The sequence below is a fragment of the Mirounga angustirostris genome, unplaced genomic scaffold (genome assembly GCF_029215605.1).
Source record: "Mirounga angustirostris isolate CCGP_5_RB_7025 unplaced genomic scaffold, mMirAng1.0.hap1 SCAF_4, whole genome shotgun sequence".
NCBI lineage: Eukaryota > Metazoa > Chordata > Mammalia > Carnivora > Phocidae > Mirounga > Mirounga angustirostris.
The window spans coordinates 53704648-53848826 of NW_026991712.1; the positions used below are offsets into that span (position 1 = coordinate 53704648).

The window sequence follows — 144179 nt, forward strand, 5'->3', positions numbered from 1 at the left end:
CAGATTTACTTTGGCTGTATTGAAGACTACAGAGAATGCACAGAGAAAACCACACAGACTTAGTTTTCTCTTTTTGTAACATTCACACATATATGTAAACACACACACACACACACGCACACGCAGGAAACTTTCCAGAATTGTATTTCTTTTACCCCTTTAAAAACATCTTGTGTGTTTGGGTGCCTGTTTATGTGGTTTATGTGGAATGGGGGGTGAGGTAAGGTGGGGGCAATAAAACAATACAGTCTCTGGGGGCCCCTGGGGAGAATCTCTGAATTCCCTGGGATAGGAAGTTCCCTAAGAAAGCAGGAGCCACTAAATTCCCACCAAACAACAAAGCCCGAGTAGCCGAGATAAAAGGACAGTGGGGGTGGAGAGGAAAAAAAAACAAAAACAAAACACCTCACCCTGGTTTAGGGAAGCAGGTGCACCCAATACAAACAATATCATTTCTTCTATTATTTGTAGAGTTTAGGAACAAAACAAAACAAAACAATACGGCACTCCTCCCCTCTGGGGTGGCGGGGGGGGCTGTAAGATGCTCAGGGCACGAAGATAAAAAAGATCATTTCTCAGCACATGTAACAGCAGAGAAATTAAATTTAAACTAACAAACAAAAAGAAAAGACAATTAGGAAGGTTGGGCCAGATCAAGTTAAATGACATGAGAATGTTACCTTTGGGTGTGTTTGTGGTCAGCTTCCCTTCGGCCACCAGAGTTAATGATGGGGGGCACCCCCCTCTCCAACTACTTACAAGGCTGTCTCCAGCTTTAAAACAATCAAAGGACTGCGCGTTTCTGTTTGTGTTTACCGGGGGTTGGCCCCAAGTACAGGCGGGTAGCAAGGACCACGCGCGGAGTCAGACGTGGATGTATGCGGAGCTTCAGGGCTCTGTCCTGAGTGGGCTTTATTAAGGCTTCCACTACAAGTCCTTTCTGACTGACGAGAACCCCCTTCAGCGCTCAGGATGACAAGGATGACGGTGGCCTATATGCCCAGCACATAGCCCGGGCTGCAAGTCCCGGGGGCCAGAGGTGTTATTTCAGGAGGGAGATGATTAAAGAGCTGTAACTTGGGGCGGCCCTGATGAGTTGGGGTCAGGGGTCCCCTTGCATAGGAGTAGTGCCCGAATGGGCACTTCTACTTGCTAAACCCTTCTGCGGCCTATGCAGGAATCTGGGCTAGCACTTTGGTATTTTGTAGTATTTAATGATATTTTGACCAAATAATTCCTGGCTTGAAGAATTGCTCTTCACTTTGGCTTCAGGGTTGGATCGGGGTGCTAGGCCTCAATCAGGGTCCTCAGGCTGGTTCTGCAGTCCAAGGGGTGCCGGTCTGGGGGAGAGTAGCCGATTTACAGGAAGGACTCAGGTGACTTCTGGGCAGAACTCAAGGGAAGAGGAAGTAGAAAAACAAGGACAACAGCCTTGGAAGAGCAAGGGGTTGTTTTGAACACAATGTGGTGTCTGCCATCTAGATTTTCTTCCAGATCCATCCTCAAGGATCCATGCAGGGTCTGCAATAAAGAGGGTCCAGAGGGGTGCCTGGGTGGCTCTGTCAGTTAAGCGTCTGACCCTTGATTTCTGTTCGGGTCATGATCTCAGGGTCGAGAGATTGAGCCTCGTGTATGGCTCCATGCTCGGAGTAGAGCCTGCTTAAGATTCTCTTCCTATCCCTCTGCCTCTGTCTCTCTTTCTCTCTCTTAAAAAAAAGGGGGGGGGGGCGGTCCAGAAAATTTAAAAGGCACTTCACCAAAATGATTGTATGGCTTTGAGAACCCCAGGCTGAACTACCACCCAACATGATTTGGGATGAAAAATATTTTCTTCACAGGTCAAAGCCCGATGGAGAATGGAACAGCCCCTGCCCCCACGAGGGGAGCATTCTGAGCACAAAGCATCTGGAAGGGATGCCGGGAAGACAGGATGCTCCTGTGGTCTTGGCAGCTCTGAGGTGACATGGACAACTTTGGTAGCAGCTGTTAAATAGGATAGAACAATGTCATCTTGAGGCCGACAGAACGCGTGAGCCCTCCCTGGGCCACTAAAACAAACTAGCCAGGGGGTAGTGCCCACAAACAGCACAAAACAACAACAACAGCGGCAACAACATAGCAATGATGATGACAATAGTTTAATAAGATATAATAAAATTTATAATAATGTAACAGTTTCTAATAGGATGGGATTACAATGGACCAGGCATCTGGTTGAGCTCTCCACACCCTTCTTTCCTTTAATGTTCGCAGCCCAGTAGAGTAGGTTCCAGATGAGGAAGCTGAGTCTCCAGAGAAGGTAGTAACTTGCCCAGGACTAGCACACTGCAAGTAAGCATTGGTCTGTCCGCATTTTGAGCCCAGCTTCTTAAATTTTACCTACATGGTAGTGGGGGCAAATGAAGCCAAAGCAGTAGTGTTTTTCTGCTCTTACTGTGAGTTTATTTTAACCGCTGGATTGCTGGTGTGACCTGGAGAACATAATATTACTGCAAAAATTAATCTGATTACACATTCCTTCTTCATTTATTCATTCAAAAACATTTCTTGAATGCCTATACTCGAGCTCTGGGCTATCCTGACTGGTGTCCTTCTACTTTATGCCATTCCCATGTTAAAATTCTAGAAAGTGTGTGTGACAATAGACTGTGAAATGTTTCCTATTAATATTTTGCTGCATTTCCCCCCTTCTAGGCAGGTATATTTCTCATAATCATAGCTTTTATCTAATTCAAGCTCAAGTAAGGACCACCTTCTTCATGAGGTATGTTTACGTAGTTGGACAAAAGGCTAACCTCCATTTATTTGTAGAAAGTCAGGCCAGATTGTGAAGGTTGAATTGTGTCTCTCTGACTGAAGGGAGGAAATTGGAAAAATGTCCTGCCAAAACGCGCTTACTGATTTACTGCTGTTGCATGTACAAGAGTCAAGGTTTATTGTCTGCTTCGAGAGACTGACCATATATAACTAAAGGCCTTGGCCTCTGCAGGTAACTTAAACTGGTAAGTAGATATATGTGCCCTTGTTCTAGCAAAAAGGAAGATATTCGACTTCATGAAGCTGGAGGGTCCTTTTCTAGGCACCATACCTGCCGAGAAGATAGAATGAATCCACTGAAGATAGAATGGTTGAGCCTGAATTTCCATAATTCAAAACTCGATGGCTGGTAAAGTTTTGCCTGCTGAATGAGAACATAGTTTGGCATTTAAGTTTGCCTATTGTTTATAACTAATTTCATGGAAATGTTTGACTTTGGAAAGGTACACGTTGTGATTCTGATTATACACAAAACTCGTTGGGGGTGGGGGACACAGGAATCCTAAGTTTAGGGGGAACCCATTCTGTTCTGGGTAAAAATAGCCCCACTCACTCTATTGCCTTGCAAGGAAAACATCAATTAGATCGAACAATGTTCCCTGCCGAATGTAGATGCCGCGTTGTCTCTGGACACCTCCTTTGAATTTGCTTTGGACTACGTCGTGTCTTCTGTTAGGAGGAAATTATCAACAACAAGAGGAAATCCTGTACTAGTATTGAATAGTCCTTATTTTAAAGGTACTTCCCTTCTTGTGGGAATTGTATGTAATCAGAACAACACTATAAAATGTCTGAATTATTTTACAAGGTTTGACTTTCAACCCCATTTTTTTTTTTTTTTAAAGATTGACTTATTGTGCTCAAGATACAGTCAATTGTTGGACTAGAGCACATTCTTCTTGAGCTGCATGAACCTCACCAAGGTGGGGTGGAGGTTAAAACGTCGGGTGCAGGAAGCAGGAGGTCCTTAGAGACACCCGAGTATTCTAGAGCACACAATGACTAATAAATGCTAAAATTATTCTGGAAAGAACCCTTGAGTCACACACATTTGCCCCTTTTTTTTCTGAACAGAGTTGAACTATCTTCAAGCTGGAGGGAACTGGGTAAGCCTGCCTGTAATTCTCTGCCAGTTCATTGAGCTCAGCTGAATGATCAGAGGGCAGGGATGACGGGGTCCTGAAGACCTGCAGTAGAAAAAAATGTCAGACTTACTTTTCTGCTTCTGAAAGTAGCTGATTATTCCCCGTGGGTAGGGAGCTGCTTAGAAGCAGAAGAAGCCCGAGAGAATAGTCTTTATTTCAAAATCTGGCTTTTCCTCTGGTTCATGAAATGGGTAAGCAGTATATAATGGATTCCCGATGCAATGTTCCATGTGCTGACCACTTGATCAGAATGCTTCTCAAACTTTCCTGCTGAATCGCTTCCAGCAAGAAGACGATGAATTGGTCTGCCTCGAGGCCCTGGAGACTGAACTCAAAGCAGCCGGGGGCAAGCATAAACGTTCACTGAGTTCTTGTATCTTGTCTTAAAAATTCATAAGACTCTTGGGGCGCCTGGGTGGCTCAGTTGGTTAAGCGACTGCCTTCGGCTCAGGTCATGATCCTGGAGTCCCAGGATGGAGTCCCGCATCGGGCTCCCTGCTCGGCGGGGAGTCTGCTTCTCCCTCTGACCCTCCTCCCTCTCATGCTCTCTGTCTCTCATTCTCTCTGTCTCAAATAAATAAATAAAATCTAAAAAAAAAAAAATCATAAGACTCTTGTATTCTGCTCCATTTATATATCAATGCTGGTTTTGATATAAGTTTAATAGAATTTTCTGCGTTGATGGAAATGTCCTTTATTTGAACTTCTGACGCAGTAGCTGCATGTGGCTGGTGGCTGCCATATTGGACAGGGCAGCTCTAGATGGAAAGAGTGAAGCCACTGGCTTCCTGGATTTCCTGTACTAGAGTATTATTTCTGGAGACAAGTACTCCCCTAATTGCTCAATTTGGGTGGCCTGTGAGTAAATCTAGAAGGCCACAAGGCGGCTGTGTTGCTGGTTATCCTGCCATTCTCTCCGGGGCTCTGGGACTCCCAGGGGAGGTAAACACCACCGACCCTGGGCGCTGCCCCTCAGTCTGCAGCTTCTCTGGCTTGGTCAGCACAACCCTTTACTCCTTGTCCGGTCCCAGGCAGCAAGCCTGTGATTTCAGGAAACCTAAGGACGCTCCTCAGAAGGACAACATGGGTGATCCCTGCTCGGGCGGCTGCCCAAACTTGAAGGCCCTGCAGCCCTGTTTTCCCTTTCTCAGGATGGTGGTGCATTGCGTTTCTATCAGGCAACCCGGAGAAGAATAGTTCCTGCTGCCCCTGTCTGCTGAGAGCATCCTGCAGTTCCCACGGCAGGACTCACTCCAGGCTCAGCGCTTGCCAAAATGCTTCTGGCTTCTAACCTCTTTTTAGAAGTTGTATTGAAGTTTCCCTTCACATCCCTTTGCTAATGGAAACTGACTGTCCCAACATCGCATTATCTGTAGAGAGGGCCATTCCCAGGTTCTCTTGAGCCACCTTGCAGGCTTTCTTTCTCTTTTTACCGGCTCCATGAATTCTATGTTTTAGTAACTCTCAGCCCCCACGTCATAAGGGTAAGCTTAGCGTAAAGAGCCCAGAGGCAGTTCATGCTCTCTGCTTTCTAAACAATTTTCAGTGAATATATAGTGCACTCCAGTTTATTCCAAATTATCAGGGAATAGGGTATCCTGATGAACAAACAATTTTAGCTTCCTGAAAGTGACTTCACTTGCCAAATGTCGGTTAGGCAATTTTCAGAGAATTCAGCACAATGAAACAGCCTTAACAATGAAGCTATTCTAAATGTAATGCAATCTTTCTTTGGTGACTTAGGAAGTATTTCGGCGTCTTGCAATGCCTCAGAGTGGTCATTATGAGCAGTAATTACCCTTCGATTGTACAGCATGGACTAATTATGTTTATCTTAGTTTTCTAGCAGACTGCATCCCGGATAAACAGACTTTTGCTGCAAATAAAACAATTTCTAATTTTATTTCTAATAATGATCATATTTTAATTTTTTGGACTCCATGTGAGTTAAATTTATTATGTTACATTATTAGCATAATGTTGTCCATATGGAATGCTTAAAGTCTAGTTATGTATTCGATATATTCTGAAAATCTGAAAAATTCCTTTTAAATAAAAGTGTTTTTGAGGCTACGGGCGCAATCCAGAAAGTTGAGTATAAACCAGGCTTTTAAAGAATGAATCTTGTAGAAGAAAATTCATGTATATGAACATGAATGTATTCATAATAATAAATATGGAAAGCGCAGACTTAAAAAAATCTATAATCTTATCACAATAAATAGCAACTGTGTGATTTTTCTCCCAGTCATTTTTCTGTGCATGTGTATGTAAATAGGTTTTTTATATTTATACAACAGAATTACATGAAATATGCTTTCATATCATGCTTTTCTATTTAAGATTTTGCCATGTCACTGAAGTAATGGAAAACAATTTTAAATTGAAACAGTATGATTTATGTAACCATTTCCTTTCTTTGACATAGAGTTTCCATTTTCTCACTATAATATATAATGATACTGTGAGCATCCTGTTCCCAAATTTTTTCACAAATCTTATTTTCTCAGCATGTATTCCTGGAGATATTACTTGCAAAGAATGGGAACATTTTTAAAGTCCTTAACATGTATTGCACAATTGCTTTCTAGGAAGATTGTCCGGGTTTACACTTCCCTCCACAACAGACACCCATGTCTCCTAGCGCCCCCTGCAGGACTGGGCTTCAGGAGGCTGCATACCTGGTGGTCCAAGCAGAAGCTATGGAACCTGAGGGGTCTGGGTGGGCCTGGTCTCTATCATATCCTCGCTGTGGGGCTTGAGATAAGGTATTTGATTTTGATGAACCTCAGTTTCTCAAATGACAATGGGATGGCAAGAAGACAAATTGAGGTGGTAATAAATAATTTAGCATATTATTCAATACCCAGTCAGTACTTAATAAATGTTAACTATACGGATAATTGAGAGTTAAAAGGTCTAACCCACTGTTGTAATGGGGAATACGATATCTAATGTCATTTTATTTTGTATTTTAAAAAACCTTAAGAGTAAGTAACGATATCTACTTTTTTATTATTACAAAAGCGGTCCTAGAAAAATGAGAAGCTTACAAATCAGCACTAGAGGGGAAAAGCAATCCATAATCTCAACAATTTCAACTTTCTAATGTCTTTGCTTTTGCACTTTTGGGGGGAATGGAGTGTTATTTTATTGATAGCTTTCTTAATTTCTTCCCCGGTTGTTCCTTTCTTTTTATGTTGTTACTTTTGTTCTATTTTCTCAGAATTTGCACTTATGACCATGTGTTAGAGGGTGAGAGGGTTAAAATCTTCCCACCTTCTTCCAGGTGGGCAGCTTTACTGTTTCAAGGGGCCTTGCATTTGTGTGCCAGGATTCATGTTTCGGTTTCCAGTCTTATTGGTCCTGAAGTCGATGAAAATTCCTTTCAGTTCTGGCAATCACTTGAATGTACCCCAATCTTCAATGTGTTACACTTTCCTTTCCTCTGATTCCCAACAGCCTGCCCCTCCCACCTTCCATGACTCACCTCCCACTACCCCACTGGGGAGTTGAGAGAGGCTGTCTCTAACCGTTAGGGCATGGGGGCCTGTGGTGGGCTGGAGAGGACACGTCCCAGCTAAGGGGCACCCTCTCCTCAGCTCTCGCTTGTCTGGCTGGTGGTCGCCATGTAGGAGAACAGGTTAGTTTTCAAATTTAATAAGAAGCTGGAAATCTAGACTTGTGTGTGAAATTTCATGATTTTAACATGTTGATTTAAATATATTTAAACATATGATTGGTGATGGCCAAATAAGACACATTTGTGGGCCACACTTGCCCCCCAGGCCACCGCTGGTTAGTGCTAGATGAGTCTGGGAGGCCACCGTGGTCCGGGCCGGGAGTGAGGAGGGTCTGAGGCTGCGTCCTACATCCTGGTGAGGAGACAGCTATACTTGCCGTCTCTAAGGAACCTCCTTCTTCTTCTCAGCATAGGAGAAGAGCTGGGGCAAAATTGTATTGGATCCTTATGAGATGAGATTTTCCTGATATCCTTACACAGTTGAGAAAATATTTTTCTCTTGTCAGATGTCATACTTACCCAGCTGCACCCAGGCTGAGCCAACGGACCGGGTGATGGGCATGGACAGAACTGGGACTTTGCATATCTACATTTAGTGCCGTGTTTGAAACGCTGGTGAAGGGGATCCTGTGTCCTCATGGTGCCCATGGGATTGTCCTTTAGAGAAGTGACTGAGTGACAGCACAGACAGACTAACACCATTGGAAGGAGATTTTTATTACTTACATGTCCCAAGAGGAGGGGACATGCCACGCCACGCAGGGCCACCCAGGGAAGTACCACTGTTGGTCAGGAGACAGAAAGGAGACAGAAAGGAGAGGCCAGAGCCTTTACTGTGTTTTCTGTGGGAAAGGCAAGGCAAGACAGGGGAAACAGCTTAGGACTGCCTTGTTCGAGTCATTCTGGAAGGCTTTGGGGTGTCTGAGTTGTCCTTGGTTGTCTGGTACCTGGCCCAGGTGTGATTTGGGGCAGGGGAATATTATTGACTTAGATAAAGGGGGTGGTTGGGGGGTGTGGACTCAGGGTTGGGTAGTTGGCATATGAAAGTTGTGTTCACAGGTAAGTTAGTATCTTAGGAATTAACCGGCCCAGGGAGGGGCAATCTCCCCCTGGCCAACCAGGCCCCTCAAGATGTCAAAACATCATAAAATATAGAAAATTTTAAAAAAAGATTAATATAGGGTTGCATCAATTCAAGGAGAAGCCTGGATTGACAAAAAGGTTAATTTCTAAAAGAGGCCCAAGTATATTGTGCATCTTGCAGGTCTCATTTCATTTAGGTTTGCTCACGAGAACAGAGCAGTTCCTGTGCCATTTGGAGTCAGCCTCATTCCCTGGTTCTCACACACCAGCCTGACATCATTGGTTTGGATTCCCAACGCGGCCAGCGGATGTTTACATCCCCACCCGGACAGCTGTGCTCATTGAAAGAGAAGGAATGGTGATGGTGTTTATTTCTAGAATGGTAAAACACTGAAACCCCTGGTCTCTAAAAATAGGTCACTATTTTCCTTGGAGGTGAAATGGAACTGTTTACCCAAACTCAGCACTGTCTGACAATGCATTTCCCAAGTTAGTGTAGGTGGCAGAATGGCCTTAGATTATTTTCAAAGTGTCAAAAATGGAAGGTCTTTGAAATTCTGCGGATTTTATTTTCTAATGAGAAAATTTGGAAGCAGTCAAGGAGTGTTTTCATGTATTTACTCTAAATTGGCCAATTCTGGGGAATCATGGATATAGCTGGTCTTGTTCTCATGTGTTCTCTAAGTCGAATTTGCAAGGATAATGGCTCACCTTGAAAAGTGTCCCATGCCACCTTAATCCTAAACCATATTGGCCCATTGGTAAGATAAAAGGTGCAGAGGAGCCTTCTTTACCAAGAAGAGGCCATTTCTGGGGGCCCTAGGCAATCAAGATAACCCTCTTTGGGGTTGGTTTTAAAAATATTACACAATTTTCACCCTGCAAATCTCAAGATAAAACATAGTTCTGTGGATAAGCTGAGTTCTCAGGGAAGACCTCAGGTGGCTGATTATTTGTGTGATAGCCATGTCTTTTCACCGTTTAACACTCCCTAGACCTGGCATCAACCTTCCCAACCGCTATAGCTGTATTTCTCACTCTTTCCTTCTTTCCTCCTTTCCTCCTTTCCTCCTTTCTTTCTTTCTTTCTTTCTTTCTTTCTTTCTTTCTTTCTTTCTTTCTTTCTTTCTTTCTTTCTTTCTTTCTCTTCCTTTCTTCCTTTCTTCTTTTCTTTCTTTTTCTTCCTTCCTTTCTTTCTTTCTTCCTTTCTTTCTCTCTCTCTTTCTTTCTTTCAAAGATTTTATTTATTTATTTTTCAGAGAGAGACAGAGAAAGCACAAGCAGGGGGAGCGGCAGGCAGAGGGAGAAGCAGGCTCCCTAATGAGCAAGGAGCCCGAAGCAGGACTCGATCTCAGGACCCTGGGATCATGACCTCAGCTGGAGGCAGACACTTAACTGACTGAGCCACCCAGGCATCCTTGTATTTCTCACATTTCATATATTGTCCTTATTCTCCTAAGAGCATACATTGGAAATATAATAAGAGAAAATGTTGATAGGTCTCAGGAAATTAAGCTTACTTGACAGGAACACCTCTTCCATTAAAACAGCAAAAGTCATGAAAAAAATTAAAAACAAACTTTTAAAGACCCTCAAATACGTTTTCAGTTTTTGGCCTGCAGAAAAGTTCTGTAAGAGGTTTAAATCTCCATTATTCACATGCAAATGGAATCCTAGAACATGGCCTGAATTTAAATTAATTTTTGGCTTCCTTGCTGATTCAGGTTATCTGAGTGGCACAGACTGTTAGTTGCCTACTCAGTATCTGTTCTCGCCTTCTTCCTGAGTGACAGATTTCTAGTTGAGCACATTGCTGCCTAGAATAAGCCACATTTCCAGATTCCCTTGTGGCTTGCAATGGCCAAGTAGTTCCAAGGGGAATTTGTTGAGAGGGACTTCTAGAAAGTGCCCCTTATGACAGGGACAGATGGAGGCAGGGCATTTTTCCTTGCCCATCCTTACTTCCTCAGATGCCTACCTGGATCATGGACTTGATGGCTAGAGCTTGGGCAACCATATTGGATCTCGAGGTGACCTTAAAGATAGAAGCTGCTATGTTAGGAATGGTGGAGCAGGGAGCTAGGAGTGTGGGTCTTTGATGATCCCGTGGTGCCCCTGTTACCACTGTAAACTGCTTATTCCTGGACTTCCTTCCTGTAAAAGAAAATAAGCTCTTATCTGGTTTGAGCCACCAATCCTATTTGCTTTACTGTGTTAATTAGTGCTGGACCTGGTCATATGATTGAGGATAGAATATATTGGAGAATTTCACTTATCTAATGTGTAATTAATGCTTGTTGAAAGCACATGCTTTCTGGACTAAATGTGATGTTGATATAAAAGAACTTTAAAAACCCAGGTGCCGAATAGAGAACCTGACTTTTAAAGCCTCTGCACTCATACTGTCTAATTTCCCTAGAAATAGCAGGAAAACTGTTCACACACACACACACACACACACACACACACACACACACGATGATGGTTGGCCGTCAGCTCAGCAGACCTGAGTTTGAATTCAGGGCTATGCCTCTGATTGACTATTTGCCATCAGCCGCATGACCCTGGGCAACTTACTTAACTTGCAAGTAGCCTCTGTTCTTCACCTACAAATTGGGGAAGAGTAAGTGACTCACATCTGTTAGACAATTAAATGAGATAATATGTGTACAGCAGAAGCCAGTAAACTATAGTGGTTTGAGTTAATATAATAGAGCATAGGAGAACAATTTTAGAGAGTTGAAGGGAGAGATGGTGTCCCCAAAATAGACTCAATCACCCTTTCCGCCAGACTTCAATATATGAGTCGTTCTCTCAGTTCCAGTGCCTTCCTCTGGGGACACAGCCAACGCACTGTTACCAGATCAGTGTTCTGAGGCCTGTTTCTGCTTCATGAACCTTTGGCAGCCTGGTATCTGAGACACTGCGAGATCTGTTCAGGCCTTTCGTCTCCAACACCATATCCAGCCCTTCAAGACCTAGACTTTCTGCTCTAAGTGCCCTGCCTTCTTCCTAGTTCCATATATTTCCATCCCTTTCTGGGATACCTTGGGCCAATCCTCCATCCCTGTAAACCTACTAACCCAACCAAAGCCCAGTGTCAGCTGTTCACACTTCCCTGCTCATGAACCCTGCAATCTAGTTATTGGTTGCTTGATGTTATTCTCCGAATAGGAAAGTTCCCCAGGGCCCCCTCCCCACCGTTCCCCTCCACCGCCCCCGGGGCCAAAGAGCTGGTTTTATTTGCATTGGTCTATGTGAGAAACATGTTAGTTGCATGTTTGATCAAGGAGCAAATATGGCGGGCTTGTCCATAGCGCTGGAGAGGACAGCAGGATATCTCTCCAGCTACTCACAGACAGGCATTGCCTACAGGGATTTCCATGGCTCAGTGACAAACCTTCAGTCTTGCAGGTAAAGAAGCCTAATTTTATTCATTTTCTCACTCCATGAATGTGGACTGAGTTTACCATAGGCAGTAAATTCTTCAGCAGACCCAATGTCTTAAAGGCAGATTTATAGTAACCAAGATTATTTGTAAATTAAGTAATCAAGTCCATTAAAATTAAGAACCAGAACCGCTGAAGGAACTAGAGCAGTGTTCTTGACCCTCAACTGGCACGCTCTCTCACCACGGGCCTCCAGGGGGATCCTGATGATCAGCAGAGGTTGCTTGGTGAGTTAAAGGAACAGCATGCTTCCTGCCTTGGGCTCCAGTCAGCCTGGTGCACCTGCCTTCCCATGGAGCTCTGTGTGGTATTGGATCACATAAGCCAGGGCTGACTACAGGCCACCCTCTCCCTGGTCAGACGTTGCCATAGTCCTGTGGCTGGTTGACCATCCCCACGGCTTCTCTACCTGGCACTGCAAATGATCGACATATTCAGGGAGCTCTTCTGACTCATGAAGGTATTGGCCTATTTTTCCAGGTACTGGTTTTATATTTTGTGTCTCGAGGTGTATCTTACCTCGTTGTTCTAGAAGTTTCTTGGGTGTGGCTTATTGCTGCTTCTAAGTACGGACAACAGCCTTCTTTTGCATCTGCCGCCTCCTGCGTCCCTACGGAGAGCATGGGGTGTTTACCAACTGTACCCCACCAGCTGGAAGACTGGATTGCAGAAGGGCAGCCTTCAGAAGACTTATACTCTGAAGACAGTTATGTTTCACCTGAAAATGTAAAAAAACGCTATCTCTTAGGATGTTAGTGAATTCTAAACTCTGTGAGTTGGAAAGGGGAGCTATGATACCATTGCTCACTCACTGGCTGTTCTGTTGTAACAGGGGGTCTCCTCTGTTTGTTCTGGGCCAAATGTGCGGGGCCATGGGGTAGGGATAAGGGAGCCCCAGACACTACCTCTTGGGTTATTGTATCTGTACTCAGTTCTCAAAGGAAAACCTTGCAGAATCATCAGAGTAAAAGAAACATGTGCTTTAGTGGCTGTTATGCAAGTGGGAGGCAGTTTCTCTACAGGAGTGTGGAAGGGTGATTTGCGGGTTCCCGCCTCAGCCCCGGCCTATGAAGAGTCTACTAGCTGATCTCCGAATCCCCCTGGCTGGGGAGCCTGGCAGCGGGCCTCTGCGGCAGAGGGAGGAGCTGTTCTCTTGTCTTCTCGTTTCCAGCAGGACATGACCTCCAGCCATTTAAAAGCTGTTTTTATGTCTTCTCCTTGAGACAGCTCATCCTGCCTCTAGCTGGTTGCCTGTGAAGAAAGACAGAAGAAGGAAAATAAAGAACGAAGGATGGAAGTTCCTTCCCCACACTGAATGGCCTGTCTTCTTCCTCAGACCGCTCAAGGATTCGTGTCAGTGCGTCCTGCCCCCTCCCCGCGCCCTCCCCGCACGTTTCCCCAGAGCCAGCCTCCTCCGGCTTCTTCACAGCTGGCTGCTCCCACCTCCCACCCGCAGCTCCCACTGGGCCCTGCCTGCTTCCCAGACCAGGCTGGGCCGTAGGCAGGAAACAATGAAGCAGCCCCCAGTGCTCGCCACCCGCCCCCTCGGCTAACCAAGGATGCAGGTCCCTCCGCTGACTGCTGAACTGTCTCCTGGCATCCCTGTCCCCCTGCCTCCTGTCTGCTGGTGCAGGACAGCAGTGGCTGACCTTTGCAGCCTGAGTCTGTCCTCCACTGAGGGTCCTGGTTTCTAAGTCTGCCATTCTGCTGGGGACCTTAGAGCAGTGACCTTAGAGAATTCTGAGGCCAAGGAACTTCGGGATTCTGCAGGGTCAGAGCGTGGCTTGCAGTGTGTGGTTTGGGAGGCTTTAGCTCTCCTTCCAAATCTCCGTAGCACTTCCACATTTTGATATAGGGAACTGACATTTTCTCTATCTCATGGAAAGTGCTGTCTACATTCAGCTTTTCTAGTCTTCTTCCAACAACACTGCTGCCTCTACGTCCTTTTTAAACTGTAATTCTAGAGTCGCTCTTTCTGAATGGGACTTACCTTACCATTTGCCTAAACCCGAGCCCTGACTGCCCTCGCACATGGCCTCACACTGGTCTGGCTCCCAGGGCTTTGGCTGTGAGGGGCCCTGGCTTCCCATTTTTGGGCTCTGCCCCCAGATCAGCTGTGGGATCATTGTTCTGATCACTCCTGTTTATCAGTCCTGGGGATCTGCCTGAACTATCCCCACCGTGTGCTCAGTCTTTCCATCTTGAGACTCAGTAACAGTGGCCTGTGGTTCTGGACCAACTGGGTGGGGCGGCATTGGGGACCACCAGAAGGATAGAGGTTTGGCATCCCTTCAAGCTGACAATCTTTAAATTCTGTTCAACACTTATTTAGTGGGGACAAGGACAGTGTGGCAAAGAAGAGTTTCTAATTTTTACTTCAGAACCTTGTTTCCTTTTGTGGCAAAGGAACCAGTTCACGTTTGACCGTTCTGTAATGAGCCCTGGGTGGTGACTGGAGTTACAATGGGCCATACTTTCAGATATATTCCAGTAAGATCTTAGCACTCCTTGTAGTTGAAGCTCCAGATAGCTTACCAGGGCTCTGGGCCTTTCTAAATATCTTTGGCACCTGGACATACCTCACCCATCGCCAGGCTGTAGGCAATATGTCATGCCAGGCTCTCTGACTCCAGCTTGTTCAGTTTTCCTGTGCAAAACACCTTGCCAACCTGCTAGCCTTTGCAAAAGAATGGTAGCTGTTCAGAATGAGGAAAAATTTCGACATACAGTCTGTCCTCTGGGGCCCAGTGGAGTTTCTTCTCCAGGGCTTTTCCTGGTCCAGATGAAAATGGCCCTTCAAATGAGCCTTCCAGCTGATCCCTCAGGACATGTTTCAATTCTCATAAATTTTGCTATCAAGACAATTTGAGGGGAAAAAAGGGCCATTTTTGTTTCTTCTCCAGGAAATTGAATTTGACATTTCCACTCTCATGGGAAGATTCTGATGGAAGACATTCTGTACAGCTGAATGGCTGTGTGACTCAAAAGTCCTCAAGAAAATAAATGAAGTGACTGAGGTCCTTTGAGGAAGAATCCATTTTATGAGAGTCTTCCAGACTTTGAAAAAGGCACAGGTATGACTGGTTTCAGTGGGCCCAGTGGGGTCAAAGAAAGTGGCCAACTGTATGTGGAATAGTCTCATGTTGAATGCGATGTGGGGAGTCAGACTGATCATCACGCCATACCTTTGCTCCCGGATGTCTCCCGTAGGATGTGACGAGGAAGAGCAAAGGCCCTGGGATGAGACAGCCAGCAAGTGCGTCCTGGCTCCACCAGGAAGTTGTCCCTTGTTCTGTGCTCTTGGACGAGCATGTCCAACCTCAGCCAAGGCCAGTGTTGTCTTCTATTATAATTAGACATTTGCACTCTTCTTCTTCACTAGATTGTGTGCTCCTCGAGGGCAGTGACCATTTCTTTTACAACCGTCCATCCCATAATGGGCACTTATAAATGTTCCTTGCCCTACCCTATTCTGTGTGTGATATTAAGCTGTCAGTTCAGCTCACTGCAGCCCTCTGGAAGAGATATAATTAATTAGCCCATTTTACAGAGGAAGAGACTGAGGCCCAAGTCCCACAGTTAGCATGTGGGAGAGCCAGATTAACAACCCACGGCAGGAACCCAGAAAATGACCCCCCGCATCTAGTCCAAAACTCAAGCTCTTGAGCCTGATGCTGTTTTGCTTGTCTAATCATGAGCAGCGCTTGGCCTACCTTCAAATCTTGTGGTTGATTGACGTGATGTGTTTCTTTGTCGGAAGCTTGGCTAATAGTGTTTCATCCATCGCCCTCTAACTTCTCTGATAATAAAAATGTATTCCTTTCATGCTGCTGTCTTCTGAGGCCCAGAGATTTTTTTTTCCCACCAACTGTATCTTTTTCCCAAGAAGTACTGTTACCAAGTAAAGGACACTTCGTTGTTTTTGCTTCTACTTTTCTGATCATACTTTAAAAAATTTCTTTCTCCAAGCATTTCAAATCAGTTCTGGATTAAAATATACAGCTTTCTGAGAAATATGGCAATTTTGGCCCCTATGGGAAAGTGTGACTTTGGCCTCCAGTCACCTCTTTTATGGCCTCAGAGGGATGCTAATGTGGGAGGCTGCCTGGGCTAATGCTCTACGGAAAATATAGTCAGGCACATGTGGGAATTAAGTATTGTTTCCAGACCACCAGAGACAGTTACACATGTCTTTATTAATGGGATCTACTGGGGTTGTGAGTGTGGGGGGACGGTGGGGTGTGGGGAGCCAGAGTGGTGGGGGCTGAGTTAGCAGACCCCAGTTGTACATGTATTTTAACGAGTTCGGAAGAGTTCAAATGCTTTGGCTTTGCGTGCTGACATGCCCCAGGGTGAAGTGTGGAAAAATCATCATGGCCCAGTGGCTGGGGGTTTCGGGGGTAGAACGAGACATGCAGGCCTGCTGACTGGAATCCCAGAAGATCTGGAGCCGAAAGACGTGATGAGCCAAATGGGCTGGGTGTGCGTGAAATCTGAAGTCCTCCCCGGAGATTGGGCAGGGAAGTCTGCCACCTAGTTAGTGAGTCTAGCACTTGTCACTGGTTGATCCATTAAAATGATGTTAATCTGGTTCAATGGACTCACTTGGCTTCTCAGCCAGAGAAAGCTCACAGTCTTCAGTGATGCTGGGAGAGGAAAGCAGAGGGGGAAGTCCAGCTTATTTCTGAAAGAAATAGAAAAAGGAAGGTCAATGCTGAAGCCACCTGTGCAAATCTGTGAAGGGATGAAATACTTTTTGTCAAGGGACTACTAAACTAAAGTGATAGCATAACACACACACACACACACACACACACACACACACGCAACCAAACCCAAATGCCTTATGATGAAGCCTGAAACCACTGGCAAACTTCTGGTCATGGGTCAATTATTTTACTTTTTACAATGATCCGTTCAAAACTCAAGTGTTGCTAAAGAAATTGGGTGGGCTCTTCATTCTCTCTTTACTTGAGTTCCACTGACGTTCTGCTGGTGTTAGAGGGTTAGCTGTTCGTTAGCTCTTTGCTAGCTGGTCCTGAGCAACTGGTTTTATTTTTTTATTCTATGCATCATATGAGCTATTTAATTGATTACTCATATTAAACATTTGCTGAATGCCAAGTGTCCTTGTAGATACAGGCATACCTCATTTTATTAGGCTGCATTTTTTAAAAAATTGAGCTTTGCAGATGTTATTTTTTTTTTTTTTACAAATTGAAGGTTTGTGGCAACCCTGCATCGATCAAGTCTATTGGTGCCATTTTTCCAACAGTATTTGCTCACTTGGTGTCTCTATGTTACAGTGACAATTTGAAAATTCTCACAATATTTCAGACTTTTAAAATTATTATTGTATTTGTTATGGTGATCTGTGATGTTACTTTTGTAGTTGTTTGATGTGCAATGAACCGTGCCCATATAAGATAGCGGACTTAATCAATACTTGTTGTGTGTGTTCTCACTGCCACACAGACTGGCTGTTCTCCATCTCTCTCCCTTTCCTTGGGCCTCCCTATGCCCTGAGACACAACAATAGTGAAGTTGGGCCAATTAATAACCCTACAATGGCCTCTAAGTGTTCCAGTGAAAAGAAAGGTCACATGTCTCTTACTTTACATCAAGAGCTAGAGATGGGTAAGCTCAGTGAGGGAGGCATGTCAAAAGCTGAGATAGGTCGAAAGCCAAACTTCTTGTGCAGAACAGTTAGCCAAGTTGTGAATGCCCAGGAAAAATTCTTGAAGGGATTTAAAAGTGCTACTCCAGTGAACACAGGAATGGTCAGAAAGCAAAACAGCCTATTGCCGATATGGAGAAAGTTGGAGAGGTCTGGATAGAAGATCAAACAAGCCACAACAGTCCATCAAGCCAAATCCAGAGCAAGGCCCTAAATCTCTTCAATTCTGTGGAGGCTGAGAGAGGCGAGGAAGCTGTAGAAGAAAAGTGTGAAGTTAGCAAAGGCTGGTTCATGAGGTTTAAGGAAAGAAGCCATCTCCATAACATAAAAGTGCAAGTTGAGGCAGCAAGTGCTGATGTAGAAGCTGCAGCAAGTTCTCTAGAAGATCCAGCTAAGACCATTAATGGAAGTAACTACACTAAACAATGGAGATGGAACAGCCTTCTATTGGAAGAAGATGCCATCTAGGACTCTCATAGCTAGAGAGGAGAAGTCAGTGCCTGGCTTCAAAGCTTCAAAGGACAGGCTGACTCTCTTGTTAGGGGTTAATGCAGCTGGTGACTTGAAGTTGAAGCCAATGCTCCTTGACCATTCCAAAAATCCTAGGTCCCAAAATGCTGAATCTACTCTGCCTGTGCTCTAAAAAGGGAACATCAAACCCTGGATGATGGCACATCTGTTTATAACATGGTTTACTGAATATTCTAAGCCCATCCTTGAGACCTACTGCTCAGAAAAAAAAAATTCCTTTCAAAATATGACTGCTCATCGACAATGCACCAGGTCACCCAAGAGCTCTGATGGAGATGGACAACAAGGTTAATGCTATTTTCATGCCTGTTAATGCAGCATGCATTCTGCAGCTCATGGATCCAAGAGTAATTCCAACTTTTTTCCAGATCTTATTGTTTTAAAAATACATTTTGTAAGGTAAGGTAGTGATTCCTCTGATGAATCTGGGCACAGTCAATGGAAAATTTTCTGGAAAGGATTCACCATTCTAGACACCCACCATTAAGAATGTCCATGATTCATGGAAAGAGGTCAAAATATCAACATTAACAGGAATTTGAAAGCAGTTGATCACAGCCCTCATGGATGATTTTGAGGGGTTCAAGACTTCAGTGATGAAAATAACCACAGATGTGGTAGAAATGAGAGAAGTAGGATTAGAAGTGGAGCCTGAAGATGGGACTGAATTGCTGCAATTTTAGGCTAAAAATTTAATGGGTGAGGAGTTGCTTCTTGTGGATGAGCAAAGAAAGTGGTTTCTTGAGATGGAATCTGCTCCTGGTGAAGATGCTGTGAAGATTGTTGAAATAAAGGATTTAGAATATCACATAAACTTGATAAAAGCAGCGGTAAAGTTTGAGAAGATTGACTCCAATTTTGAAGGAAGTTGTACCATAGGTAAAAAGCTATCACACAGCATTGCTACAGAAACATCGTTTGTGAAAGGAAGAGTCAGTTGATGCAGCAAACTTCATTGTTGTCTTATTTTAAGAAGTTGTCACAGCCACCTCAACCTTCAGCATCCACCACCCTGATTGGTCAGCAGCCATCAACATCAGGGCAAGACCCTCCACGGGCAAAAAGATTGCAACTTGCTGAAAGTTCAGATGATGGTTAACATTTTTTAGCAATCAAGTATTTTTTAATTAAGGTATCTACATTGCTTTTTTAGACATAATGCTCTTGCATACTTAATAGACTACAGGTACTGTAAACATAACTTTTATATGTACTGGGAATCCAAAAAAAATTCATGTGACTTGCTTTATGGCGGTGGTCTGGAGCGGAATATCTTTGAGGTATGCCTGTACTTGACTTGTGTAGTTTGTAACTAAGGGATACCTATCATCATTCTCATTTTATAAAGGAGGAAACTGAGACCTAGAAGGTTCAGTGACTTGCCCTCAAGGCCATACAGCTGATTAGAGCTGGGAATCAGATGTAGGTTTCTCTGATTGCGAGGTCTTCCATGGTGTTGATAAGGCTTCTTGGATCAAGTTTCTTCTATATTCGCTGCTAGGTTGCTAAACCCAAATTCTTAGCCTATTTCTAGCCAGTGTACACGGTCTGATGAAGTGTGTTGAATTAAATTCTGTCTTCCTTTTATTTTCACTACTCTTACTTCCCTATTTCCCTATTGTAACATTATTATATTCTTTGTATTACTATATATATGATGGATTGTCTTAAGATTTTTTTTTGCAAGATATTTAGGGAATGTAATAGCAAATGGGAAGGAACTATCTATATAAATAAATGACAATCTAGACCCAATAATTGTTAATAGTTTTCCACAGAGTCCTGAAATCTAGCATGTTTCCCATTTCTTTGCTACCTTTCTCTCTTTCTCCCACCTCCTTTTTTTTTTTTTTTAACTTGTAAAAGCCTAAAGCTACTGCCACACTTTTGGCTACATGGAAATTATTATTGCTATTATTTATTTTAAGTAGGCTCCATGCTTAGTGTGGGGCCCTATGTGGAGCTTGAGCTGAAACCAAGAGTCAGATGCTCAGCTGACTGAGCCACCCAGGCGTCCCTAGTTTTCTTTTTTAATTCATTGACTCAAACTCAAATATTGCTAAAGAAGTGTTTGGGAGCTTTTCCCATTCTTTATTCTGGTGTCATTGAAATTCAGCCAACTTTGGTTATAAGAAGTCCAACAGTTTTATAACACATTGTTTTCCCAGGCAAAGTAGCAAATGAAACACATTATGTGAAGCTAGAGAACAATATAGTTTTATGTCTTTGTTGAGGAAGAGAAAATGACCACCTTGGTCACTATTGGCCCTTTCCTTTAACCAAACACATTCTCTGAGCCTGGAGACAGATTTAAATCCTTGAGGCTGCTGAAACAGCCTCAAGTCCTTCCTGAGTAATAAGACAGTTATGTCCACCAGTGTTTGGGAGATCAAAGCCTTAGCCCACTGGCAGTTCCAGTCAAAATGATGCTTCCTGGTAGTTTTACCAGTGGGCGCATGGGATGTGTTTAGTTGGTGCAATGGGGGACTTGTTATTTTTAAAATTTTATTATGTTATTATGTATTAGGAAAAGTGCAATCAACACATTAAATCTGCTATTTTAGGGATCTGACTCCTTAGTGTAAAATTTAAAATTTAAAAAATGAGTTGATTTTTGAGACAATAATAAGTAATCATGTCGGTGGCAACATACCAGGAGAAACTTATTAAGGTGATAGGCTAAGAACTAATGTCTTGGGAACCTTGAGTGAGGACAGTCATTCATGGAGAAATAGGGGATGACGGATGCAAACTGTTGGATGCCTAGAAATTTTGCTATGACTGAGAATACAGTGCATTGGAAGGTCTTTGATGCCTTTCTAGAAGCCCTTCTTCACCTTCTGTGACTTTGCTGTGACCATTTTGCACTAATAAAGGTCACTTTGATTTCTATTGTTAGTTGATGGGTGTTCTGCTTATCAGCTTCTCTATATTGCAATAAACTCCCTTTTTGTCTCTCAGATCGTAGCTTTTCAATTTGAGCACCAGTCTTCAAGATTTTGCTTGCGTATACTCTAACTGAATTTTGAACATTAAAAAATAAGGATCTAACATTTTTCATTATCATTTTAAATAGTTGCCAAAGATTTAGTTACTGGTATTTTTAAATATTGCTTATAAATATCACTCATTTGAATGACTCCAATGGAGTATAATCCAACGAAATTATGACCCATTTAAGAAAAAAAATTACATGAACAATTTCTTCTATGTCAGTCAAATTCTGACACCATTGCTTCCTCTCCTAAAACTTTACTCAGTGGTCTGCTGATTCCTTTTGTATTGGTCATGTTAAAATTCCCATTAATAGAGGAACACATTGGGTTGGCCAGATCTAATCCTGTTGATGTGGTAGAGCTCTAAACCGGGCCACTGAGTAGGCCACTGGTCCTCAGAGCTGCTCACCAGGCTGTGGTCAGGTGGGGTCATCTGTAAAAACCATGGCATCCTATGTGTTTGAAACCTGTCTGGAGCAGATTGAAGTGGAACCAGAAGGACTACCACAATAGCCAAAGATCTGAAATTGAAAACGTCTGTAAGAATTACCCAACCAAATTTACCCTGCTCAGATAGTAATGGATTCTGGATTTATTCTTTGTTTGCCTTCCACATTGTGTCTTGGACATAGAAAATGCCTCGTAAGTATTTTCTGGTTGCCTATCTTTATATATTATCTGTTAAATCACCACAGCTTAGAAGGGATCATAGTGGCATCTTGTGTTGTGATTTGGCATGGATAAACCAAAAGGGATCCCCCTACACTTCTCCAGATGTTTGGACTGTAAGAGCTTTGATCTGCTTTCCCAAACAGAGTTTGAGAAATTAAGCTGTCCACGCTCTGAATAAAGACGGAAGCAGGGGAGGCGGAGAAAGAGAGGGAGGAGGAGGAGGAGGAGGAGGAGGAGGAGGACAAGGAGGAGGACGAGGAGGAGAGAGAAAGAAGAAATGGAGCCAACATTTTTTCAGTTAAGACATTTTGAACTGCAAGTGAGATTACCCAACAAGAGTGGCGTACACAGTAAGAAGGTTGTTATCTCACATGGCAGGAAGTCTGGAGCCAGAGCAGTTCTAGGGTTGGTTTAGTTAACAGAATGATGTCACCAAAGGTGCTTTCCAGCCCTTTGCTCTGCCGTCCTCAGCCTTTCAGTGTTATCTCCTCTTGTGGCTGCAAGACTGCAGTGGATGCAGGAATCATGCACAGACAGGACAGCACAAAAGGAGGAAGAAAAGTGTTGTTTGCTTCACTAAGTATCTTTTTATTAGCAAGGAAAAGACCCCAAAGCATATTCTCTCTCAGTTCCCATTGGCTAAGGCTGGGTCACGTGTCCATGCCCAAACCAGTCTTTGCAAAAAGAATGAGAGAGGGGCCCATGAAGCAAAAGATCACATAATTCCTGAACAAAGTAGAGTTGTAATAGCAAGAAAAGAGGCGAAAATGCCTAATGGATTAGACATCAACAATGTCTGCCACATTATAACATCAGATTGGTCTGTCTGGTTCCCATCTTGCTTTCTGTGGATTTTCCTTTAGGGATCTACTTCTTTGGACACCTTCCTCACTGTGCAGTAGTTATGGAATTTGGGTATGCTCCAAGGTTAGACTCTGTTGTGGGTCAGTCAGCAGTATTTTATCCCGTTGCCTCAATGAATGATTCTGAGTGTGGCTATACTTAGGCCATGGCCATGAGCATGGCCATAAGGACTGGTTTGGGTTGATCTGATCAGAACAAAACTCAAATCTGGCTATGAAAATCAATAGTTGCCTCTTTCTCCCACATTTGAGTGAGCTTGCAAGTAGTTGTGGTTGCTCCTGGCCGCCATTCTGATCACGGAAGCAGTTTACCGTGAGATGAAGTCAATATGGACTGTGGAACAACCAGGAGAATCACAGAAATTGAGTTTGACCCATGAGAGAGCTGTGCCTAATTCTGTTCTATCTCTGGATTTTTACGTGAATCAATACATGTATGTTATTTGTTAAGCCAGTTTGAATTTTAAAATAAATACTTGCTGAATAATACACTTAAAGAAAACCCTAATTATAGCTTTTATTGATTTAAAACTCTTTAATGTCTCTCCATTGTTCTCAAGATAAAGTCTAGAATATCTAGTCCCATCCCAACCTCTGCTTGAGCCTTACATTTCACTGCCTTGAAATATATATATATATTTAAGATTTATTTATTTATTTTATAGAGAGTGAGAGAGAACACAAGCAGGAGGGGCAGAGGGAGAGAGAGAATCCAAGCAGATTCCCCGCTGAGCATGCAGCCTGTCACAGGCTCAATCTCATGACCCTGAGATTAGGACCGGAGCTGAAACCAACAAGAGTTGGTCGCCTAACCACTGGACAACCCAGGTGCCCCTCACTGCCTTGTAATATTTTTTTTTAAAGATTTTATTTATTTATTTGAGAGAGAGAGAGAATGAGAGAGAGCACATGAGAGGGGGGAGGGTCAGAGGGAGAAGCAGACTCCCTGCCAAGCAGGGAGCCCGATGCGGGACTCGATCCAGGGACTCCAGGATCATGACCTGAGCCGAAGGCAGTAGCTTAACCAACTGAGCCACCCAGGCGCCCTGCCTTGTAATATTTTTATTTCCCAGGTTATGTGGTCCTCTGCCATTTGCAGATCTTTGCACACCTTACTTTCTTTGCCTGGAATACCCAATCACACTTTTTTCCTGACTAGTACCTACTTGTCTGTGGCAAATACTGTTGCTGGTTGCTTAAAATCATCCCCTAGAGGAAAGGGCTCTAAAGTAAAAGTAAGAGTAGAGGATACCTCTGTATCTCCTATCTCTTTAACCACACCCCCTGTCCTTAACAGCTAATTTACTGAAGAACTGCCTTTTGAAAAGAAGATCACAACTTCCCATGGATTCTTGAATGGAGAAGCCTACCTTAACTCTCAAGAGCCCCGTTGGCAAACATCTTCGTATCCAGTGGCCAAAACTGACCTGGAGTTTCTTCATATATTATTCAAGTGTTGGTTCAAAACTTTTACCGAGGATAAAGTACACAATCTCATCAGCTAACTGGCTCTTGCCTTTCAAGAGCTCAACTCTTCTGCATCTGAACTCAACCCCTGAATATTTAAATTTTAATTGTTGCCTTTTTTGATTACTAGTGTATTATCTGGTAAAATGTCTTTGCGTGCTTGTATGTATTGTGTCGTGTTTTATGGGTATTGAAAAAACTTGGTATTTATTTATAAAATCCATAGTAACTACGGACTAAGGTAACTTAAAAGGAAAACACAAAATACCTTCTTGTATAAAGGGTTATTCTGTTCTGCTCTGTTGTAAGTAACATGCAGAGGAGAAAGAGGAAGAAGCAACAGTTGCTGGCAATGTTAGAGCACTGAGTGACACGCTGAGTCACCGCAGAGAATAGAATTTGCAAAGTAATGATTCACCTCTAGGAGCTTATTGGCTATAACTGCTCTGCCCTGAGTATCCCTGGAAAACTGACCAACAGCATCTGTTGACCCATTTTATAGTAACCCAGAGTTACCTTAAGTATTCCATTTTGTAATCCCTCTATGGAAAACCTATAGAATCAAGACATATACTAGTCTCAATTGCGGAAGAGCAAAACCTAAAGTATTTCTGCAGTTTCTGGTCTGGTAAATGTGTCACGCAGTTTATTTTTCAAAAAGTGACACATAAAACACTTAATTCAATTTAACAACAAGGTTTGGCTTCTAGGCGGTTTCTTGTGTGTGACTTCAACAGGTTTTCTTAGGTTGACTAAGAGCATTTGTAAGGAGTATCACATGAATTAATGATGGTTGTGCACAGAAAATTAAGTGTTACCTTCCTATTTATGCTGCTATATCCCTTAGTACAAATCCCAACGGAAGACCTACTTCTCCACGAACAATTCCTAGCAGAATATCCTTCCAGTTCCATGATACTAGAGAGAGAACTTAAAACATATGAGAGGGGGGAAAAAAGCACATTTGGGCTTTTCACTCTTTATTACCTTGGTGATATGGTCACGCACTCTTTTTTTCAAAGCTGTAAAGCTTTTGCTGCAATGAAAATCCTTCCTGCCAGGTTGCCCAGCAACAGCTAAACCGTAGTAAATGAGGACTATTTCACACTGTTACAAAGACAATCCCTTGTGGAATGAGATGGTACTCTGAAGAATCCTCTATTTCATGTGTTTATTGAGATTAGTAGCTTCAGCCTGTTCTGGTTTATTGTGAGGCAGAAGGCCTTGGGTTAGTCCTGTCTGGTCTCTATCTCTGATTTGATGGGTGAAGACTCATATGGGGGTGCTTGCTTAATGTCACCTTGGGAGCAAAACTGGGAAGAGGGACACGTTTGTCTGCAAAGCCAACTCCATTTTAATCTGTGATTTCTCGAAATTAATTTTTAATTACACCGTGATACATGAATACGTTCTCCTTATAAAAATGGAATGATATGATGAGTCTGAGTTTCCCTTGACCACTCTTTTCAAGCTAACTCATTCCCAGAGGTCACCGTTATTATCAGGGCATTGAGGATCTATCTGAGAATATTTCCTGTATATTCACATACGTGTATATGCATATGTATGGGTTAAGGGACATGGTTTTGTGTGTGTATATATGTGTTTGCTTTACAGAAAGGAAGATCATACTATGTGTTTTGTTAGTCACTTGCTTTTTTCAGTCAACACTATTTCTGGGAGGTCTTTTATATACATACTATTCCTTTTAATACCTGTGTATATTCCTTGGTTTGGCATACACACAATAGTTCACTCAGCCCTTCTGCCCTTAGTGAACAGGGATGTTGTTTCCAGTTTCCTTTTACTTTCCCACCTCCTGGAATTTGCCAATTCTTCCTACCCTTGGGCTACCGGGGTCCATGCATTGTCCCCATGATGCCAAGTAGTACTCACTGAGCCCACTGGGCCACCTTCTGTCATGTAAAGTTTCCTTTTCATTTATTGAGAGAGAAGTGCCAAGTTCAACTACCTTGTTCTGGAGTCTTCCTCCATTTCAGAACTCGGGATGACTCCCTGCTACTTGCAACAGTAGTTCTCAAACTTCCCAGTTGTGTTTGTGCTTCTGAACTTCACTTATTTTGTTTTCTCTGCTTCGATTTCCTTTTTCATTCTCCCCTTTTAGCCCTCAGTTCCACCTGGCAGATTTCTACTCATCACTCAAGGCCCAGTTTAAATGTCACTTTCTGCACAGTCTCCCTCTGCTCTCTCCCTGACCTTCCCTTTTTACTTGTTTTTTAAATTCCATTACTAATAAAATGTATGCTTTGGTACACACACACACACACACATACACACTCATGTACACACATTTTTTACATTCAGTTATACACGGTTCCCAGGTATGGTTGTTAAGGCTGTGTACTGCACAGGACTGTGGGGCATCGTTCACATTAATAATGGTTGCATATTTATTTTGTAATATGTTTATTTGAGGGGCACCTGGGTGGCTCAGTCGGTTAAGTGACTGACTCTTGAATTCGACCTGGGTCATGATGTTGGGGTTGTGGAACTGAGCCCCATGCCAGGCTCTGTGCTGAGTGTGGAGCCTGCTTGGGATTTTCTCTCTCCTTCTCTCTCTGCCTTCCCACCATGCACGTACCTGATCTCTCTCTCTCTCTAAAATAAATAAATAAAATCTTAAAAAAAAATCTTTATTTGAATTATTGTGTTTTGACCACAGCTCAATTTATTTACCTTTCTAAGGTAATAATTTTAGGCACTCCACTGTGTTTTTATCCTTCAGCTTTGCGGGGCGGGGGGGTGTTAATAATAACTGATATATGTATAACACTTCACGTAATTACAAGGCATATTCACATATAATGATAATAATAGTTTCCATTTTAGTCTTTTTATTAAGTGTCTTTCATATGCTAGGCATCTCTCAAGAAGATTTTTTACATGCATTCATTATTTCATTTAAACAGCATAAGTACTGGGGCGCCTGGGTGGCGCAGTAGGTTAAGCGACCGACTCTTGGTTTCGGCTCAGGTCGTGATCCCAGGGTCCTGAGATCGAGCCCTGAGTCAGGCTGCACGCTCAGTGCGGTCTGCTTCAGATTCTCTCTCCTTCTCCCTCTGCTCCCCACCCCCGCACTCCTCACACACACACACTCTCTCTCTCTCTTGCAAATAAATAAATAAATCTTAAAAATAAAAATCATAATTACATGCAAAAATAGATATCATTAGTTCCACTGAACGGTGAGGGAAACTAAAGGACAGTGAGGTTGAGTGACTTGCCCAAGGCCATTACCACTAAGTGCAAGCACTGTCTATGTCCCTACTCCTTGACCCGCCATGACCCATTTTATAGAGGAGGAAACAGAAGCTCAGAGTGGTTAAGAGCCTTATCTTTACCTTTAACTCAAAAGCTCATATGCTTTGCTCTATTGCATACTAGCCCTTAGATTATCTTTTTTTTTTAAATTTTTACTTTTTTTAAAGATTTTTTTTTTTAATTTATTTATTTGGCAGAGAGATAGCACAGGTAGGCAGAGTGGCAGGCAGAGGGAAAGGGAGAAGCAGGCTCTCTGCTGAGCAGGGAGCCCGATGCGGGGCTTGATCCCAGGACCCTGGGATCATGACCTGAGCCGAAGGCAGACGCTTAACCGACTGAGCCACCCAGGCGCCCCTAGCCCTTAGATTATCTTAATATTAAAACCAAAATGCTCTAATTGCAGTTTTTTTTTTTAAATTAACTGTGAATTTTTGGTAAAACTTAATGATAAAACCACACCTTGCAGACGAAGAGATTGGAGTTGAGAAAGTTTTAGTGACTGGCCCAACATATATCTAGTAAATGGCTAGGCTGGGATCTGCACCCAGGGATTCTGACTTCAAATGCCTTACAACATCTTACAATCAGGTTATGGACTGCAGACGGCCCCACTTCCCCCCGGGCCTCACCACCGTGTCACTCCAGAGCTGGTGTCTCCATCAACAGCCAGCAGCCCACATCACCACCCCCAAGGACATGATCCCTTTTGAACTTCAGGTGATAAAAGCAGAGATACATATAGCTGTTCACCTGACTAGAATGCCAAGGGCACCTAGCTGGCTGAGCGTCATCTGGGAAAGCTGGAACCTGCTGGGGCAGGGGGCGGGGATCTGAGTGGCACATGGCGGAGCTCCCTGGACCCCGAGGAGAGGCAGGGCGCTATCTGTGCTTGTAGATTCTGGCCGGGGCCGATACCTTTGTATTTGTTCTGAGGGGGATGAGACGGTGCTGTTTTGACAGGCGGGGCACCAGAAGCTGCTAAGTCAGTGCTGCCGTGTCCCTGGGGGTGGGGGGCTTGAGGGGGGTCACTCAGCTCCCCGCTCTGCCTCACTTGCCCATTGGCTGGTTCACCAGGGCTTTGGGAATATTGCAAGGAATGCATGTGTGGAGCATGGGAGAGTAAGACTAGTTTTGAAGGAGGTCCTATCAGTTAGAGAACGACGGCCCGTCTGCCGTGAGAGAAGTCCCAGTTTTGGAATGCAAGCCTGCTCCGTTCGGAAGCCCAAGATGTTTTCCTCATATCCCTGCACCTGACTCACCGCTAACTTCCCAGCTGGGCATTTCTTCTGAGCCCCTCACGTCACAGGGCAGGGCTGCAGTGATGAGCTCCCACTTGAAGGCCGCTCGAAGGTCCTGGGATGGAGCCCCGCATCGGGCTCCCTGCTCAGCAGAGAGCCTGCTTCTCCCTTTCCCTCTGCCTGCCACTCTGCCTACCTGTGCTATCTCTTCTGAGGCCTCAGAAGGCCATACTCTCGGCTCTCGGTGTACTGCCCTTTAGACAGGCTTAATATGGGAACCCAAATTGATTGCTTTTTGAATTTGTTGTTTTGTTCATTTCATATAAAACAGCAACTGATCACGGGCTCATTAACTAGTTGCGGGCAAGTCACGGAGGCTCAGCGCATGAGGTTGGGACTCACTGTTCTGCCGCCCAGCCGAGCAGGAGGCAGGCACGAGGCCCGCAGGCGGGAGGGCAGTCCAGTGTCCGGGGTGCACTTGAGGAACGCACTGGGCTTTGCGGTTCTGTGCAGGATGTGCAATCAGGACGGGGTATGAATCGGCGGTTAGTCCATGCTTCCCACCGAGGGAGCTTTTCGTTTTAAACCTATTTTCTTGGCATGGCTCCCTGTTCCTGTGCTTCTCGGTTTCCCTGCTCTGCATCAGTGAGCTGTTGCTGCTAACCCCAGCATCTGAGCATCTGGCTGCCGCCACGGGGATCCCGGCCTCCTCTCTGGAACAGGCGGGCTTGGGGGCAGTTCCTGCCCAGGGCACAGGCACTGTGGAGAGTGAAAAATGCCCAAGGTTTTGCAGCTCATGTGACCCAAGCACCCAACTATTGGAAACGTGGGAGAGCTGGGAAGACAATCGCGACAGCGTGGCGAACACAAAAAACAAGAAGCAAGAAGCAAAACACACACACACAAACCAAACAAAAGGACAAGCAACAACAGCAACAACAACAAAAACCCAAATGAAAGAACCAGAGCTGAGGTGAGGGATGGAATAATACCTGCGCTGGGGCACATGCAAAGTGTGAACCGGGGACAAGAGGGGCAGGGCAGAGGCATGGCAATCACCACGGGAGGCGCAACTTCTAGACACTGGCAATTCTGAGGTCGGGGAGGCGGTAGGACGGCCGTCTGGAAGGGAAAGGAGTCTCCAGGGAGAAGAGGTTCTGGAGTCCAGCCGCTACCTGTGAGGGGAAGGGCGAGACTGTGCGGTCAGACGGTCAGAGTCAATGTCTGTGGGAGACGGGCGCCCCTGGGTGATACCAAGTCTGGTTCTCGCAGCACTGTTGACCGTTACCACTGGCCACAGAGCTGACAGTCTGTGGTGGAAAGTGTCTGTCACGTGCTCACACCAGCCCAGGTGGGTCAAGAATTGACAACATCCATTAGGAATTAGGTCCAGCCGAGGGTCAGGGTGAGCTCTGTTTTCTGCCTGTACTTCTTGATTCCTGCCTCATTGCTAAGCTGACGTTTAGGTACGTTCTCATGCCGACCAGTTTCTGTAGGTCTTCCAATCACCAAAGTAGGACTTAGGACCCACAGATCTGAGCCTTCTTTCTGACTCCCTCAGTGCTGACTTGGGCATCTCTGAAATAGCTGTGGAAGATTCACAATTGATTGGTGGCTCATGTGGCCCTAGAAAGCATTTCTTAACTCTCGATATGATTGTACCCAACGGACTAGGAATGTTCCCCTGTGCTTATGCTACTAAGATGACTTAAGTCATGCCAACTTCTCAGTTAACAATCAGAAAGTGTACTGTGGACCTGGTGAAAAATCATATGTCAAAGGTGCTTTGTCACAGGCAGAAATGAATTTGGGGAAAAGTAGATTTGATGCTCAAAGTGCACTCCCAGCCTGGGTTTATTTACACTCAAATTCCTCAATATCTGCTAACAAAGATGTCTCTTCCCAATAGGAATGCCAGACTGCAGAGAGATTTCCCCGGGAGCCTTACACATCTGGATTAGAAATTAAAAAAAAAAAAATCATCCAGTTACTTCTGTATAGTTGGAAGTTTAGCAGAATATAGCCATAAGAATAAAGCTATATAGCTTTGTCCCTTCCAGCTCAGAGGTCTTCCCATTTTACCAGGCTGCACCCCAGGTCAATTAAATCAGAGTCTCTGGGGAGACCTCAGCATCGGTAACTCTGCAAAAGTTCTCTAGGGGATCCCATTGTGCAATCAAGGCTAGGGCCCACTGGTATAAGAGTGAGCCGTGCTCTCTAAGGCCAACTTATAAAATTGAAACCAGGTCACAGGTGTGATGGGATATAGATGCTCTCAATCCTTAGCATGACCAGAGCTACTTGGCAGGGCGGTGTTACCTGCGGCCTCAAACCTCCTCCCCTAGGTTGCTGAGGAACAGGACCATTTTCCATGTGACACAGGCTGAGGGCACCTGGTGGTTTAAAATCAATTCTCCCATTTACAGAAAGTTGGCACGAGTGCCATGTAGCCACCAGCAGTCAATGTAAGCCGACCTTTGGGCCAACCCTGTAAACTGGCAGCTTCCAACATACAGCACCTGCTATGTGTGTGTTTCATTTCTCTCTCCCTCCCTCCCTCTCTCCCTCATCTGTCTGTGTCCCGACTGTCTGCCTGCCTGCCTACCTGTCATTCAATTTACTTATTTATATTATGTTCCCAACGGTTTTTAAAAAGGGAGTCCTTGGAAAATATTATTATTAATCTTTAATAAGTAGAAGACATTAATGAGTGGTTGTTTAGGTTCCTGCTCCTCTGGATTTATTTACCCAGTCTCATATTCTGGAATTCCCTTATGTGTGCACTTCTTGCATCGCAGGATTTACTTATCTGGTGTCTCACGGGAATCCCCTTATCCACATTTCCCTGTTTCCGTACCTTTCCCATTCTTCACAGCCCACTACCAGTGCTGTCTTCTTGGCACAGTCCTGCCATCAGAAAGAGAATCTCGTGCATTTCTGAGCTTTGCAGCCCAGGTCTTAAAGCATCTGTCACTCCGCCCGGCAAGCAGGTGGTTGTCTGTAGATAGGTCTTATCTCCTGGTGGTGGATGTTATTGGTGACCTATCAACCTCCCACTCACCTTGTAACAGACTGTATTTTCCAAAAAGAAGTTGCAGCAATAATTCCAGTCTCCTATATTCTTCCAGAATCTTGCCATGGAACCATCAAATGTGGAGTTTATGTTCCCTTCCCTTGCACCTGGGTGGGTCTTTGTGACTTGCTGCACAAACAGATGTGACAAAAGTGAGGCGAAGTTAGAAAAGGCTACAAAGCATCCCCCTGACTCTATCTTAGGACATGTACCTCCAGAGCCCTGAGTTGCTGTATAGGAAATCCAGCGACTTACAAGCTGCATGCTGGAGAGATGATGCAGAGGCCTGACAGAGATAAACAGAGATGCTGCCGAGCCCCCTGGCGATCTTCAAGGAGCCCCTCCTCCAGCTGATGCCATATGCAGCAGAGATGAGTTGTCCCCGCTGAGTCTTGCCCAAACTGCAGACTTGTAACCTAAAGAAGATGGTTATCAAGATCGTTTTTAGGCCACCAGGTTTTGGGTGGTTTGCTATGATAATAAGCAACCAGAGCATTACTCTTCCTCCTTCTTAACACAATTTCAGTGTTGTTCAGCTCTCTAGCCCTTTCCCACCAGCTTGTGTGCCCGATTTAGAGGGAGCTGGCCCCATCCCCAGTTCTGCGGGTGGCTCTGTTTGGGCTAAGGGGATTCCTGTCCACTTGTAAGTGATTGTTTCAGGATTCAATTCAGGCCCAAGTACAAGAGGAGAGGTTTGTTGAGGATTTCTTGGTTTGGTTCTTTTCTCTTTTCTGGGAAAACTTCTGGAAGCTACTTTTTCCCTCTCTTTTTAGATTTTTGTTATGTGCAGACATGAGGTCCAGAACCATTATACCAATATGATTACTAGCCTGAGATGAGTCTCCCTCGCCAAGAAAAGCAGAGGCCAAAAGAATCACGGAGGAACGGAGCCAGAGACACTGGACTATACCGTTCCTGAAGCCCACCCAACCACAGAACTTCCCAATACATGAGTGTATCATTAAGGTCAGGTTTTGCTGAGAGTCATGCATTCCTAAAGTAACAATGATTTAAACAGGATAGAGGCTTAACTCTTTTTCATGTAAAAGTCTGTAGGAATGCAGGTCAGGGCCAGTGTGGTGACCACATTCTATGAAGGAGTCAGGGACCCAGGATTCCTCCAGATCATCAGCCCACTATCTCCAGGATAGGACCCTTATCGTTAAGGTTCAAGATAATGGCATCTGTTTTCCAGGCGCCTCTAGGGAGGAAGGCATAAGGAAGAAGAAGACAGAGTGTTATGTACCATCTGTCTCCTAGGGAAGATTCTTAGATGTTGCCAGCTACACTTCTGCTTCTATCTTTTTGGCTAAAACTTAGTGTGAAGGAGGCTGGGAAAGTAGTTTTTATTCTGGGTAGCCAAACTCTTTGGTAATAATAGGGGATATATGACTATGGGATATTAGGGGACAACTCAGTCTTTGACACAGTGAGGCAATAAACTTCTTTACCATTTAAGATGAGTTTATATTGGATTTTCCGTTAACTTGTAGCCAAAGACATCTTGACTGACACATCCTCTTTCTAGTGTGTAATCTAGAATACTCTTTTATTGCCAGTTGGTCTACTCAGAAGTTCAAGTCTGGGTGACCTCAAATTAATAGACAGGAAGAGTCTCTCATCTTAAATCTTCTAAGGGAGACGATGTCATGGCACAAGGAACAGTCTAAGGCCAGGGATGGAAATATCTTTTGTATTGAATGCCAACCTCATCACACTAACCCTGCAGGAGGACAAATCCACATTCTGTTTTGTTTGCTGTTATAACCCAGCACCTATTCCAATGCCTGGCACAGGGTAGGTGTTCAATAAATAGCTGTTGACTAAGTGAATGCCTAGATAAATTCTGATAGGTTGACATAGATTGCCTAAGGAGCAGTGTTGAGGAGGATTCCAGGGCTTCATCTTGGCTGAGCTCAAGATGGGGGATGCCAGGTTATCTGTCATCAATGGGGATTGATGCAGAAATACCTCAGGTGATTCTTAAGAGCAGGGATCTGTTATGCATCTTACACATTCTATGCATATTTATTTTCAATTAAAAACTATCATTTCCCATAAAATTACATTTTTTTCCGCATAAGAAAACCTGCCACAGTAACTTGCATGTGGTAGGAATCAATCAATATTTGTTAAGTATTAGTCATGTTTTCCAAAAACAGTGCTCTGAAGTCAGTGGGCACTCAATCAACTGCCCACTGATTGATGTGTTTTAATTAAACATTTCTACATATGCCTTCACATCTATTTACCCCGATTAGCACCTTTTTAACCTAAAAAAGAAATATAATCAGTATATCACAACTTGTAGGTGATATTAAAGGAGCAGCAAACACTAGTGAAGGACTCGAACCATAAAAAACCTACGTGAAGATGGTTTTTGTTTACTTTCAAGAAAAATAATTCAAAGTGCATATTAAGCTCTAGGAGCAATGACAAGAACAGGAATGTCAAAGTAGTCACGGTAATAATGGGAAGCTAATGAGACACATGTGTGCAATGTGATCTCCCAGTGGGCTGTTTGGGATGGAATGCCTCATGAAGAAGGGAGGGCCAGTCCTTCTCTAAGAATCTTCTAGGTGCCGGTGCATTCAGAACGCTAGTTTTCAGACTTATGTGCTCCATCCTCAAAAGAGGCCCATGTACGTGGAATAAAAAGAGAAATGCACAGAAATAGAAATGGTTAATAATAGCCAGCGTGTGTTTATGTGTTGGACCCCGCTCTAGTCACTTCATATTTGTACTTAATTTAGGGCTTATAATAAGCCCATGAGGTGGCTACTACTACTTTAAGGAACCAGGTATTGATCTGTGATTAGAAATGTAAGGGGAGCCTTGTGCATAGCTCAGTTGAGAAGGATCAAGAAAGAAGTCAGAGTTGTTGACTCTAGAATACACTGCAATTAGTTAAGAACAAACCATGGTCACTGGTATTTGACTTAGAACATGGAGAAAAGAAATGTACCTCCGAAAAGGAACTCAGGCTGCATGCTGAAAACAGCATTGTAATGAGAGTGGGACAGTCCAGATTGGTCCTCGGGCTTGTGCCCTTCTGAGACATTGGGCAGCATTAGCATGGACAGAATGGGCACCTTCTGTGGGTGTTTTTTTATTCAGTAGTAATCACACGTAGGATACAGAACTCTTGGCAGAAATATGGTAGAGGAGATATTGGTACAAGGGAGATATTCCTGGAGGAAATATCTTTATGATCTTTCTAACCCTTAGAGTTTATACATTTTTAGATTAGAATATACCCAACTGGGCGCCTGGGTGGCTCAGTTGGTTAAGTGACTGCTTTCGGCTCAGGTCATGATCCTGGAGTCCCGGGATCGAGTCCCGCATTGGGCTCCCTGCTCGGCGGGGAGCCTGCTTCTCCCTCTGACCCTCCCCCCTCTCATGCTCTCTCTCTCTCTCATTCTTGCTCTCAAATAAATAAATAAAATCTTAAAAAAAAAAGAATATACCCAACTGCAGACATTTTATTAAAAAGTCACCATTTCTTCTTCTTTTTCTCCTTCCCTTCTATGCTTTCTTCCTTAAGAAGAGTTAGATTACTGTGCCATGAGCTGGAACATTAGATAAATGCGCTGTTGCCATCTCTTCCACTTTATGACTTTTGTGGCCTGTGAATTACTAGACTGTTACAGGAAAGTTGACTCGGATGATATCTTAATAATGGTAATGAAGGGGAGAAAGCAAGTAACAGAGAGTCTCTTATAAGCCCTCTCATTACTAGCAGCTCTTCCATCTCCTTAGGTCCCTCTTGACATCCTTCTGCCTGGAAACTTCCTGAAGAACTCAGAGTATACTTTAAACAAAGCTATTATACCCAACTCTGTGATGGAGTGCTTCTGCCCAACAGTCTGGGAACATTCCTAAGATGACGACAAGGATGAGTGCAAGTCCTGGAGCGTTTGTGTCATCCAGTTTGAGGTATGATGAAAGGCAGATCAAGGATGGTGCCTGAAGCCCACTTCCCTTCCTCAGGGAAGCTCTGGGTTCCTCTGGGTGAATGTTTGCAAACCCCCTAGGAATGTTTAATTCGCCACTGTCCACCAGATATTACATCGTGGAGGAGACCCTGAAGAGCGATTTCAGGGATGGAAGAAGATTGGGCACGTGTGGTATGCAATGCCCAGGAGGAGGACGTGGGGTAAGAATTTAAATCCTGTTTCCATCCTCGGATATTTTCACTCCAGTCTCCTAGCGGCGGCGAAATAAACTGACCATATAGGGTTGCGGTTCCTTCTTATCATTAGAACCTGGGATATTCTTTTGCAGAGATGCAGAGAAATTAATACGAGGTGGTATTTGTCCCACACTTTCATAAGAGTTTGAAATAAATTTCTGAAAAACGAGAGAGTGATTGAACAAACCTATGAGATTGCTAAACGACTGAAGGGATGCACTGCATAGGGACAGGACTAGGTCATGCAGCAGGGGTGGAAGTGTGATCGGAGAGCGACAACAGCGCCTCCTGCCGAGTGCTGCGAAGCAAGGAGCCCGGTGAGAACACCACTGGCTACTTAAATTCTTTTGTTTTGCTTTGTTTTTTAAAGATTTTATTTATTTGACAGAGAGAGACACAGGGAGAGCAGGAACACAAGCAGGGGGAGTGGGAGAGAGAGAAGCAGGCGCCCCGCGGAGCAGGGAGCCTGATCCCAGGACCCCGGGATCATGACCTGAGCCGAAGGCAGACGCTTAAATTCTTTTGGAAACAACTTCCCAGGTGCCGAACACACATTGGAATTTTTTTCCCCTCTGCCATTAGGACCACTACTCATTAGAGGTCAGTATCTCCAAAGAAACCAAAAAATATTCATTGACTTTTAGGGCTCTGTGACTCTCTGACCACCAGTGGAACTGTCACCAGAGACTAAGGTGTGATCTTTGGTTATGCGTCAAAGCTTTGGTATCTTCCTAGGCTTCAGGTGGAGAATTGCAAACCTTAGTACTCTGAGGGCGTTGGAATGGTAAGGGATTCAATTTTGGCAATAAAAGTGTTTCCATCTCCTGGTGTTTTTCCTTCTGGGGTGCTTGTATATTTCAGGAAAACGCTGTTTCATGGCTTGAACATGGGGAATAAAATCTTCTTGGGGTCTGCAGTGTTTTCCCCAGTGATCTCAGTCCTATGCCTGAGTCCTGCTTTTTTATCCCTTCTTCTGCCTCTCTTTTTTCTTCGGACTCAGCTTGACATGGAACTGTAATTTTAGGAATACTGAGCCCTGTCCCAACTGGGGAGGGGGGAAGGAGGGGACGTGCGAAGTGTCAGGGCTCCCAGGGGCAGAGCTAAGCGCTGATGGATAGCCTGTCTGCTGCCAGAGCTGGGACTTGGCCCTGTGACCTAGCTCTGTGACAGCCACACTTTAACAAAAACTGTTTGAAGAGCCTGCTGTGCTCATGTCCAGATTGTTCTTTAGGCCCAGCTATGGTTCTTCAAAGTCTGAATGCAAGGGCACATTCTGCCTCTCACACCTGGCAGAAATGTGCCAAGGAAGTGCCAGTTTTTCCCCAGCTTCTGTTTTATCTCTGGCCCTACAGAAGGCCCTATGGCTCCCCCATTCAACGAAGGATCTAGTTTTCTTCCCTCCTTCCCTCCCTCCTTCTCTTCCTTCCTTCCTTCCTATAGTCCCCGTGTTTTACACTAGAGCCTCAGACCTTATTCATCTTAGAGCTGAAAGTTTGTACCCTTTTACCAACCTCTCCCTCTTCCTTCCTAGATAAGACTAGTTTCTTGTTTCATTTTTAGTTGTGAAGTGGGTCCGTTTCTAACTGGATTAATGTTGCATACAGCCTCTGATTTTAACCAGGTTTCCAAGCTGAAACTTGGCACTGATTCTGTGGCACAGGGACTAGAGAGGCAATGGTTAGGGATGGAAGCCGCTTCAGTGGCAGAAATTCAGGGACTGAGAGGAATAATAATGAGTTTGACGCCTGGGGGCTCCTCTAAGGTAAGCAAGGAGCTTATGTTTCTTGGAACTGAAACACTGTCGCTCCACAAGAAGCAGAAGGATGATCCAGTGACTTTAATTCTCCTGGGAATCAATAAAAAAAAATTTTTTTTTTAAAGAATGGATCCAGTTTGCAAAACAATAAAAAGATTTTTTGTTTGTTTCTTTTCCTTTCTTTCTTCTTCCTTCATTGTTTTCTTCCCTCTTCCCTCTTCCTCCCTCCCTCCCTTCTTGCTTTTTTTCCTCTCTTGCCAATATTCCCTAATATAAAGAATCCAAAGATAGTTATTTCTTTGTTGAGAAGTAAAGGATGTGCACGAATGAACCATCACAATTTATGATGCCCTGGGTGCTCTATTCATAACCACATTGCTATTTTACGATGCCTATCAAGGATTATGGGTGCAGGCATTAGGAAAAATTGCCTTGTATGTTTATTCATTTCATAGTTATGCCATCTACTGCCTTGGTTTCCACATTAATAGACAAGAAAGAGAACCTGGACAGGAGGTGATGTACCAGGCATTTAAAACTCAATTGAACCACTTGAGGGGATTCTTCATCGTGAACTTGCCAGAAGGGGCCTTGCTTCATGCACTTTCATGTCCCGTCACGTGTGGCCTAGTGTCTCCCACAGAGTGGATGTCCACTCAGCTCTGACTGTGGAAACGGAAGATGTAAGTCTGAACTGCCCTTCCCTCACTCTACTGTGACCTTCTGGAAGGAAGGTACCATGACTTAAAAAAAAAGTCAAGGGGCGCCTGGGGGGCTCAGTTAGGTTGAGCGTCTGCCTTGGGCTCAGGTCCTGATCTCCAGGTCCTGGGATAGAGCCCCGAGTCTGGGCTTCCCGCTCAGTGGGGAGCCTGCTTCTCTCTCTCTCTCTCTGACCCTCCCCCCTGCTCAAGTTTTCTCTCTCTCTCTCAAATAAATTTAAAAAAAAAGTTAAAAAAACTTCAGGTCCCATCCAGATATTATAAAGCACAATAACTAAACTACAGTACATGATTTACACTCAGTAAGTGATGAGAGTGTTTGTTTTTTCAGTGTGTAAGCAGCTCCTGGGTTGCCTTTAAGATTGTATAGTAATCGAAGGGGCCCAGAGTTAGGGGAGTCTGTTTATCCTGTGATCATCTTAAAAAAGGAATGAAAGGACCCCAAGATAGTATAGCTCTTGCTATGACCATCCAAATGTGTGCCATTAGCTGGGGTTCAATTATAACCCCATGTTGTAGAACTCAGTCGCTGCTGCTTATTGGCTTTTCCCCATGGAATTCTCCAGAAGTCTTTCAGCTGTGAATAACTAGCGTGTGAACACCAGCACTGCGTGAGCCTCTGTGTGCAGAGCCTGCATTCGAGGAGGGAGCAGGGCAGGACGAAGAGCAGACAGCAAAAAGACAATCACAGGTCAGGTTCTTTTGGCTTCAGGAACTTACCATCTTGCTCAATAAAGAGAAAATGCATGCAAACCCACGTGTTTACTCCTTAGCTCTTCAGTGACTCCAAAGAAGCTGTTTTGAGGCTGTTAGAATGCGTTTCCCTGAAGCCCTGAAAGATAAACTGAGTTTCTCCCAACAGAACTGTTATCTACAGGCTCCCGTCTGCATGGCTGTATTTTATTCACACACACACACACACTCATGGTTTCTTTGGTTACATGGGTCCCCTTTGGCCTTGCCTGAGGTTCGTCACATCCTTTCGCACACACAGTGACTACTGAAGATATCAAGTCTTTCCTAACAGCTCAGCAGGTGTGGTTTCCATGTGTAGGTAGTCTCTTAGACACTCTTCGCAGGCTTATCCTCACCTCGAGGTGAGGGAGGGCGGGATGGCCACACTGTAAATCATCTTCCCGAACACGTTCTCGGGGAGCCGCCTCTAAGGGAGCGAGATCATAGCAACCTGTGTAGTACTTTCTACCAGCAAGTTCAAAACTATTGTAAACAAAGCCCAATTGATCGCAGCACATTTTTTGAGGCGGGGGGCAAGGTAGGGTATCCTATTTGAAGGGAGGGAAACTAAGACACAGGGGTGAGGTTACTTTCTTGAGGTCATGGGGAGCTTGCAACAGACAGGACTGGAAACTTCCAGCAGTCTGCCTTCTTGGTCCAGCTTCCTGCCTTCAGCTTGGGAATGGTAAGGCTGAATTTGATCCTGAGTGGGTTCTGATCGATTCTTTATCTGACAACGGGCGGGAGCTCTTCTTATGCCAGCCTGCCACCCCTGCAGTCCAGAAAGAACCTTCGCACTTTGGGGCTTTTGCTGAACAAGACATAGGGCTTTGTTCTGGAAGAGCTGATTGCCAGGCCAGTGGGGTCTCGTGGTAGCCGTGTGGTCTTGGGAAAGTCATTTTAGTATCAGATTCCATTTCCTTATGTGTAAAATGGGAAGGCAATCCTGATGACAGGGCAGGGTTCCGTGAGGTCCTAATGCACCAGCAAGTGTTTTAATTAAAAAAAAAAAAATCGCAGGTGTTTATTTTTGTAAATTAAAAACTTTATGCAACTTGAAACATACACATATCAAATATTAACATTCTCTAAGAATCTGTTTATCTACTACTCACTTCCTTTTGCATTTCTTAAAATTGGGATTCTTCCAGCTGTCTACCTCACCCACTGACCCTCCCTTTCCTAAATTGTTTTCCTGAAGAGCTTTGTCCTCCTTATTGTCATCTCCAGAGGCTTTTTTTTCATGTTCATTCTTTTAGAAGAGTATGGCTTCTGATACTTTTCAAGTTTTCTTGATTACAATCATTTATTTGGATTAAAAAAATCACAACAAATAAGTCAAGCAGATTTGAAAGACAGTTATATGGTTTCACTCATATGTGGAATATAAGAAATAGCGCACAGGATCATAGGGGAAGGGAGGGAAAACTGAATGGGGAGAAATCAGAGAGGTAGATAAACCATGAGAGACTTGACTCTGGGAACCAAACTGAGGGTTACAGAAGGAAGGGGGTGGAGGGATGAGGTAACAGGGTGATGGGCATTAAGGAGGGCACATGATATGATGAGCACTGGGTGTTATATGCAACTAATGAATCACTAAACACTGCATCAAAAACTAATGATGTACTATATGTTGGCCAATTGAATTTAAATTAAAAATATCACAGCATCTATGGATGCAGGAGTGGATCAGATGACATCCAGAGTATGTGAAGTAAAAGTCGATCCATTTCCCTTCCCTCCAGTCTTATCCCACTGCACTAGCCGGAGTTAACCAATGTGCATGCTACCTCTTCTTTCTCCGTGCTTATGCAAACACATCTGACATGAATATGTGTTCATCTCCTCTATTTTATCCTCTACAGAAAGGGGATCATACATTAAATATGATATATATCATATTTATATATTTATTTATATATAATATAAATAGTTTGCAAGTTGCATTTTGCTTTAAAATATATTCCTGGGGTGCCTGGGTGGCTCAGTTGGTTAAGAGTCCGACTCTTTACTTCAGCTAAGGTCATGATCTCAGGGTTCTGGTTTAAGCCCCGTGTTGGGCTCCACGCTCAGTGTGGAGTCTGCTTGTCCATCTCCATCCCCCCTGGTAGCTCTCATGCACTCATCCTCTCTCTCAAATAATAAATAAAATCTTTTAAAAAAAATGTAACATATTCCTTCAGGTTAAAACACACATATTCTTTTTAACGGATGCACCGTATTTCATAGTACGGATATGTCATCATTTCTTCAATTATTGTCTTATTTATCTTGATTCAATTTTTCAAATATTCCTCTCCCTGCTACCAGAGAAAGCTGCAATAGTCAAATACAAGTATTTTTAAAACATATTGGTGCTTTTATTGCTGTGTGATAGATTTTCAAAAAAGATGTCATTGGGTCAAAGAGAATGTGCATTTTGACATTTATCAAATGTCAGATTGTTGTCAAAAAACTTACGGCAATTCATGCTTCCACCTGTTATATATGAAAAAGCCTGACTCCCCACATCCTGGCCCCCAGGGATGCCATCAACATTTCTGATCTGTTTTTTTTTTTTTAAGATTTTATTTATTTATTTGACAGAGAAAGACACAGCGAGAGAGGGAACACAAGGAGGGGGAGTGGGAGAGGGAGAAGCAAGCTTCCCGCCGAGCAGGGAGCCCGATGCGGGACTCGATCCCGGGACTCCAGGATCATGACCTGAGCCGAAGGCAGTCGCTTAACCAACTGAGCCACCCAGGCGCCCTTTCTGATCTGTTTTAATTTGTGTTTCCTTGATTATTGATGAATATGAATACTTTTTCATGTTTAAATTGGCCATTTTTAGTTCTATTTCTGTGAAATTCCTGTTCATATTCTTTGCCCTTTTTTCTATGGTAAATTCTTTTCATGTTAATATTAATTCATTTGCCATATGTAGTTCAGACGGGTTCTCCTAGTCTATTCTTTGCTTTCTGCTCTTCTTCATGGCATCTCTTGTCACATAGAATTCTTAAGTAATTCACTCTCTTTTTAGAAATCTTTCTCTTGTTTTCTGTGCTCCTGCATAATCCCTGGTTTTCCCCTTCTTCCCTGAATGATTCTTTTTCCATTTATCTCCTTGTTTCCTCTTCTATCTCTTCATTTTGCCCTATAGCTATGAGTCCTTCCCACTTAGTCTTTTTGTTCCCTTCTTAAAATCTTGGAACATTTATCAGTTCTTTTTCATTTCTCACCTTTATGCTGATGATGCCCTGATCGATATCTCCGGCGCCAACCTATAGCCTCAGATGTCCGGTTGGCCATCAGTCATCTGCACTTGGATCTGGCTTCTTCGCCTCATGGACAACTTGGGTAAGAACACATTCTTTGTTTTAACTCCCCAGACCAGTTCTTCCTGCTAACTTTCCTGACATTCTCAATACATCAGTTGTCTGTTACCTGGACTTGAAAGTTTGGGTTCACCTACAACCCTGATATCAAGACACTCATCCAAGTTTTGTCAAGTCTAATCCTTTCCTCTCTATGCCTGATGGTCCCTTCCTAGTCTAACACCTGTCACTTTGTAAGGAAATACTCCCATTTTTATGGATGTGTAGTTCCTCCCATGAGGATGCAAGGATGTAGTATATTAGGAAATGCTCTTGTGCTTCAGAGGGTGGAGACACACTTCAGGGGGAAAGCTGTGGACATGGGGGTGATGGACGGGACATCTCACTGGTAGAATGAAGTCATGAGTAATGTCGATCCCTTGAGAAACAGGTGGTCCCTGCAGGTAAATCTGTGGAAATGAAGAAAGAGTTCCACTAACAAAGATCTTCTTTAAGTTAGAAGTCTAGGAGGTTGCTCCGTATCATATGTTTTAAAGATGGTTTAGCCATATGGAACAGGCTAGAAAGTGAGGGTCCTAGGCAAGAGACGTGCAGGCATATCAGCCTTTGGGGTAGTGTGGTGTTCTGGGGAGATCATGAAAAACAGGGCAAGCTAGCTATAAAAATGATTAGAGACGTGTGTTCCATAAGTCAGATCGGTTTTCTGAGTACCCTTCCTGTGCTTCTACTTTGTTCCCCTTTGTGATTTAGTGAAAACTTTTACAAGTTTTGGCTTGTGTCAGTGCTGCAAACGGACAGAGCAGACTTCTCCTGGAATCAGCATGGTGGGGGTGGGGGGTAGACTCAAAGGGAAGGAGCCGAGTCAGAGCAGCCACAGGACTTGGGAGGCAAAGTGCTGAAGTGATTGAGGATGTGGCTGCATAGCCGGACTCCTGTTGCCCCACTTACTGGTGGTATGACCTTTATCAAGTTGCTGGACCCTTCTGTGTCTCCGTTACCTCAGCCGTAAAATGACAGTAATAACGACACCTACTCAATATGGTTGCTAGGAAATTAAATATATTAATATATGTAAAGTGCTTAAAGCAGTGCCTGGCATATAAGAAATAGTATATCAATCTCTGCTTATCACCAGGAAACTACTTTATAGGAACTAAAATTGGGAGTTTCTGTATTGTACTTTGTTGAAGAAAAGGGCAATCTCTCCTATTCTTCATGCCCTGAAAAATTACTCAGCTCCGTTTGCCATCCTGGTCCAGATACCATTTGCATCTCACCCCCAGAATAGTCTTCCTCAGCTCACTTCCACCATGAACTTGGATCCGTTCTGTCTGTGAAACATTGCCTTTTTTTTTTTCTTACCCTTTGCTTTGTTTAGGTTGGTCTCATCTACTACCCTTGTTCCCACCTCTTTGACTTCATTAGGAAGTCTCCCTCACCTGGTATGTCCTTCGTTCCCAACTCTTTCTCTCCCTTCTACCTCCACTCCACAAATGCTACCTATCCTAGGACTAGATTAATGCAAATGTTTCTAGGACATATTTGATGACTACCTTACCTTTCACTGTTTCACATGTGCCTTTGACTCAACATATTTAGATTTGAGCTATTTATCCCTGATTCTTCCCACTCACTTTCTTACAATTTCTCTCCTATTGCTGCCTGCCAGCATGTGAGTTGAGAACACCCAATAGAAATTAAGAACACCAGTAGCAACACATCATCACTGACACGTCTCATCCCTTATTCCAAATATCGATTGGTTACCATGTTGTCTTGGTTCTACATCCTGAATCGTTCTCTATTCCATCCTTCTCATTACCTTTTGTCTTGATTACTGAAATCAACTCCTAATTATTTCCTTGACTCTAATCTTGTTCTACTCTAAACCATCTTCCATGCAGCAATTATAATAATTTTTCTAATACACAAATCAAATTGTCCTAGTCTCCCCTTTTGATATTGTAAAGGCTTTCCACTGTGGAAAGATAAAATCCCTTTCCTTTTTGCCATCTGGTCTCTGCCCCTCTACTATTCTTATCTGTCATCATTGCTCAACTTTTACTCTGAGTTTCAGCCATTAATAAATCATCATCATACCATTTCCTGACTCTGTGCTTTTGTGTGTTTAGTTCCTTCTACCTGGAAGACTTTTCACTCAGGAGTCTACTTGGAAAACACCTTCAAAACTCTCTTTAAATGTCACCTTTTTGTGATTTTTTTTTTGTTCTTATGCTCATCTTAAGCAGTATCTTTCTATCTATCTCTATCAGCTATCTATAAATAATTCAATCTTCCTAGATTATAATATATTATAAAATAATAAAGTAAAATTTAAATATAACTTAAAAGTTATATAAACATAAAAATCTATGTATATGTTATAAATTATAAAATAAAATATAAAATAATTATATATATAGATTATATATAATATCTATTATCCATATATATAATCTATAGTTATATACACACACTACATTGAAAGTAAATTATTTGTTTGTTTACAGGTCTGCCTCTCTTTCTAGAGTGAGTTCCTTGTGGGTGGGATTGTGGGTTACTCATATACCTCTTGTTTAGCATGATGCTTCATATGTTATAGGTAGTCCATTAATATTTATTGAATAAATTAACAAACAGAATAACTCATACACTTTACAAGTAGAGGGTAAAGTGTGCAAAGGCAAAGGCAAGTACAGTGCCTTTTATATACGCTCTTGCGTCTCAGTCATATTTGGAACTTAGTAGGCAATTAACAAATATTTATTGACAATCTCTGTTGAGCTCGGCCACATGGGAGTAGAGTCTGTTTTATATTATTATTAACAAATGTTTTTATGCATTTTTGCCATGCTCACATAATTAGATTTAAGTTCCTTTAGGGTGAGGACAATACTTTATGCATTGCTAACCCCACAGTGACCCTTCCAGTGCTGTTTCATGAATGTCCATTGATTGGATAACCAGGTAGCAAAGCCTGGATTATTTCCTTCCAACTTTTATGGCTTTTTATTTCCTGGAACAGTATCTGGCCTCTCCCATTAATGGTTCCTAGTGAAGATGTTGCCTAGGCCTCTGGGAATAACCTACTTTGGGCCAAGCAAGGGCTCTAAGCTCTTTATACACGTCCTGATGTGCTCTGACAGGAATAACATCTCTAGGTGTCTCAAATAACACACTCTTGAGAGCACCTGGTCATTGACTTTTGCCAGGAAATGGCAGTGTTCCAGGGCCTGTTCATTCTGGCTGGCAGTGAGCTGAGTGAATTCTGGGCAGCCTGTCAAACTTGGGTGGCTATTTTCAATTCTGCCCCAACCAGCCGAGAACTCCTCTGTGTTTCCTTATGTGCCAAGCAAAAATGATAATTGCCTCTCATCTATCTCGATGAGTTATGATGAGGCTAAACAAGATTATTCAACATGAAGGAAGCAGCGGTTGGAAGTGCTCGAACAGCATCAATGCTGAGGAGAAACCGGAAAACTCCTTCTCACCCAATATTAATACCTGCTGTGACCTATAGTTGAGTGATGAAAATTATAAATGATTAGGAAGTGGGGTTTGTTCCGTTAGATAAGGATAATTATAGAATTATGAATATGAAATGCCTCTTTTTTCTTCCATTTTAATACATTTTAATCTAATGAGTATTTGTTATCTTCGAGGAATGTGTATTTCATTAGTAATGTAAAAAAAAAAAATAGTATTTTATGTCCAAGTCCTCTGTTTCTTAACAGACGGAGCAGACCGGAGTGCCTCCTAAACAAAAGGATTGCCTGGGTCAGGAATTGTCCTCACATGTGGTCAGACATTGCCCCCTGGTGGCCCAAAGGGATCCCGTATTTCCTCCAGAAAGGGAAAATGGGAACGCAACACGTCCTAGGCTACGGTGCCTGAGGACCTCTCTCTCTCTCTCTCTCTCTCTCACACACACACACCCTTTCTTTCCTTACTGTTCTTTCTTCTCCACCGTGTTATTTAAAGCACCATAACTGCCATGTACACTTTAAAATTCTAGTGTAGTCTTATTTGCTCAGTTTGATAGTCGAAGAAACATATATTGACCGCCTACTCTGTGCCAGGCATTTGCTACCACCAAAAAATTTTGGACAACTTTATTTTATCTATCCCTTTATTCTAACAGAGCACGCAGCTCATCATTTTCCTAAGTTGTGTGAACGTGTGGGTGTGGATGTTTATACTTAACTGTTGTTGATCTCTTCTCACTATTGTATATTTAGCACCTAGCCCCGTATTTGGCACTTAATAGTCCCTCAGTAACATTTGTGGAGTGAATGGATAAGTTAAATCATTTCAGTTGTAATGTGATGATTGTTGAAAGAAGCAAACACAGGGTTATAGAAGCAGAGGGGAGAGCCAGCCAATTTGGGGGGGGGGGAGGGAGGCGTGTTCAAGACAGCCTCCTTAAAGGAGTCATGGGATGCCAGAGCTGCACAGGGAGGTAGACCAGCAAGCAGGGAGAACAGCATGACCAAAACCACTGGCCTGGGAAGGAGCATGGAATGTATGGGCTGCACTGATCAGTTCAGCAGTGTCAGAAGGAGCCATGACTAAGACTATCCAGTGGGCAATTGGCAGCCACTGCAAGAGCACGAGCTAGCTACGTGTGTCTTTTAAGCAGATCACCGTCTGGATGGCCCCAGAGCTGAGGATCAGGTTCTCTTACACACTGAGCCTGGTATGCAGGAGGGACTCAGCAAGAGTCAAATGCAAATACGACTCAGTAAGAATGGAAGTCAAATAGAGCATTCCTGAGGGTAGTTGATGCAAGCAGAAGAGAAGTGAAGAGAGTGGACATATATTTGTGTGTAGAAGGGAGAGCAAAGGACTGAGAATGAATGTGGCGTTTTTTTCTCGGCTTGTGTAAACTGCACGATAGATCCTCCATGAATGTTTGCTGAATGAATCAATGAATCTTAGGGCTAGTTGCCAGAGAGAGAATGAGCAGAAGTTGTTGCATTGAAATCCTACAGATTCTGTGGTTTCTTCAGTGTTCATCAGCTGCATTCATCAAGCCCTACTTTTGTTCTGTTTGGTGTTGCATTTCTCAGTCTGTGCCACGTACAGACTGAGACCATGGATGTGCTTAAATTTTTAACCTACATTTTATAACATTCCAACTCTAAAATGATTGAGGAAAGAAACCCTGAAATCTGGGTATCACTCCTAAAATTTCACCCCTAATTCAAAGTGTATAAGCCTTGTTGCCAGTGTGCTGCCATGAAAATTAGCTTCCCAGTGGTTCATAGAATAGGAATTGGCCTTAGATTTCTAGATACAGCAATATCCATTTTGCAGTAGTTTTCTTTACATGTTTTTCTCTTTGCAGAGGCTGAGATTCATGGGTCTTTCAATAAATATATTACTCTATTACCCTTGGAGTTTCACTGCATGGCAAAACCTTCCTAGAATTTATTGCAGTTTCTGGAGGACATGAGAATTTAAAAGTCTAGCACCAACACTTTGTAAGTGTTCTAGATTTTGTGAAATTTTAAGAAATAATCTATTTTTCCTGAGGTTTCCTGTGTTCTTAAATTTGCTGAATTCTTTTTTTTTTTTTAAAGACTTTATTTATTTGAGAAAAAGACAGCAAGGGAGAGAGCACAAGCAGGGGGAGCTGCAGAGGGAAAGGGAGAAGCAGACTTCCGGCTGGGCAGAGAGCCCAACATGAGGCTCCATCCCAGGACTCTGAGATCATGACCTAAGCTGAAGGCAGATGCTTAACCGACTGAGCCACCCAGGCGCCCCAAATTTGCTGAATTCTTAAGTGCTAAGACAGCATGCGAGGAGCCCGATCAGAGGCTTGAGAAGAAACCCGATTTGAACTTGAACTCCAGACGATTTCACTTTATGAATGATACTTTTCTGGATAACATTTTTTTTAAAGTTCCAAATTGTTATTACTTTTAAAAAGGGCCATTATTGGTCAAAATTCAGTCAGAAACCAGTGTGGTTATGTCAAATGGGAAGAGATTTAAGGGAATTCAGTGTTTACCAGAACTTTGGAAGTCCTGCGAGAATGCAAGTCAAAAGGCCCTTAGCTGTGTCGTCCAGAAAGTCAGAAACTTGCTGCGGCCACCAGGAGCCAGGAGAAGGCAGGAAAGGCCACTGTCCATGGTCACAGTTGTCCTGAGGTGGGTCCTTGTCAGGGATATGTGACTGCTACAAAAGATCATGTTTACTGAAGCCCACACATCCACTGCTAATTCCAGAGGGGAAAGAATGCCTTCTTCTCTTCCACCTTCCAAATCTGATGTAAGCGCTTATCATTGACAGGATCTATAGAATATCAAGAACTCTGCTGGCAAAGGAAATGTGGTTCACAGGTTGCTAGTCTCTGGGGATGGTGCAGAGGGAACGAGAATGACGCTGAATGACGTTAGATGATATTTAGCATATTCACCGACAATAATGAGACCATCTATACATCCTCCTGGTTTCTTGTATTGGCAGAATATATCCCTGAGTAATTTTTTCAGAAATGGGCTATGACTCTTACGAGTTTTTGTATGTCTGAAAATATCTTTATTTTGCCTTCATGTTTGATTGATCATTTGATGAATATAGAATCCTATATTATTTCCTCAAGACTTTAAAAAGATCATTCCATTAGCTTTTAGCATTCAGAGTTGCCAACAGGAGGAGGTCAGAGGCAATATGATTTTTATTCCTTTGTAGGTAAACTATCTCCCTTGATAATATAAAGGATAAGACGTTTCAAAATTTCAGCATTTGTATGGGTCTAGCCTTTTGTCACTCACCCTGTTCAGCACTTAGTTGGCTCTGACAAGAACAGTGTAGGGACAGTAGAATGGGGGTAAAAGCCTTCTTGGAGAGGGCCTGTGAGAGAAGAAAGGGTGAAAAATGATGGCAAGTGTAGAAGATGCTTTAGGAGTTTTGCTACGAAGTGAAGCAGAGAAATAAGTCAGTAGCTGATGGAAAATGGAGTAGAAAATTTTTTTTAAGATGGAAGAGATAGTAGCAGGTTTGTACGCTGACATTGTAGAAAGAAAAAAAAAAAAAAGATGAAATAGGAGGGAGAGGAGAGACTTCCTGGAGCAATAGATCTGAGTTGGTTAGAGGAGATGGGCTCTAGTGCACAAATGAAAGGCCCAGCTTTGGAGAGCTCATCTGCAGTCACGTCCAGAAAAGCAGAAAGTAAGTGTGGTAGGTGGATAGATGTGTTGGTGGGAGTTGATGGATATTCTATTCTAGTTACTTCATTTGTTCAGTGAAGTAGGCAGCAGAGTCATCAGCTAAGTGTGAACAGAGGTGAGAAGATGTTGGAAGTTTGAGGAGGTGTGAGAAAACATACGGATAAAACCAGAGAAATAAAGTGTGATTGTCAGGAAAAACTGAGGGCTCCACTGAAGCTCATATCCATGAATTTAAAGAGAAATCAGTCAGAATAGCTGTGTGATTTCTGCAGCTATGTTCATCAGCATGGATACAAGCATGGGCCATATGGAGAGTTAATTTATCTGGGGTTACGGGTTTGGCCAACTAAGCACAACTCATTAAGGGAGGAAGTTGTAAGGATATATAAGAGAGAGATGGCAATGATTGCCCAGGGAAAACAAGCTGGTAAGTGTGTGTGTGGGGGGGGAAGTGATGACTGAGGAAGGAAAGGAACATGAAGAGTTACTATCAAGGGACTGGAGTCCCAGTGTGGTTGAAGGGGAGGAGTCAAGGTATTAAAGAAATTCAACTGGAAAGACAGGAGGTGATGGTCAAAGAGATGCAAGGAATGGAGATAATGGTGGGATTTGGATTACTGATAATGAGAAGGTCTAGGAATAACCACAAGGCTGAGCGACTGAAGAAAAGTGGGGGAGCAAGATCCCTTGAGGAGGAGAGGCCAAGCAACCCAAAGCAGAACGTGGAAGCTTCAATTGTGTGAATATTAAAATTGCCAATCATTAGAACAGAAGTAGATTTGAAGAGAGTTACAGTGATCCAGGAACTAAAAATCGTAGAAAAATGAGGGAACATCACCTGGAGGTTGCTAGTGAATGCCAACAGTGAAGAGAAAGAGGTTGACTAGTAGGGTGACATGAACTTCAAGACTGGGTGTTTTAGGGAGGAAGTAGAATGATCTAGAAGTGGCAAACAGGAGCAAGGTTGGTACTTAGTATGTCTCCTTGAGACCTGCAGAAGAAGAAGTATACTCAGGGGAGAGAGGGTGGCTCATGACAACAAACATTTACTTTTCTTGCTTTTTTTTTTCTGTTTCAGGCTGTCAGTCAGCTGGCCTTGGCTCCAGCCTTTTGATTGGACTTAAGTCTGCTCATGTGTCTCCACATTCCTGTTGTTACAGCAGTTCCTCTGTGATGTATTTTCATGACAGACTATGGGAGTGTAAGGTAGCCAGCCTCTGTACATGTACAGAATTTACTCATGTCAGATTTATTATTATTCAATTGGCCAAAGTATGACACATGGTCAAACTCAACATAAGCGGGGTAGGAAAATATACTCCGCCTCCTTTAGTGGGAGGTCCTACAAGTCACATGACAAATGGCAAGGACATATGGAGAGAGTAACAAATTGAGGACAGTGATTCGATCAGCCATAGGCATTTAGTATTATATCATCCCCAGCTTACAGGTGAGAAATTTAAAGAAAATAAGCAACTTGCCCAGGAACCTTAAGCCCCAGTGACCATCAGTGACCATGCCCTTGACCACTACACTATTTTGCACAGGTACTTTGGGAACACGGCGGGGGAGGGGGGCGGGTGTCGTGTTTGGCCAGTCTACTGGGGTGTGAAGGTACAAGGAAGGCCCTTAGGGGAGGTAAGACCTGGGGATGACCTTAGTATAAGAGTTTTTATTTGGTTTAGCACCAAAGAGGCCATTGATATAGTGGTAGAGGTGGTTTAACTGGAAAGGTGAGAACAGAAGGCAGATGGCCGTAGGTTAGGGGTTACATGGGAAGTGAAGGGAGAGAAACAGCTTCTGGAAGCTTGACTGAGATGAATAGGGAAAATAGGATTGGAAGAGTCTAGAAGGTAGCAATTTTTTTTTTCTTCAAAGACCTGAGTGCTTAATGCTAACCTGAAAGTTAGTAGAAAGGCACCATTGGATTTGGATTTAGCCTCTAAAATATCCACCACATCCTTGCCCTTTGGTATAAGATGAATTGTTGGGGGGTAAGGAAGAAAGAAGATTTGGATGTGACTCTAAGAAGAGGGAGAGGAGTTAATTTCCATGATTGCATGTGCCGCTGCCTACTAACATGTGGTCTAGCCTAGCATCCATCATATAGCTTACAGAACTGAACTGATACATTTATTTAACTGGTATTCAGGTGGGAGGTAACATATTTATTACAAGCAGGTGTGCAAAAAATTTCCCCAAGTACCCACTGATTTAAAGGAAATGTTAGTACACCTTGCATCTCCCTTTAATACACAAAAGGGCCTCTTGAAATCTCAGTCACTGGAATTGGTGTGTTAGGAAATTATAACTTTTAGAGGTAGTTGATAGAAGTGTGCATGTGAAGCTCTTGTATGCCAGAGTTTTCTTTTTTTACCTCTTCGTTCTCTTTCCCTTTAAAACAATGCAGGTGACTATAGTTACCATCATAATAAACCAATGAAAACATTCAATTTGCCTTTTCGTATCTGAAACAAATAGTTCAGGTGGTTAGATTCGGCCTCCCTCCCAATATCATGGCTTTAATTGGTTTCCTTGGCATTTAGGGTTCAGATGAATTGAGGATATAGAAGCCACTCAAAAGATGTTGAAACATTCAATTTCGAACTGAAGATGATATGGCTAGCTAAGGACCTGTATGATGGTGAAAAGAGTTTCACTCCACTAATTCTTATTAATGAATAACAAACAACTCCAGAATGCAGAGGCTAAAAACAAAAAGAGTTCCTCTCACTCATGCTACATGTCTCTCACAGATGCAGGCTGTGCTCGTCTTCATCTTTATTCCAGGCCACAGTAGTGGAGGGAAAACAGGGTGGTGAATCACGAATTTGCTCTTAAAACTTCCACTTTCAGTGGCACCTGTTATTTCTGCTCACATCTCAGTGACCAAAGTAGGTCACACAACCTTACCTAACACCACGTGTCAGGAAAGTATAATCCTGAAAGGAAAGATGCCAGGAATAATTAATGGGCAGTACTAATGACAAATAAGGGAGAAGACATCATAGTTGTCATTAATGCTGTCCACTGAATCAGTCTGTGGTCTGTGCTGCAGCTGGCCACATTCTCTGTTTGTCTCTCCAGGGTCTTTCTCTACCTTTCTTCTTCTTGCCCACCCCCAGAGGCTGACTTCTATGTGCTTCGTCAACTGGGCTCCCTTGCCCTCTGGTTTCTGGTTGGGGATTTGGCCAATGTGAAGCCTTGGCTAGAGATTGAAGGGTGAGAGTAGAAGGATGGTAGGACATTTATTCCCCAATCCCTCCTTGCCAGGCTGTGTTTGTTAGAGGCTGAGTTCCTCTCCAGAAGGTCATAACCTCAGGTTGGGCAACCTACAGGTACAGCTGTGTCCTGGGTCTTCAGGCTGTGGGTGGAAATGGCTTCTCTCTGTTGGTACCCCCTTGGTGCTTTGCCATCCTTAGTTGGTTTCTTTTCATCTGTCCATACCATTCTATTGCAATAGAATCATCATTAATTTCTCTTCATCTACCCATTTCTAGTGATGTATCATTGGTTTCTTGCCAGGATCTGGACCAATATGATGATCAGTAAAAACTCAGCAACTCTTGGATCCATATGGTGGGCAGCAAGCTGGCTGAGGGAACTGCTCGGATTCCAAGGAAGGCACATTCTCCAGTGCCCCTGTAGATGTGGCCAAGGAGAATGAAGGAACAGGCAGACCTACTTAGAGCCAAGAGCCAAGAACCAAGAACCATGGATGGGAGACCTCCTCCCTGGCTATCAGAATAGAGACAGGAATAAGGAATGTTCCCTCTTTATCCCAAGGATAGAGGGCCCTCACAGTGTCTCACCAGAATTTCTATTGTCAGTGAATGCTATGTATCTTCTATTATTTCCCTTTAGAACAAGTGTGTTTATTGTGATCATCTTATCCCCATTTCATCGTTGTATATTAAATATGTTGGGGAAAATCATTTGTCTTCCTAATTAATTTATCTCTGCTCAAGAGAACTCATGTCCACATCTGTCAGAGAGAGTAATGTTCATCATCACCCAGAGACCCTGGACCTTGAGCTTGCTGCTATGGTCAAATGGACCTGGGGATTTTATTACAAGGACAGTGTGAGTGTGCTTTACGTGTGGGAAGGAGAGTGACTGAATGTTTGGTGACCAGTAGGGTGGTAGTCACTGGTGCTGTTCATTAAATATTCCTGGCTTTCTTCCTTCTGAGCTTATGTTGGGATTGCACTTTCCTGCCCATTTGGAGTGAAACGTGGACATATCACTTGCTTTGGCCAATGAAATGTGATGTGCGCTGTTTCTGGGGAGAAGCTTAGGAGAGCCAGTGCACGATTTGCCTGCTTTCACTTTCACCCTTCTACGGTGACCAGCAGTGTCTCAGAGAAAGGCAGCTCCGTGGCCTTTAGTGCAGAGTGAGGAGTGACACAGAGTCCACAGTGACCCATGCTGGACATGGATCAGGAGTAGGAAAGAAGCCTCTGTGATTTACTAGCCTCCCTGAGATTTTGTAGGTTTTATCACAGCCTGATCTAGCATCTCCTGGCTAATTTGTAGTGAAGGTAATTCTAGGCAGAGTACAGCATGTGCATAGAGACCAGAAGTTTCTTGTCAGAGTGAATAGTTTGGTGTCCAAGGGGAGTAATGTTCTTGAGAAATGAGGGGGATAGTGAGGCACTTTAATGCCATGCAGAAGAGCGCAGATTTCATTCAGCTCCAGCAGAGTGGAGTGAAGGAGACATGTTTTTTTGTAAGAGGCTAATACAACCCAAACTAGGGCACTGATTATGGTAATAGAAAAGAAGCAAGAAATGAGGGACAGTTTTGAGGTCAAATTGATGCTACTTGATGATCAACTGGAGGTGGGTGGTGGGGACAGTGAGGGATCCAAGATGACTCCACAGTAATATGGGGGAGGAGCTTGGGAATCTTAGTTTTGCTTTGGGCTGTGTGTTTGCCTTAGGAATTTTCAGCAAATTGTCTGATTAGAAGTCAAGGATCATTGCTTGTTCAGGGCTGGGAACACAAAAGGTGATTATTTGGTTGCTAAAGTCAAGGGTGTCATATCTCTTCCTTCTTGTTCTCTCCCTCAGTGGGATGGGGGTGGATGTGGTGGATGGCCATCAGTACATTTTTGCCTATGTTTTCTCCTCAGAAATGTTGTAAAGGCCGGTGCTTGCCTCCAGAGAAAACAACATTTTTCAACCCTCAGTTGTTCCATATATTTTTGAGTATAGAAGAAATAGGAGAGGAGGGTAAATCTTTAAACCAATGAGATTATGTGAATTTTCTTCAGAGTGCATTTCAAAGTCATATATGCAATTTAAACATATTTCTGAGGAAACTAGACTCTGTAAAAAAATTCTAAGTGGAATAAGACTAACAATCTGTGGATAATTCACAGAATGACATCATCCCTGCAAAGAGCTCTTAGTTCAACTCTTAAAGGGTCAGGAGGAGATGTTTTAAGCCGTACTAAAATAATACATTGTGTCAGAGATGCAAGACTATTGGTTCCTCGACCTCATCTGTCTCTTAGATGCTTTCTTTCTATTGTTTTATTAACCTGGAAGGTGTAGTTGTTCATTTTTCTTCTTCTTGGATTCCTTTGGGTTCCACTTATACTTTTTTGAGTACGATTGAGTGAGTTCTTTTTCACGGCCCACCCCAGTGGAACTTGCCCTGACTGACACAATATCACCATTGTGACCATCAGCAAGAGTCCACACATCTGTATCAATGCCATTTTGTAGTGGGGTCTCTCAAGTGAGGTTAGTACCACTTGGGAACATGATAGAAATGCACATTCTCAGGCTGCCACACAGACCTCAGGATCAGAAATTCTGCGGTTGGAGCTCAGCAATCTATTTTTAACAAGCCCTCCAAATGACTCTGAAGCGTGCCAAAATTCGGGAACCAGTAGTCTAGTCTAGGGGAGTTTCAAAGACATAATACATCCTCACTGGTGTGGTAAGATTTGAGGATGGTCTGCTGATGAGCTACTAATAAGGAGAGCAATCACGCTAAGTGGGCCTCGTGAGCTAGAGCAAAATCACTTATCCTTCTCTGTCTCTCTGTGCCTTAGCTTCTTCACTTTTGGGATTAGGCAGTTGGACTGGTCAGCATTTCCAGTTTAGGGACCCACAAAGTAGTGTGAGAGGTTTGTCAACCAATTCTAATATTTCAGAAACCTTCACAGAAATTTTATGTTTCCCCTCAATATGCTGCAAGGAAAGACCAAAATATCCTACTTGCTCGTTCTGAGCCAAACCTAAGCAAGTAAATTGTGAGCTTCTTGTGGTCACTCATTTTCATGTTTCCAGGGCTTAATCACAGGGTCTGGCCCAATGGGAACCCTTCGAATAATGGTATATAAAAAAAATTACAGGGCGCCTGGGTGGCTCAGTCGGTTAAGCGACTGCCTTCGGCTCAGGTCATGATCCTGGAGTCCCGGGATCGAGTCCCGCATCGGGCTCTCCACTCGGCAGGGAGTCTGCTTCTCCCTCTGACCCTCCTCCCTCTCATGCTCTCTCTATCTCATTCTCTCTCTCAAATAAATAAATAAAATCTTTAAAAAAAAATTACAAACTAAGTTATATAAAAAGCAATGTGAAAATACAGATTATTTTATGCTAATCAGAAGCTGTGATCGACTTCCCAAAGGAAGATAATGGAGCTCATGTTTGTAAGCATGCGTATTGATGGCTGTGACGTTAGATTCCTATAAATCAAGGATATTCAAGATAGGGGGCCAGGTGGCCTCCCCCCTCCCAGACTTGGCTTGTTCGTGCTCCTATGGACGATAGCCCAGTTTACTTATTCATGAGTCTGTGTGGTTTCAATCATTTGTGATTTTCTGCTAAAGCTGGATGTGGTTCCTTTGGTCCTGGAGGACCCATCTGGGTCACTGACAGGACCCTGCTGTGTCCATGTGTGCAGTGTGCTCCTTGGCAGTGCGAAATTCAGCAGCACGGCAGGGAAATCACATCTCACAGACTGGCAAAGGTGGTCTGGGCCCACATGGGAGAACGCGAGGTGTGCCAGGAACCTTCCAAGTGCTTTGAAAGGGGGTCTCTTTCTCAGAATGTTCCGTCTGAACCTATGGTTATCTCCTTCGGTCCTGAGTGTTTTTTTTGAAGGGGAACAGATTGAAGACCTCGCCTGCTGGGCCGGCCTGTCAGAGTGAAAGAGAAAAGAGAGGCTGCCGGCTGCCCTAGGACGGAAGTGAGTCAGCAGGGCACAGGTTTCCTTCAAACTCTAATTATTGTCTCGCTGCTTAGGGGATTGTCTAATCCGATGGCCACCCTTTCAAAATCTGAACTCCAGGGTCAGATACGTGAAGGGGCAAGAGACCAGACCGAACCTTTGTTAGTTCACAGAACTCCAATTCTTTATTAATCACAGCTTGCTCACAACGACATACAGGAAAATAGCACTAATGAAGAGTAAATAGGCAGGCAGCAACCTTCAGGAGTTGGGATTTGGGGGAGAAACGACTTCAAAACTGCGATAGGTACTTATGGTGGGTGTCCGGTGATTCTTAGTTGGCACAAATGCCCTGCCTAGCCCCCTTAGCTGTATCAGCCCTCACGGATGGAGTAAGTTTCTTTTTATTTTAATAGGCAGGATTGCCTCACACTGGGGAAGAAAGACCAGCTTGAGTGAAAGTCCGCAGTGTTTTTGATCTTGTTCGTGTGTGTGTTTTAATGCAACAACCAGCTCACAGTTTCCAAGTGGAAAAATACTCAGTAGCATCATGTACTTGTACTATAGGTAAGAGCTTAAAATGAACATCATCAATCATGGCATCCACAAATAAGCCACCTGACACATTAAGTAATTCATTCCATCAAAAGAACTTAAACTAGAGAATTAAGCCCACTTCATGAAGAGCGATTTCATGGCTGCTTGAACCATTTGGATTTGGATCCGTGTTCAGCAGTTTTAAGAGGTTCAACTTTTTGCTTCTACCCAGACTGATCTCAGATCTGTCTTCTCATCCATCCCTTTCTAAAGCCAAAGCACATTTGTAGCACATAATCCAGTAGAAGCAGAAGTAAATGCTATGAATGGTGTTTGTTTGTTTGTTTTTTTTTTTCTCAGCCTGGTTTTGTAGTTTCTAGGCAGTTAGTAGATTATGAGTGAACAAATGTGGAGGTTTGCGTGGAATCATGATACCTGTAACCTAGGTATGGTCTTAGTCAAGTTCAGAGATTACACAGCCGTCTAGGTCATTAGGCAATGGTGGGTTTCTAGCACCGTGGACTGTCTACTGACCTCATTTTTCTGTTGGGATGAAAAGGGCAGGGAATGGAGTTCAACATGAAGGGTTCAAAAAGAACAGACCTAGCAAATTCATTTGAGTGGAAAGACACAACATCAAAAGCCTGTTACAGGACACGTAAGATTATGAAATAACTTGCATAATGCAATACTTGTATTTTTTAACAAAAATGTAAGTATTTACAAAATAAGATCCAAGGTATTTTTTTAAACATCAAGCAAAACATTCTGCAAAGAGACCGCATTGAATTTTTTTTTTTTAATTTTTGATTCTGTTTTTTGTTTTTTATAATGAGTTCTTTTTAAACCATGTCATACATTTCCCATACTGATATCGCATGATCCATTATAATATAGGCAGGGGGATTTACTAATGGTGGGGCGTGCCATACCCTCCATCGCTTCAGCCGGAAAGTTCAACCTGGAGCTCCTTGTTCCTGCGCACCTCGGCAGCATGCCTCTCCTGGAAAACACCAAAGGGAGAAGCAACGTCACAGAGCCCGGCTCTCTGCTCCACGGAGACCCGGGAAGGCCTGCCTACTCCTTTACAGGGTACGTGTCTCACTGAAAGTCACCCAGTTGTTTGGTGTCTATCTTTAGGAAATTTTCTCATTTCACGGGACATGACCACAGGAGACCCAGGAAGTGTCATATTATGGAGGATCTTATAAGACTTACAGCGTCTTAAAAAACCTTAATGCTGTATTTGATCAAAACTATGATCGAAAGGTCCTATGATTAAGAGAATTTTGAATATGATGACTACTGTCTAAATCCAGGAAGTAGCAATAAAACATCACATTGTTGCTTACCCTGTCATTTGTAATGGTTTCTTTTTTTCCCTCTTCCTGAATCTGTTAAGGGCCTTATAATTGCCAGTGGACACTTCGAGAGGATTAGTTGCAGGAAGAAGCCTTTTTGTAAGGCAGATGTGCTAACCACTACACCATGGAACCGGAAGAAGCCTTTTTGTATGCTTCCTAAATGTTTACCCTGTTTGTCAGGGCCTTTCAAAGCTTGAGTCCAAATGACCTTTCCAGCCTTACCCTCCACTCTTCTCCTACATACACATACTTGATGTTTTTATATAATGGAGTTGTCTTTTCATGCCATTTTTAATGCTTGAGATTCCTAGTCTTCTGTCTCTATTTGGTCAGGATCAAAAACCTACTCTTTAAAACCTGTGGCAGTTATGTCTTCCTCCACGAAGATTTTCAGGAGACCACAAAATAAAATTAATCTTACTTTTCTTTTGAACACCTGCATAAACCTTTGCTTATAAGTGGCAGCCATTTTATTTTAACTTCTAGGATGGGCATTCCTGTTCTTGTCTCATCTTCTATATTAAGTAGAAGCTTGTATATAAGCTCACTGAAGGCCAGGACTGTATTTTCTCACTTCTGTTACACTTGCTGGGCATAGCAGAGTGTTCCGCACTAAGCCCGTGATTGTTTATTTACATGAGGAACTGAGGCGCTAAGTTTGGTTTGGGAACTGAACTTTCTGTGGAGGGAACTGAGGGGAAGGGTGGATCAGGTATTTTTCAGTACACAGTTCTATACTGAATGACTATAAACCCCTTGTCTTGCATATCATAGGTACTAAATAATTGCTTGTTGAATTGAAATTTTAAAATGCTAAAAATTATTAGTATTATTTCTTTTTCTACTTAGAGTATTATTTATATTGCTATTTTTTCCCCCTGGAGCTCCAGAAATTTCTTCTGGCTCTATGGATTCCCTTAGTTCAGGGGCAAAGACCTTGACCAGCTGTAAAGTAAATCTTATCATTAAACTCGATTAATCTCAATGAGTCCCTGCTTGCTGTGTTCTTTACAATACTGAGCACTTATTAAGCACTTAATAGGTAAGCAGTTCTGCATAAATACAAATTTTTACCTGTTAAGTTCCCTGTTCCTCCTCACAACAATCCCACGGTAGAGGCATTATTCTGGTTCCCATTTAACAGACGAAGAAACTGAGGCACGGAAAGCCTATGCCACTTGCCCAAGATCACAGAACTAACAAGCGGCAGAGCTGGGACTCCACGTCGGGAAGCCCGGCTCTACAGCCCACTCTGTTAACTACCACTCCACAACCTCACTGTTAGCGGAGGGAAAAGATTTAATAGTTGTGCGGCAACATGTATCTTTTCAAATGTGGGTGCTGGGAGAAAAAGGCGTATAACATCTTACACTTCCTTCAAAGATAGAATTGGACTAAGGAGGAAGTTGACTGCAGTGAGTTGAAACACAATTTTATTTAATTGGTTTAAATGAGCTTTTTGTGTATGTTGAAAAGCCGTGACGAGAAGGGGGAAAAAGCTTATATGAGGAAGTCATGTCTGTCCCATTTAGAAATGTCACAGAGGAAGGAGCAGAGATACAGCTGACCCTTCCTTCTTTTTGTCCCGCCATCATGAGGAAAAACATGCAGCAAAATCTTTCTCACGCAGCAAGAAGGTAATTAGTGAGAGCTGAGCTCTGACAAAAACTGAGAAAAAGCCCAGACCACTAGTATACTAGGGCAAAATAACAGAGACCCACGCCTAAGGATTGATACAAACTCAAATTTCTAACAGGGAGCATTATAATTAGTATTCCTGGGCCTCCCTGGAACACACTTCTTATGAAACTCAAAATTAGTTGTAAGGAAATGGGTTCTGCTACAGGAAAGAACAAACAGATCTGTGAGCTGGAGAGAAACATTAAAAAGGGGAAAATAAATTATTTCTGAGTTTCTAGGAAAAATATTGTTTATTTTCAGGTAGTTTAGTAAATATATTATTTGCAAACTTTGTATTCAAATCCCCAAATATACACCCATGAAACTGTAATTTGACTTTCTATCAGAATGTGGGAGAATCAAAGGGCAGACATGCGGGAGGTTTTCAACATAGTCTTTTTTATTTTTTATTTTTATTTTTTAAATCAGGAAACCACAATTGTTAGAAGTTACTAAGGTAGTTGTGATGCTCTGAGAAAGCTCATAAAAAAGTCAAGGCTATTCTTTGACAAGATGCACCTCATTATTGAGCTTCCACTATTCGGCGGGTGCTGTCATTCGCTTGGTAAGACAGACTGAAGCAGATCTACATTTACAAAGTTCTCTGCGATTTCCCTCCTTCCTCCCATCAATATAAGGGAAGTGTAATAAATCATCTTTTAGCATTGTATGCAACTATTCCCTTGATACGCAAATATGTATGAAAGGAAAAGTTAGGAAAAATTCCAATTCCTTAAGAAAATGTGATTAGAGAGATTTCTGTGCTGGAAGTCAAGAAATATGAGGTCTTCCTTTTTTTCTCTTTACCTTTTAATGTCTCCTTTGCCTCACTAGGTATCAAATACAAACCAGGGATTTGAATTAGATGACCCAGAGTATCAGTTCCATCTATGAAATTCTGTTATCTGAGTCTATTTAAATGCAAAATGAGGTCAATCAATATCATCAAGAATTCTTTTTGACAAATGACCATGCACTTGCAAAACAAAAGAGGGGTCAGGAGTGAGCTGTGAGTGCCAGGAAGGCATGTTTTCATATATATCAAGATGACAGTGGTTACCAGAGTGTAAACTTCCAATGGTACTGCCAAGCCTGCTTACTGAGCAGTGTTTGATGATTGACAAAGAATTGCAGCTCTAGCTTAGTATAGATGTTGGGAATCAAAAAGACATGGGTTCAAATCTAGACTCTGTGGTCTACTTAGCTTTGTGATCTTGACCAAATGGCGTAATCTTTCTAAGGACAAAGTTCCTTAGATGTGCAACAGGAACAATAACAGTATCTCCTTTCAGGGTTGTTGTTTGGATTACATGCAATAGTACATGCAAAATGGCTGGCCTACAGGGACCAATTGGTAACAGCTAGTTTTAACTCCTCTTTTCCTTTCATTATTCATTCATCTGATATGTTCAATAGTAAATACATAAATGGCACTTGTGAATAAGAATGAACCCCCCCCAAAAAACAAAGTCAGATGAGAAGAATAAAAATTGACCATAGATGAAAACTAATAATGGCTGAAATCTCGATCTAAAGAGTTATATAGCATCAAAATCATCCTTTAGGAAAAGAATCACAGAATCTTATTCCCTCAAACTATTTTTATTATTTTAAGCTATATCATATTATGTGATGTGATTGTCCCTGAAATAATGGCTATAATGTTTTCACTTCAACTTTTCTATATTGTTAGAGGTGAAATTATCAATTATACTAAAACAACTCTTATTTCCTAAGTACTGTCCTTTGTGGTTGGCTAGGTAAAGTAGCTGTCAAGGCATCTCCTTTTTTTGTTTCTCTCACTCCTGAACACCATGGAAAATTCCTTTGGTCTCTGTCACAATATTATGATCTGGGCAGTCTTGGCAGTGGCTAGTGAGTGGTGGGGTTGTGCTATAAAAGCAAGAGAATGTGACACCATTTGAAGTAAGTGGAGAATTCAACAAGGTTCAGTGGAAGTCCTTTCAGTTGACCTGCTAGGTTAACCAGCATTCTCCATCCCCTCCATCATCCTGGTATCTCCTAAATGTTGGGTTGCTTGTGAGGCTGGGAGGCTCTTCCCTATTATTTCCACATACTTTTCCTCTCACTGGTTGAGTTACATGCTTGCTTGCAGTCATTGATATTTCCAGCCTGTTCTGCTAGCTGGTTGAAAATTTAATTATATGACTCAATTAAATATTACAGTAATAGAAAATTGTGAGGGTGGAAGGTAAGCTTTGGAAATACTCGAGGAAGGGAATTATGATCAGATATTGGATCAACTATAAAAGCGAGGAGAAACTGTAAAAAAAGAAAAGTGGTATAGATCCTATATATCCATATTATTTTGCAGATGTCTTTAGTCCTCACTCAATTTTAAAGAAACAGAAACTGTAAGACACGGCTAATAGGGTATAGGTGGAAAATGGGGGGAAAAAAGGACATGGGACCCCTATTAACTGATCCACTTCTCACAAAGGTCCTGGCCTACATCAAAAGATTGGTAATTGGCTGTACATTTAAATGTTTGATGTTAAATTTACGTGTTTAATGAATGTATGTATTATTTTTCACTTTAACTGATTTTTCAAAATTAGCCACTACAGATCCTGTTCGGGTCTGATGAGAGAGCTGTTGCTACTCAGGGTTCCTGGTGGGCCAGGCAGCGCATTTTCTGCAGGATACTGTTGAGCGTTAGGGGAGGAAGGACATGTTAGGGGAGGAAGAAAGTGTCTCTTTAATCCTTTCTGTGTGGCAGGAACAGGTGCTTTTCTTTCTGTCTCCATCTCGGTCTCTGTCTCTGTGTCTCTTTCTATTATTCTATCCCAAGAATAAGAACATTTTAAACTTCACCAGAGTGTCACTCATAATCCACAGACTACACTTGAGTCCTGGGGATGACTATTTATGTCACTCAACTTGAAGACTGTTGGGTATGTGTAATTTCGATTTGAGTGACAGAAACAGATCAGCCTAGTGTAGCTCTTTGTGGCATAGCCCCTCCTTCATCCACACTTTTCTCCACATTTGATTCCTTTCTATATAATAAGCTGGAGTGTTGAGGTGAGGTGTTATGAAAACAGAAATTGAAAAAAAAAAGTGTAAAATTCTTTTTTGAAGGAAAAAAGAACAGTTTTATGGAACACAGATTAAAGAATATTTAAATATAATTTATGACAACATAACAAAGCATATTTAAGAAGTCTTTAGCTCAGTAGTTCTCAACTCCTGCTAAATATTAGCGCCGACTGGCAAATTTTAAAAGTAATACTGAACTCGGGGTCCCTTCCCAGACAATTACATCGAAATCTCTTAGTTTAAAGAGTACTTCAGTGGATTCTAAAGTGCAATTGAGATGGCTTTTGCTTTAGGCTTTCAGTTTTAGCTAAAGACTCTGAGCCTAACATGGCTGAGTCCAAGAAGTTTGTGGGACGTTATCAGTGAATGACACCCAAGAAACCATGGACACCACGGGAAGACATGCTCTGCTCGGATGCTCTGTTCTCTTACTTGAGGGGTGAAGGGCAGGGTGAGGGGGAGGCAGAGTGCTGGCAAAAGCTCACGTGGAATTGTATCACGTCTCCTGGCTAATTGATAGGGTCAGTGAGGCCTGTCAAAATGGTGGGAATTTAGTGTGTTAGCCTTGATGTGGATTTATTTTTACTCACATTTTCCCAGTGCTTTTGTATTTACTATCTCTATTGGTTCATATGATATGTTGACTTATTCTCTAATTTTTGCTGCTAGGTTATTTATTGCTGGGTTTTATATTGCCTGCATGGGGAAAGAGATGGTTAGTAAATGCTCTTTGATATTACATCCCCTTCCAGGTTTCTAAGCACATGGTCAGTACTCCATAAATACTCATTGAATGGCTAACTCATTAATAGGTCTCATTTTCAGTGTAATCATCTTTTGAGGCATCAGATTCCAGAACAGCTTATGTATGTTAGCAGTTTCATGCATTTTCAGCATTACTATTATTACTGATTCTTTTTTTAATTTTAATCTCAGTGCAGTAATTTCATTCAAACAAAAGGCTAGACATAGGTAATAATAAAAAACTTACTTTGTCTTATTTTAGGAAAAAGAAAACATATTTAAAATACATCAAAAGGAAGTAAATTTGGTATTCCATAAGGAGTCTCTCCACTTTATGGAGAAGATAATAGATCTTGGCTAACCCTGGCCAAAGATCTCATTAGATTTGAAAAGCATCTCTGTGGCTATGAAATGCCAGGGGAAATGTGGTCTTACAAATGATCTGCACTGTATCATTCAGCATGGGATAGAATATTGTCAGCTGAGATTTAAATCAGAATATATAAACCACTAGTTCTCAAACCTGGCTGAATATTGGAGTCATCTGGAGAGTTTTAAAAAAATATAGATGCCTGGGTCTCACCCCTGGAGATTCTGCAGCTTCATATCAGGAATGTTAAGCTGTCCACAGGTTGATTATTTCCAGGACAAATTGCACGTCTGTATGCATGTGTGTCTGAAAGAGGGTAGAGACTAAATCTGGGTGAGAATGGGGAAGAGTGAAAAAAGGTGCTGGGCAGGGAGTGAGTGAAGAGAAACACACAGAGAAAAAGAAACTGCCTATTAAAATTGAACACTTCTGGAAATACTAGTTAAAACATGGAAATTTCACGTACCATTTTATAATTGAAATCAAGAGGGACATGCTGCATATTTATATATGTGTAATTTCAAAAACAATAATGGTCTTGGTGGTTGATGATATAAATCTTGCACTGGATACTAAGGTCTAATGGAAAATCCTGGAATATGACCAGCATGTCCCATTCCTAGCAACTCCACTTGATTTTTTTTTTCGGGCCTAGGATATGAGAGAGTTGACTCATAATTATTCAGAGCAGAATACATGGTGGTCTTTTGCTGTCCATGGTACCAGCTCCAGTCAGCAAGAATCTCCTTGGTTGTGCATAAACGTGTGAGCGGAGGATAAATGGAAGAAGACCAAATGGTTCAAGGTGAGGGGCATAAGTTTCATCCACTGGAACTTTGCTCTCCTGCATCTCAGCAAAGCACTTGCTATGGTACCACCACGTGTAACACGCAGAGAGCCGAAGTGCCCCTTCAAATTCTGACCTGATGCACTTAGGCGAAGCACAACGACATTGTTCTGAGAGTGTTGGAAGCACTAGCTTATATAAGTAACTTTAAGGTTCTGACCAAGGCATTCAGTGGCTCTCCGCTCCTGCCCAGGTCACCCAGTGCTTTCTCTCTACACCTCGGAGAGCCTCGGTGTCCTCCTGCTGTGTCAGCCCACACACGCTTCCCCAGCAATGCTTTCAAAAATTCCTCAAGAGCACAGATACCCACCAAAGTCTCCATGGAATTAAATGTTTATATTTTTAGGTTTTATGCCTGATTTCTTTTGGTTCTGGCCTGACATTTGTAATCGGAGAATGGGAGTGAAGACAGAGTCATCAGAATAGATGAGAACATCAGAATAGGGTTGCCTGATTCTTAGATGAGATGGGCCAATTCTAGTAGACGAGATGAGTTTTCCTAAGAAATACTCGGAAAACAGGAGGCTGATCCTGTCTAGATTCTTAATGCTCTGATGACAGGGAGAGTCCAACTTTTCTCTCCAGTGCCAACATGTCATAGCACTCAGTACTGGTGCTGGGGGCAATTGCTCAGGAAAGGACTGAGGCATTGTTTCTCAAAAAATCATATTTCTCAATGCTTCATCCAATTTCTGGAGATGGAAAAGCTAAACTATTTATAGCTATACATCTTCAAAGGAAAGTTTTCTGGGTGGTGGTGGATAGATAGCAATAGAGCCCACAAAAAGGAAAGAGAGAACACTTTCCAGAGAATCTCCAGCACTGCTCAACCCGATTGAAGAGTTGCTGAGAAGAAAGGCACCAGGATATGAGAACTTTGGGAAATGAACATCCCTTACTAGCTCCCCTTTGCTTTGGTTTCATGCAATGTTATTATACCCTAGTTTTCCACGTAGATTTTCCTACATGGAGATTATGGGCTTCTCGTTTTTTTATAGGTATTCTGTCATTTTCTGACAAATGTATTTTTCCAAATTATTATTTATATATTTAGCATTACATTTTAGTGAAGTAAATATCAAATGTATTATTTTATTATATATTATTGTTACTTACTAATTATTACTTATATGGCATATTTCATATTTCCAATTTAATATTTTTCTAGTAGGCTGGTTCTTCAAGTTTGTACAGAAGTCTTTTCTATACTTGAAAAGCATGGATCAGCCTCCCTGAATTCATTCACCGCTAAAAAAATCTGACCCAGTTCTAGCTTCATTGTTGGGTTCCTATTCCTCTACCACGGTGCAGTGCCCATGAAGTCAATGCTACCATGGGAGAACCTGCCCAAGGGGTTGGCTGTCTTTTCACTTGAAGCAAGTTTTGACTAAGTCTCGGGTGCCAGGGCATTTGAGAGCTCACCCAGCTGTGTTGCATATGAACGCATGCTTATGCCCAGAACTTTGCCAGGATTACCTTTTCCTGCAGACGTTCAATAATAGCAGCTAGATTAGCCTCACGGTTTTCTTTAATTTGTTCCATTTTCAGGATCAGCTTTTCCTCCGCCATTTTGCTGAAGTTGTTGTTCTCCTCCAAAGCCTTCTGAAGGACTTCTCGCTCATGTTCCCTCTTCTCTGCCAGTTGTTTCAGCACCTGGGCCTCCTGAGACTGGGGAAGAAAAACATATCCATCTCAGAGTCACCCACATGCAAACCTGGCGGAACAATGGTCCACTGATTCGAGAGTGTTCTTTTCAGATGAACGCTACTTCTAGCCTTGAGCACTGTTATCATTCAGTACTCACCTGAATGGCTGAGAGTTCTCTATAGAATGTGGTTAGCTGAAATTTCAGCTGTGAATTTTCTGGATGCACTGTCTTAGGAGAAGCATTTAACCCAGATTGAGGAGTTTTTGTTTGTTAGAATAAGAGGGGAGGGTGACGGGGGGATGGGTTAGCCTGGTGATGGGTATTAAAGAGGGCACGTTCTGCATGGAGCACTGGGTGTTATACGCCAACAATGAATCATGGAACACTACATCAAAAACTAATGATGTAATGTATGGTGATTAACATAACATAATAAAATTAAAAAAAAGAATTAAAAAAGAAGAAGAAGAAGTTGCTGCTAAGCATTTATGTAACTGGGGATGCTGCAATTAATCACTGGATAGCAGCATCCATCAAAGCCTAAGGAAAATATGGGAAGATTGGGGAAAGTTCCAGCTTTTTCCTTGCCCCACTTTTTGATCAGCAATAGGCTGAGTCCTGCAGTAAGCTTTTCAACTCCAGCCAATCAAATCGCCAAATTCATTTTCTCATTTTATTCCAACATTCCAATGCCCCCCCACCCCCACCCCACCTCCAATCTGCTTGTTTTTCTTTCATTAGCCAAATTTTCTTTGGAGACTTGTGAACAGTGCAAAGTTAATGTCCACTTGGCCATAGAAAATATTAAGCTCTTGTTCTGGCCTCCTCTTGAACATGCTGAGGTCACCTGGGTAATCTTTGAAACCCTGTGGTTACTTAGTGATTAGAACAGAAATGTCAGAGCCAGATGCACCCCACCCAGCATCCCTTCACATTTTGTGCCCTGTAATTCTCCTGCAGCATCAGGAGGCTGTTCAACTCTATACAGTGTAGGTTAACAATCACTGAGGTGCTTGATAAAAATGCAGAGGCCTGGTATCTACCCCCTCCCCTAATTCTGTGGTTCTTTCCTAAGATCCAGGAATCTATATTTTCGATAAGCTTCCCTGGTGATTCTAATGCAGGTCATCCACAGAATACCTTCTGGAAAATGCACTGGCATGGTCTATGGCGTCAAGCCTGTATTGGTGACCTAGATGTACTATTTAACTTGATTTTTACCTCCATAAAATGCAGCTAAAAGAAGTCATACTCAATACTGAGCTATCCGGGTTCTTTTTTTTTTTAAGATTTTATTTATTCATTTGAGAGAGAATGAGAGAGAGAGAGAGCATGAGAGCGGGGAGGGTCAGAGGGAGAAGCAGGCTTCCCATTGAGCAGGGAGCCCCATGAGGGACTTGACCCTGGGACTCCAGGATCATGACCTGAGCCGAAGGCAGTTGCTTAACCAACTGAGCCACCCAGGTGCCCTGAGCTATCCAGGTTTAAGACTAAATTATTGCACACTCATTGTTCCTGGGTAATGCCTAGCACTGGCTGGTGCTCTGAGGTGAGCCTTCAGAGGAGTAATTGTAAATGGCACATCAAAAAAAAATATTTCACAGCTTGTCAAATATTGATACTATTAAAAGCATTAATAGGAAACCATTTTAGCTAACAGTGGTCATGGGGCCTTACAGGAGAGATCTTGGTATGTAAACACTGTGAAGTTTGACAGGGGAAGAAACTTCTCTTCAGGTACAGTTCTACAGGAATGGTAAAATCAGGCAGCCTTAAGACTCTTTGCTGATGTGTTTATTCTGAAGTTCATCAGGAAGAGGTCTAGTGACTCACTGGAGATTAGAACATTTTGGGAACTAGCCCTGTGTCTTCTTTTAACCCCCAAACGGTTTCACTGACATCTTCAGTAGACTCAACACATTCTTGCTTTGTTGTAGTTTACAAAAAACCCGGTATGAGAAATAACGAGAAAGTGTTAACACAGAATAAAATCAAAATCAAATGGAGCCTTTTGGGAAGAAACATGAAAAAATATTTTCTAGCTGGTTCGTCCTCCTGCCTCTAGGTGGGACTATAGGTAAAGCATCCTACATTGATTTTGCTTCTTTACTGCTACCAGGACTACTGAATTGTGACAGAAACACACTAACTACAGATGTGTGTGTGTGTGTAAAGTTTCTCTCTGATGGACTCCAGGGCAAGGGATCATGTGCTTGCTGTTCTTCACTGTATCAGCTCACAGAGACAGTTACCAGAGAGTTATCATTACCAAGGGGTAACTGAGTAACTTCTAATTTCAGGTGCTCAAATTTACTGTGGCACTTTTAAAATTGTGTTCTAACTTACAGTTTGTATTTGCATTCTTCATTTTCTTTTGTGAAAGACCTCAAGACAGTCAGGAGACGGCAGGGGAATAGAATTGAGAAGGGAAGCCCTGGGGATTCAAAGGACAGTATCGCAGCCCGTACCTTTTCAAATGTCTCGCCTTGGTGGGGCACATTTGGTCTGCATGAACAAACACTCCCACAGGCCCCATCGTCAGTGATGGAGGGCAGCCTGTTGCCTTACTGGTGGAGCGTTCGGCTCCGTTTGAGCTGCCTCAGTTAATGGCCTTAGTCCTTTGGCAGCCACTGGGGCTAAATGAGACTACCCAGCGTCGATGCCAAGTGTATTTCTTTAGCACAATTAATGGGGTGAAACAGAAACAGAAGGCAGTCCAGAGCATTCTCACATGAGGCCACTGCTAAATGACGAAGACGGGCCAAACCGCACCACTTCAGGCCTGCTCCTCCCTGTCGGGTCTTTTCTTATACAGAGGGAAGGTTATATTCACCATCGTCTCGACTAACTCATTTTTAGGATCTAATGATTACCCGTGTTTCAAATATTTAAAGCTCACATCCATTAAAAAAAAAAATATGACATGAAGTTGATTATGGAAAGAATTCCACACTGAAAAAATACTTACGATGGCGCCCTCTTTTGGCTTCTCCTCACAAGTACTCAACTCTTAAACACATTCTTATGCAGAGCTAATAGTCTTGGGGCCTTTACCTCAGTTCCTAAGGTCTCCATAATTCCACTGCTGAGACAGTCATACTCCTTTTTCTTTCTTTTGCAGCCTAGCACCCAGATATCATTGCCTACAACTTCTCTGACTTTATTCTTAGGAAAACATTGATTCTCTCATATATACACCTTAATCTCCCAAGGGCACCTGGGGGCTCAGTGGGTTAGGCCTCCAACTCTTGGTTTTGGCTCAGGTTGTGATCTCAGGGTGGTGAGATGAGCCCCTCATCAGGCTCCACGCTTAGTGGGGAATCAGCTTGAGATTCTGTCTCCTTCTCCCGCTTGTGCTCTCTCTCTCTCAAATAAATAAATAAATAAATCTTAAAAAAAAGTACACCTTAATCTCCCAGTCACAGCCTCAAGGAAGAAAACTGGTTATGATTCTAATATTTCTATCAGTGAGCAAATAAAGCACTTAGTTCAGAAAACTGCCTTAAAATATAAGGTGTGTGTGAGGATGTAGAATAAAAATATGTACTAGACAAATGTGGAAATATTTCCCTTCACTTTGGCAGAAGTAAAGTTCTCACTGCATGGTGGAAGAGGTGTTTTTATTTTATTCCTTGCTTGGGCAGATTAGCAGAAAAGAACCCCGACTGGGAGGCTTGAAAGGTAGGATTTGCTAAAAGTTGTTAAAAATAAATTGTTTAGGGCGCCTGGGTGGCTCAGTTGGTTAAGCGACTGCCTTCGGCTCAGGTCATGATCCTGGAGTCCCGGGCTCGAGTCCCGCATCGGGCTCCCTGCTCAGCAGGGAGCCTGCTTCTCCCTCTGACCCTCCCCCCTCTCATGTACTCTCTCTCATTCTCGCTCTCTCAAATAAATAAAATAAAATAAATCTTAAAAAAAAAATAAAAAAAAATAAATTGTTTAAGGGAAAAGGATCTGACCATGGAGGACCATCTCTGAATAGCATGTACCTAATATAGAAGATCACTGACACACTGAAATGGAAATTAGGGCATGATAATCATCAGCTGATATAATGCAAATGTCAAGGCAAACTATTTATAGAACCGAGACATCCAACACGACATTCTGGGAGATCAGGGAACCTTCTCCACCTTGCTACTGTAATAATGGAGGCACAGAATTGGTGAAAACCTTTTCTAGGCATAAACCTCCCCACAATGAACTCAGTATCACTGAAATGATTACATGAGACGTACGTGAAGGGAAAAATAATGAGACAGGGAGAGGAGTTATTGTACATTTAGGAACACTTTAACATTTTCCAAAGAGGTTCATTACCATTCCTTGTATCACTGAGTATGAATGTAATTACTATACAAATGAAATGGAAGATAAATTTGAGTTAAGTGGTATATAAAACTCACTTTATTTTATGTACACATAAGAGATTTAAGACTATATTTTAGATAGTGCTAGTGTCCCACTTACTTAGGAAGTGAACACACTTCTAGCCCTTTATTTTATGTCTCCTTTCATCATTTGGATATATTACTTGCCACCAACTAGATCTCCTAGTATGAGTGTCTTTACAATGTTAAGTTAGAGGACGTGTCTCTAATTTTTGGCTTTACTGTTAACAATGAAAAAAACATTAGTAACCCAGTTGGAATCATAAATAATGTCTTGTTAAGATATGATAATTGAATATAATTGTGTAAAACAAAAGGGTGCCCTATTCACTTTGTGATGAAGAGTGAGAAGCATAAGAAAAATTTTAAAATGATTAAAACCCAAAGACCTTTAGAGTGAGCTCTTCTGCTAAAGCCTGCACTGAGTTTACTGTAGTGAACTCCTAGGAAAAGAACTACGGGGGGAGGGTGGTGGGGGTGATCTTCACTGAGGGGACAACACACAGGAGGGTTCTGTGGACCAGGTGTCAAATTCTCCACGCAGCAGATGCTTCCTGAATGTTGAATTACAAATAATCTAGCACTTTAGCTCATAATCCATTGCTGTACAAACCACCCCCCTCTTTTCCTGGATGCAACTTTAATTGCCATCTATGAGATGCCAACAAACAGAAAAGGTAAGTCTATCAAGTTTGGTGACTCATGGTCTACTTTATTCCATTTTGTTAAAAATAAGCAATGCATCTTTCTTTCAGAGATTCGGGGACTTTGGGGTTGACAGGCACCAATATTGTCAGTATGGGTATCTCACTGAACTGGTTTGAGTAGTGCTCTTTTTAATTCAATCTATTTTAGGGTGAGATTTTATCCATGTCATTAGAATTCTTAAATTTTCATCATTTTTTCCTAATACTAATTTTCTTCAGGCCACTGGTAGCTGGGCAGACCTATTTATATACCCACTACCTATCAAACTGTTTCTCCTTCTTTGTAACTTGATAAATAAATTTTATAATATTTGAAAATATTTATGAAATGTATGGTAACATTTCAGTATCTTTGTTAATAAGAAACTTCTTTTCTTTATAAAATTGTGAATTTTTGAAAACAGAGAGGGACACAAACCATAAGAGACTCTTACCTATAGGAAACAAACTGAAGGGTGCTGGAGGGGAGGGGGATGGGGTAACTGGGTGATGGACATTAAGGAGGGCACTTGATGTAATGAGCACTGGGGGTTACATGCAACTGATGAATCCCTGAACTCTACCTCTGAAACTAATCATACACTATATGTTTAATTGAATTTAAATAAAATAAACTTTAAAAAATTGTGAGTTTGCTGGACTATATAGCCTCTATGGACAGGAACCAGATGTGTTTTTGCATAATAATAGCAAATTGTCCCACAGTGCTTGTCATGTGTCTTCATGTAGGATAGGTCTTCTGGTTCTCACATTAACTCCACGACAGAAGTCCTATTATTCGTCTCATTTTACAGATGGGTAAAATAAGACATAGACAGGTTAGTGACTTGTCCAAGGTCACACAGCTATTATGTGGTAGAACCAGACTTTGATCGCAGGTATTGTCTTAAACATATGTTCTTACCCACTGTGCTTTTTAAAGACTCTCTTAAACACTATGGTTGGCTTATGATGACCATATAATTTGTTGTCCAAACTGGGGCACTTATGAAATTGAAATGATAATACTGATATCAAAAAAAAAAACAAAAAAAAAAACAGGACTAAGCTGGAGTTGTCCTGGGCCAACTGGGATATGGTTAGCTTCACTCTGTTGTTTCTTGTTAAACATTTGTTGAATGAATAAATGGCTGGCTGGCTGAAAGGATGGATGACTAAAGTGTTTCACCCAGGTGGGTCAGTTGCAGTATGGAAACTTTGATTTCAAAATATGAGCTTCAAGCTGACCTCATGAGATAATTTGGTCTTATGGAGGCAAAGGCGGATTCCCAGAGATAATCAAAGAGAGGAGGAAAAGCAGGAAAAAGGCTTGTTTCTTGTGCAACCAATTTCTTCTGTGAACCAATCAATGGGGCATTAATTCTGACTCAAAGGAGCCTGGAGGGGGACTGTCCAACCTAGTAACCAGATGGCCTATGCTGCAATAGTGTCAGCAGATGGTGTGAGGAACTGGGGACACTGCCAAAACGTTGATCTCGAAGGGAGTTTGAGCCCGTGTGGACATGACTCTGGCAGCCCTCTAACTATCAACCCAGAAGGCCTCTGCAACATAGCCCAGGTCACTGGGTCCCAGATGTGGTCCCTAAACTCCCTAAACTCCCAGAAACAGGCCTTTGGATGATACCAATGGAGGGGAAAGGGGCTCAGAAGCTTTTTTTTATGTTTTAGAAGTCCTATCAGAAATCATATTTCACCTTTATGTCTATGCCTGTTTTCATATTCACACTGAGTTAGAATTAAGTCAATCTAGTGAGAAAATGCTTATTTTTTATGATAATCAAAAATATTAATTGACAGTTATAGATTCCTTTGATTATAACCATGGCAAAAGGAATATATTGATACTATTATATTAATTTACTAATATTATTATATTAATATTATACTACTATTAATAGTATGTTTGATAGGCAGAATCTTTAATAACTTGTAACTATGAGAAAGGAATTGGACCCAGGGCAAAATGTTGCTGACCCCTGGGCTAGGTTGGACATCTGTTCATTTTTGAAAGCCTTTGGTGATTTTTTTTTATGTTTTCTGTAATACAGTTTGAGGACCTAACCTGGGATTCAAGGCCCTTCACAATCTCACCTCACTAGTCTCCAACTCCCAAACCAAGTCCACTAGTAACACTGGTCTACCCACTGCCCTGAAAACACACATTATGCATTCTCACCTCTGAGTATCTTTAGTTCAGAACCATTCTCTTAGTCTAGAACGCTTCCATGTCTTCTCTAGTTATCTAACACTATTTTTTTTCTAGTCACCCAGCTTTTTTAAGCAGATATTTTTCTGAAAAGATGCTGTGATTCACATCAAATAGTGAAATGGTTTTATTTTCCTCAGTGATCTCCCATTTCAATTGAAGTCAAAGTCAAAGTCATTAAAATGCTACCTTCTGGGCACCTGGGTGGCTCAGTTGGTTGGGCAACTGCCTTCAGCTCAGGTCATGATCCTGGAGTCCCGGGCTCGAGTCCCGCATTGGGCTCCCTGCTCAGCGAGGAGCCTGCTTCTCCCTCTGACCCTCCCCCCTCTCGTGTACTCTCTCTCATTCTCGCTCTCTCAAATAAATAAATAAATCTTTAAAAAAAATGCTACCTTCTGACCTCAATTCCTACTAGTCCCTCCTTGCTCCTTCTGCTTCATCCACACTGAACTTTGTGTTCTTAAACTGTCCTAGCACACTCCTACCTCAGGGCCTTTGCACTTGCTAATCTCTTTACCCCCAGAGAAGAGTTCTACCCCCAGAGAAGAGTTTAAGGCTTACTACTTTCCTTCATGCTTCCCCCCCCCCCAAGTATTCTCATATTTAAGAGACCTTTTTTGATCACACTATATGAATAGTGCCTTCCACTCCAGCACTATCAATTACCTTTGCCCTGCTTTATTCAGTGTCATCTGATGTATTATATACTTCACTTGATCTTAGCCAAAAGGCCGAGAAGTGATTGATGTATTATATACTTATTTATTAGCTATTTCTTCCCAATTGGAATGAGGTTGATGAGGCATCTCTATTAGCTAGAACAGTACCTGTCAAATAGTAGGTTCTTAATATATCTGTTGATCAAGTGATTTTTCCCAGACTAAGAATTCTTTGGATTGTATAATTTATTTAGTGCACTTTCAGAAGATATCCTTTGGAAGTGTATTGACTATAATTTCATTTTAGGATGTGAAGATGAAATAAAAAGTCAAAACAAGTGATATATTGCCACTTTAACATTTGGCTCTAAAAATTATCATTTACTTATTCATTTAAAAATATTTGTAGTACTAATTATTCCTAGGGACTAATAACAAAAGACACAATCCATGCCTTCATGGCGTTTATAATCTAATAGGGGAGAGTATTAGGGCTAAATATATGCTTACTAATTGTGCTAAGTGCTACCAAAAAAAATAATAATAATAAACTTGAACACCAGGAGAGAGACCAGCGGGTGAACATTGGGCCCAGGGAAGTTCCCTCCCCACAGTGAGGACTGGACAAGTTAACACAGAGCTGAGGGAGCCAAAGAAGAAAGTGTGAAATTTAGAAGATCCTATTACTTCCAGTAGGTCCTAAACTTCACCTGGGTTTGTTCTGATAATGTAAAGATTGAAATCATAGCATGGCAGTTTCTTTTTAACTTTCTGAGTTTCTATATCAATGTAATTCTTAGAAAATATGTAAAAAAATAGTAAAGTTGAACTGAATAATTACCTGGTACCAATTTGAAAAAGTTAGGCCTAAAATTCCTCCGTGGTTCATTAAAATCTTTCTGGTCTAATGATTTGTATGTCCAACTCAGTAGCTACTAGCCACCTAGGTCTGTTTCATGTTATTTCTTAAAATGTGACTGCTAGAAAAATTTAAAATATATGTGTGGCTCACATTATATTTCTGTTGGATAGCTCTAGTCTATATAGCTGCAGAGATTGCTTTTTTTACGTTGGCAAGGCTAGGAGAATTACCAACTGAATAGTGTGAGAGCTAAGTAGTTATTGTAATTATTATACTAACGCTAAACCTCTACAGATAAAAATTGTGGCTATCTCTCATTCTGCTTGTCTAAATTCCATTTCCCCCTTTTTAGATAACAACACCTCAGTTTTCCTTTAGGGCTCTACTCCTCCACATTTCTCTGCAGGATTCTTATCTCAATGCCTCTGCAGGTTATGTGATCCAGGCTAGCCAATCAAAGTACAGCATCCCCTCCTCCACAAGGATGGGCTCAGGGTCGGGCGTGTGACCCAGGACAGGACACGGAGGCTCAATCCCAGGACTTTTGTTAGAACTACTGGGAAAGAAAAGCACTCTTTCTGCTCCAGTGGCTAATTTGTGAGGAAAATAAATTGGGAGCGACTGTTGGAAACTAAACTTTCTTGGTCTTGAAACCAATTAGAGGCAGGAAGAGATCGATGATAGATCTAAAAAGGTTTATCTGACCGTACTGCTTGATCTGGATCCAGGTGTTTTTGAAGCTGTAACCTTTCCTAGATATTTTAATCACATACCCACTTTGTGTTTTAGCTAGTTGAATTGAGTTTTGGTTATATGCACGTCCTCATTAAGGTAATCATTGACACATACGCACTGGCTGGAGGTTCTTCGAGGAGAATTAACAAGTCTTCTAACGAGCACTAATTAAGTTGGCACAAGCCAATAGAATAAAATCAATTAATGATTTTTCTAAGTTGGTAATTTCTGTTAATCAGTTATATCTCTTCTAATTAAAACCCTACCAGGACATAATCTATATGATTTTTGCCTTGAAAATTGTAAGAAGTAATACCAGACATGTGAAGGAATACTGATTTTAAAGGCTTTCAAAGAAGATTTTTCCTGTTGTCATGATGCTGGATGATTATATTTGTAAATGTCTTTTAGCCATGAGACCAATTTCTAGTTCAATTCAATTGTATAAATGTGTAATTGTTGATAATTTATCATCATCAGAGTGTAGGAATCTTACCAGAATTAGTAATTAGCTAACTCAGGGAGTTTTATGAGAATACCCAGTTAATTTTGATAATCTCTGTGTTGTTCTTTCCTTTTAACAATATCCTTCAAATTAAATACGTTACCTGGAAACACCAGCAACATTCTGAACCATGATGTTGAATTTTCATCTTTAAGTTTCAATCTCAGCTCAGTCACTGACTTTCTACTCTAAGCAAGTCACAGCATCTCTATATGACAACCTAGGACCTGTACCTATAAGAGAACTTGAACTGCTTTGAATGTAACACACCCTCACTGTTGTAGTTAGTTACTTATATCTGTGGGTAGCAGTCTTGATGGACTGTAACTGCTAGTTAATTTAGCTTTACTATAAGAAGAAAGCTATAAATAACAACAAAAAAAACCCTGCTAAACATTTTTTTAGGCAACTTCCTGTACATAGACTTGGGTTAGTAGCTCAGTTTCCTCCTTTTAAAATCCACATCTATGATAACAGTAGTTGATCCAATATAATAAACATACATGTAAAGAAATACTTCTCAGATGTTTGGAGAACCTCACTCTTCAATGAAAACTGAAATTGTATTTCGTATGTTTTTCCGACATAGGAAGATTTTTCAACTACAAAGATCAAAACAAAAAGTATTTTCTACCTCAGAAAATTTAATCTGAGGTCTTCTAATCTTTGAGTCTTTCTCGTTATCTGCTAGTACATATATGTGTGTGTTCATATATGTACACACATTATACACACATATACTCGCACATACACATTTGGCTTCGGCACATTTTGACCGTTAGAGAATTCAGTGAAAAAGACTATCTTTGTTTTCTTTGTAACTACCCAGCATAGAGGTGTTGAATGCATTGGCTAACTTTTTATAGGCAATATATTAATAAAATAAAAAATTACTATAAATGCAGAGTTTCATTTCCATTAATACTGTGCATGGAGCATATTCTTAGTGACTACGTGCTTCTAAAAAGATTTTGTGATAAAGTCAGTGGAAAATACAATATAGGAATGAATTACCTAAAAATAATTCCATTTGGGTTGGTCAAGAGCATTTTGGTGGGATGGACTTTAACAATCACATGGTTGGTACAGATATATTCAGACATAACTTTTATCTCTATGTGTAGAGTCCTTGGGATTCCTGAGTGCCCTCCATTTTTAATACCCATGGCTTCTTAGTCATCTAATTGTGAAAAATTAGAGATTTGGCAAAAGAAAAGTGCTCTAATACAAACAGGGACCAATGGAAAAGAGAGACAAAAATGCCATCAAGGCTTAGAACTGGGTAGAGGAGGATACTAATAGGTTGAGATTTTGACCAACTTCAAGGGCAAGAAGTGAGGCCTTGAGGACAGAGGCAAGCTTAGGGCCCTTACCCTGAGATCAGCAGCATCTGGACAGAGATATTTCAGGGGGAGGATCTGGTGGTCTACAGTTTCAAGGAAAACCATGCACTACACTGGAGATGAGACACAGGCCCTGAGAAGGAGGAATCACCAGTCCTGCACCCCTCCCCACCTCCAAACCGTGGAGTTAAGTTACCTAAGGCTGTTTTCCTGGATACGCACCGTGGACTAAGGCGGGGAAATTTTTGTGATAGGGGATCCAAGAGAGGGAGAAGAGCACTAAGGTATTGAAGCTCTTTTAGTGCTCTTTAGTGCAAATCTTTGGTTTTAAGTAGCCTAAAAGCAGCAATTTTTACTTGAACTAGCCTGGCTCCATGTCTACTGAAGACCTACACGTGCTGGGATGTTGCAGGTTCACACGCAGTTGTCCCCTGGAACCTCTGCTAGAATATGTGGGGCATGGAGGGAGGAGAGGGAGGAAGAGAGAAGAGGAAGGAAGGGAAGAGACGGAGAAAAGAGAGAATTAAAAAACCTATGGAGAAGTTACCTTTCTTCTTTCTTCTGCAGCCTCCAGTTTTTTCTGGATCTCCTCCAGAGACAGGTCTTTCTTCTTCGGAGAAGCTAAAGTTCGTGGGGCTTCTGAGATGGGAGATGGTGGCTTCAGGATCAGCTCAAAAGCCTGGCCAGAAGCACGTTTGTTGATTTGCTTCACTTCCATATCTGAGTAATGAATATTTGAGAATGTTAAGCATACAGAGCAGTGAAGCAGGGGTGTATTTAAATAATTTGAATTCTGGCAATTGCAAGTAGCCTTGTTATTCTGGCCAATAGGAATAAATGCTGCCTGTGATTATTGTCCTACATGGTTTTGAACATACAAGACCTCTTTCTTTAGTATCGTTACAGATATATTCCAACAGAATAAATATTTACAGTGTTGGGAGATTCAACAATGTCCATAGGGAGTCGAATAATGGCGAGCCTACTTAGGAAAAAAGAGCCTGAATTGATTTTAAACTGAACTGTATTTTCCTTTTGAATAAACATGAGCTTCACATGAAAATAAAGTAGCACAGACTTAGATTTATCTTTTGAAAATTACCATGGCTGGAGGCATTTTTGGGCTAAATGGGGAAGAAAAAATAACAAAGGTTTATTGGAAATTTGACATGCTCTACCAATTCTTCTAGGAAGCAGTGCACGAGCAATGTTGAATTTATCTATTATCTAAGACTCAGCTTATCCATAAATTCTGACTTCCTTTTTCCCTTGTCTTCAATCCCTAAAGCTGTAGAACCTGTCACTGTTTTCCCTGTCTTCCTAATACATTTTGTGTCACCTCGAGTTTAGCCCTTAATCACACTGCGGTTTGCTTACTGATTATTTGTACATTGTATGTATGTTTCTTCTTGTCGGCTCTAAGTTCCTCCAAGGAGAGGCCTGTTCTGTGTTTATCTTTGGAGCCTCTGTGACAACACATAGCAAGGTATTAGAATTCCAGGAGGAACGTGGCTGGCTTGCTGGTCACAGCTGTATCTAGCCGAGGAAGCATCTGTCCGGTTTATCCGTTGACTGAATGAACCTACACAAAGTGGGCACTGAGCCTGCATTCTAATGAAAGTTCTGGTTGGCAACTGAAACCCTTTCCCCTGAAAGACATTGCCTTGTGAAAGGGTTAATTAGCGTTTATGACACTTGTGTTGTGTTAGCAGAGCTTGGGAAGGAAAGAGCCTCTGAGCCCTGGGCTGGGCTTGAAAGGCACCGAAGGGGTTAAGTGCCACAGACGCCTTCAGCTGGTCTTTAATGTATGTCTTTACACATATGGAAAAAAAAACATGATAAGCTGATAGTCTATAAGCAAAATATACCTCAGCTCTGACTGCTACACACAGAACTCTTTCAAACATTTTAATTACACTGACTGGATTAAGTGAGGGTGAGATCATTGGCAATGATAGCTAGCATTTTTGAGGGCTTACAAGCGGTCAGGCTTGGTGCTAAGCATTTGACTTGTGTTAGACCATTTAAACCCTATACCAACTGTGCGAGGAAGATACGAGAGTTAAATAAGCCTCAGAAAATCTAAGTTACTTGCCTGAGGTCAGGCAGATAGTGGCAGAGCCAGGAAGAAAAGCAAACTAAGTAGAATGAACTTGGATAAATCCAACGGAAAGTGTTGCACTACAGTGAAGTTCATAGTCATGCCAATTCTTTAGGCGTTTTTTTTTTTTTTTTTTTTTAGTTCTCTTTATCTGGGGCCTCAGTCATAAGTCACTTTTATCATGGGAACTTGTTAGCTTGTTGACATGCATACTCAAAATATGGGAACTTTATGAAGACTATAATAAGGGGGAAACAATGATGGCTGTTGATTTTTTTCTTTTGAGTTTCCTAAGTATAAAGCATTTTCTTGCAAATTACTGTTTGGTCTAACTAAAGCTTAGCATATTATATTATTTGCAAAGAAAAGCTTTAGACATGTTGTCAATGTTGATATGCTGGATGTGGCTTCTAACAACCATCTAGCTCTGTTTCTTAAGAGATATTAATGTGCTTTTGTTAGCATCAAACTCAAACTGTTTTAGGGGCACCTGACTTGCTCAGTTGTTGGACATGTGGCTCTTTCTTTTAAAAAGATTTATTTATTTATTATTTTAGAGAGAGAGAGAGCACATGGGGGGCAAAGGGCAGAGGGAGAGGGGGAGAGAGAGAGACTCTCAAGCGGACTCCCTGCTGAGTGTGGAGACCGACATGGGGCTGGATCTCACGACCCTGAGATCATGACCTGAGCCAAAATCAAGAGTCTGGCGCTTAACCGACTGAGCCACCCAGGCGCTCCAAATGTGTGACTCTTGATCTCAGGGTTGTGAGTTTGAGCCTGATGTTGGGGTTAGAGTTTACTTAAACAAAACAAAACAAAACAAAACAAGAAACCCTCAAACTGTTTTGAGCATAGGCAATCAATAAGACCAAACAGCTAGACACAGCAAGTCAGTAGTGAGATCTACAAAATATTGATTTAATTCTATCAGGAGCTGTGAGAGAGAAACAAGTGTATCTAAGCTTTTCCAAATGATGTTAGCAGGAGCATTTCTATTGTAGGCAACTCACCATCATAAGTATAGATGTTGATGTTGCGAGGTTCCGGGTAAAAACAAGAGCAGATCAGTGACAGCATGGACAGCTCCTTCATTTTTTCCTTGTAGGCTAAAATAAAAGACTTGTGATTAGTATCTTTCATTTTCTGAGTTTCCTCTTAATGCTTCTTTTCATCTAAGTAACAGTTACAGACTCTTTCCGAATGAATATTGCCAGGGACACGGCTTTGCAAAATATAAGTGAAAGAGAGATTGAAACAGGACTCTCAAGAGCATATTCCTTATTACAGAGGACATAAATGACACATTATAGCAGGTTAGATAAAAAGTGAGAGAAAGGTAGTGAGAGAAAGAAAGGAAAGTCAGAAGAATTGAGATCCAGCAGGACAGGGAGGAGAGACAGAAAGGACATGGAAGAAGCAAAACCAGACAAAATTAGCAGAGAGATAGGTCCATCCGAGTACATGCGTATGTAAGTCTACTGGACATAAGTATGATTCAGGAGGTGCCCTTTGCTGCTTTGGCCTGAGTGGCCATGGATTCAGTCAGGGACAAGCAGAGAACCATCAGGATATTCTCAAGTGGATGCATCCTCCAAGAATCTATGTTTCTGCTTCCTCTTTATCCCCGAGTGCACTTTCTTGTTGCAACTTCTTTCCACACACCATAAAGCTAGATCTGAGATCTTACAAGGCTCTTGTTTCCTCTGCGGAACCCGGTTTGGGTGCCCACCTTGCCAAGGAACTGTAGGAGTTCAGTGAGTGATCTCCCTCATCCTTCACTCCCCCTCCCTATTTCATTTTTCCCTGTCTCTGTCAAGAGGCCTCCCGCCCAGGTAACTTGGGAAGGCATCTCATCAGTGCTGGTTGTCACCAGGACAAGAGAGGACCAGATGGAGATAAGGAAGTGAAATCTTCTCACCATTGTTGATTATCAATAAATTAAGAAAAATGGAAGAGAAATGATAGGTGTACTGTGCACTAACTTGCGTAAAAATATAAACAAATGGCGATGCCCTAACATGTTGAATCTCACAGGTAATGGTTCTCTTTTGGCAGGGGCTTCTGATCATTATGGTAACCCAAGGAAGGGTGAGTACCTTGGGAAGACAGGAATTCCCAGAAGATTAATTTGAGGCATTGTTGACAAATCCATCTTTTGTTGGCTAACAGGAAACAGATTTAACACCCATATGTTTTAGAGCTACAGAATGCTAGATTCAGAGGGTCCTAAAAGATCATTTAGCTAAGCGTCCACCCACCACACCACCAATTATGCAAATGAAACTGGCACCCAGAGGCTAAAGTCACATGTGGCCTCCAGATAAAAATGCAGTAAATCAATCAATATCAAGATTGCCAAGAGGTCTTTTTCTATTTCTACTTTTAGGATGAGGTTCAGTGTGTCAAGGTTGGACATACTTGCATATCAATGAACCACATGCAAAGATCAAATATTGCCATATTGTATATGGTTCAAACTAACACATCCAGAGGGTCACTCTAAGAGAATTTTTCTCCCTGTTTAGCTTATTTCCTTTAAAATAAGCAACACAATTTGCCTTTTGCATAACAGTCCTGCTAACACCTACTTTGAGAGATTTCATTGGATGCCTTTGGAATTTTAGAAGGCTGAAACCATATTTCTTTGTCTTATTTGTTTATTTAGTTAATAAATTGTGTCACTTATAAAGGTCTAAGCAGGTCTTTACATGGATGCTTAGTGTGAATCACAGTTTCTGTCAGAGAGAAGCATTTGGTGGTTTAATACATTTAATTCCATGAAGAATAAAATTCAAAACAGCTAGGTTTTGTAGGCGGGTGCCTTTTTTTTTTTTATAAGAGAAAGCAATATGGTATCCAAAATATTTTGAAAAATTAAGCACATATTAGGAGCACGTTAGAGACACCAACTTTATTAGGGAGGGCCAACCCAAAAATAAAAATAAAATAAGATTCTCTATCTCATAGAGCAGTAACAGATTAAAATAGCACTGTAGAAGAACATGAATTTCTACTGAAAAGAACACTCCTCAACATCTGTCTTCAGTTTCTTGGAAATGAAATTCAATAATTTTTAGTAAGGCCACTGCTCTATTATACTTGATAGGTTAATGAAGGCAGAAGATGTAAAGGTTGTCAAGGACCAACACTTTAGACCCCTATGTGTAATGTATAACCATGACTGATAAAACGTTTGTTCTTTCCTCTTCTAGGTGGTTTGGGGACAAAACTCAATTGGCCTCTGTGGGTGATTACTTAAGAGAATCCTTACATTGTTTTTATTGAGGCCCATGACTCTCCATGGCATGAATATACCCAGTAGCAGCCATTGCATAGATTCTCACTCATACAGTTGCTCTGAATCCTAGGGAGCTCCTTAAAACCACTTGCAACCAAAGTCCAAGCACATCTTGACTCTTTTCCTACAACAAAGGCACGCTCTCCAGTGAAGAAGGGTTTCCTGTTCACTTGGTACAGCTGCCCAAACTTTCCCCACATGGCATTGCCTTTCCTAATCCCCTCCTCTCATCTAAATTCTTGCCAAAATTTCAATCCCAATTCAGATCCTCCCTCCTCAGGGTTTCTGTTTCTTAGCAGTGCTGCCCACATTGATCTCCCATTGCCCTTAGTTGGCTGTACTACACAATCTTGATTATATACTGTTATATGTGATTCTATACTGTCTAAGATCAGTCACTACTGGGTTTTGATGTGTAATCTTTGTTTATAAAACTGTAGGCTCTTTGAAGGCAAATGCTACATCTTACTCATCTATGAAAAAAATCACAGCACAGGTCTGGGTGGAAAAGGAGGTTATTGCTTAATAAATCATTGTTGGCTAGCTTGCTCATTGATTTTAAGTCAATCTCTCAATTAACAAGTATTTATGAGCACCACTGATGGGCAGGAGTTTCTGTGAGGCACTATGGAATTACAAAGAAATATAATAGTTATCCTCATTCTCAAGAAGCTTTCAAACCTGGGAAGTGGAGTATATGGATATAAAAATATGGAGTATATGGATAGAAACTCGTGCAAAATAGGGTGTCAAATGGAGGTACAGGTGATTTGTGCTGGAAATTCAGAAGGACCTCAAAGCCTTGATGCTATGGGGAGAGGGGTCAGGAATGGCTTTACAGTAAGGATTGCCAGATTTAGCAAGCAAAATACAAGATGCCTACTTAAGTTTTAATCCAAAAATTGCATGGGACATACTAAAGAATCATTCCTTGCTTTTCTGAAATTCAAACTTAATTGGGTGACTTGTATTTTATACAGCAACCAGAGCAAATGAACCTGGATGGTAAAGACTGAATAGTGTTAAGGAAAACAAGGAAGGGAGAAGGTAGGTTTATTATTGTTGACATGGAAATGGGGTTCTGAAGGAGCTATCTGGAAGGCTTTTATGGGTGGGCAGTGAGTTGAGTTCATGCAAGAAATGATAACTCAACTATAGGGAGCATCATTCACTTCATTTTCATGGACTACACGACAATGAGGTTTTCAGGAGTTGTGCCCTGATAGAAAGACTTCCTGGAGGTCAGTTTTGCTCTAAGATGTTGGGTAAGATGTTTTGAATTTTTGTTCATGTGAAAAGGTTATGACTTAAGATATTGTGTTTACATTAAGACAACCATAGGTATATATATATATTTTTTACCAGAATGTCAGAATATCATGAATTTTCCACATGTTACTTAAAATAAATTTAAGCTTGAGTGTTCTGTTTTGAGTCCACTCTCAGGAATATTTCCATGGGAAAATATGAGAAGCACAGAGGTGAGAATGAGTGAGTTAGCTAGAAGTCCTGTTTGCTTGCATAGTTCTGATTGAAGCCCATTAATAATATCCTCATTCACTATCAGAATTTGGCCATTACAATTATCTTAGCAAGAGGCAGCCTCTGAACATTTTGAAAAGGGGGGTTACCTGATGAAAGGCTCTTCTTAGAAAGATTTATCTAGTCATTTTATTATGCAAGAAGGACCCGTTACAGGAGATACACTTAAGACACAACTGAATGAAGTTCAGCAAGTAATGTGGTATGGCTTAAGAAAATAGTAGGGAATAGCAAAGGGAAAAGAAAGGGAAGATAGATACAAGAGACCTTATGAAAGAAGAATAGATAGTAAACAATAACTGTATTTGGAGTCAAAGGCAGAGGGAAGAGGGCAAGAGATCCTTATAGATGGGTGGTTAAGGAAACTTTCCAGACAAAGTGTCACTAAAGCTGAGTCCAGCAGGATAGGTTGGCCTAGCAGAAAATAGAGTGTGGGTTGAAATATATGGAATTTGGATAAACATTTTTTTTAAAGATTTTATTTATTTATTTGACAGAGAGAGACACAGTGAGGGAGGGAACCCAAGCAGGGGGAGTGGGAGAGGGAGAAGCAGGCTTCCCGCCGAGCAGGGAGCCTGATGTGGGGCTCGATCCCAGGACCCCGGGATCATGACCTGAGCCGAAGGCAGATGCTTAACGACTGAGCCACCCAGGCACCCCAGGATAAACTTTTTTTTAAATCAACAATGAAAAATCCCAAGCTAATGTGAAGGCTGTTAGAAATGTGCTAATAAGATTTCACTATTGATATTTCATACTTTGAATTGACAATCCCGTTCATTGGTTTTGGGAAGTTGGCATATATTATTTTTTTCATTACACCCCAACACCAAGTAGAGTTCTGTGCATGTTTGTGAGGATGTGGGAAGTAACAGGTAATTCCATATAATCTTTCTCATAGTTGGTTGCATTTGCTATTAACTATTAATGTTTGCAAGTTAGTGTATTTCTCTAGTGAACTCATTTAAAATTCAACCCATATGATGTATAATGATTCTATAGCAATACCCATGTAACCTAATGATCTATGAATGCTAATTATTTTTCCAGTCTTCCAAATGGCTACCGTGAACTATGAACCATGGTAGCAGTTGCTATTTGGGTTTGGAGCACAAAGAACGTATCAGGCACTGAGTTCAGATATTTGCATGCATTTCTCATTTAATCCTCTCAACAATGCTGGGAGGAAGATACTATAATTAGACTAGATTTACAGATGAAAGAAAAAGATGCAGGGACATGGAGTAGTTTGCCCAATATCCAACAGACCATAAAGTGTGGAGTTCAGTTTGAATATAGCTCTGTCTGACTCTATGTGCCTTGTTTGTAATGCCATTCACTTCCTCCAACAATCTGTTCAGATGCATTGCACACATCGTCACCATCTACATATTGTTTTTAACAAGAAAGTGATGTATGTTACTACTGCCTTTGAAAATAAAGAATCCAAGACTTTTTTCTCTTTCCATTTTTCTTTGGCATTTGTTCTTTAATTAATTACCACATGTGACTTACTGACTACCCAACTGTAGGTTAAGTCCAGAGATTTACAGAAAGAAAGGTTTTGTTTTGTTTTTTTACTTGTATGTTTTACTTGGATAGTAAATATTGGTGCAGAGATGGCTAGAAAACTCAGGGACAGTTTCTCAAAAGGAACTGTGAGTATATATATTCTTATATGACTGAATATATCCTTATACATTCATATCACAGCTAATGGGGTAAGTGGAGAAAGTGGCAATTATCTAGGTATTTTACGGGAAAAAACCCCTTTGCATCAGTTATTTGGATTTTTTTTTAAAGATTTTATTCATTTATTTGAGAGAGAGAATGAGATAGAGAGAGCATGAGAGGGAGGAGGGTCAGAGGGAGAAGCGGACTCCCTGCTGAGCAGGGAGCCCGATGCGGGACTCGATCCCGGGACTCCAGGATCATGACCTGAGAGGAAGGCAGTCGCTTAACCGACTGAGCCACCCAGGCGCCCAGTTATTTGGATATTTTAAGAGTGGTATATTTTGTCTGGCAATTACCTGAATTTTCTCATTTTTTTCTTTTTCCTTTGTGTTTGTGTGTGTGTGAATCTGAGCAGTATTTTCTTCTTTGAAGAACGAAGAGCACCAAGGAGAACAGTACAATTGATACTAGAGATTTAATAGTCAGATTAGATCTTCGATTAGATTAGACTAAAGCAGCAGAGAGGTTAATTGCACTTAGTAAAATATGAAATAGACAAACACATATATAATTATTTTCCTACTCTTCTAAATATGTAGTCTCCACATAGATCAGAATCAGTGAACTTACAGCTCTTTCTTTGGCACCTTCTTTTTCCGTGTCATAAATTAAGCTCCCTATCCTTCTTTTAACTTGATTTTGGCCCGTGTGTGTGTGTGTGTGTGTGTGTGTGTATGTGTGTATTACGTTTGGTAGTTTGACTGCTTTGGGGTCCTAGAGCCTGAGGTCAGATTATTTTCTAAAAGTCAAATCTATCATCCTATTTAGAAATACTTTTGGGTGCTCTATCACTGTGATTTTCTTCTTGAAAGAGGAAATAGATGAAAAGGATTTTATTTAAAACACTTGTATACTATATTAGCTTGAATTTGGACCTTAAAAATGGTTGATGAATATAGTTGATGAATATGTAATTGAAGATTCAACATTTACATGAAAAATAAATCTCACATTTTTGAAGATCTATTTTAACATCCCAGAAGATCACTGATATGAGGTAATGTTCTAGATATTTCTGCTACGATGATGTAATGTTAATTGGCTTAGTACAAAAATGGATTCAGTCTACATTCATTCTACCCAGCTCTCCCCCACCAAAATTATGGTTTCCTAAGATATAATGACCAGGGAGGGTTTGAAAGACTGATGTTTGAATAGATGAAACAGCATACTTTTCCTGCAGGAATAGATATCAAATCAAATTAAGGGACATTTAAGAAGGTCAAAGCTATACAACCCATCACTGGGTTGCACAGAAACATATGAGGCTCTTAAATTTCAATTTGATTGATTCTTGGCAAAGCAACTGTGACAAGGAAAAGAAATTGGATGACTTGAATCAATCCTTGTGGTAAAAACTGTTATAAGAGCAGTAAATTGTACCAATCTGAGACCTCACCTTACCCTTGCTTCCAGTTAAAGCTCCTGCCGAGTTTAATGAGAATCCCACTATATCATGCAGGGTTTTGTCCTTTTTTTCTTTCCCTCTAGTGAAAGACATTCTTACAGTCCTACGTGAAGATTAAACTACACTGGTTTACAGGAGTAATGAAAGCACTTTATTCTGTTTATATTTCAAGACTTCATTGCCCACCTAATTTTGAGTATTAAAGGATATCTTTTCTTAGGCCCTCAACACTACCAGGTAGTATGAATAAAATGATAACCTAAAATGATAGCTAGATGGTTGGGACTTAAGTGAGACAGCGGCGTCTCAGACACTCAGGAGAGTCTGTTCATCTGGCTGAGTAGAGTTCTCACACAGGAATGACTCTTCCGTTCCCTGTAGCCTCCTGAGCTGGAAGCAACTGTCATCTGAGGCTGCCATGATGTTCTCTGAATTATGTCTGCAAAATGGCTTCCTCTGGCATCTAAGTAATTTAAATCACTCGCTGTTAATTTTTTTTTTCTTCCCATTACTTTTTAATTTTTGGGGGGTGAAGACTGGAAAAATACTTTCCATCCATTCTTAATTCAGCCAAAACTCACACTTCCTATCCAGACTAATTAGTGCATTTGTGGGCTCAATTTCTAGAATCAAAATTATTGTGGTTATCAATGATAATGACCCCGGTTTCCTTTCTCACTTTGTTGTAGCACATGTGTGGCTTTTCTCCAGAAAATAAGACCTGGTTTCTACTTCATATGAATTTTAGAATTAAGTTTGTGTCTTGTGTCTTTGCATTGCATAAAATGGTATGAAACTACAAATACAGTAAATTACCTACTATGTTCTCAGTGAAAGCAAGAACTTTCAGAAATGGAAAATGCAAGACTTTTATCACAAGCGCAAAATAAAAAAAAACCTGTCATATAAGATTCGGATGACTTTATCTTAGTTAATGGGCCAGTTGACTTTTTCCCTGAATGGACAGTGATTTAGATACTAAGGATACAGAAAATGAATCCAGAGAAAATCCTATCTGTCAATTACAAGATGGGGCTGGCTGTCTTCATATAATGGAACACACTAATTTATAGAAAACACTGTGAAGAAACAGTAGGATTAAGCAGAGACCCCACAGCAATTTGTGTGACAAGCCCTAGACGTTAATCTTGATTGAATTCCTCTATCAGTCTGAAAACTCACTAAAAGTTGAAAGCATATTTCTTGAAGAGTTTCTATGTAAATTTCTACTTCCTTGGAATGGTGTGAAGTTTCTATGCATTCAAAAAGCTCCATATTTTTTTTTTTAAGATTTTATTTATTCATTTGACAGAGAGAGAGAGAGAGACAGCGAGAGAGGGAACACAAGCAGGGGGAGTGGGAGAGGGAGAAGCAGGCTTCCCGCGGAGCAGGGAGCCCGATGTGGGGCTTGATCCCAGGACTCTGGGATCATGACCTGAGCTGAAGGCAGACGCCTAACTGACTGAGCCACCCAGGTGCCCTCAAAAAGCTCCATATTATTGTTTTAGTTCTGAGTGTGTTCTACAAAATACATGCTACTTAGTTACTAGCATCAATCGTAAATAAAAGTATTTTACCTTGGTGTTACTGCCAAATATTTCTTAAAGTTCTACCAGATAGAATCTTTATCTGGTTAGTATACAAACTGCACTCATACTGGTCTCCCTAAATGTTTTCTTAGGAAATAAATAGTACATAAATAATTAATAGAAAATAACTATTTCAGACAACGGCCACAAAAACCTCATAGAAGGGCAAGCATTTTGCTTGCTTCCAAAAACCTAATGAGAATTCCAGGATCTCATTTAATGAAACTTTGTAAAATGCACAGTATGTAACATTTACTTAATAGCACCCTAAAAAGTCAGATTTTTAAATCACATTCAGTAGAGTTTTATTTCAGCCTTCCATTCAAAAACCACACATTACATGCTTCTGTAATTGGTATAGTGAATGAAAACTGAATAATCAGTTAGTTTTTCCCTCTGACTGAAAATAAATCGTGACTTTGCTAGTCACACTTAATGTGCCAGTCACCCTATGTTATGGAGAATAAAGTGAACAAATACATCTTTTAAAAAATAGGAAATATAAATATTGTTAAGGTTTAGAACTACCTGATACTTAAAAAAATTACTGTAGTAATGTTATTCTTGAGTAGCTCTGGGAGGATGAGGAAGTAACAGAGCCTTGGAGGTGAGCATGAAGCACCTTAATGTTACCGTGTCTGCAGTGGGATCTTCAGCGTCCATTCTTGTTCTCGAGGCATGAAAGAAACCCCTCAGGTTAATCCAGCTAGAGGACAGAAATTGCTTTTTTGTTATGGAAATTAAATGCTACTTCCTCCAGATCTGCCAGGTAAAAACTCATTTTCTGAAATAGGATTAATCAGATCATACACTGGAACTTGAATTAGTATAGTTTTCTGCAGGGAATGTAAAGCAACATACAAAGCGAGTATGTAACACTCTTGAAAGCTCTGCATTCTAGTCAGCTGGTGTCATCGCTTACAAATATAAAAGACAACTTAGTCTAAGGCAACTGGACTCACTAGCCACAGCATTTTAGACTTGGAAGGAACACTTGAAATCATCTATTACTCTTATTTTATAGATGAAGAAATCAGATTAATAACCTTTATTGCTTTGAAGGCTCCCTTAGGGGGTGATCGGTGGTGGGGTGCTGCTGGTGGCAGGGACAGAATGGAAAACAGAAGTGGGAAAGGGGCGTCCTAAATGAAAGTGATGGTAGGCTTTTAATAAATCAATGTCTTTCTTCAATATCAAAATCTTAAAAAAAAAAAAAGTAGGTATGGAGTGAGAGTCAAGAGCCCAGATGTTGGAGCCAGATTGAGTTCAACTTTTCTTTTTTTTTTTTTAAGATTTTATTTATTTATTTGACAGAGAGAGCAAGAGTCCAAGCAACGGAAGCTGTAGGCAGAGGGAGAAGCAGGCTCCCCGCAGAGCAGGGAGCCCGATGCGGAGCTCAATCCCAGGACCCGGGGATCATGACCTGAGCCCGGGGATCATGACCTGAGCCCGGGGATCATGACCTGAGCCGAAGGCAGAGGCTTAACGACTGAGCCACCTAGACACCCCGAGTTCAACTTTTCTCTCCACTAAATGTCCTAGCTTCGTTTTATGCTACAGACTGGTATTTCTGCATACTTGAAGTTGTTTGCTTCTCTCACTTAGCACTTACCCCCTCGCTGTAGCTGTGTGGATAGTTTCAAATGGCACTAGTTAATGCCACAACTATGATTGTGTGGTTCCCTGGAAAAATTAAAGAAAGCCCTACCACCTTTATTCTTCACAACAGCAGGTAATCAACTCTCTCTACTCAAGGAGAAGAAGGAGCCAAGGGAATGTGTCCTCTACATTTATATGCAATGTTGTTTTCTTTTTCCCCCTAATGGAAAGAATATGAATAGGAGCTGAAGACTTATGCTCTCGCTCAGGACTTTTTCAACTTTAAACAATTTATTAAACCTGAACAGGAGTTTATTTATCCACAAAATTGTTGTAAGGATTGAATTAGGTGTGTGCTGGGAAGCTGAAATGCTGTACTGATATAAGAAATTGTTAGTGAAGGTTCTTCTTCTATCAGTTGATCTATATTCTTGAGTGACCTTTTGAAGTTTTACCGGGCTTCGCTATAGTGAAATGTTGTGGAACATTGTTTGTACAATTCTGCCAGCTTCTCTTAGTTCATCCTTACCTCATCGAGTCAACGAACACAGTCAGAGCTCCTACGATGTCCAAGAGAGACACAGTGGTTAACCAGGTGAACTCTGGGATTTGACTGATTTGTCTTAAATCCTGTGTGTGACTTTTCCTCTCTCCCTTTCTCACCTGTGAAAACGGGGATGATAATACCCCTTGCAAGTGTTTGGCATAGTCACAGATCCCCGCAGAGTTAAGTACTCAATACATGTTAGCCTATAGTAGTAGGGTTATTGCCAGCCACAGAGGTGCTACAGGGGAGACAAAGTAAGTGGAACGTGGTTCTATCTAAAACCCCTCAGCATGGTTGGATCGAAGACAGAGAAATGTCTGTAGCAAAACAGGAAGTAAGAACAGCGCATGAGGAAGCTGGAGTGCAGGGAAGTGAGCACTAGATTTGAAACCTAGCTCTGCCCCGAACATTTGTGCCCCAGAGCAAGTCATTTAACTTCCCTTGGCTTCCGCTTTCCTTTCTTGTCAGGTGGGGATAATGAAACCTGTTTGGGGGTTGCCATAAAAATTAAGTGGGGAAAAAGAGCCTAGGGAGGACATGAGACATGTAGATGGCTCATGTGTAGTAGGGAAGCAATAAATGACCAGGAAGATGTTAGCAAAAGGTGCTATTTGATGATATATGGCCAATTCCCACATTTACTGGGAGACAGTAAATCTGCTATAAGAGTTCATAGGAAGGAAAGATCAAGGAAAGCTTGACTTGGGGAAGCTACTACTTATTTGCTTCAAGGAGAGCAAATCCTTTCTCAGAAGCAATTCTTAGCTGACGACACTACGTATTCCCCAGTCACTTCTAAAATTTAGCAGAAGTGATAAAACGTGTAGTTTTCTGGACAGAAAAACTTCAGGGCTATTTGTTATTTGTCAGGAGTGACGGTTTCCCCTTGCAATTAATTTAGATGCATAAGCTTTCTTTCCACCAGGCAAGCAGGACACAAAGTCCTGTGTTCTCTGCAGGTTACATTTTTCCGCATTTCTTCTCTTGGGTACATTGTAACATAGCTCCTCGCAATTTGTAACCAATACAGACTGCAACTGTGAACACTCTTTTAAGATTTCATTTTAAGAAATATTTCAGTGAGCGAAATCCAATTCTTTCAAAGCTACTTAATTTAATTTCTTCCATGTTAGCCCTGAACTTAGAAAAAAAAATTTTCATCCTAAATACTGAGTTTCATTTTCTTTTCTTTTTTCTACTCCTAGACTTTTTTCTTTTTTTAAGCCAAGTTTTTGGTTGATAGAGAGATGTAGTTCTTTTCTCTTTACTTTGTGTTTGGCTAGGTATTTCAGAACCTTGCTAGATTTTCTTAAATGAGGAAATGTCTACATTTTCTTTAAAGCTGAACTTTCCTACCAGGTGCAATGTATTATGAACTTGTGAGGATTTACATTGTTTTAATGCTTTCATATAAAGTTGCTCCTTTGTCATTATTCTATGTTTATGAGAAAGTAGGAGTATATCATTACCTGTATTTTATGGCCTTCAAATGAAAAAATATTGAGTATTTTTATATGGAGATTGCTATCATCAACAGTATCTAATTTGAAAAAGGCCTGTACAACCCTTGTAAATGTAAGCACATATTAATATGTCTGCAGTTATGTCATAAATATAATTCCTAGTTTATGTACCATACATTTATATGAAATTTTGGAGGCAAAATATTTAAAATGCTCTTTTCTATTGGTAGTCAATTATCCTCCCTTCAGGTGTTGTAAAGTCAGATGCCAGATGAATGCTAATTTGATTTCTCAGGATATCTTTATTATTCTAATGATTACATTCTGCTAACATCTTCCAGATTTATATTGACTGGTACCTGAAACACTATTGATTGAAAAGGTGTAACTGTCATGAATGACTGAGGAATAATATGAAACTCTACGTATCCATAGTCTTTTCCCACCACAGTCATCTAAGGAATATTACATTCGTACTGTTTGGCCCTATTGTCTTTGTTGTGCACCATCTACTAATGGATGGAGAGGAAGAAGGCTAAATTGATCCAGATAAGCAGGTACCTGGAGTTATCTCTGAAAGAAAAGATCTAACTGGAGGAAGGGTGTTGGAAATGGAAGGACAGCAGGAGAGTGCCAGGTAGGGAAGAGTCTGAGGAAGCAAGGGGGAGGGATTTCACAATAGCCAAGTGCCGTGGAGATCCCATGAAACTGATGGGTTAATAAGATTGTAAGGAGAAGGGTGCCTGGGTGGCTCAGTTGGTTAAACGTCTGCCTTTGGCTCAGGTCATGATCCCGGGGTCCTGGGATCGACTCCTGCATCAGGCTCCTTGGTCTGTGGGGAGCCTGCTTCTCCCTCTCCTCCCCACTTGTACTCTCTCAAATAAATAAATAAAATCTAAAAAAAAAAAAGATTGTAAGGAGAAGAGACTGTGTGTGTGTGTGTGTGTGTGTGCTACATGATATAATCCCCCCTTTCCTGCTCTCTTGTTTTTCTTTAAGAGAGGGAGGGAGGCAGAGGGAGAGGGAGAGAGAGAGAATCCCAACAGGTTCCATGCCCAATGCATGAGAACCTGCCAAGGGGCTTGGGCAGATCTCACAACCCTGAGATCATGACCTGAGCAGAAATAAAAAGTCAGAGACTTAACCCACTGAGCCACCCAGGTGCCTTTCTTCCTGCTCTTTAAGAGAACTTAGTGTAGACTTTCACATCTTAATGTTTCTTATTATTTCTACTGAATGTGACATTTTATGTAGATGAGCCTTACTGGGCAGACAAGAACGGTCAATTTTATTGGAGTTTTTTTTTTTTTTTTTTAAGATTTTATTTATTTATTTATTTGAGAGAGAGAGAGAGAAACAGCATGAGAGGGGATAGGGTCAGAGGGAGAAGCAGGCTCCCCGCCGAGCCGGGAGCCCGATGTGGGACTCGATCCCAGGACTCCGGGATCATGACCCGAGCCGAAGGCAGTCGCTTAACCAACTGAGCCACCCAGGCGCCCCAATTTTATTGGAGTTTTATATATATTTGAAGTAGGATGAGATACAAAATATTTGACGGTGAAAAACAAAATGAGAAATAAATGCAAGAAAAGTGTACTTTTAATTTTGGCATTGCCCAGGGTGGATTTGTCTTGGAGATACACTATATTGGTAGCTGCATCATAAATATAATATCAGCTCTCCCTTTATCACAAAGAATTGAATAGTGATCATTTCTTAAATTCCAAGTAATTTCTAGTAGATTTATTACTACATGTGGAAATTCCCAAATCACGAGAATTTAGATGTTTATTTTATTTTTTTAAAGATTTTATTTATTTATTTGACAGCAAGAGAGGGAACACAAGCAGGGGGAGTGGGAGAGGGAAAAGCAGGCTTCCCACGGAGCAGGGAGCCAAGGACTCTGGGATCATGACCTGAGTCGAAGGCAGATGCTTAATGATTGAGCTACCCAGGTGCCCCTAGATATTTATTTTAAATGATTACTTCTATTTAGTGTTTTCATCATCTATTTAGGGGGTCTTGGAAGGAGATTAATTTTTTTATTACAAAGTGCTTAACATTCAACTGTTTAATTAAGCCTCATAACAACCACGTTAGGTGGCATTTAGGTGGCATTATTTTCCCCATTTCATGTTTGAGAAAATTGTGGTATAGAAATGATCATTTGCTCAAGGATTATCTGATAGTGAGTAGTGGGGCAGGCTTCAAAACTATGTCCATCTAATATCAACCTACATCTAATCTGCCAGAGAGCTCTCTTTCATGTAATAGGAATGTTCCTGACCTGAGCTTTTTTTGGGGGGGTGGGGAATTTATAGTACTGTTTTTAATTTTCATAACATTTTTGCATTCTTTTGAGCTCCATGACGAGTTGCTTTTTTTCTATTATACAAAGCGCTCCCCTTTTGTTTTTAACTTTTGGAAGCAGCTTTAAGCCAACATTTGGGCTTGGGTTGCTTTGTCTAAGGTGGGCTTGTACGGTTGCTCGATGGGGCAGACTCAGGGGGTAGAGAACGTCAAGGTGGTGCTGGTAAGGGGCAAACATGGACTCCGCAGAACAATTGGTACTGAATTTTACCTTTTCCTTTTCAACCCTCTCATATTTTGTATTTCTATTTGCAGGGGCACCCCTGCCTTGCTCAGCAATTCTCTTAGCTTGATGGCTACCATCTTGGGCCACTATTCCCCACCCTTCCCTTAAAGAAGGTTGGGTTGGGGAAAAAAATGAGTGGGGACTGACTGCAAGAGATTAAACTTTGGATGAGTAAGTGCTTCTTCTCAGTCGGCATTTATTTAAGAATTTTATTATTTATTTATTTATTTATTTTTTTTTTTAAGATTTTTATTTATTTATTTGACAGAGAGAGATAGTGAGAGCAGGAACACAAGCAGGGGGAGTGGGAGAGGGAGAAGCAAGCTTCCTGCTGAGCAGGGAGCCCGATGTGGGCCTCGATCCCAGGACCCTGGGATCATGACCTGAGCCGAAGGCAGATGCTTAACGACTGAGCCACCCAGGCGCCCTATTTAAGAATTTTAAAGAAGAATCTTGGGTGGGACCTAAGCACAAGTCCTTCAAAATATCAAATACTGTTGCCCAAGCAATTCACTCAACATTTTATTTCAATTTATTATTTAGGAAGTGTTTTTCAAAAAAAAAAAAAAAAAAACCAAAAACCCCAAATGACTCAGTTTCTGTGCTCCTTGTTCCCTCATTATTCATTCACTAAATGTGCATCAGTACATGGGTAAAATATCCAGGCATTCTATCTAGTGACACATAATGTAAGGGGTTCCATTTATATAGTATTTGACAGATACTAATCATTTTCACATTTGTTTCCTTGGTTCTGAAAAGGACCCTCTGAAACAGACAAGGCAATATCTCACCACTTTACAGATGTTACAACAGAGGCACAGAGAGAAAAAGGGACCTGACTAAGGCTGGCTAGCTGAGAGAGTCAAGACTAGGGCTCAGAGCTTCAGGATCCTGCTCCTGGGCTCTTCCAGCAATGCAGCCCTGGTGGCATATGGAGAGGGGCGGAGCTGTTAGGGCTTAAGTCCTCTATTCTCTTGAGTCCAGAGTTGCAGAGCTGGTCAAAGGAGGGAAATCACACTAGAGGGCCATGCTGCTCCCCACACTGTGCCAGGGACCCCAACGGTCACCAGCATTAGGTTTGATCCAAGTGTGGTTCTGGACCAGCAGCGTCAGCATCCCCTAGAAGCTTGTTAGAAATGCAAATTAATGAGACCCACCTCAGAGCCACAGAATGTGAATCAGAACCTATGGGGGTGGGAGCTGAGTGCTACGGATGCTCAGTAAAGTTTGAGAAACGTTTTAACTAAGGGATTCCCTGGCTAGATTGGTTGATAGAGGAGACTAGTTAGATATTTCAAGTGTGTATCCTCTGGGTGGATTGTAGTACTTCCTAACTGATATTCTTTGTGTAGCATTATGCACTGTCTTGTAATACTGTAGGGTAGTACAATAAAGTTTTTAAAATGGTGGAGACTTCCAGTTATGGTTATAAGCTACTACGATTGGCATTCAACTTTTTTATATGTACAGAATCTTGTCTTCTACAAAAGACTAAATTCCCCCAAGCAAGAGAATCATGTTTATTTATATTCTCATGATACTTAGCTTCAGAAGAGAATTGGTGCTTGTATCTATTTGGTAAGTCTTGTCATTAACTACTAATGACTTTGGACTAAAGGCAAATATGTTTTGTGTACGACCTCCCTCATGTGTGCATATTTGCTTATAGGACTTACAGGAGTAAATGCTAAATTTTATTAGTTTTATTTTTTATTACATATATACTTTAGACCATTATATTCATATAGAGTTTATATCTAATACATATTATATATATATGTATATATATGTCTTTATTAGACACATATTCTGGCCCTGGCCCTGAAGCTTACCACATATGAACTTGACTGGGTAAATTCTTTGAGCCTAAATTGACTCATTTTAAACAGAGCAACATGTATACTATGCCCATTTCATAGGGACTATGTGAAGATTAAAAAGGCTAGAGGAAGTGAATATTTTCTAAGAACTACAAGGTCCAGTATAGATAGATCATGCTATCTAAATTTCTTTTGAAATTTTCAATCTTCTATGTTTGTCTGCTCTCTTTTTGATATAAAAGGAAAAGGTAAGTCTGAAGTAGAATGAAAAAGTTTTAAAATGACGGGAGTTTTGGATCATGTAATCTGTGCATCAAAAGACTAGAATTGACTCTGGTAATTTTTCATGTGTTTGAATGGTGATAATGAGAAGGATGAGAAGGATGCTAACTGGCGCTTCTCAGATAAAGCTGTAAGACTTAAATTACAACAACAGATATTAGTGTTGGGAATAACAAAGAACTTTGCAGTCATAAGGACAGTATGTTCCAGAGCAAGGTTTCAAGGGAGCCTACGATAACTCTCGTGTCAGCTCAACTGAGGCTCCCTTCCCATGGGAGTCTGGAAGTGGTAACAAGGAACATCTTGATGAGATTTCCTGGTGTCCGTTTTGCAATAGTCAGTTTATTGTAGGTTGAGCTTTGTCACGAGTTAAGCTTCTGTCTACTAGGATACTGGAACTGAAAGATTATCATTAGGTTCACTTTGAGTGGTGTTATTGAATGGAAATCGAACTGGGGCTGTGGTGCACAGGGGTGGGGTGGAGGAGTGGGGGTGGGGTGAGGGGGTGGGTGTTGAAAAAAATCTTCCAAAAGAGGGAATAGAGTGCTAACAAAAAATTAAAGCTTAAAATGCTCTTTCATGCAAGTATTTGTGGAACTAGGTTTAGATAGAGTTCATCCTTTTCTTTTTATCCTGATATAAAGACCTGCAACTTGAAAGGTGGAAAGATTGATACTCTGATGATCTATTGTTACACTAGTTACTTGTTCTGTGGATGGTGTACAAACTCTGACATCAAAAGTACAATTATTCCAAAAGAATAACTGCTAAATAAGCACTCATACAGGCATTGCTTTATGATTTTGCTTAAAAAAAAAAAAAAAATCAGGGCGCCTGGGTGGCTCAGTCGGTTAAGCGACTGCCTTCGGCTCAGGTCATGATCCTGGAGTCCTGGGATCGAGTCCCGCATCGGGCTCCCTGCTTGGCAGGGAGTCTGCTTCTCCCTCTGACCCTCCTCCCTCTCATGCTCTCTGTCTCTCATTCTCTCTCTCTCAAATAAATAAATAAAATCTTTGGAAAAAAAAATCAGTCCCAGGCAATGTTATTTTTAATGTACTATACAAAAACTGTTAATTATCTATTTCTGGTCAAATTTTTTGAATTTTGTAATTTTTCCAAGTATTAAATATTTTAAACTGGAGGTCAACAAAATTACAAATGAGAAAAATCTTAAAATTTTTGTTACGGTTTTGTATAATGTATAGCTGCTTCTTTTAAGTACAATTGCTAGAGAAGCTATATTTCCAGATGACTAGCAAAATGACTGCCGAAATGCATTAATTAACCTTTATATTCACATAAAAGTGTTTTATGAGAACAAATGTACACAAAATGTTATCTTTAATCATGGCTAATAAAAATGGGTTGTATAAACACAGGTTTTACTACTGCAAATGTCTCCTTGACAAATGACAGGACCTGATTCCTTTATTAAAAGATAATTAAAAATGTTTCACAAGGGATTCAGAGCCTTCCTCCTGTCTGCTTGCTTTTGCGGTAATAAGGGGAAGAGTCTTGAAGTAATACCGAATGATTATACTAAATGTGGATGCCTGGGTAGTATATCTCTTTTAGTTCTAGATTTATTTCATAAAACAAAATATTAAAGTTAAATATCTAGTGTCTATGGAAGGAGGTAAGGGTCCCTTTTAAAATGTGATAACCATGATGACATTGATTAGATTAAGTCAAGATTTTTTTTTTTTTCTTTCCAGAACTGGTCATCATGGTGTGTCCACATCAGAAGTCCCTGCTACTCTCTTAGCTGAGCCTTCAGACAGCCATGTGTGCCATACATTACAACCCCCAAGGTCTCATAGCTCTTGTTCCCCCAAAAGCCTAAATCAAGGCAATTATTTTAATAAGCCCCAGGTTAGCAATTAAAAGTAGTCATCAGTTTGAAGGTATCTCCTTTTTTTTTTTTTTAAAGATTTTATATATTTATTTGAGAGAGAGAGACTGAGAGAGAGAGAGCATGAAAGGGGGGAGGGTCAGAGGGAGAAGCAGACTCCCTGCTGAGCAGGGAGCCCAATGCGGGACTCGATCCAGAGACTCCAGGATCATGACCTGAGCTGAAGGCAGTTGCTTAACCAACTGAGCCACCCAGGCGCCCATGAAGGTATCTCCTTTTTAAAGTGAGTCTGTGCTAAGAAAGGATAAGACCATCTCAGCCTTGTTAGACAAAATGGCAGTCTCACAGGTTTGACTGCCATGGTGGGAACACCTCTGACATGGAGCATTTATAAGAGTAGCCGGGACTGGTTAAAGGGACAGATTCTGGAACCAGATGGCCTGGACTCAAGTTCCATATCCAACTGTGTGATCTTAGGTAAAAGTCACTTCACCCCTCTGTGCCTCTGTTTCCTCATCTGTAAAAGTACTTACTTTTTAGGATTATTGGATGATTAATGTAACTAATAATGTGTAAAGTGCTTAGTGCCTAGCATGTTATATATGCTATATAAGAATTAAATCAATCAGTAAAAATCATTTCTTATAGAGATACTCTAAAATTTATGTCTATGCTGGAAAAATGAATCTTGAAAGAGAACAGTGGCAGAGGAAAACCATTGATTGACAATAACAACAACAAAGGAATGGATAACCTTGAGGCTTAATTCAACCTTACATTGCATAATAATATATCCTACAACTCTACGGCCAGTTTTATTTGGGACTATGATTTTAGTGCCCTATTTGGGATATGCATTTCTAATTTGAGATTATTTTATGTATAGTATAATTTTGTAGGATAGCATTTCCAGAAATGTGGTAATTCACCCCACTGCATGAGAGCACTGACATATGGTATTTTTGGTGCTATTCTTTGAAGACCAGTATTTTTTTTTTTCCTTTAGGTTGACTTTCTTAAAAAGTTAGTATGGAATAATGGAGGTCCTTTATTGGCTTAAGTAAGGAGAAAACACATACATAATCTGTTTTCAATTATGCAGTCATACTCAATAAATTATCAATAATTTTCTCATGTGGAAGAAATTCTCTGTTAGAATAATTTGGTAAGTAACAAGTATGGGCTATGTTGAAAGGCAATTTTAGTGCTCTTCAATTTGTTTTAGTTTCTGCAGTATGTGGAGTATCTGTAGCGAATTATCTATATGGCAAATGGGATTAACTATATGGCACATGAAATTAGGCAAATTTTAGATTATCCCATGACTAAAAGGTTGTGAGTTGAACTCTTTGTTCTGCACATTGTTTTGTAAATAACAGTAAGCTAGCAATATTGATTTATCATCTTTCTCGACTGTACCACAAGCCATATTCATTTTTCTAACATACACACACACACACACACACAGCCAAATTCTCATTTTCCACATTTCTCTTGAAGGTCTTCTGCTGAGTCCTACAATATGAATATATTTTTAAAAATCCAATTAAGAAAAGAGTGATGGCAGAGAACAAATAACTCCCAGAGGAATAAAATCCCTAAGAGTACGAAGGGGGAAGTGAAATATTTTGTAAAGATTGCCATGCATTTGAAAATATTAAGACCTAATACCAAAGCTTATTATGGGAGGAACACGTCTATCACAATTCTCTCTTTCTAAAACTGACATGTTCTGTGGTTAGAATCAGCATCATCTGGGATTTTGTTAGGAATGCAGAATGTCTGGCCTCAACCAGACCTACTGTATCAGAATTTGCATTTTAATGTAAATCACAGAAAATTCATATGCACATTAAAGTTTGAGGAGCACAGTAATATGAAACTATTAAATATTTTACAGATGGATTATAGTTATGCGAAACATAAGAGAAAAAAATCTCTGCCAATGCAAACATAGAAAAAATCTACTTTTGATGATCCTAAAAATTAGCTTATGCTTGTTTTTGGTACCACCTCCTCAGTATCACTTTGTATCTACGTTTTAACTGCTAGCCTGCAAGCTCCCTGAAGGTGGACACTGACATTCGGGTATGTCCCCAACATCTTCAGCACATTTTAAATAAATGAATAAGTAAACTATGTTTTTGTTTAATTTATTCCTTTATTTAAACATTAAAACATTCTGTTCCTAAATAATTTTGCTATTACTACTGGCCATTTTCTACCATTCATGCACTAAAAACTCCCCAAAGTAACATAAATAATGTTATAATAGCTATGTAATAAAACTAGAAAGTAAAATCGTAAGAGAATGACTAACCAGGGTTAACACCCATTTCCACTCATTTTATCAGTCTCCTTGAAAAAGTGCACAAACCCTTTTCATCCAGTAGGGTAAAGTATGGCATTAATTTATTGAATAAGCAATTGAATGTTGCAGATTAAAAACATTTTTTTATTAAATAGTATTTGAAACTGGGTTAAAAAAAAAAAATCAATCACCTATTTCTTTAGAGAACTAGATTGCCCTCTAGTGGGGTGAAAGCTAATGTGGACTCTAAGGTTTTCCAACTGAGAGAACCAGGAAAGAGAACCAGCCTCAGTTCTGGAAACATCTGGGTCATCAGCTAATTTGGTATTTTCTTCTTATGTGGCAAATTTCTTGCATTTTTCATATAAGGTCACAGATCCTGTGACAACAGTATAGTGTGTGTTTCTCCAAGAAACAAATAGGAAATTGGTGTGAGCTGGAATGAGGTTTCAGCAGCTTGGGAGTGGCCACACCCACAGCAGGTAGCCACGTGCTCAGGGCCAGTGTCATCCATCCTTGTTAGCAAAGAGCTCCTGAGGTGGAATGCGGCATATAGTCAGCCCTGTTCAGTTGGAGTAAAAAACAGTGGTGACTGATAAATCAGGAATTTTCCTTAAGATGGTCTGGATTCATTAATAACAAAAATGCTCAATTAAATATGTGATTGATTCATCTCCCATTTCATTTTTAACTGTACAGATTTAACTTGAAATTCTGGATGAAAGCAATTACTAGATATTCACAGAATTAAGTAACTATTTTGATCCTACATTGTAGGGTGGAAAACTATTTTATTGCGTGAATCAGCTCCATGCACTCTGAAAGGACTGACGGGCACTCAGGAATGTGGCAAAATGTAGCCTCTTGCAGCCTTTTCATCACAGAGAACAAGCTTGGCCCAAATGGCCGAATGCTTATTCCACAATCTATCCATTAATAATTTAAAAAATCCCCAAAGTAAGTAAATGTGTTTTTAGTGCAACAAATAAAATCCTGCTAAAAATGTTAATGACTAAGAGCAGAGGCAATTTTCTCACAATAAAAATAATCCCCTCCCCCTTAGGATAGAATAATTTACTATAAATTTGTAGGTCACTTCACAAAACCATTGCGAATTGTGACTGAAAAAAAATTCCAGACTTTAATGTTAAAAACCATTCAATCTTATTTATTATTTTAAAATATACTTTCAGAGAATTTTAACATGTAGATAAACACCACCAGGTTTACTAATTTATACCATCATGTATAAATGTATTTGGGCTACATTGGGTCACATAGTGCTTATTGCAGGCTCAGCTTACTCAGCTGGTATTAACCATATATATAATTAATTGATAAGCTACTGCTATTTCTCTTTCAGTTTGATCTTGCAATCCTGACCAAATTTTCATTTTTCCACTTCAGGTTATTGATATATCCATTTAGAAGGTGCCCACTTCATTAGAATAGATAATGGGGAATACTATATGCACCTAGTACAATCATGCTGAATAATTGTTTAATGAATCAGGAAAAAGCACCCGCCCTGGTGATTAATTGATTATGCTTTGCAACTGAAACGATTTCAAAATCCATTAATTTAGGATTGTAGAGGTTGTACTTCTCTTCATGATTTGCAAATACAGCTTACTCATGGCAGAAAGGACCCTTGCATTTGTCATATTTTGGGTGGGATTTTTATTAATGGGATGGTGGCTACCATTTCACGATCCAGGTTTCTGTGCAGGATTGAGACTGTATCAAGAATCAGCAATTGCAAGAACAGTTTCAAAAAAAAAAAAAAAAGAAACAGTTAAAAATTTGTGCATAACCTATATATATTGATTGATAGATATGACCTTATGGAATACACAGTGAAGATCATAACATCTCAATTATATATGCATAATTTTACCCATTGCAGTCACAAACAATTATCTGCGGAGAATTTTCCAGCAATTTTTGGCACACAAACCCTACCCTTAGGAAGCACCTGCACATAATATCCGACCCACAAGAACATATGTAATCCAGACAGGAATTGAAAATACATTCGCTTTATAATGTAAAATGAACAACAGGACAAAAAATTCTTTTCTTAAGGGGTGGGGGAGAAGGAAGGGAAGAGTAGAAGGAAGAAAAGTGAGGGCAACAAGGGTTAATAATCCTTAACCAAATTCAATCATTCAAACCTTTTGAACAAATAAGGCCATTGAGTCATGAAGTAATAATAATAATTATAATGATTTGAAATAATACTGATAATGATGAGTTTGTAGCCGCCCTTCTGCAGCAGAAACCTCTCGATGGGGGTGCAGAACGCAGAGCGAGACCGCCCCATCCCTCATTCTGAGAACCTTTCTGGACTTGCGGGTGAATCGCGAACTGTGAAAAGCGGGGTAGCTCAGGACACTGCGCAGAAACCCGTCTCCCGGGCTGCACCCGCGGGGGCGAGCGCCCAGCTCGGGGGAGGGGAGCACAGGGCGCGGCGCTGGGCTCTGCAGGGCTGGCAGCGCTCCACGCGCCGCCTCGCCAAGTGCGCCCCCACCCGGCCAGCGGCTGACTGGTCCCGGCCGCCGCTGGGAGGGGTGGGGCCGAGCCGCGCCTTGCTAGATTAGCGAGGGTCCCTTCTGGAGAGACTATCCAAAGGGTCTACTCCCGGGAAATGATAGAGAACCCGGCTTGGGCCGAGGGCTTCAGCGGGGGGAAAGTAGCCTGAACTCCGCGGGCTGTGGGAGAGCAAGAAAAGAAAAACCCTCCCCGCACCACTGGGAAGGGGTCACCTCTGCGGTCTCGCCGCCGGCTGGGGTGGGGCCGCGCCTTTGTATGGCCGGGCGGGGCTCGAGCCAGCTTTTCTGCAGAGACACCCTCTTGGCTGGGAGGGGCTCGGCGCCAGCTCGCAGAGCAACACCGGGTGTCTGCGCCAAGCGAGGGGGTGTCTGGGCTGTTCTGGACTGCAGGGCTGAAAAAAAAGGGGCTCTAGGACTGCAGACCGTTCAAACGCCCCTCCCCAAGTCCGTTTCTTCCCCACGCCTCGGAGCCCGAGGTCTTCCCCGCACCGCGGAAAGGGTGGGGCAGGGCGGAGCTGTGCAGAGCGAGCCCTGTCCATCGCTTTTTCCCTTCTCCGCATCCCGCACCGGGTCCCGGGGGAGGTGGTGTTTCCAGCAGTCACCAGACCTCGGGTCCCTCCCTGCCTGTCCACCCCGGGGGCCACCGAGAGCTGGAACCGTGGGGCACTTAGAGGCGCACAACCAGCTGGGGATCTCTGTGTCTCAACTGTTTCCCTGATATATAGGTTGAGCCTATGAAAATTGCCATTATTTGGCCCTGTTTGACCTAGAAGACGGGTATTTCACGTGGCTCAATTTAAGAAGTTGGCCTCTTTTGTATCTGTACTATTATATCTACACTTATCTAGGTTCCCAAAGCTTTTACCCAAAACGATCAATGGGCTCAAAGAAGCCTTTATCCGCGTCAATGTCTAGTCACCCTATGCAATGTGATTTTGAAAAAGAAAAAGGCTAATCCACTTTTTTCCTTCTCTCCGTAAAACAGAACAATGAGGCCAGGGTGGGGAAGGCAGGGGCTATGGTCAGGTCTCATTCGGAAGCCGAGTCGGAGTCAGGAGCGACAAGCGCGGGGCGTGGCGCTGCTGTTCCCCCCCGGCCCCAGGGCTGGGCTCCTGGGTGTCGCGCTGCGCTCCCCACCCGGCCCTCTTTCGGCTGAAGCTGCTGCACCCCGCAGGGGGGAGGAGTGAGGGCGCCGGCGCGGCTTCACACAGGGTGGGGCCGTCCGCATTGTGCGCCCAGCGCTGCAGGTGCCTCCCCCTGGGACCGCTCGTCCTCACACAAAGAAACCCCACCCCAGCGCCTGCGAAACCGCTGTCCCTCCACCCCTCCCCACCGCGCGCTTCCCCGCCCCTGCAGCTGCCCACCCGCGCCCTCCATGCCCTCCCCGACTTCCTTTCTCCTTCCCCTCCCTTTCCCTAAAACAAAGGAGCGTAGCACCCCATCCCCCGCCCTAACCTCCCCGCACCGCGCCCCAGGACTAGCGGTTTTTCCGACGAGACAATACCATAAAATTTGCCCCGTTCTCCACCCGCCACCACCCCACCCGCCGTCTCCACCCATCTTTCAAACAACCTAGAAGGGACCGATTTGACTTCGCATTTTTCTTTTTCCTTTCCGCCACCTCCCTCTCCTCTTCCCCATTTTCTTTTTTTTTAACTAGAGAAGAAATAAAGGATGTTACAAAGCACTTTCCAAAATGTCCCTTAACCCCATTTAAGGCAAACAGTAGAGGTAGCTCCCTCCCCCAACAATTGAGCCCTAATTTTAAACATGGAAACTGAACAAATTCTCTTCTCTTGGGAGGGCAACTTACCTGCTTCTACCTTTCAAAAGAAAATTTTAGTTTTAGATTTCCAGGGACCCACTCTTTGCCCTTCCCAAACCCCCAGAACTGCCTTCGTCCTTCCCGGTTTCTGTTTTATCATTACGTCTTTTTCTTTATAAAATATTTCCGAATGCCTTCAAAGCTCTAAGACAGAAGGTGAGAGGTGGGCTCCAGGTCGAGCCGAGGGAGAAGGAGGCGCGATGCCTTACCCATTGCTGTTTTAGCCATTGTAGGGATGTGCAGATGCTGAGCGGTGGCGAAGGCGAAGGGTCCAGCTACAGCAGCGGAGAGAGCGAGAGAGAAGACTGAATAAGGCACTGAGTCTGCAGAGTGGGACCGTGCGAGAGAAAGAGCAAGAGGCAGGAGCCCATGAATAATTATCACTCAGAAGCTCAAGCAGATTGGCTCCCAAGGTCCCCTGACATGACTCCCGCAGAGTCAGAATCTCCAAGCATTAAATATTGATCGGCCAATGGTGCTGGAGTACAAAGTACCAGAATGCAGTTTGAAATGGAAATCAGTCCTTCCCTGGCAGCTCCCCCCCGTTTTGGGGGCCTGATAGTACAGTCCAAGTAGAGTGGAGCCTTAGCCCAGAAGCCTCCTAAGAGCTAAGAACTGGACTGTGTCTACCTGGGAGCCAGGATTGACTTTGTTCACACATGTTTTATTGCACAAATAGACATAAAAAGGAAAAAGGATTTAGAGCTTTGAGAAGTCTTCACAACTTGCTGACAATTGGAAACATCTGTTTAAACATTGTGGTTTTACTTGTTCATGTTTTCTCTTTCACCTTTGGCCCTGTTTTGGTAGATTCTGGTCTCCCAGGGTGACCCCATGTCTGGCTATGGTGGTAGCTTGAAACAGAAATGCATTATTGCCCTTTGTCTCTCAGCACAGTTGGACTCAGATGTCTTGGACTCTTGAAGGTCTCTCAACAGAGTGAGGCCTGGTGTTTTCTACTCTTGGCACAGAAGGAAGGGGCTGTCTGGGCTGTTGAGAATAGGGACAAATGGTTATGGTCTACCTGGGGACCTCATGGAGGAGGATGAGAGTCAGCTTCCTGTGTCTGTGTCTTGTCCATCTGGTTACAGGGCAGAACCATTGGTTTGAGCATTGGAGGAACCATAGGTGGATAATGCCATTCTGCCTTGGAGATGTAGGATTACATGGATTGAAACATCAGTGACTTTTGCAAGTCTCAAAGGAGAAACCTTTATACTGAAAGCTTCATGGAGATGAAAGGTGTGATCTGGAGCATGATTTTTCAGAGATCCAGAGACTCCATTTATAATAGCCAAAGAAAGACGTTTTCAGGTTTCAGGCTGAGAGCAATGTGGTGTGTGAGGATCTCCAGATCAGGTGCAAAAAAGTGACCTTTCATTAGAGAGAAGATATTCACTAATTAATTCTGGTTGACTTAATGAACATCATTCATTAATTCATTCTTTCTCAGAAGACTCACATAAATATTCATTGAGCATTTATCATGTGCCAAGCTTTGAGGACACAATGGTGAAAAAGATTTTAGACCTTGTTCTCATGTAGATTTTAATCTCTGTTAATTTAACACTTCTGTGGTTTCACTGAGCCTTCCTCCATTCTAGATCCATTCAGAAATTGTGGTTTTTGACATTTGAAAAAAAAGGCAAAGGATTGCTAATTCCTTGTGTTTGAAAGCTAAAAGAATAGCACATTGTTGAAATCATGAACATATACAAAATCTTGGCAATTTTTAAATTTTATAGAAATGATTGGGATTATTCTAATGGATGAAATAAATTCTTAGCAGCTTTCTATTAAATGACATTTCAAAATTTCTTTCTAGCCTCATGAATAATATGCAGTTTTGAACACATAAACCATCTGAAAATAACAGGCACTCTCCTTGGTGCTGAAATAAATTTCTTTCTTTTTTTTTTTTTTTTAAAGATTTTATTTATTTATTTGACAGAGAGAGACGCAGCGAAAGAGGGAACACAAGCAGGGGGAGTGGGAGAGGGAGAAGCAGGCTTGCCGCCGAGCAGAGAGCCCGATGCGGGGCTCGATCCCAGTATGCTGGGATCATGACCTGAGCCGAAGGCAGATGCTTAACGACTGAGCCACCTAGGCGCCCCTGAAATAAATTTCTTCACCTCCTATTAACTTGTAAGACATTTACACCCCATGGACATCTTGCTGAGTGATAGAAAGTACTGGAACTAGAGCAATTCTAACCTGCTGAATCATAGGAAAAATAAAAGATAAAGTGGGGATCAATAAAATTACTTCTTGAACAGGAAGATTTAGAAATTATTTTTCCTGTCACTGTTCAGGTCTGTGACTATGACACAGCAATAGAGCAGTATGGAAGTTGGCAAGGTCTGGAAATAAATAACCATTTTCTACCTTTCTATGGTCATTTCCCACTTTAAATGTGAGAGCTAATTCCTTCTCAGTGGAGTAGTTACGAGTATGAGAAGAAGGATCTTCAGCATTCTGTGTGACTCATATCTTTAGAGTATTCCTCTTCTCCCCACCACCCCCTTTCCCCTTAGGCTATGTATCATCTTTACATATTCTTTAACTTCCTTGGAGAACAAGATCCCTAAGTCATGGCATTAATGTCTTTAACAATTATCACTAGCAGTTGAGTAAGATCTTTTGCACTTTTAATTAAACAAAACACACATTCTACTGTCTAATCTCTTATCCTATGGTGAACATGCCTTACTAATGGATAGGAATATGAGAAGGAGGTCAGTATCCATGGGGCAAGTGTCAGATGTGTGTCTCTTTTCTATTTCTGACTTTCTGGGCACTAGTCACCTAACTTCAGCTATGCGTGATTTTCAAGTAATGTCAAGCAGGGGAGAGGGTAGGTTGTTAGTATGTTTTACTATAGAATATAGAGATAGCAGGCTGTCATCAAGTGGTGAAGAAAAACTAAATAAATTCAAAGAGCTGACTTATAATCAATTATTGTTCTTTCTTTTCTTTTAACATAACAATTTCAATCATGGACCTTGGCCTGGGAGGATAGGGGCAAACAGGAACAGAGAATTATCTTATATTCAATAGTTTATTCATCATTTGTTCAGCTAATTCATTCACCCAACAAATATTTATTTAGTGAAATTTTGGGCTTTTATAGTATGAAATCAGCCAACCTTCTCCCTAATGTCTAAAAAATACACAGTGAAAGAAAATGTAACCCCCACTTCTTTAAGAAAATGCTATTAATTTTGGAGGACAAATATTATCCTGTGTATCAGAGTGTTTTGGTTGCAAAGTATAAAAAAAACAACCAAACTGGCTCTGATAATAAAAGGTGTTTTTTTTTTTCTTTTTATTTATCTAACTACAGAGAAGTAGAGTAGGCCCCAGCAGTCTGGAGATAAGAATCAGCTTTCCTTGAAGCAAGTGGTTTTAATAAGGATGGGTGGATACCCAAATTAAAGAATAGGTACTAGGTCTGTAAAAAGTAAAATAAGGCCAACAGTTACCTATCTTCTAGGATTTGGGGTAGACTGAAGGGTTATAATGTATAAACTGCCTAAAAAACTTGGGATACTTAATAAATTATAGATACTATATTTATGGTTTCCAATACATTTAAAGTTTTTACGGGTAGGGCCTGAGTAGTGTATATCTTTATATCCTTTTTGTTGCTTGGCTTCATGATTCACATGGTTGTAAGTCAATAAATGCTTGTGAACTAATAACAACAATAATAAAACACTGTTGAACATAATTCAAAAGGAATGAACCTGGTGAAACCATAGTGGTACTTTCAACCACCTTTCTTTGCTTAGCTCATGTTGGGAGCAGTGAATAAGCTGTTTACTACTGTTTATTTATATGCTGCTCATTCCCTAAAAGACATAGGTGGATAGAACTCACATGAGTAGACTCTTGTTAACTTTTTAAAATCTTTAAATTTTTTTTTTAAGATTTTATTTATTTATTTGTGAGAGAGACAATGAGAGACAGCGAGCATGAGAGGGAGGAGGGTCAGAGGGAGAAGCAGACTCCCTGCCGAGCAGGGAGCCCGATGCGGGACTCGATCCCGGGACTCCAGGATCATGACCTGAGCCGAAGGCAGTCGCTTAACCAACTGAGCCACCCAGGTGCCCCAACTTTTTAAAATCTTTAACAGCAGTAAGAGGAAGTTGTGGAAGTCAAAGATGTGCTAACAGATTTTAATTACTGTGGGTTACAGTGTATTGTGTATTATCTCTGTGACGAGGCCTGAAGTGTTGATTTCTTTCCAAACTGGGGAGGAACAGTTGCTTTGGAGGATTAGCTAATGTAATCTAATGTAGTCATATGATTTTCTGCTATTAATAATCAAGTGTCTGGGAAAGAATCCTAAAGTAATTATTAAAAGTTAGTAAGATATGAAAAATATTGCTAGAGTTGAATTAATTGTTTTGGTCTGACCTCAGTTGATTACAAAGGAAGTTTGTGGGGGAAAAAAAAGGCCATAGAATTTTTTTTTTTTAGGTGGTTGGGAATGCAGTTATAGCTGAAGATATCTAGAAATGCATCTAAAATAGTAAGATGAAAAAATAGTTAATTGACTAACATTTTGACTATGTTGCTATATTTAAACCCTTATAGATTAGTGAAAAGTAAAAAGAATCAAATGTCCTCTGATAGCATTGTCTAATATGGTTTATTTAAAAGGAAAATCATTCTGAGGAGGGAGAGTTAGTGTTCCTTATTAATAATGAAATCTATATTGTTCAGGAATTTTCCAACGTGGTAGAGTTGTTTTCTGCAATGGTGAATGAACATGTTATTTCTTCTTAGATCAGTTATTTAAAGATGAAGAATGCTTAGTTAAAGCATTTTTTTTTGTACCTAGGGTTTTCTTTATGTTCAAATGGGACTTCTACATTAGTAATTAGTATAATTTATCTGGAAGAAAAATGACCTATTGAAATTAGTAAGTCCTGTTGATGGTTCTATAATTGAACTTTTCTGAAAATGAATTTGCTCTAATCATAAGAAGGACTTAATATAAATTTAATAAGTTGAATCTTTACATTAAATTGGTATGTTGAAAAACTGTTTGCTATCTTGGCAACAACTACCATGACTCTCTCCTTCTCTCTGTGAATTGATTTACAGCTTGAGTCCAAGGAGGACATTAGTTGGACACCACTGAAGCTGAGAAGTTGATTCCCCTTGGGATTCCACTCAGCATTTTAGCTTACAACACTTGAGTGGGAACAAAATGGAGACAATACTGAAGTGCTTGGAGGAGAAATCTAGGCGAAGTATGACTCACTCTATTTATCCCATAAGTCCCATTTTATTTTATTTTTTAAACAGAAGTCCCACTATGAGCAGTGCACTATACATACTGTTAACAGTAGTTGCCTAAGAACTTTTTTTTTTTTTTTTTAAATCACAACCAGGAGGAGGAGGAGGAGGAATTAGGGAAGGAAAAAGCAAAAGCGTTTTATTATACTGCCTTCCAGGGATATTTTTCCATTAACCATTTATTAACTCATTCTCTGACTCTCTGAACTTCCCTCACCCCTGCTCTGCTTTATTATCAAATGGAATTGAATTAATAGATGTAGGTAGGATTTTTAAAAAGCTATTTCATCAACAATTCAATTTGGCAGTAACATTAGCCTTGAGCTCAAGCATCATGTATTTAATTATTAGTTAAAACTTACCAGGGGGAAAATATGCCTTGAAGCAAACGGGCATTTATCAAGGAAGGCAATCGTAGTTATTTATGAGTATTCTGACAACTCCTGTGACTGAAAATGATGTGTTTTGTTTCTGGGTATGGCTATTGCTGAACTCTTGGCTGGACTTTGCTGAATGCTCCTCCTTAGTCAGACTGACTGTACCATTTCTCTCTTATACTGTCCTCCTTTTGGTCAAAGTGGGCTAAGTGAGCTGTCATGGCTTCAGTTGTTTCGAGGTTGGTAACATCAGCAAGCGTCCTGCTAGCAGAGTGGTGGTGGGGTAATTTTTAAGCATATGATTCAGTAGAAAAGGCAAGATGAATGGGGATGATCATAATGTTAAAAGAAATATTTGCAATCCCACTTTGTATCTAATTTTTAATTTGCCTAGAACCAACCAGGAGTGTAAGTCTCATAGATCAATTTGGCTAACCTTAAAAACTACGTCCGTTTTTCTACCCTTCATCCCCACCCCCCGCCCTGCCAAATAAACGATTCCACTTTTCCTGAAGTGTTTCTCCAGCATTAGTTATTGTATTGCCTCAGGATTTGGTTGGCCTGTAAATAGTCAGGGACAATTTTATTAGCGGGAACTATTCCAGCCAACAAATTTTCGCGCGTTGAGTGGACTTCTAAAGTGTAAGCTCTTTTATTTGTCATGTAGTTATAGTCAGTTGTAAATTGGGGATAACACATTTTAGTCCGAGAATGACATTTTCATGGTATCTGGTGTCTTAGATCTTTTCTGATAAGTTACCTAGTCAGGTTTCTCACCAAAAATATGAGATGCAGAGGGATTTGTCTTGAATCCTCAGAAAGGCAGTATGATCTTCTCAAAGTGTAAGTCATATTTTGAGGTCATTAGCATGGAAGGCCCATCTAATTATATAGGAAAAATAGTCCCATGGGTGTGTATTGAGAGGGCATAAAGATAATCAGCTGGTACCAATTGCTTCCTAATTGTAATTGGTCTAATTGCAAAGAACATTTTTGGTAGTTTTAAACAAATGATGTGATGGTCTGAATTGATTTATGACAAAGTAGTTGAATTATAATTTGCATGACTAGTGACCTGTCCCTTTCCATTTTTGACATTCTATGGGTGATCACAAGGCCTTTGATACATATGTAACAGCAGTAATTGTGGGAGGCCTAGAGTTCAATTGAAACATATGCATTAGATGTGTTTGAGTTAATACTTTTTAGAGGATCAGGACCAGATAAGAAATTCCACAAATGGCAATGTTAGTAGCTATGGCAATTGTCTGTTGCAGTTGTCGTTTTATTTCTGTAAATTTCCTGCTCCTGAATTAGATCTCCAGTGGAAATTAATATCTAGATTGTAAAATCTTTAGTACATTTGCATTGGGGGGTATAAATCCATGGATTATATGTTCTGGAATTTAAGAACAGCACTAGTGGTTTGAAACACTTGAAATGACCCTGTTTTCAATACAGTTCTAAAACGGACTTTCATTGGTGTCTTTTCCTATATAACCAGTCTGTTGGTTATGTATTTTTTTTTTTTTTTTTTTAAATTTTATTTATTTATTTAAGACCGCGAGAATGAGAGACAGAGAGCATGAGAGGGAGGAGGGTCAGAGGGAGAAGCAGACTCCCTGCCGAGCAGGGAGCCTGATGTGGGACTCGATCCAGGGACTCCAGGATCATGACCTGAGCCGAAGGCAGTCGCTTAACCAACTGAGCCACCCAGGCGCCCTGGTTATGTATTTTATAGGGGTGTGTTCACTGGTATCTCTTTAGGAAATAAAGTTTGCACCTGTTGGATATGATTGTATATGATACTAGGTTTTGAAAACACCTGATAAGATCAGAATGTGGTAAGGATAATCTTGGTCAGTAAGAAAATGAGAATTTATGGGGATTTTGTAATGTATATTATATCATAATTAAGGTTAGGGTAGAACTTTAAGATAAGGAGGATTAAATTCTTCCATAAATATTAACTGTTCTCATTTTAAATACCATTAGTTCATAACTTTTAAACACAGTGCTTTGATTCTATACCCTCAGTTTAAAGACAACAAAATTGCAAATGCTCACTCCAAATTCAAAACAACTACCCCCAAACTCAAAAAACAAAATCTTGAACCTTGAACGTTTCTTAATTGTTTCTTGTTTGTATAGTATGGGTGTGGAAATTCTGGAATCATTTTGTATATACATCCTATGAATGAGAAACTGAATCAATGTAATTTTACTGCTGGGAGCCAGACGGCAGGCCTCTGTGGCAGGAGAGAGATACAAATAAGGAATTTGGAAAGGTGGAAAAGAATATTGTGGTATTAGATTAGAATTAAACACATAAAAATTCACAGTATAAAAATATATATGCATTTCTTAATTCATTATTTTAAATACACCATATGTATAATAAAAGTCTGTGCTTCTTAGTTTTATCTACTCAATGCACTTAGAAGCAATTATACATGGGTATAATGAGAACAGATAGCACCCAGAGTTTGGTTTTGAAATACCATTCTCCACTAAAAGGAGCTAGGGCAAGATGATCTTGTCAAAGTATATACCACATTTTTATGTAGTCAGCATGAGAAAGCCATCTAATTACATAGGAAAAGGATTCTTTGAGAGTGTATATTGAGGAGACATAAACTTATTGATATGAGAACAAACACTCTAGATAGAATTAAACAAACCATGTAATTGTTTCTGAATAGCTTAGAGACTTGGCTGATTCCTGGGCTGGGACAGAGAAAATTCAAGATGAGTCTGAAGCACCTTATTGAGTCAAAAAGGAAGGAAGTTTTAAAAACTAATGGAACCATGAGAGACGATGGATTCTGAAAAACAAACAGGGTTCTAGAGGGGAGGGGGGTGGGAGGATGGGTTAGCCTGGTGGTGGGTATTGAGGAGGGCACATTCTGCATGGAGGACTGGGTGTTATGCACAAACAATGAATCATGGAACACTTCATCTAAAACTAATGATGTAATGTATGGGGATTAACATAAGAATAAATAAATAAATAAATAAATAAATAAAAACAACAACAACAACAAAAACACCAAACAAACAAACAAACAAACAAACAAAAAAACTAATGAATATTATAAAAAGGGCACAGGAGCCGGCTTGAAGGAATCTTAATGGCCAAATCTGGGATAATCTAAGTATTGATACAAATATAGCAGCAATGGCTAAGAATTCATTAGATAAAATAGAATTCCTGGGTCTCTACTGATGATAAATAAATAAATGGTGAGAAGGAAAAGCTCTTCTTTATCATGGAATTTTGTACAATAAATGTAGAAGGAAAGATAGAGTTGGAAAAAAATCACCATTCTGCAACTGCCATAGTGATCACTGACTTAGGCAAGAATCATTAATAAATGCTAAAACTACTAGGTGAACGTTTGACAGGGATAATTAAACTGTCTCAGAGTATTTCCTCACAGATTACTTTTTAATTACAGAGGAAATACTGATGATTTTACATGGAACCTCAAAACCTTGTGGAAGCCCACTGAGCCAAGCAATTGAAGTTAACATCACTAGTAATGTGATAAAGAAACATTATGTGCCTCTAGATGTGGTACACTGAGGACATAACATCAGTTACTTGGCATTCCTGCCAAACATACAAAAATTAATTGTGACAAAACATCAAAAAGCCCATATTGATGGGGAGTCTGCAACTCAACTCACTGGTATTCTTAAAAAATATCAATGTCATAAAGGCAAAGACAGATGAGTAACTGCTAAAAAGACATGACAACTAATTGCAATGGATGATTCTGGAATGGATTCTAGATCAAGAACAAAATTATATAAAGGATGTATGTGATAGTATTATAGTATATTATATTGTGACATTATATCAATACTGATTTTTGTGAATTTGATGACTGTACTGAGGTATGTAAGAGAATATATTCTTGAAAGATAAACATGGGAGTATTTAAAAATAAAGGGTCAAAAATAAAAAAAATAAAAATAAAGGGTCATAATATCTGTAACCAACTTTCAAATGGCATAGCATAATTAATAATAATTATTTTATTATTTTATGAATATGTATAATATATATAAAGAGAGAGAGAAAGGAGGGTGATATAAAGCAAATGTGCAAAACATTAACAATTAGTGAATGTAGGTGAAGGGCATAGAGGAGTTAACAATTCTTGGGACTTTCCTGTAAATATGGATTTTTATTTATTTATTATTATTATTTTTAAAGATTTATTGATAGAAAGTGCAAGTGAGTGGGTTGGGGGGAAGGACATGGGGACATGGGGAAGGAGAGAGAGAGAATCTCTAGCAGACTCCCCATTGAATGTGGAGCCCGATGAAGGGCTCCATCTCAAACCCTGAGATCATGACCTGAGTCGAAATCAAGAATGAGAGCCCAATCCACTGAGCTACCCAGGCATCCCTAAATTGGATTTTTAAAAATAAAAATGTAAAAAGTTAAAAATATTATTAATTCAATTTACCTCTTCAGGGCTTTTAGGCTAATAGATCAATGAAGGTTCTGGGTTTGTTTTGTTTTGTTTATTTATTTATTTAAAGATTTATTTACTTTAGAGAGAGAGAGTGTGTGTGTGCAAGGGTGAGTAGAGGGAGAGACAGAGGGAGAGAATCTTCAAGTGGACTCCCCAGTGATCCAGACATGGGGCTTATTCTCACCACCCTGACATGGTCAGTGGAAGCCAAGAGTTGGTTGCTTAACCACCTAGCTACCCAGGCTCTCCTTCCTTCTTTATCATGTGCTATTTTCAGTAGTATCTTTTCAGTAGGACTTCTCCAAGTCAAGCTATGGGCCCAATTTGAAATTTTATTAATATTTTGTTTTTCGCATGAAAAGCTCTTTTTACATCTTGATTTGGCTCATTTTGTGTATTTCTATGAGATTCTTATTTCTTTTCTGAAGAAAGGAGAAAAAGTCAGGCACCCAGAAAAGTTCAGATTTCTTGGGAGGTACTAAATCTTCAGACATGCCAGAAGCTATGAATCCCATTCCATTTGCATCCCCTCTTTAGTGTGTTTGTACAAGCATCATACAAATAGAGTTCTTTGTTTTTCAAGTAATGCAAATGTTCATTAATTCCCTATTATTTTTGTAATGTCTATTCAGATTTCTATTTAAGTGTTCTTTTTCATTCCTGACATTGATAATTTGTATCTTTGCTCTTTTTTTCTGGATCATTCTGACTGTTGGTTTCATTGATTTTTTTTCTATTGTACTTTGTTTCATATTTCATTGATTTGTACTTTTTTTCTTATTATTTCCTTCCTTCTGCCTGCAGATCTCAGAGAGAGCTACCTGTCCTGGAGCTGACTGACAGTAATTGGGGAGGAGGGCATTTTCAGCTATTTTCAAAAACCCCTTATGACTGTGGAATGTGTGTGGTATGTAAATTTCTGGGTAATGGCTACTGGTAATGCTTTCGGTGTCTCCCTCTTAGTTAAGGTAGGTGTGACTTATTCTCTTCATCGTAATTCCCTTAAACTCTTTGGTAAGAATCTCTCACAGGTGGCACAGGGTACCTTATATTACAACACATTAAGGTACATGCATTGTCTAAATTTTTGTGATGCCACGAATTATCAGGGGGTTTTGGGTGGGGACAGCCTGATCCCTCCCTCCATTGTAAAGGCCCCTGTCATGTAATGATTGCATCTATTGATGAGGTTTGAATCAATTATTTCATTTCAGGTTATAAAATGGGTTTTTAAGAATTCTATGTTACAATCCCATAAATTCATTCACACCATTCTCTTATTAAGAACTTTCTCTTACTAAGAAGAATGATGTTGGATCTCTGAAATATAGTTAGTAAAGGCAGATGGACATTCAATTTCATCATTTTTTTTTAAAGATTTTATTTATTTTTTAGAGAGCAAGCGAGAGAGAAACAGCATGAGAGGGGAGAGGGTCAGAGGGAGAAGCAGGCTCCCTGCCAAGCCGGGAGCCCGATGTGGGACTCGATCCCAGGACCCTGGGATCATGACCTGAGCCGAAGGCAGATGCTTAACCATCTGAGCCACCCAGGCGCCCCTCAATTTCATCATTTTAATTGATGTTTTTTGAAGTAAGGATTTTTAAAATGTTGTCTGTTAAATAGATTTTTTTGCTTTCTTTCTTATTATTATTTACTCATTTAAAATACATCTATATTAAATGTTTTAGACAATTACATTCATTATTGTATTTGACACTCAAATCATTTCAAGTTTGGCCAATAGGCACCCCTTCATGTTGGTTTCTGTGACCTTTGGAAATGACACTTTGACTTTGACAATTTCCTTCCTCCTTGACACAGCAAAATATTCATCTTGTATATTTACATATCCATATTTAGAATCAGGTCTTCCTCTGAAGTTCCTGAATCCTTTTAGAAGGAAATGGCATTTGGAAACCATAATGCTAGTTGTGCTCAGTACTATTTGGTTATCATGACTTCTTGGTCTCTTCAGTGGACAGAACTAGGGCACTTGTATTTTTTCAAAGGAGAAAAAAATCATGAATTTATAATATTTCAAATTCATATTTAACATTAAAATATTTAAGTCAAATTTTTGATTTTGTACTTTTCTCTTACATGGAGTATTTTACTATATAATAATATTAAACTTAATTACATATTTGCATATATATATAAAATGTCAAAATAAACTTACCAATATTACTACCAACAAATAGACGACTGCTAAGATTTCTTTTGAATTCTATTTGTCTATGAAATATATCCCATTCCACTAAGTACGAAAAGTTAAAACACTATGTGGAAAAACAGTATTTTGTGTTTGTGTACTTATGTCTCTAACTGGATATACAATTAAGTTTATTTTTTCTTTCTGTTTTCATATTTTAGGGCTCCTGCTTCATTCCAATGCATTCCATCCTCTTCCGTCTTTTTTTCTATAGCTACCCATTTTTTTGTAACAAGTTGTGATTAGTACAAGTTTAGCACAAAAAATTCTTTTTACAAATGTAATTTGCCAAATAAATGCAAATTCTTTTCTTATACAAAAGATAGCATAATATATATGCTCTTTTGCATTTTTTCCACTTTATATATTTTGGAGATCATTTTATATCAGTGTATAGCACTCTTCTTCAGTCCTTTTTATGATTATATACTAGTTAACTTACCATAATTAATTTAACCAGCATTTGAGTTGTTACCACTTTTTGGTTTTAAAAATAACTGTTTTAAAGACTTATTTACTTATTTTAGAGAGGGGGGGAGGTGCAGATGGAGAGGGGAGAATCTCAAGCAGACTCTCCGTTGAGCATGGAGCTCCTCCAGGCTGGATCCCAGGATTCTGAGATCATGCCCTGAGCCAAAACCAAGAGCCAGGTGCTTACCTGACTGAGTCACCCAGGCGCCCTGGTTTTAAAAAATAATTTTGCAATGAGTAACTTTGTACATAAAATATTTCATAATTTTGCCATTTCTTGACAGATACTTAGAAGTGGAATTGTTGAGTTAAAAAGAAAATGCATAAGAAGTTCTTTTAGTTACTGTCACATCTTCCTTTATCTCTGTTAACTCTTTGTATTCTTACCTGCCATGGGGTTGTTCCAACAAAATAAAATATATATTGTCAAAATTTTGGATGTTTGCCAATTGGAAGTGATATCTTAATAAAATTTTCATGTATCATTGAGGTTGAGCATCTTGTCATATGGTTCATTCTTCTGTTTATTATTTATTCACTGGTTGCCCATGTTTCTATCTGGTTGTTGTTGGTTTTTTGCCTCAATTTTTAGGATATCTTCATGTCATAAAAATATCATTCTTTTGTCTACGGTATTAGTTATAAATATCTTTTCTTAGTTTGTCCTTTGTCTTTGTTTATGATATTTTTTCTTATACAAGTTTTTAAAAAATTTTAGTTTAGTCAAACTTACTATTCTTTTTATTGTTTTTAAATTGTGAATCAGGGATATTTTTCCAACTTCCAAGTTATAAAGAAATTTACCCTTATTTTATTTCTCTATTGTATAATTTCCTTAATTTAATTTAATTTTTATATTTTAGCTCTCAGATCTCCTTGGAGTCAGTGTGAAATGAAAATTCACTTTTTTTTTTCCAAATGGCTATCCTTTATTCCAATGTCATTTAAAAATGTCCATCTTTTCCTCACTAATTTACAGTGCTGTCTTTGTCGTATAAAAGAATATATTTTTAAAGCTCAAAAGTTCATACAATTATTTCTGGTACCAGAGCCAGATGCTCTCTTTAGTATTTGACAGACACAAACTGCCTTCATTTCAAATAATGTCAACTCAAACTCATCCTTGAATTTGGTTATAGAGATTTCATTTTAGGTCTTATCTAAATGTAAACAAGTTAAAAATAGAGGCAAAATTTCCAAGACACTATCCTATGCCATACTACAAAAATCTATAAGGCGTAGATTCTGTAACTAGGAACTTATAGTCTGAGAGACAGGTACACAGAGACCATTTCAATATATTTTCAATGTAAAGGTTACTGACCGATGCACAGCATTTGCAAAGATATATATGTGGACTTGGATTCTTCAAAAATAAGATGTAAAAAAAAAAAAAGGCAAGATAAAACAATTATATTTATTTTATGTCTATTCCTTGATTATTATTAGTCTTCTTTGTTTTAATTTTTATTTTCAAAGTCATGCTAGGAGACCTGCACATTCAGTTGAGTAAATGCAAATAAGGAAAGAAAATCACTTGTGTGAAAGGCAGAGCATGCAGATAATGGATTCTTTAGGTTCTGGTGAAGAAGGAATTCTGCATTTGATGTTTTAGGCTATGGTATTTTATGGAAACAGAGAAACTTTGAATTCTCTCTCTATTTCATATCTGCGAATTTTCCCACATGGGCAGAGGTTTCCTCCCTTGGGTGACTCCTCATCCCTGGGGGCTGCAATGCTTGTTTGGATGGCATATTTTTCAACCATGTGGTCATGGGGACTTGCTTTCTGCCTGAAGTTTTAAACTTTTAATTGACACCCCTGCCCCTTGGGTTTTGGAAGGATTTTTATTACTGGGAAAAGGGTAGTTCAAATTCTCCACTAAGAAGGCCAATTAAAGATAAATATTCTTCCTTCCTGCCTAGCGTTGGCATGATTGGAAGAACTTCTCATTGGTCAGACGCTGAGGAAACTAACTGGAGGATGGAAGCCTGGGACAAAGGCATGTGAGATGTTGCCTCACCGGAGAAGCTGTTCAGGAAGAGCTAATTATAAATGTATTTCTCCTGCAGAGCAAATGTCCATTCCAGACTAGCATTGTATATCGAAATGCTGCCCTGGGGAGAGAGGCAGATAAAGGGATGTTAAAGAGATGTCTGAGCTAATAGCTCATGCGAGAAATAGCGTGTCATTTCTCAATCACTGTCATTTCTAAGTCCTGCAAGGAAATTATTTATGGGGAATGGTTACCTGCCTGTTTATACATCATTTTGATCCATATATGCCCCCTAGGTTTGGTCAGATGGATTCAGAGATGTAATTTTAAAAAATCACCTTCAGCTGTTCTTTTGGAGTTTGGTTGGAGTGTTCATATGACTTTGCAGGTTGAGGTGGTATTTGTATTCATGGAATTACTATATTTGCTTCTTTAAAGCGTGGTTGAGGGGAATATTGGAACACATATCATGAGGCATGATAAAATAATAAGAATCAGAGATGGAAAGAAAAATAAAATTGGCCACATGGCTACAAAATAGGATTTGTGTACTTCCACCTTCCAAATAGACTCATCAAAAGAGGACATAGTAGTCTATTGTTTCTCAAGAGCTTCCAAGTCAAATAATTCTTTTTGATGTTTGGCTTATCAAATAGATGAAGTATAACCATTTCATATCAATAAGTATAAGTTTTTGAGTACTTATCTTGTACTAGGCATGGTGGGCTTAAAATATACAGTACTTAATTTAATTTAATCCTCATGTCAGCCTTATATGATATGTACTATTATCTTCATTATAGCTCTGAAATCTGAGGGCTAAGGGAGTTTAATAACTTGCACAAAGTGACAAAACTACTAAGATTTGGACGTAGGTCTGTCTGATTCCAAAGCACATGTCCTTAGCAACTATGCTTTACCTATGTGGAAACCTAAACAATGTTTTGGAATTGAAACTTTATTTTAGACTTAAAATATATGTTAGAGATTTGATGTGATATTTTGGGGAATAATGAGAAGAGGTCACTACCAGTGATTTGAGGGCTGGATACCAATTCCTGGGGTATAGTATGTGGATACTAAGTATGTCAATTTATTTAGCTATGTGTCTCTGAATTAATAAATAAACTTTTAAGATTTTGACTAAGAAATTAGTATTTATACATGTATAGATATAGACATATATAGGAATTCTTCAACTGATTGATGGGATTATTGTGGTCTGTAAGATTATTATGAATTATGAACAATTTCCTATAGGATCAATGCTAATTATTTGTCATATTTATGTATTAAGACCAATCCATAAAAAAACCCATAATTTTATCTGTTTGTTATGGCCATTTTCCCAGACTCATAAATGGTGCCTGAAATATAGTAGACAACAACAAAAAATATTTCATTGAATAAGTAAATGAATAAATGAATAAAAAGAACTGAAGAATAATACCAATTACATTAAAGATATAATGTTATTTATATTATTGCTTACACTTGAGGATACATTCAGAATTCTAACTGGGGTTATCTGTAACTTATCTTTCCTCTCTCCTTTCCTGAATACACAGAAGTATGAGTGGAGACCTTTCATCGGGTCACTAATTCAGCTTCCACAATTTGGGAAGTGGTCTCTAGCAGGCCTGGATGAAGGGCTGACAAGATCACCCCAGAGGTTGGGAGTAGAGATTCCAGGAAGGGGATCTTGAAGAGGCACAGGAGGTGGTAGTGGAATGTCAGGACAGGTGTACAGATATGGAAGGAAGGGAGGGCAGAAAATCTTTACTAACGGTGAGGTGGAAAGAAGAACTTCCCCAGCCTGGCTCTCAGGATGCAAGAATTGTGTGTAAATCAGGATGGTGTGTGTGCATGTGTGCGTAAAATGGGAAAAGATGATTTTTATTGTAGACTCATCATAGAAATCAGTCTCACCATTTTATAGCCATAGCACAAGAACATGGTTTCATACTTCAAATCCCAAACCAGTCATAAGAAGCAATTCTCAAGAGACAAGAATTTCAGCTACACCAGACTCACAGGATTTGTGAGTCAGACAATTGCATTTAACATAAAACTGGGGGAAACAGAGCTCTTAGTCCATTTTTGATTCAGGCATATTTCTTGAGAAGAGCTCCATATAAGCAAATAATGGCTTGTGAGGGAAATAAAGTCCAACGAAATGGAATACCTACATGGACGTGCTTGGAGGTAGGCTCACATTTCTTTTTGAATGATCAGTATTGACACCAAAAAAATATTAGTAACTCTGGAAGAAGTAGAAGATATTTTATTTCTTTTCCAGTTTACATATGCTTCCCTGAAGACCTGATTGCTCTAAAACTTATATTAATACTTCCCACTGTTGCGTCAACAGTATCCAGGTATTGCAGTCTTTGTTAGAATCCTCTCTTCTGGCCAATACCCAAGTCATTTCTTAGTAGAAAGTTGGTTAATAAAAGAATCTCTTTAATCCTTTCAGTCCACCAAGATACAATTTTGTGCATTGTAGTAGTACTGCTTACAGGAAAACGTTCCAGAAAGCCATTAAAGAAGTATACAGGTCTAACTCTCAAAATGCTAGAGTATACTCAATGGATTTCAAAGTAGAATCATTCCTATCAAGACCATTATAAGAACAACTTCAATCTGAAGTCACCCTTGTGTTTTCCCCTAAAACAAGTAAATCAGAATGTGGATCTTGAGTTTTTTCCTTGAATTTTCTTAGTCACCTTTTATTTTGGACTGCATTTTTGTTATAATCAGCAATCACTTTCTTTTCCTTTTTTTTATTCTTATGTTAATCCCCATACATTACATCATTAATTTTAGATGAAGTGTTCCATGATTCATTGTTTGTTCAGCAATCACTTTTACCATTTACCAAAATCCATTCAAATTAACTTAAGCAAAAATGGGAATATGTTGAAAGAAAACACCAACCTAGTGAGAGGAAGTGAAGTCAGAGCTCACAAAGAGCTGGAGCCAGAAATGGAAAGCCATTCCAATCCACTGCATCCTCACTCTCTCTGTCTTCCTCCCTCTGGGTCCACAAGGTATCTCTGCTGTTTTTCTCTCTCGGCTTCTTCATTTTCCTCTCTCTTAGCAGGTTGACTTACTTTTGTGTACTATAAAATGGCCTTCCCTGACCCCTAACTGTCCACTCAGCTTGATGCTAACAGAGATGATGTGTAATCACCAAATAAATCCCTGGGAGAGGAAATCTGAATGGTTTGAGTCAGATTTCTACTACTGATTCAACCATCTGTGGCCAAGGAGGAGGAAAGGTGATGGCTGCAACAGTCCATTACCAAAGATGGCAGTAAGGCAATTTTTAGAGGAGAGGGGGAGGAGAAAGATGAGGGAAGGAGGAGATCATCAGAGACAACAACAACAGCAACAAACACTTGTATAGCATTTACTATAAGCCATGCGCTGCCCTTAGTGCCTTGCCCATATCCACTTGCATAGTAGGAAGTCATTGGTTGTCTCAAAAGATGCCCACACAATTTAGCATTTTTCAAAGTCTGTGTAGACATTTTAAAGATTGCTCTTTATGTGTGTTCAAATAATATTAAATAATATTTATGTGTGTTCAATAATATCCTAATGTAACTTTTTTGTGACTTCTGTTTAAAGAAAAGCAATTACTTCATAGATGAATATGTCTTGGGTAGTCTACGATTTTTACCTTTCTTCTCTCCCCAGCTCTGTTTGTTTTGATATTCTTAAACATTTTATGTGACTTTTTCTAGTCACAAAGATTCCTAGAGATTGTGGGCTCCCTTTTGCTGAGTCTAATGTACTTACAGGACAGATTGGTGGTCTCTTGGGGTCAGGCAGAAAGGGTTTAAATCCTAACTTCATCACTTCTATTTCTAGGAACTTGTGCATACCTTTTAACGTCTCTCTGTCTTGGTTTCCTCAAATTAAAGTGCAGACATAGTGTTACACGTAGAATTATAAAGGGCCTGGCACATAGTAGGCCTTCAGTAAATCTCACATATTAATATTTCCCACTGTGTATATATTTTGTGTGAGTATGGCATATTGGCATCTCTTAAAGGGAAATTTTTTTTTAAAAGATTTTATTTATTTATTTGACAGAGAGAGACACAGCAAGAGAGGGAACACAAGCAAGGGGAGTGGGAGAGGGAGAAGCAGGCTTCCTGCGGAGAAGAGAGCCTGATGTGGGGCTCGATCCCCAGACCCTGGGATCATGACCTGAGCCGAAGGCAGACGCTTAACGACTGAGCCACCCAGGCGCCCCTTAAAAGGAAATTTTTGATATATTTATGTTGAAACATATTAAAGTTGATAACTTACCTAACTTTCATGGTTGCAAGACCCCATGCCCCTGTGAATGAAGAAGGGGATAGAAAGAAAGCACAAAACATGATGGGACAGGCATTTGATCAGTGATTAAGTTATGAATAAAAATGCAAATTGCATTTTGTGTGTCAGTGTGTAAGTCTGTGTGCATGAGTGTGTGTGTTTATATGTGTGTGTGGGTGAGAGAGAGAGGGAGAGAGGATAATGGCTTTTTACAATCACTGTTCAGAACTACAAAGCTGAGCTTTACGATCACTCATCATCGGAGGTTGTCTATATCTGACTTTTAATAGAAATTTGGCAACCTTGTTCTTCCAAATACACTTTCAAGCATGAAAATGAAATTATTTATAGATTTATTTTCTCTGAAGTTTACAGCAAAGCCTTTTGCAGTGCTATTTATTCCTTAATCTTGTTAGAAACTGCCTCCGTAGCTTCATCTTTGCAGTGCCTTCAATTACTCTCACCTACTGACTTTGGACGTACAAGTTTCTTCCTTGGGAGGTCTTTAGTCTCATCGATTTTTATTCCTTTGGGCAATTTCATCTTTAATTCTTTTAAAAGGCCTAATTTTTTACCCAATTATATAACCCATCTCATGTATTAGGAAAGAGGGAGTTTAACAGAGCTCAAATTTGTATTTCTGAAATTAGGAAATTTTGATATAAAAATAGAACAAAATATAATGAAGTTCTGCCTCACTTATAATGGTGACACAAGAAAATAGTATGCAAACATCCTGATTGCAGTGACTGGCGTGTGAAAATCACCTTGTGTGTGGGTGTCTTTGTGTGTGTTTACTTACACAGTATAACGAGAAGCAGGATTGCATAGTGATTAAGAGCTGGGCAGCTTTGTATTCTTCTGGTCAAGGAGTCTGTGGCAAGGAGTCTTCTGTTGCAAGGAGTCCTTGGTGATGAGCCTTCCCAGTTTGAAACCTCAGGAAGATTACATGGATGAGGAAGAAAATCAAGAGTTTTAGCCTACTTTTGAGTCTCCTTAAGGGTCTATTTTGATATAAAATTTTCCAACTCAATAAAGAGGTAGCCATCTGAGCATTCTTGGAAAGAACCCAGTCACTTCAGGATGAATTTTTACCAAAAGAGAACCTCACCCCTCTTAGCCACTCTAAGGATAACAGCAATTTATCTCACTGCCATGAGTTTTTTCTATTTTAATATAGGCAACTTCTTGTGCTGCTTTGCATTTTTATCCATGTCTATAAGTCTGGATTTCTCTGTAATTCTTTTATGATAATAAGGAGATCCACATATGAAAAATGTAAAAATACCTAGTAAGAAGATTCCAAAGGACTATGCTATAGTCTGAATGTGTCCCCCAAAATTCATATGTTGAATCCTAACCCCCAACGGTGACAGTATTAAGAGATGGGATCTTTGGGAAGTGATGTCATAAGGGCAGAGCTTTTATGAATGGAATCAGTGCTCCTATAAAAGGGGCTCCAGAGAGATTACCTCATCCCTTCCACCATGTGGGGTCACAGCAAGAAGGCACGGTGTATGAACCAGGAAGAGGGCTCTCTCTAGAACGTGACCATGCTGGCACCTTGATTTTGGACTTCTAGCCTCTAGAACTATAAGAAATAATTTTCTGTTGTTTATAAGCCACCTAGTCTGTGTTATTCTGTTACAGCTGTCCAAACAGACTAATTCAGACTACGCATTGTCTTTAATGTAAACACATCATTAAAAGTGATAACCAAGCTACCACTCGAAAGTCAGTTTTTCTTTTCTGAATAAACCTTCCATAAAAAAAGATTTTTAAAAATTCAGAATATAACATAGTTTCCTTATAAGACAGGAACATATTGAAAAATAAAGCAGATAACAGTTTTGTTTTAATTGGAAATCCTTTGTATTTTATTTTATTTTTTTTAAGGTTTTTATTCAAATCCACAATGAGATACCACCTCACACTGGTCAGAATGGCTAAAATTAACAACTCAGGAAACAACAGATGTTGGTGAGGATGTGGAGAAAGGGGAATGCTCCTAGGCTACTGATGGGAATGCAAACTGGTGCAGCCATTCTGCAAAATAGTATGGAAGTTCCTCAAAACGTTAAAAATAGAACAACCCTATGACCCAGCAATTGCACTACTAGGTATTTATTCAAAGGATACAAAAATAGTGATTCAAAGGGGTACATGAACCCCAATGTTTATAGCAGCACTATCCACAATAGCCAAAAAATGGAAAGAGCCCAAATGTCCATAGACTGTTGAATAGATAAAGATGTGGTATGTGTGTGTATGTGTGTGTGTGTGTGTATACACACACACAATGGAATATTACTCAGCCATCAAAATGAGCAAAATCTTGCCATTTGCAACAACGTGGTTGGAACTAGAGGGTATTAAGCTAAGTGAAATAAGTCAGAGAGAGACAAATACCATTTGATTTCACTCATATGTGTAATTTAAGAAACAAACCCATGAACATAGGGGAAGGGAAGGAAAAATAAAATAAGATAAAAACAGAGAGGGAGGCAAACCGTAAGAGACTTTTAACTATAGAGAACAAACTGAGGGTTGCTGGAGGGGTGGTAGGTAGGAGGATGGGGTAAATGGGTGATGGGCATTAAGGAGGGCACTTACTGTAATGAGCACTGGGTATTATATGCAAGTGATGAATCACTAAATTCTACCCCTGAAACAAATACTATACTCTATGTTAACTAGCTTGAATTTAGAGGCGCCTGGGTGGCTCAGTCGTTAAGCCTCTGCCTTCGGCTCAGGTCATGATCCCCGGGTCCTGGGATTGAGCTCCGCATTGGGCTCTCTGCTCAGTGGGGAGCCTGCTTCTCCCTCTCCCACTCCCCCTGCTTGTGTTCCCTCTCTTGCTGTCTCTCTCTCTGTCAAATAAATAAATAAAATCTTAAAAAAAAAACCTAACTTGAATTTAAATAAAATCTTGGAAAAAAAAATTCCAGTTAGTTAACATGCAGTGTAATACGAGTTTCAGGTGTACAATATTGAACACTTCCATACATCACCCAGTGCTCACCACAACAAGTGCACTGTTTAATCCCCATCACATATTTAACTTTTCCCTGACCCACATCTTTGTGGGTTTTTTTTTTTTTTTTTTTTTTTTTTACATTTTATCTATCCATTCGAGAGATACAGAGCAAGAGAGAGAGCATGAGCAGGGGAGAGGGAGAAGCAGACCCCCCACTGAGCAAGGAGCCAGATGATGACTGGATCCCAGAATCCTGGGATCACAACCTGAGCTGAAGGCAGACACTTAACCGACTAAGCCACCCAGGTGTCTCTCTTTGTGTTTTCGATAACAGTTTTGGAGCATGTACACTTCAGAAAGGAAAATGAACTCAAGGTCAGGAGATCGGGGCTGTGGTCAGGGTCCATGTGTATAAAGATGAACATGTCATGGCCAAATGGGCATCATAACTCTGATCTGTTTTGTGGATAAAATAATTTGAAACGTATGAAAGAATCTTGTGAAGTTCTTGGTCATCAGGAGTGTGTAGAATATTTGATTCTTGAATATTTACCACATGCCCACAAAAGAGTCACTTTGCCTTTTTTTTTTTTTTTTTTTTTTTACAGAGAGAGAGAGAGAGCACAAGCAGGGGGAACAGCAGAGGAAGATGGAGAAGCAGATTTCCCGCCGAGCAGGGAGCCCGACATGGGACTAGATCCCACGACCCTGGGATCATGACCTGAGCCAAAGGCAGACGCCTAACTGACTGAGCCACCCAGGCACCCCTTTACTTAGCCTTTTTATACATATCTTATATGGAAACATTTACAAATACTTGTAAAATATTTGACAGCTTTGGCAATGCCTCGGTCCAAGCTTAGACGCGAATGAGTTTATTGTTTGTAACTACGCTCTTGAGGAGAAATGTCTTTAAAGAAAATGGAGTAAATAACACTTGAAACAACCTGTTTTAAAATCGCATTCTCCGGGAAAATACTGCTTCTTGAAAGACAGTTATTCTGATTTGTTTGATCAAATGAATGCAAGTTGTGCCAGTCGCCACTGGGGATCATAGCCTACAGGCATACGCACAGCATCAGCGAAGGAAAAGGACTCCTTGATCACACCTGAAAAACCAACGAGAGAGTAAGGCAAAGGCAAAGAAATGCGGTCGCCTTCTGCAGTATAGAAAGGGATCAGTCACAGAATTAGAAAGGAATGAAATGGCATCGTTGAAGAAATTGACTCCCCGACAAGAATTAAAGTCTGAGAACTGAGTGGGTCGCAGGGGCCTCCTGCAGTCCAAGACAGCACACATCCGCCTGTGCTCCTGCCTCAGGGCTGCTTCCCTTTTTAAAGCGAACTCACCCCTTAGAGCGAGGACTGGGAGCCCAGCTTCCGGAAATGAAGGCGGCACTTACTCCCAAGCAGAATAACTGGGCAAGAAAACTCGTGACACATCTAATTCCTGCTCAGAAAACGGTATCTTTGGTAGGGAAAGGGAAAGCCCCGTGTGTGACTATCATTTGGGTAACTTCCGGTTTGGGACTTCCGGGGGCAGGGTGTCTCATTACATCCACGGAACTGTTGCGAGCCATCTTAGAAAGAAAACAAAGTAGGAGAGCGTGGGGTGGCTTATCGGGCTTCCTCCCTTCATGGCTCTCTGGTTCCCACAGCAGCCGCAACTGCACACGAGAGCCTAGGCTCGTGTGTACCTCAGCCTCTGGGGGCACTGCCGTTTCTAACAGGCTGCACGGGGCTTTATAAAATTCTAGGCCTGAAGACGAACCTGACTTTACCCTTCCCGCTGATCAGGCCCTGATTTGTTTCCGGTAACCAAGCTCTTGCCTACTTCCTGTGGGCCGGTCACTCCCTATTTCAGGAGCTGAATCCTGTCATAGCCTTGCCTGTCCTGGTTCTCCTCCTCTTCTTCTTCAAGCCTTTTTTATTTTATTTTATTTTATTTTATTTTATTTTATTTTATTTTATTTTATTATTTTATTTTATTTTATTATTTTATTTTATTTTATTTTTTTATTTTATTTTATATTTGAGAGAGAGAGGAGAGCACAGAGGCAGAGTAAGAGGGAAAAGCCGACTCCCCACTGAGCAGAGAGCCCAAGGTGGGACTCGATCCCAGCACCCTGAGATCATGACCTGAGCCAAAGGCAGACGCTTAGCTAACTGAGCCACCCAGGTGCCCCAATCCCGGTTCTCTTCTAAGACTGCAACCTCACCTCACTTCATCTCAACCCTCTTAGGGACTGGAGAGCAGGCTGTGAATCACAGCCACCTTGGCCATTTACCTGTTTTCTCCTGGTCTGCTGGCTCACTGCAGGGACACCGTGTGGGGGGCCTCCTGTCATGTCTGCCATGTTCTGGACTGCAAGACGCCCAAAGGCAGTCATCATTTGTCATGTTCAACATTGTGTCTCCAGGATCCTGAATGGTGCATAGCATATACTAGGTGGTCAGTGAGGCTTTGTTGTTGTGGTTTTTTATTCTTGTTTTTCCTGTTAATATCTGTTTGAATCATTTGTGTTGCTCTGACTAATCCATCTTATCTAGTCTGGCCATCTGAGGTGTGACCCTCCCTCTACTGATTGATTCCCAATACTGACATACATAATTTAGTTGGAGTAGCACACTAATTATTATTCATGGCAATGCTTAGCACTTTTCATCATCAAAATGTCTTCCAATTTTAGTTAATTAATCAGCCACAGATTTGCATGGAGGTGACTATAAAATCTGATGTGTGATGATAAATCATTGCAAAGTAGCATGACAGTTTAAATAGGAAAGAGATAAATGGGAAGATACTTTCAGATTAACTCTTGTGGGGAAGTCAGCCTGAGGAGAGTGTGATGTCCCCCATAATTTCTCAGATTAGTTTTGCGCAATGGATCGAGGATACCTGGGTTCAATCTTGAACCCACCAATTACTGCCTGACTCTCATGGGCAGGTTGATTAACTTGTCATCTCAGTTTCCCTGTTTGTGAAATGGGGGCTTGATTGTATCAGAAAACGACAAAGATTAGATGAAATAACATGTAGAACACCAAATACTGTGTTTGACATATGGTAAGGGCTCAATAAATACCTAATAACTACTCAACTCCAGAGAACCACCGCTCAAATCTGAAAAGTAAAATTCCCTGAAATTCCGAAGCAATGGAAGTTTACTTTTTGATGCAGTACTAAGGATGAGCTGAAGGACCAGGGTTTCCTTTTCCAGTTAAGTGGGTATCTTGACCTGACCAGCTTGTACAACTCCTGAGAGGCATGATTCACACAAAATACATGGGAATGGAACCCCTGAGTTGGACCTCATATCCTGGCATCTCAATTTCCTTATCTATAATGGTATGTACATTAATAATTATTTTTCAGGTTTGTAAGGATTAATTGAACCACTGTTTATAAAGTTTCATGCCTAGCATATGATAGGTACTTGATAAATAGTGTTTTGTGTTTTTTTTTTTGAAAACTAAAAATGGTATTTGGTCCTTAATACCATGTAGAGAGTTAGATCTAAAATCATTTTAGTTAATGAATATTGAAATATACCTAACTTGGTTTGAAACAATAGTGTTTAGAACTTAGAAGGTCTGGAGAAAATTGCCACTTTATTAAAAAAGCAAAATAATCTCCAGAACTTTAACTTTCCATTCTTTTTTTAAAGATTTTATTTATTTGTTTGAGAGAGAGAGAGATAGAAACAGAGAGAGAGACAGAGAGAGCATGAGCAGGGGGAGGGGCAAAGGGAAAAGAAGACTCGGCTGAGCTGGGAGCCCAACGCAGGGCTCGATCCCAGGACTCTGAGATCATGACCTGAGCCGAAGGCAGACACTTAACTGACTGAGCCACCCAGGCGCCCCTAATTTTCCATTCTTTAATTTTAAATTCACTTTCCTTCTTCTGGTGTCCATGCTCTGTATCCCCACTGCCATGCCTCTCCCTACTCAGATCTGCCAGTTTTGAAATGTGCCCCAGGGTCAGCCCATGGGTGATAATGGAAAGCCTTGGAAGGAGGCATGTTAAAGTGCCACAGGGCTCTGTGGCCAGGCAGCTGGGGCAGAACGTACATGAGATGGTTACCCACGAGCACCAGGTTACCCACTTCCCAAATTCCTCTACAGTTCTTCCTCCGAGGCCGCCACAGACAGTGGTGTAGCCTGTTGACTGAGGAGAGTGGGTGGGGGATGAGGTCAGCCTGCAGCCACCCAGCCACTGAGCTGTCTATGGTGTGGTGTGTACACACTGGGAGAAGGGGTGTCTTTATCTAATTCACACAAAGACATCACCTGGGGTGGCAGAAACTCTGCCTTCTTTCTGGGAATTCCTAAAAGTTCACACAAAGTGGAAAGAACAGAGGTCCTTTTATTCCATTCTAAGGACTAATTACTATTTCAGAATGTGTTTTGTACCTTCCCTCCTCTGCTCTGTTGTTGCTAAGGCTTCTCAACCTGCTTGGGCTGTCTTTTCCTCATCTCTTTCCCATCATAGGCAACCTACAAAACTCATCTCAGACCTCCTTTTTATGAAATTTTCATGTCATCTTGTGGCAGACACATGCTAAAAAGACCTCCAAATGAGTCATACTTTTGTGTCATTCTCTCCTCTGAAGTGCAGGCAAAACTTGTGGCTCCCTTCTGGCCAATAAAATATGGCAGAGAAAAGGGGATATTTACTCTTGTGGTTACCTTAAGTTATATAAGACCTTGCCTTAGCCAATGGGAGAGGAGATTCTCCTGCTGGCCTTGAAGAAGTAAACTGTTAGTAACTTTGAATAGAGCAAAAAGCATTTTATTTAGGTAAAAAAAATGAGTTTATTCTGGAATAGCAGAGGAATTGCAATTTGGGACAAGCAAGCTACAGTGAGCCACAGGGAAGTCCGAAGAAACGAAGGGAAGGTCAGCTTTTCTTAGGCTTTAAGGGGAAAGTGGGGGAGAGTTGATGTGAACCAAAGTTCACTGAGAAGAATGAGGGTTGGAGATTGTGGTGGTTTCTCAGTGACAGCAAGCTGGGGTTCATGCATTGTTGCTGGGCAGGGAGGGATTTCCCCTCTTTTCTCTAAAAGCAGGAGAGAAAATTCCTATGTGAAAAATGTTCTCCCTTGTCAAAATTATTCTTATCTTCCTTCTTCCCACAGGTTAAGCAGGCTGCAATGAGTGGTAGGTGCGTGAAAGCTCCCCCTTCAGGGCTTCTGACTCCATTTTGAATAAGGTCTCCTTTATCTGGTTCCCCAGTGCTCCGTCTGAGAAGGCTGGGGAGAGCGCTGTGTGGCAAAGGCCTGTGGGCGACCCCTAGGAAACAAGAGCAGCCCCGGACTGACAGCCTGACAGCCGGCAAGAAAACAGGGACCTCCGTCCTACAGCTGCAACGACCTGATTTCTGCCTTGGAGGATCTCCAGGTGAGAATGCAGGTGAGCCGACCGCTGGATTTCAGTCCCATAAGACACCGAGTACAGGACCCGGCTAAGCTGAGCCAGGAATTTGGCCCCTAGAAACTGTGAGATAATCAATACGTGTTGTTTTAAGCTGCTAAGCTTGTGGTAATTTATTTTACAGCAGCAGAAAACTAATAGCACCGCCTTCCATGGACATTAGTGCACAGACAAGTCCCCGACTGCCCCATGAGGTATTGTAATATTGCTGTACTTTGATATTACTTTTATTACAGTATCTACCGGACTATATTGTTATTGATTGTTCACTTGTCTGTTAATTATGCTTGGTTTGAAGACCCCAGGTTATTACAAATGCCTAGGCAGAGAGTCAAGACATAAAAAACATACATATCTGTAGAACATCTCCAGAAGCGAAGAAAGCCACTTGGCCAGGTAATATCTCAAAGTTTCAGTCTTTGTCCAACTCAGAATAGCTGGACAGTATTGTCAGGTGTCTTTTACTATTGCCCTTAACTATATCCCGTGAAAAAGGGAATATGTGCCATTGCATCCATTTGTAGGAATGGAGAGAGAAGGTAAAAAGGCAAATTTTGGTAGTTTATAGGATAAGGAAATGTATGGAGGAAAAATACATCTTCACAAGATTAGTGAATAATTTTTTATTGATTTGAAAAATGTTCGGCATTGCCATGCACTTCTTTTCAAAGAAAGGAATGTGACTTTTCCTTTTTATATTAGAAAATATAAAAGAATTGCCGTGTTTTCCCCAAATCAGCATGTCATTCTTTCAATTTAAACCAAGTGCACAGACCAACATGGTGACATAGGCTGTTCCCAACGTCAGTTCTCCTCACAAGAAGACCAGAGATAGGACACTGTTGTAAAAATCCCAGAAACTCAGGGGTGGGCTGAAGCAACACCCCTCCCTGCCCCCACCCCTGCCCTCCGATCACAGAGATCCACATTGGAAGGGTAACAGGAGAAGCTACACTCTGACTTTATTGCCCCTTTCCCAGGACTGCATAGCACTGCACCAAGGGGGCACTTCTGGGCTTATGGTCTCTCCAGGGGGGGGCAAAGAACCCAAGGTGAAAATCCAGCTTCCCCATCATTGTCAGGTCCTTTCTAAGATGCCCACTTGGACATCACCTCATAGGAATCACTGGGGAAATTGGCAGGACCTTGACCACTGAGAATCAGACAGAAATGGAGAAGATGGGCAGGGCTTACAGCAATCAGAGCTGTATCTGTTAAGATAGCTATTATTGAAAAGCCAAGACGTAATGAGTGTTTGGGAGGATGTGGGGAAAAAGGGAACCCTTTTACACTGGTGGTGAGAAGGTAAACTTTGGTGCACCCACTATGGAAAACAGTGTGGAAGTTCCTCAAAAAATTAGAAATAGAACTGCCTTATAATTTAGCAATTCCACTGGAATACATATCCCAAAGAAATGAAATCACTATCTTGAAGAGATCTCTGCACCCCCATGTTCATTGCAGTGTTTTTCACAATAGCCAAGACATGGAAATAACTTGTGCCCATTGACACACTTTTCTTTATTCATAAAGAAAAAATGGTTATATATGCAATGGAATATTATTCAGCCATAAAAATGAAGGAAATCCTGCCATTTGCAACAATGTCGATGAAACTTGAGAACATTATGTTAAGTGAAACAAGTCAGATGGAGAAAGACAAATACAGTAAGAATTCACTTATATGTGGAATCTAAAAACGCCAAGCTCACAGAAACGGAGAGTAGAATGGTGATTGCCAGGAGCAGGGTGTGAGAGGCGGGGGAAATGGGTGAATGTGGTCAGAGGTACAAACTTCCAGGTGAAGATGACTAATTCTGGGGATGTCATGTATGGCATGGTGACTATAGTTAACAATAGTGTCTTGTATATTTGAAAGTTGCTGAGAGAGATCTAAAAAGTTTTCACCACACATACAAAATTTGTAACTATGTGAGGTGATAGAACTGTTAACTGATCTTTTTTGTGGTAATTATTTTGCAACATATACACGTATCAAATCATTATGTTGTAGACTTTAAACTTATACAATATTAGATGTCAATCATATCTCAGTAACCCTGGGAGAGGACGCCTGGGTGGCCCAGTCAAAGTGTTGACCCTTGATTTCGGCTCAGGTCATGATCTCAGGGTCATGAGATCGAGCCCCGCGTCAGGCTCTGTGTTGGGTGTGGAGCCTGCTTAGGCTCTCTCTCTCCATCTCTCTCCCTCCCCCTTCTGCCCCTTTAAAAAAAATAAATAAAGCTGGGAGAAAATAACATTTCCATAGTAATGTGGAATGACAAAATGGCATTATAGAAGGTGTGTGAGTAGAAAAGAAGGCCTTCTGGTGTGAAGAATGACCTCCAAACCCCTGACCCCCTCCTTCCTTTCTGCTCTTATGCTACTTTGAATTTAAGGCCTCCAGTAAAGCAGTTACTCTGCTGTACTGGGATTATATGTCTCTTACCACCTGAGAGAGGCTGAGCAAGAAGTGGGAGGAGTGCAAAGGGAGAGCCCTTAAGCAGCTGACAGCACCCAGGAAGAGAGCTGGGCCAGTGGCTGTGAACATCTGGGCCCTTTCCCCAGAAATGAAAGCCCTGGGGAGGGTCAGGCCCCCAACGCACCAGATTAGCTGCTTCTCTTCCAATGGCTAATTATAGAGAAGGCAATGGGAAGTGTTCTCTGCCACATTCTATGAAAATGAAAAGAGGGGTGGATTAGGGATTTAAACCCTCCACCCCAACTCCACCCTTTGACTAAAAGCCCTCCTCCTTTAAAATAGTTTTTAATGTTTTGAAGTTTTAACCCTGTGGTTATAATTTACAGCAGTGCTCTTGACAAAGAATGAGGTCCATGCAAACTTAAATATTTTAAAATAACAAAATCTTTAGTTTTTTTTTTTAACCCCTTGGAAAGGACCCATAGACCCTTAATCCATAAAATCCTCCTTTTTATCTCCTGTTGACTGCTCAACTCAGCGGGACTGAACAGCACCTTATTCACTTAGAGCTCAGCACCCCTCTGTCAAGTTCAAGTCTAGAGGCATTTGTCCCTAATCTACTTGCCCTACGCCTCTGAGCTCTTTATTATGTAAATTGACTGAATTTCTTTGCTAAATTGTCCTCCTAAGAATATTCTTATATTCTTAATCTGTGCGATTCTTCCAGTTTGCTAGCATCCTGGTGGCTACTGAGCACTTGCAGTGTGGCTAATCGAATTTGAAATATACGGCAAGTGTATACACACTGAATTTCACTGTGAAAAAGACTGTAAAATATCTCATTAATAATTTTTTAATATTGATTGTATATTGAAATAATATTTTGAATATAAGGGGTTAGATAAAATGTGTTAACATTAAAAAAAAATAAACCAAGTGCCCAGGATTCACCATCATCTAACATTTCTGAAAGCTTGAAGTGAGAAAAGCTTCACTTTTTTACGGTTTAGTATTTTAAACATTCAAACTCTTTTTTTCTCTAGTGCACGAGCCATCACTTTTCAAGTTTTCATTTTGATTGTTAGAGCCTCAATAAATGAACCTATTTTATTGCCATCAAAAGAAAAAAAAACTTATTACAGCATCAAAAAAGACCAGGAATAATTATTCATATAAGCTAAGTCTGCAAGGCAATCAGAAGAGCAATTCACTTTTATTTTTACTGTATCTGCAAAATTCCTCCTCTGACTGTGCTTCCAAATATGAAAAATGGGTATAACCTGATTTTCAAATGGAAAAAGATGAAGAGAAAAGCTGCCTAAAAAAATCAAGTATATCCAGTCAAGTGCATTATTCTGAGGTATATCTTATTTTATTCTTTACCTCCCTATCTGTCCCATCATTTAAGAATAAAATGAAGCCACTGAACCATTTTGCTTTGGAGCCATTTGTTGAGCTGATCTGAGGTAAATCAAGAAGTAGGTGACGCTTGTGCCCAGCATTTTTTTTTTTAACTACCTTATTCCGTTCCATTAATCTGTATTGTCCTCCTGCCATTGGGGAGGACCCCCCATTGAGGTGAAACGCTCCTCCTTCGTGGATATAATCCCACTTCAGGGGTCTCTTCCCTTCCAGTCCAAAGTTACCTGTGCCTAGTCTCATTTCCTCATCATTTTTTAGGTAATAGGCTAGCGATTCAAATAAGTGAGGTTGTTCTGAGAAGTAAATGGCTTTTTCCTCCTGAAAGATGGTAATTCCTTATTTCAGATGACGTTTTAGACTTTGCAAAATACTTTCCCGTGTATCTCATTTGACATTCTCAGTAACCTAGAAAGCAGATATTTCTTTCCCTATTTTACAGAGGAAGAAACTGAGAGGTTAAATGACTCCACCAAGGTTAGGTAAGTAGTTATGAGAGAATCCAGGGTTTTTGGTTCAAGACTTTTCCTATATAACGTAACTGGCCTGCCCATGGATAATCTATTTTTAGCCAGAGAAGAGCCAGTGTAATGTCAGGCACGATATTAGGCCAGAGGGGGTTATCTTATTATTATCATTATTTTTTAAAGATTTATTTATTTATCTGGGAGAGAGAGAGTGTGCACACGTGCGTGAGTAGGGGGAGGGGCAGAGAGAGAATCCTTAAGCAGACTCTCCGCTGAGCTCCGAGCCCGACCTGCGTGCGGCCCAATCTCAGCACCCTGAGATCATGACCTGAGTTGAAATCAAGAGTTGGCCGCTCAACCGACTGAGCCACTCAGGTAGAGGGGGTTATATTATTAAAAAATCCTCTTGTTACCCCTCAAATCATATCACATTGCTAACACCCTCTTTTGCTCTTACTAGTGATTCCTATTTAGCAGTGTGCATGGCAATGACCTGTGACATTAAAATAAAGCAGATGTTAGCACCTCATCTCAGACTAAATGAATTAAAATTTCCAGTAGATGGGGAAAAATCAGTGGTTTAAAAAAGTCCACTGTTTTTTTCCTCTCTTCCCCTATGATCCTCTGCCTTGTTTCTCAAATTCCACATATCAGTGAGATCATATGATAATTGTCTTAATCTGATTGACTTACATCTCTTAGCATAATACCCTCTAGTTCTATCCACGTGGTTGCAAATGGTAAGAGGAAAAAATGAAAGAAGAAACCAGAGGGCGCCTGGGTGGCTCAGTTGGTTAAGCGACTGCCTTCGGCTCAGGTCATGATCCTGGAGTCCCTGGATCGAGTCCCGCATCGGGCTCCCTGCTCGGCAGGGAGTCTGCTTCTCCCTCTGACCCTCCTCCCTCTCATGCTGTCTCTCTCTCTCATTCTCTCTCTCTCAAATAAATAAATAAAATCTTAAAAAAAAAAAAAAAGAAGAAACCAGAGAGGGAAACAAAACATAACAGATTCTTAATCTCAGAAAACAAACAGGGTTGCTGGAGTGGAGGGGGTGGGAGGGATGGGGTGGCTGGGTGATGGACACTGGGGAGGGTATGTGCTATGGTGAGTGCTGTGAACTGTGAAAGACTATTGAATCACAGACCTGTACCCCTGAAACAAATAATACATTATATGTTAATAATAAAAAGTACAAAAATTAAATAAATAAAAAATAAAAAGGTCCACTGGTGATTATTATGCCCATCCCTGGTTGAAAACCGTCATCACAGATCCTGACCAGTAATTTTTCCCTTATCTTGTGGTAAAGGGCTTAGTGCAATCTCGGCCTGACCTCAGTCTAACTCTTGGTGGAGCCATCTCCCCCAGCAGCCTTTCCTATGTGTGCTAGAAAGTGAATGACCATGAGACACGTATCTGGTGATCAATTTCGACACACAGGAATGAACTAATCTGGCATTGAGGCCGCTTCCCAGCATTCCACTAGTAACAAATCAGGAAATAGGGTTTAATAAATGGATTACTAGAATAATAGGATAGCTTGAATGGAAACCATGTGGAAGTAACATATTTCTAGAGTTTTCAAATACAAGCTAATTTCGAAGACTAAGCATTTGCTAGAGGGTCAGTGGTGGTATAAATTGCAATTGGGTGAGACTGAGAATTAACATAACACTCATACTTTTATTTCCTCATTTTCTTCCAGTTAAAGCATTGCTTTGTTTACCACCTCTCTTCTTTACCACTCCTCTTCAAATGAACAATTGCTACCTATTATCAGAAGATAAAAGTGTATTCGTGTATTAGTTATGCATTGCTGTATGACAAATTGTAAAAATAATTTATTGGCTTAAAATAATTTCAGTTGCTTATGATTCTGTGAGTCATCAGTTTGGGCAGTTTTTAAGCTCAGCGGGGCTGATGATCTTTCCCGGGCCAATCACTTGGCTGTGGTCTTCTGGTGGCTTAACTAGGACTCAATTGTCAAAGATGGGCTCACTCATAGAGAGGTGGTTAGCAGTCTGTCAAGTTGGGGTGCTCTGCTCCCCTCCAAACGATCTATCCAGTAGGCTAGTTCAGGATTATCCACACTGTGGTTTTAAGGTTCCAGATGGGATCAAAAGAGAGCAATCCCTAATGTGTAAGTACTTTTAAGTCTTTGTTCATCTCATGCTTGCTAATATGCCATTGGCCAAAAAGTCAAATGGCCAAGCCCAGATTCAAAGGGTCGAGAAAAAACTTCACTTCGTGATAGGAGGAGAAGCAAGGTCACATTGCAAGTGTGCATGTATATGAGAGGTCATCTTTGCAAATGACCTACCACAGTTGGTAAAAATTGATATATGGTTACTTAAAACACAGAGAAATTCAGATGACAAATATCCTAAGAATAAAGAATAGCACAGAGGAACAGAGTAGATTATAAAATGAACTGAAGCGTTTCTTTTAAGCATCTTGCAAATACAAGTTTAAGTAAACATTTTCTTAATATCATTCAAATCTTGCTTCCCCCCCCCTTCCCAAAATGGTTTTATCCATTGGGAGAGATTATGTTAAACATCATTTAAATATTTAAGCCCTGAAGCATACCAGGTCATGAATTGTATTAACTTGCACAAAATGAAAGTTTGCATAAATGGCCAAACATAATTTCCATCCTAGAATATTTTATCATAATTATGAAATATCATATTAAAGTATGAGTGAATTGCTTGAGCAAACTAGAAGCATGTCACCAGTTCAGTGCTCTGACTGCAAAATGAGCAGTATTTACTCTCGAAAGCTTCACTCAAGTAATGCACATTAATTCCGAGCAGGGTTTCAGTTATTGCTCTGAATTTAATCTGATCTTTTAATTCTTCTCTGCCTATAAAAAATTCATAGACTAGAGTTTGATGTATCCTATGTTTCTGGTAAGCACACACCTTGCTTCTAATTTGAGGTATATTTAAGAACAAAACAGGCAGGGAAAATGCTTGATCTTGCTATAAAGTACAAAGTACATGACCAAAGAGAGCTCATTAAAGTCAGAAAACACCTTATGTGAAATTTTATGAGAATCTCTGCCTAATTATTCTTGTGATGGTGTACTTACTTTGGAATTAAACTCCTACAAAAAGACTCCTTTCTTCCTCTCTACTTCCCAAGCTCTGACATCAGTCACTGCTGTCTCTTTGGTTTGTCTTTTTTTTTTTTTTAAAGATTTTATTTATTTATTTGAGAGAGAGAGAGCTTGAGCACACAAGCAGGGGGAGCAGCAGAGGGAGAGGGAGAAGCAGGCTCTCCACTGAGCAAGGACCCTGGATCATGACCTGAGCCAAAGGCCGATGTTTAACTGACTGAGTCACCTAGGCGCCCCTCTTTGGTTTGTCTTCCTCTTTCCTGATTCCTCCACACAAACTCATTCAAGTTCAGCTTATCCATTAATTTCATTTATGGGCTACTCATGCCCGTCCTTCACCCAATGGCTTTTTTTTTTTTTAATGTAACCTTTACTTCACTGCTAGAAACTTTGTCATCTTCAGACTTTCTTTACTCCTTCAGTGGAAATGTGGCTTCTTTAAGTAAGACTATATATAACTATATATATCTATATCTCTATATGTCTAACTATATGAAATATCATGTATATAAGTATAAAGAGCTCTAACTATAACTGTAACTATATAACTATACATATATATGTATGTATATAGTTGCCTTCTTTTGTTATTCTTGTAAACTCAGAAAGGCTCAGCCTGTTCTCTGCATTTCAAAACCTTCCCATTTCAGTTATATCCTGCCATTGCTTCACTTGGACATTGTGTTCATGCTACTGCTCACATTACTCTTTCATATTTCTTCTTATCTCCCACTCAGTACTTAGCAACCTTAATATCCACGTTGAGTATGAGACGTGGAATCAAAGTTTGTTGCTCAGTATACTGCCAGCAACCTTACCTTCCACTTCCCTAATACTGCTGATTATTACTCTCATATCCTGGATTTTGCCATTATCAACCCTGCTCCTGGTCACAGACAGCTAACTTGTTTTTAGCTGACACTTACCTGATGTTTCTTTACATCTGCTAAATCTTATTCTTACCTTCTTCATTAACAGGCTCTTTCTCTGTCTTTGCCCCTACTTTGCATTTCTACTTCAGTGCAGTAGAAAGAGTAAGACTCAAAGTCTGAGCCTCAATCTTCCTCCACCACATGGTGGCTGAATGACCCTAGCTCACTGCTTTGGGTCTCAACTTACTGTTTTCTGCAATGGAAACAAAATAAAAAGCTATTTCACAAGATGAAGTGAATTCTCAAAGCACTGGAGTTGAAGTCCTGGTGAGGATTATTGAACATATAAATCTTATAGAAGTTCTTATTTGCTGCTGAAAAAACAAAAGAAACATTTTAAATGAAGTATCATAATTAGTAGTCATCAAGCATGCCCGGTCATCTTGCAACAATAAAATGATGCCGTGTGTGGGCACTGGTGAAAAAGTTGTAGGAGGTCTGACAAGTGCAGGTCTGACTAGGCTTACTACCTAGTCTTTGGTGAGTACTAAATGAGCTACTATTTGGCAAACGCTTGGGCACATGCATTTATTTACTGCTTTGCTTTTCTGTGGTACCATTTCTCAGTGCAACATTTGTTCCATCTGCTTTTGCTTCTAGCTCATGGAATGTTTCAGAAGAAAGTCATTCATTGGTGAAATAATTTATTACACTGTAGATTGATGATCTCTAATTTTTAGTTGGGCTTTTTACCACTACTTCTTTCTTCTCTTGTTCGTTTCATAGATGATTCTCCCTGAGCTGACATCTCTCTCTCCTCAAACTCCCAGTATCACTGTCCCTCTTCATTCAGGCCAACTGATCTCATGAATTAGATTTAGATGTTTTAACTGGACTTAGCAGCTTTCCCCAAAGGTGGTTACCTTCACATCATGAGACCTCTGTTTTTAATTAATGGTATATCATCACTGTCTCTTTCCAGGTAACTCATAGAGACAAATTTGTGTCCTTTGTTTTTCAGTTTTTTTACACCCAATTACTTACCAAATCCTATTCCATCTTATATTTTTCCCATTACAAAATTTTATGTGCCTTAGTTCGGGTTCTTACTCAGTTTGTCCTGCACATTTCTTTCAAATTGGACTTTTCTCCAGAGCCATGCCTTGTGACGACAGCCCACTCTATCCTGGGCCCAAATATTAAAGGCACTGCTTAGCC

General features: G+C 40.8%; 1 protein-coding gene across 1 annotated transcript; it reads right to left on the reverse strand.

The window, feature by feature from the left end:
- Window positions 1-57668: 57668 nt before the first annotated feature.
- STMN2 (stathmin 2) lies at window positions 57669-107624 on the reverse strand. The gene is made up of 5 exons (XM_045896340.3): window positions 107281-107624; window positions 81661-81756; window positions 79097-79269; window positions 66973-67164; window positions 57669-58434 (listed from the first exon to the last, which is right to left on the reverse strand). The coding sequence occupies exons 1-5, from the start codon at window positions 107297-107299 to the stop codon at window positions 58375-58377; spliced, it is 540 nt and encodes a 179-aa protein (XP_045752296.1). The 5' UTR covers window positions 107300-107624; the 3' UTR covers window positions 57669-58374.
- Between the last annotated feature and the right edge of the window lie 36555 nt (window positions 107625-144179).

Bases quoted from the DNA above. Each gene is read 5' to 3' on its own strand.
- STMN2 (XM_045896340.3), bottom strand. The intron at 79,270-81,660 runs GTGAGTTGCCTA...TTCATTACTCAG, and splicing joins CAACATCTATACTTATGATG to ATATGGAAGTGAAGCAAATC. The intron at 58,435-66,972 runs GTAATCCTGGCA...GGTGTTTTCCAG, and splicing joins TTGAACGTCTGCAGGAAAAG to GAGAGGCATGCTGCCGAGGT.